The sequence below is a fragment of the Caretta caretta genome, chromosome 1, assembly GCF_965140235.1.
Source record: "Caretta caretta isolate rCarCar2 chromosome 1, rCarCar1.hap1, whole genome shotgun sequence".
Taxonomy (NCBI): Eukaryota; Metazoa; Chordata; order Testudines; family Cheloniidae; genus Caretta; species Caretta caretta.
Window position 1 is genome coordinate 175,677,796 of NC_134206.1, and position 144,179 is coordinate 175,821,974.

The 144,179-nt window shown below is 41.2% G+C and overlaps 1 protein-coding gene across 4 annotated transcripts; it reads right to left on the minus strand.

Moving 5' to 3' along the window:
* Positions 1-232: 232 nt before the first annotated feature.
* Positions 233-67,417, minus strand: CHODL (chondrolectin). 4 transcript variants are annotated; one of them, XM_048868386.2, is made up of 8 exons: positions 67,302-67,417; positions 13,097-13,409; positions 12,145-12,302; positions 8,313-8,360; positions 7,808-7,891; positions 4,592-4,694; positions 2,540-2,618; positions 649-780 (listed from the first exon to the last, which is right to left on the minus strand). In XM_048868386.2, the coding sequence occupies exons 1-8, from the start codon at positions 67,393-67,395 to the stop codon at positions 778-780; spliced, it is 882 nt and encodes a 293-aa protein (XP_048724343.1). In that variant the 5' UTR covers positions 67,396-67,417; the 3' UTR covers positions 649-777. The 4 variants fall into 4 exon arrangements, with proteins under 4 accessions (XP_048724324.1, XP_048724335.1, XP_048724355.1 ...); XM_048868367.2 differs by lacking the exon at positions 2,540-2,618 and having other exon boundaries at positions 233-780; XM_048868378.2 differs by lacking the exons at positions 2,540-2,618; positions 67,302-67,417 and adding an exon at positions 46,382-47,023 and having other exon boundaries at positions 233-780.
* Between the last annotated feature and the right edge of the window lie 76,762 nt (positions 67,418-144,179).

Sequence of the window (144,179 nt, forward strand, 5' to 3'; positions counted from 1 at the left end):
AATGATTTATGTCAACTCTGGAGAAATATATCAAAAAGATAGGGCCATCTGCTAGCAAAGTGTACTCATTATGCAGCATCAAGTGATTTTCCTGAATACTTGAATTTTGCCACTGCAGATCAATTTCACAGCATTGGAAACTGTCTCTGAGCTACAGGATAAAAATAAATTCTGTGCCTAAAGAATCAAGAGCGGTCTTGAAAAATGTGCAAATAAATAACTGAGCAATCCATTTATATCAAATATTTATGCAAAGATAAATTATTTTGTTACACTGTAAATTTATGTCCATTCAATTTACAGTACACCAACTAAAGTGGAATGTATGAGGGACTACAGGAAACAAAAATGTAATGATTACTACAAACAATTTTAAAACTGACACATATTGTAGATATTTCCGCCTATAAACCTCAAATGCGTTGTCCCTTCCATTGCTAAGTTGTAGCCGAGTTACTTCCCTTAGCAAAATAGACACATCCTCTTTCTTTATTTAGCATCACATGTTTCATTTAATTAATAATCAAATGTTACATACAAAAATGATTGGAATAGTTGCCTCAAGGGGGAGCTTACAGTTCATCTTGGTGATCCATTGCAATCTCAAGCCATTCCAAGCTAATGTGCTGAGATGACATTATAATGGAGCCCGACTGTCAAATATTGTTTTTGCTTTGTTTTCAGTCATTAAATTGTTATACCTCCATGGTACTGTCCTTCCTGGGGTTCTTTGAAATCCATAATGTGGACTGGTTTGGGCTGGTTTTTGTTCTTCCTTTACTAAAAAATAGAAATATAAAATAATTTCAATTCATTTGATCCCCCTGTGGCTCAGATTTAGGATGCGGCTAGGTCAGGGTATGTCAGACTTGCATCCATCCATTAATTCAGAGTTGCCTCTGTTATTGATTTAATGTAGTTTCTCCTCCTACAATAAAGTTATACACAAGCTCTGCCTAAATGCATCACCACAGTGATCAGCAAAGGCAAAGAAACCACTAAATTATATTTGAAAGGAGGGTAAATTATTTTGTCTCCCTGTAGACTTAGATTGTCCATGCTGTACTATATTGTTTAGGTTCAGATTTTGCCACCCTTCCTTATGCTGAGCAGTACCTTATGCTGACAGCAGTCCCAGTGGCAAGGTTTTCTTCCATATGAACAAGTAGGACAAAATCTTTCGTTACAACTTGATCCATTTTCTACTGAAATCAATGGGCATTGGAGAAGACCCTAAATGAGGGTCCAATGACTTATGAGGAGAGGCTGAGGGAACTGGGATTGTTTAGTCTGCGGAAGAGAAGAATGAGGGGGGATTTGATAGCTGCTTTCAACTACCTGAGAGGTGATTCCAGAGAGGATGGTTCTGGACTATTCTCGGTGGTGGAAGAGGACAGGACAAGGAGTAATGGTCTCAAGTTGCAGTGGGGGAGGTTTAGGTTGGATATTAGGAAAAACTTTTTCACTAGGAGGGTGGTGAAACACTGGAATGCGTTGCCTAGGGAGGTGGTGGAATCTCCTGCCTTAGAAGTTTTTAAGGTCAAGCTTGACAAAGCCCTGGCTGGGATGATTTAATTGGGGATGGGTCCTGCTTTTGAGCAGGGGGTTGGACTAGATGACCTCCTGAGGTCCCTTCCAACCCTGATATTCTATGATCCTATGATTCTATGAAATGATGAACTGACCACAGTAGAAAAGTCCTAATTATGGCCGGTCAAAAAAATTTCCAACAACATTGGTTTTTCCTGGAAAATTGGGGTATTGAGTAATAAAAAGTGTTTACTTTCTACAGGAAAAAAAATATTTTTCATCAAAAAATGGAAGTCTGAAAAAATTAATTCTGAAATGTCGCCACAGTACCTCATGTTCCCATTTTTTTCTGTGGGCTGGGATCCCCAGCCGGACTTCATCTTGCATGATCTACTGGGGCTGGGACTTCCAGGATGCACCACTTCCCCTCACCCCTGAGGGGGAAATGGTACATCCTGGGAGATTATATCAGATCAGGAAGCCCAAATTTTACAGGAGAATGGGAGCAAACTACAATGCCTATGTTACACCATGGCAGCAGTTCAAGATCCAAATGCTTTGGTTCCCAGACAAAATATTTCAGTTTTTTATTTTTTCCCAAAGCGGAGGGGGGTAATTGGAGTAATTGAAAAGATTCCCATTTACTTCAGTGGGTTTTGGAGCTGGGCTGTATTCTTCCAAGCTTTACTCCAGTTTTACACTAGTGAATCCAGCCCATTTTGTTCATTTATGTATGCGGTACCCTGAATGGAAAGTCATCTAACCAAAAAACAGTTAAAAATATGCACTCTACAGTACAACATATTTAAATACCATGGATCAGAACCTCAGCTGCTGTATATCTTCAATGGGTTCCATGAAACTGTGACTATTGACACCAGCAGAGGATCTGACTCTGCATGCAATTTCTGCGAACAATGTTAAGTAAGGAGCAGTAAATAGTTTGAGGATATTGTCTGGAATTGTTGCTTTGACTGTGAAATACAATCATAGAAACTGAGACATATACCAGGTTGGAATTTAAACTTTCTGCAAGGCATTCAGATGATAATGGAGATGGGTCTGTGAAGCAGTTTCTCCTTGCTTCCCTGGAAGAAAGGAAAAGGAGAGCATCTAAGCATGAATGAGCTGAGTGTTGCTACTAATTACAGGAGAGATGCTCTGCTTCCCTTTACCACTACCCTGGAAGAGCCCAAACCATCCAAAACTGCCCATGTTCTTCCAAGCTAAACAAGTCCTGGAAGGCCATGGGTTATGGCTCCACAGCAAGCTAACCTTTCAGAGGAAAGGTCATCCTCCCATGAAAGCCCACAAAAGAAAAAAGGGAGAAGAAGAGACTCATTTGTAAGTTGGGAACTTCCTTTCGTGGTAGAACTCCTCACATAAAGCACTGGAGTTCCCAACTTCTTGTGCTCTGCTCTTTCTAGCTCTTGGAAAGTGCAAAGTCCTTTTCTTGGATGAATTATTACAGTTTCAGGGTCATGATCTGAAACCCACTCAAGTCAACAAGTCTTTCCATTGACATCACACACTCACATTCTTGCATGGTCTATCTGGAAAGATAGGCAAGGCCTGAACTCAGCCTTTTAGAACCCTTTGCATGGTAGCGGAGAGTGTAGAATGAGCTGCTAAAAAAAAAAGATCATGAATGTACCTGCCATGCTACTTACCTAGAAGGCCAATCCCACTGTTATGCAAGGTGAGATATATCTCCTAATCCTTACAATGTTATGGATGGATGGCCTTCATCACAACCTTCATGGAATCTACCAAGGCCCTTTTGGTCAGCATTGGAATCACAGTGGTTGTATGGAGGTATGGATTTGCCTGACACGTTACTATTGGTGAGGCTGGGAAATGCAAATCTTCCACTTCTTTGTGTGGAAGTGCACGTCATTAGGATACCGTACACATCCTAATGTAGGCCTCATGCATCTGGAGGGATACGTTTACTAAATAACTGTGTGATGCCAAGGAATACCGCAGTGATAGTTTATATAAATATCAGGAGATTGTTTCTCATTTGGGGCAATATTTTTTTAACGTTTCAGAAATTGCTTATCTTTTATTTTGTTTTCTGTTTCACAAGGAAGAATTAAAACTGAACCCCACCAAAACAGAGAAAATTAAGCCTTCCAAATTTTAAAAAATCTAAAAGAAAGCCCACGTGGAACATCGCTCCACTTTACTGCCGAAACTCTCCCATCGGCTATTCCCTGGGTCCTCAGAGTTGTTAGTGATCCTGCCCTCCCACCAAAGCTGACATTCAGGGGCAGAAGAGGGCCAGCAATGAAGTACTAGCATCACAGTCATATGTATGTGCTTGGGAGGAGGGAGGCGCCACCACCAATCAATATGCTACAAAAGTGCTAACTGCTACTGTCAAAACAGATGCATTCTTAAATGTTAGCTGCTGTGATTTCAGTGCTGAGTGCTGGAATCCAGGTAATTACACTGTCCATAAACATGTTTGTTTTTGTAAAGTTCTTCTGCTCTGGCGGTGTCTTTCTTGCTCTTCCTGGATGGCTAGTGAATCAAGACATATCAGGCTGCTACCCCTTTAAGTTTTTCTCCTAGCAACTTATGCCCATTCAGCCAGGGAAGAATTCACCCTTTGTGCAGAAAGTTGGGGGAGAGGGGTGCTTCTTGTGCATACTCCATGTCAGTGAAGCTTCCCAATGTCATTCCCAAGAGACCAGTTCTAATATAGATGGTGATCAGGCTGGAGGAAGTAAAGGAAAATTGCAACAGTAGGGGCAGAAAAAATTGTCCTCCTTGGAACTGGAAAAATTCCTTATGGCAGCATAGTGTGTCTTAAGGGATCTGTGGATCTACATTAGGCCAGAGCCTTTTCATTGGTGAAAAGCCATGAACATGAATTTTCAGCTGTCAGATATAAATAAGTTGTTTGGATTTTCAGGGACAACAAGATGCATACAGCACAACTAAGAAGGAAGCAGGGGAGAGATGTAAGCATTCTTTATGTTTGAAGAGCTTGCTAATGGAAACCTGAATTCATCATTGTAAGACAATTTCATATCAGTGTATTGAAAGTATTTACCTTTTGTGTAGCATCTGGAAACAGCAAGTACCAAAGGCCACTAATATCAACAACAGCAGTGGTATGGTTGGTATAACAACATAAATTAAATTTGGAATTATACCTACAAGGAAAAAAAGTCTCTCATTAGTGCATACTGCATTGAAAGATGCTGTCCCATCTCACTGTATCTCTCTGTACGCCCACAGAGTTCAATTCTGAATTTCTTGTGCAGAAAGACTGCTAATCATTTTAGAAGGAAGATATGAATGTAAGAATAAGCCCCCAATATTTCATGCAAAAGCTGTCCAGAAGGTGCATACTGTAGTTTTCAGTATAAGATTAATATCTCATTATACTTACACTGCAGCTAAAATATACATCTATTGTAGCAATGTACACTTGATTACATGCTATGGGCTGAATAGACACAGCTCTTATTCAGCCATGCAAGGGAGTAAGAGGGCATAAGTCCCAGGTCCACTCCCCACCCCCATTCCCCTTTACAGTCTGAAAAGTTACAGGCTGCCCTTATGTCATTTGAACTTTTTTTTTTTCTCAGTATAGCAGTTAAAGAACAAAAACAATTCCTGAAGCATTAAGTCTCCTTTGAGATAGGAAGAGGTGAGGCCCTGTCCACGCAAATGCTTACAGTGGGCTCAAGAAGAAGGATGTTTAGACTCCAGAGACAGCTGTTGTGTGTATAATGAAGGAACCATCCTTTGCCCCTTCATTAATATGCCACCATGGACTTAACATGCTGCTGCTTACTGACCACCATGTGGTAACAAGCAATCATCATTGTACAGCTATGTTTAATAGGATCAGCTTCCAGGTTCAAGAGAGAAACTGTGATTACATTTTAAATAGGTTTATACCCACATTTCATTACCGTACATAAGATAAAGTACTCATAGTTGTCTAAACCTGACCCACAAGCTCATACTCTGGATACTGTACTTCTTACCGACTATTTTTGAATATACTTTCACTTGCAAGAGCAAATGTTTAAGGCCAGTTTATTTGTTAATCGTAATTTGGCTTTCTATATACCATAGCACTAGTGTTAAATACAGTCTCTTTGTATGTCATGCATTGAAAAGCATAGTACCTATTTATTTATTTATTTACTTACTTACTTACTTACTTACAACAACAGCATCTGCCCTTGAGTGCTCAGATGAAAAATTGCTCTGAGAAACTAAGCAGGTGCAAATGGAGATCCACGGTTGGTTGCGGCTGCTGCTGCTTATCTTTCCCATGCACCATTGTAAGCCCCATGTTTTACCTCTCCATTATCTAGCATTTTTCAGGATTCTTTTTTTCTTTCTTGGCCTATTAGCATTCTTGTTATATATTCAGAGAGCTGCACAATAATGATGACATTTTAAAATAAAATGTTATTCTTTTAAATGACAACAATGGCAACAAAATAGTCCATTGACTCATGTAAAAGTATATGGGGGGGGGCTGGTAATGGGACATGTGGGCATTCACAACAAGGGAATTGATTCAAATCCAGTTGAGATGGATAGTAGTGGAAAGTTAATGCCATCTTTCAGCTGATCAGTGAGCCAGATGTTGAGCTGCTCCAGAGAGATGTTGCGTGCCTCAATGCCCACTGACATTTGTGAGAGTTGAGGGAACTTAGCACCTCTCAAGAATTGCTTGGAACCATGCAGAATATCAACCCTTAAATTAAATGAATTGGTGGGTCTCTGAGCAGTTCTTAGAGGGTAGATGGCCCCATCCCAAAAAACAACACCAGAGCAGGAACTTTTCTTGGCAGTTTCTCAGATGCTCTCAACCTAGAGATGATCCGTCCAGATAGGGGTTGGGGTATATGGGGAACCTTGCTTTACCGTAGGGCTATTGGGTAGATAAAACAACACTTCAGTCCCTAGAACTATCAGTCTGGTACCTTTTGTGAGCACTAAAATTCAGTTTTAAAAGAGAAAACAAGTGTCTTATGTTTGTGTTAGACCATTTTACACATTGCTGGCCTTGACTCTATCAGAGATATTTGAGGCCTGATCCTGTAATCAGATCCACAATGGCAGAACCTTGTGCCCTGGTAGAGATCCACTGAGTTCAGTGGGGCACTGGTGAGGTGCAAAGGTCTGATCCAGGTTCATGCAGATCCAATTGCAGGGTTGAAGACACAGTAGCAATATTTGAAATAGTTGAGTATTCCCTCCCAGAAAGCTAATCAGAACCATTGATTCCTGCAAGAACAACTAAAAGAAACTGATCAGAAGTCTTGGATTATTAGTCAAGAGTATTGTGATGGGGTGGACTAGGCCCAGAGGACCCCTTCTGGAGGCCTCCAGGTGCTACCACACTCCATCTCAGAGAGGAGTTGAGTCCTCCAATTGGCCTAGAGAGGCTGTGGAGTGGGGGAGAGAAGCAGCCAACGAGAGAGGCTGCAGGAAGCAGCCAATCATGGCCCAGGAGGGTGATACAAAAGGAGCTGCAGAGCTAGAGTCAGGTAGTTGTTGCTGGAGCTGAAGGAATGAGGACTGTGTTCCTGTCTGGCTAAAGAAGCAGCAGCAGTACCATGGACAGATCAGTTGCTGGCAAGGACCAGAGAGCAAGAGGGAGCTCCTGGCTGGCTGCTGGGACTGAAGATAGAATAACAGCTGGGGCCAGAAAGAGTTCAGGAAGAACTCCAGAAGAGTTCAGGAAGCCCTGGGGTCATGGCCCCATACCAGGATTGAGGGACTATTTGAGGCTAGCCCAGAAAGGGCTGTCGGACTGATTAAGGAGTGAGCCCAGGGAGGGCTGCAGGAGGACAGTGGCTCCAGGGAGGAAGCCCTGGGGGGTCTGGCCCCATACCAGGGCCGGGATTATTTAAAGACTGAGCCTAGGGAGGGCTACAGAGATACCAATGGAGGCATACTGGGATAGGCCCCTGGTGGATTGTACACACCAGATGGGGTCCGTTTTGTTTCACATACAGATTGCATGTGTGACTTGGCCAGAGGGCTGAGGTGTTGAAAACCTGCCTAAGAAACCACCGACAAAGGTCACTGCAGACTAAAAGAGTGAAGGCACATGCACCTGGCCAGGGGACACTCATGAGAAGTGGGTGCCACCCCTTACAGGTATATTTTCAGCAGAGCTTTTAGGAATAAACTGTCCAATTCCCATCAACAGGGAAGTTGCATATCTAATCTAATTCCCTCCATCCTCTGTTACTATTTTACTTTGAACATTAAAACACTATGAATAAATTACCTGTTTCAGTAACAACTACATGAGAAGTATCTTCTCGTTTGTTTTCATCATAAGGCTTTCCTGCTGCCACTGATGGGAAAACCTCTGAAAAAGAAGTTAAACAGATTAGAAAAATAGCAACTGTATAAAGAGAGGTTATTACATATTGTAGCATCTGTTCATAGTTTTTTATGTTTAAAAGAGATTCATATTTGTTATCTGAGCTGTTTCAGCATTGAATACGTTATTGGAAGTAAATGTGTCTACAGAACTTTAGTGTATTGTTAGGATTAAATATGGAATAGGAATTAAAAGCAGCAGTGTTTTGAGCTACATCAATACGTTTGCAACTACATCTGCAAATATTCCTCTCCGCAGGATTCTTTTTCCATATGTTCCACCACTAACACAAGTCTCTTTAAAAAAATAAAAAACTATGTAACTTTTCCTGGAGCCTGAAAATGATTCATGAGATTGTGTCTTTACCATTACAACTCAAGCTAAAAGGTTTTTTAAAGTTTCTTACCATAATCTGTCTCTGATCTGTCGCCTAGTTCTTTTTCTAGGACGTTGTCTGTTAAATCAACAGTTTGACAATGAAAGAGTAAGAGTAATAAAACAGACATCTTTTACATTGTTTTACACCTAGTACCACAGCTCAAAGCTACGCCCCCATGTTCATTAAAAAGCACAATTATTGCAGAGTTCTTTAACTTCATATTTCAATATTTGGCAAGCACCTTTCTGAAGAATGTTTGACACAAAACATTCAAGTTAAGAGTTGGTAGCAAACTACTTCTAGTCCATACTTCTGTACAAATCTATATAAATAGGAATGCTGCAGTTTAGCCTTAAACCCATTTTTTTTCTCTGGTGGAATTTACTAGTTTGTTGGACGAATAATTGAACCCACCCTTTTCTTGTGTCAGATTTAATTTGAATACAACTTTTCTTAACATCTCACTTCTCTGACAGTTAGAGGACCCTAGAACATACTAAAATGGGCAGTTGTCTTAATAGTGTGGGCTAAAGAAACCTTTTCTTATTTCCAAGATGATTATCAAAAAATTAGCTGTGGAGCAATAAGAAGTATGAACTAGATGTTTTGAGGGCAGATATCAAGGGGTTTTTTTTTGTTGTTTGTTTTTTCGCTACAGACATCCCTAAAAACAAAAAAGGATACATCAGGGAACGATTAGAAATTGGATGGTAAGGAAATGCAATCATTGCAGAAGAGGAAGATAATGTTCCATTTCTAATTATAAATAACCAGTTGGAAACCATAACTATAAGACATGCAGCAAAGGCCAGTTAGGATGTAGAAATGGGAGAGTGGGGTTATGTATGTCTAAAGGATTCCATAGATTATTGAAATTATTTTGAATGGAGAGGATGATCACAGAAGTAGAATTTGTATGGTTATTTGACAGGTTTCAGAGTAGCAGCCGTGTTAGTCTGTATCCGCAAAAAAGAAAAGGAGGACTTGTGGCACCTTAGAGACTAACCAATTTATTTGAGCATAAGCTTTCGTGAGCTACAGCTCACTTCATCGAATGCATCCGATGAAGTGAGCTGTAGCTCACGAAAGCTTATGCTCAAATAAATTGGTTAGTCTCTAAGGTGCCACAAGTCCTTCTTTTCTTTTTATGGTTATTTGGATACCATTCCCATGCCATAAGATTATGAACACCAGTTGTATTACTGGTCTTTAGCTCAAAACAGTAATGCTCAGAGTTCAAAGAGGTAATAAAATCTACTACAATTACTTCAGCTTCTCTGATAAAAACTGGTTACATTGGGACATGGCTTGGAGAAAAATGTCAAAATACTAGAAACTATTGCTTCTAGAAGTAGCTAATTCTGGAACATAAAAGGGTGGATTAATTTTTAATTTGATCTGAAAATCAAGATGCAGGAGGAGTTGGCTCAAACTAAATGTGGTTATAGCTACCATTATATAATTAAGATCCACATCCTTTCAAGGTGAATGAGATTCAAACCCACAGCTAGTACTGTGACATTAAACATAATCAAGGGAGGTCCCTCATCTCCCCCCACCCCCAACTGAAGATATTACTTAAATGGAAAACAAAAAATTGCAAGTGAACATATGCAGATTAGGCCTGGAGGCTGGCTGAGTAAGGGCTTGTCTACACTACCACTCAGGGTCGATCTAAGATACACAACTTCAGCTCCGTGAATAGCATAGCTGAAGTCGACATACTTAGATCTACTTACTGCGGTGTCTTCACTGTGGTAAGTTGACAGCTGACGCTCTCCCTTTGACTCCGCTTGCACTTCTCGTTCTGATGGAGTACTGGAGTTGACAGGAGAATGTTCAGCGGTTGATTTATCATGTCTACGCTAGACACGATAAATTGACCCCCACTGGATTGATGGCTGCTCGCCGATCTGGTGGGTAGTGTAGACAAGCCTCATTGCCTAATGAGTCACAGAACTCTACTCACAGCATGAATTTCAGTAGCTCCATCATAAAGATGAAAAAACAAGACATGTTTAAGTACTTCAGAAGTAGGAAGTTTGAGGAATGGAGATCAATTGGTTCTCCTACTCTGATTTTTCTAAATTTGTAAATCTCGCTGAGATTGAAACAGTCACCTTAATCTGCATGTAGACTGTTGAGATTTACGGTCTGTAAGGTGTAAAACATTCTAGTTTGTAATGGACATCTTGTCACTTTTGTGGTTAGAGGTTGATTGTGTAGGAAGCTATTGGATGGGAATCTCTGCAGGTTCAGATTATGCAACTGAAACTCTGGTTCAGTGTAAAACTCTGGTTTTACATGCAGCCTGGCTTTGATGAGGCTGGTTTACAACCTGTTTGTTTTTTGTATGCAGTTTGGCTAAATTTATCCTGGTATTTGTATGTTCTCTTTGTGGCCACAGTGGACAATTTAAGACTCAGTAATGCTTTGAGTACCATAATCCTGGTAAGAGAAATGGTGTTTATCTACTGCCAAGCATAACTACGATAACTAAAGTTATAGCCTCAACTTCAAGCTTGCTTCCAATTTCCTTGTTCTGGCTGTCCAGTTTTAAGTCTCCACAACTGGTATATGCAGGATCCAGAAAAGATTCCCATGTTGTCACTCTGAACTCTAGGGTACAGATGTGGGGACCTGCATGAAAACCTCCTAAGCTTACTTTTACCAGCTTAGGTTAAAACTTCCCCAAGGTACAAATTAATTTTATCCTTTGTCCTTGGAATATCCACTGCCACCACCAAACTCTAACTGGGTTTACTGGGAAATGTAGTTTGGACACGTCTTTCCCCCCCAAAATCCTCCCAATCCTTGCACCCCACTTCCTGGGAAAGGTTTGGTAAAAATCCTCACCAATTTGCATAGGTGACCACAGACCCAAACCCTTGGATCTGAGAACAATGAAAAAGCATTCAGTTTTCTTACAAGAAGACTTTTAATAGAAATAGAAGTAAATAGAAGTAAAGAAATCACCTCTGTAAAATCAGGATGGTAGATACCTTACAGGGTAATTAGATTCAAAACATAGAGAATCCCTCTAGGCAAAACCTTAAGTTACAAAAAAGACACACAGACAGAAATAGTCATTCTATTCAGCACAATTCTTTTCTCAGCCATTTAAAGAAATCATAATCTAACACATACCTAGCTAGATTACTTACTAAAGTTCTAAGACTCCATTCCTGGTCTATCCCCGGCAAAAGCAGCATACCGACAGACACAGACCCTTTGTTTCTCTCCCTCCTTCCAGCTTTTGAAAGTATCTTGTCTCCTCATTGGTCATTTTGGTCAGGTGCCAGCGAGGTTACCTTTAGCTTCTTAACCCTTTACAGGTGAGAGGATTTTTCCTCTGGCCAGGAGGGATTTTAAAGGGGTTTACCCTTCCCTTTATTTTTATGACACATGTCATTTCTGGAAGTTAAGACAAACTGAAAAATCCCTGGCCTCTTGTGTCCTCATCTGAACTGGACTCTCTCTCTCTCTGTGTGCGCGTGTGTGTGTGTGTGTAATTTTCTTCCTGTTGCGCTGAACCTTCCTGATCTCCATTTACCTGTATTCATTTTACAGATGGGGAAAGTGAGGGACAGATAAGTTAAGTGACATTTCCAAGACCTCACAGAAAGTCAGTGACAGAGCTAAAGGGCGAGAACTAGTGTTACCTGAAAGTGGTGAAAATATTTTGGCAACATTTCACATGAAAACATTGGCCAATTCATTTCATCCACTTCTCAAGTTCTTTCAGTACAGTTTTCTGCAAAATGTTGAGGATCCCAAAATCCCCAACATTTTCTGCCAAAGCAGTGCCTTTTCTGTTAACATATACCACATATGAAATCTGACTTTAGCTTTTTCTTACCTGGACTATACTTGCAGATAAAATTGTGCTTCATGTTGCATCTGTCATCGTTCCACTGGTAAAGGTAAGCCCCCCCTAGACCAGGGTTTGCAGTTGGTTGATGATACATCACAACACAAGCTTCACTTCCACAGGAAGGCTCATCCGTATACCAGTTTCTAGCCGTGCATATAAATCAAAATGTTCAAAAATTGCAGCTAAAAGGCCCACCGTATCATCTAATGGAACCATTTGCAAGCATCCAGAAATGCCATAGTCTAGTGACGGTTATAGTACATAGGCTCCATTGTCCCTTAAAGCAGAATAAGCTGCATTTCCCCCCTCTCCTGCATGGAACAGAGTGGGGGGTCTACTACCAGTCTTGCTGGTCTTGGAGCATCTTCCTGCAGTTAAGGAGCATCCATGCAGATGTTCCTTCCCTCCCTTCTGATGCCTGCTTCCCCTGCCACCTACCCACAGACGCCCTGCAGATTATGGCTCCTGAATTTTGCCATTTGTTCTACTAGTCTTTAGCTGAACCAGGAAATCTAATGGGATTTCCAAAATCTGAGGTGTGGGCAGAGTGAGTTACTCTAAACAGTCTGCACTAATTTACACAGCTGTTGGCCTTCTAGTTTGGGGCCAAACTCAGCAGAGTTTGGTTGCCATTTTCTGACCCCCCGCCCCGCACCTCCGCTCCTTTCAACTCCACAGAGCTGGAATCCTGTGGAGCCCTTACTTCTATGAAGCTGGGGGTGGGGGACTGAGACAAACATGCCACAGAGACAGCACTTCATCCTTCCACATCTCCAAGTGCAAATCCATTGGCTCAGCCTCCCCTTTGTTATTAGCCCCACTGAACAACTTTTCTATATGGTTAAATTCACAAACCATTTTACTTTTTTGGGTGCTGCACACACTGTGTTTCCCTCCATAAACCCTCTAAACTATAGGCAATCTCCCAGACTTTTACCTGAATGATGAAACAGTTCCATCAGTCCACTGGTAGAGCTCAGGGCAAGCACTTGATATTGCTTGCCCCTCTCCGCTTCTCCACAATCCGATCCAGAAGTCACCGTCAGAAATTCCAGAGCCTGACTTGGTGAGGTTTTGTAACATGTTTTCTATGAGCTTCTGTTCAGTTTCATTTTCCAGACTTAAAAGCACACCACCGTCGATTTCACAGGCATGGTGGGCCTCCTGAAAGCCCACACGTCTTGACAAGTCCTGGAAGTAGGCTATCTTGTAACAGGGATGCTTGAAATCTCCGTAACACACTTTTTGACCTGAAAAAAAAAATTATATATATATATATATATATACACACACAGCATCAGCTAGAGAATACAAATGAAAAGCAATCACTGAAAAAATATAGTTAAGTATAAATGCAGTGACAAAGAAGATGAATAATATTTCTCCTTGCCACGTGTGGAAGGAAGCCATGCTTTATTTTGGTTGGGTTAATGTTGCTGAACCCCCTATCTCTAATTTTAACACTGCTGGTGTCATGCACATCTTGGTCCCTGTCCTAAAATCCCTAAGCAGGTGAAAGTCCCATCAAAACCATTGAGAATCCCTTTGGCAACTATGGGAATTTTCCCTGCTTAAGGACTGCAGGGTTGGGCCCCTTCCTAAAAAGTAGTCTTTGTTGTTGTTTTTTTAAATACTGTATATGGGACCAATCCCACTTCTATTGGCATGAATGGCGAAAACTCTAATTGCCTTTAATCGGCACAAAATTAGGCTCTAAATTTCCAGGGTCAAAAGGAGGTCATGAGTGTCTTGGGTCAGTTGGTTCCTGCTTGGTTGGATTCTCCAGTATTTATAGTTTTACCCTATGTCCAAGCATGTTCGATGCAGTCAGTGTAAACTACAGACGGCACCTGAGAACATAATAATACATAGCCAAGCAGAACAATATAATCAAAATATTCTCAGAAAGCATCAAATCTAATGTGCTCACACAAATATTTACTTAAACTCCAGTTTGATAAATCTGTTTAAAGGATCAAACCAAACAATCCAATGGCTCTTTTTTTAAAGAAACTGAAAGGTAAAGAAAGTGAAACTGCACTTATTATATATTTACTTTCTTCCAAAAGCAGTTGAAATGTGTGCTTACCATACTGTATTTGCTATTGACCTGCTTTAGAACTTATGCTTTGAATCTAAAATGACAAATGATTGGAATCAGAGCAAATCAGTGGTGTCAGCTGTATATATAATGTGGTGAGTGCTGCTGAAGCCCATTCATTTTTACAAATGTACCCGCTGTATGTATAGTCATCTCACTTTTATCTTAAAACTTTACACAATTTCTTTTAGACTTCTCATCGTTGGACTAACTAAAAGCCTCATTGTCAAAGAATCATTTTTCTTTTCTGTTCCAATGCCAAAATAGAAAATGTGCAAATGACAGCATTTTGTAAAGTTAACAAAGGCCTTAAAGAAGTAATAAGAAATTACTATAATTATCTAGACTGTTTGAACACAAGCAGAAAACAATTTTACCATTAAACCTGTAAAAATAAGCTGTTCATAAGCCATATTTGTTGAAGAGGAGCATAAATGATTATTTTTACTTGAAAAAATCCACCTCTTTTTATACTAATTTTTAACCATAATAAAGGTTAACAGATCTAGGTAAACACCCCAGTGACTTTATATCTGAACAAGTTTTAGCCTATTTAGCTTGATAAATGTATATTTTTTGTAATTAGGATGCAGAAACATCATCGTGCAACTTAAATTTAATTTTCCCTAAATGTTTTTCCATACACAAAGTGTAACCATATTCTTTCAATCAAAATGGCCTTTATACGATATTAAGAGAATGACAAAACAAGAAATAACAAAAGTAGGTCTTCATGAAAGAGTGAGCACACAGTGGATCTGATTTCCCTCCATTAAGTTATTCTTATTTCACATAAGCAGATTGTATTTGCACACTTCATAGTAGCTGCTTGTCTCCATTTAAAGGTTTATACAGCATAATTCTTGGAACTTCTGGCTAACGGCCGGAATTGTATTCAAGTTGCATTAAGCAATAGTTAGTATGATCCAATCCATCCTAGCTAAATCCAAGTTAACTCCCATTGCTACAGATTTTCAAAGAAAAACAAATGTGGCTCCTCTGTGTTGTAAAGTGAGTACACAGTGGGTCTGATTTCCCTCCATTAAGTGAGTAGGGATGACCCTTATATTTAGTTTGCCTACCTCTTTACATTATAAATTATTCTTGTGACCTTTCTTGAAAAGCCCTAATACTTCCATTGTTTGAAGCAGGCATTTGAAATTCAGTAGGGAGAAGGGGTGGGACGAGGCGGGGCCTCATGGAAGGGGTGGAATGGGGGCGGGGATGGGGGAAGCAAGAGGGGGTGTCAGTGATGCACTAGTCCTCATGTGGCCCTCGTGATCATTTGAGTTTGAGACCCCTGCTCTAATCTAAGGCCAGGCTGATGCCAGCTCCACATACTACACAGACAACCCTGCAAGAAGACAGCTTCCTCAAGAGTTGGGGGACAGAAATTCTGACTGGACTTGCTCTTACAATGCCTCCCAGATTCTGCACATGACTCCAGAGGTCCAGTCTGGAGGCTCAAGTGATATTCGGTGGGATTCTGTCTCTAGAGGAGGAGAGTAGAAGACAAGACAAGACTATGATCATCAACAGATGGCTCAGGCAGTGGTGCTATAAGGAGGGCTTTGGGATGTTCAACAACTAGGAGGCAATGATGGACAGAAGACTTTTCTCACAGGATGGACTCCACCTACGTAGGGAGGGAAATAAACTTTTGGTATGGAGGTTGTCACAACTGATTAAAAGAGCTTTCAACTAGGAATTTGGGGAGACAGTTGGGAGATGCTCATGTAATTGCCATGCCTCTAACATTGAGTGGGAAGAAAATCAAGTAAGAGAGGATACAGCATTAAAAAAAAGAAACAACAGAGGGTAGGAGATTGGACATCAAGAGGAAAGATGGTGCCAATACCAATGACAGTAACAGACAGGTAGGTGATACTGGCCATTAAATGATTGTACCTAATAGGGCGAGAAATGTGGGTGAAGCCAAACAGAAACAACTAAGATGTCTGCACACCAATGCAAGGAGCCTGGGTAACAAAATGGAGGAACAAGAACTACTAGTACAGGAAGTAAAACCAGCTATTATAGGGATAACAGACACATAGTGGAATAGTAGTCCTGAATAGAATACAGGTATTGAAGGGTATGTGTTGTTCAGGAAAGACAGAAATAAAGATAAAGATGGTAGAGTAGCATTGTATATTAACAATGAGGCAGACTGTAAAGAAATCAGAAGTGATGGAATGGATGAAACAGAATCTGTTTGGGTCCCAATCACTTTGGAAAGTAAGGTAAAAAAGGTTCTACTGGGATATTGCTTAGACAAAGGAAATGCAATAGATCTAATCTGCTCAGTAAAGCAGTTGATACAGTTCCACATGGGAACTCATTAGTCAAACTGGAGAAAATGGGGATTAATATCAGAATAAAAAGATGGGTAAGGAACTGCTTAAAGGGAAGGCCACAGTGGGTTATACTGAAAGATGAACTGTCAGGCTGGAGGGAGATTACTTGTGGAGTTCCTCAGGCATCCATCTTGAGACCAATCTTATTTAACATTTTCATCAATGACCTTGTCACAAAAAGTGGGATTTGCTAATAAAATTTGTGGATGACACCAAGTTGGGAGGTATTGCCAATATGGAGAAGGACCTAACTATCATATGGAAGAAGGAAGAATATCGTACAGGAAGATTTGGATGACCTTGAAAACTGGAGTAGCAGAAATGGAATGACTTTTAATAATGCAAAGTGCAAGGTCATGCACTTAGGTACTAACCACAAGAATGTTTGCTATATGTTTGGGATGTATCAGTTGGAAGCTGCAGAGGAGGAGAAAGATCTGGGTGTATTGGTCTACTACAGGATGACTATCAGCTGCTGATGCAGCCATGAAAAAGGCTAATGCAATCCAAGGATGCATCAGGCGAGGTATTTCCAGTAGAGCTAGGAACGTGTTATTACCATTATTTAAGGCACTGGTGAGACCTGTTCTGAAATACTGTGTGCATTTGTGGTCTCCCATGTTTAAGACAGTGAATTCGGATGCAGAGAAGAGCTGCTAGGATGGTCAGAGAAATGGAGACCCTACCTTATGAGAGGGGACTTAAGGAGATTGTCTTGTTTAGCCTAACAGAATGGAGGCTGGGTGGAGATATGATTGCTATCTATAAATACATCAAAGGAAACAACACCAGAGAGGAAGAGGAGTTATTTCAGTTAAGGACCAATGTTGGCACAAGAACTAATGGATGTAAACTGGCCATCAAAAAGCTTAGGCTTGAAATTAGACAAAAGGTTTCTAACCATCAGTGGAGGGAAGTTCTGGAAAAGCCTTCCCAAGGAGAGTAGTGAGTGCAAAAAACTTAGCTTGTTTTAAGAGTGAGACTGATAAATTTATGGAGGGGATGGTATGATGAGGATCCCTACAATGGCATATGGCCCATCCACTACAACTATTAGCAAATATCTCCAATGGCCACAGATGATACAGTAGAGAGCTAGGGCTCTGAGTTGCTACAGAGAAACCTTTCCAGGGTTTGGCTGGTGGGTTTTGCCAACATGCTCAGGGTCTAACTGATCACCATATTTGGGGTCAGGAAGGGATGAATTACAGTATTTTGTAAAAGTCACATTGAAAGAGAGGGTTTTTCTTCCCTTCTTCCTCTGCAGATGGGGCATGCGTCACTTGCTGGTTTGAGCTAGAGTAAATGGTGAATTCTCTTTAACTTGAAATATTTAAATCAAGATTTCAGGGCATCAGTAACTCAGTCAGAGGTTATGGGCCTACTGCAGCAGGGGTGGGTGATGCTCTGTGCAATGTGCAGGTCAGACTAGATGATCATGATTGTCCCTTCTGGCCTTAAAGTCTATGAGACCTTAATAGGAGGTGTATTGGTGATGAGAGATTACTGATGATCATGATTTCATGAGAGTTACTTCATCACTTACGGTCAAAGGCATCCCCCTTATCAAACTGGAGCAGCCAGGCTTGGCACATAGGGGGTGCTTCCTGAGGGCCGTGATGGGGAGAGGGCCATCCCAGGCTATGGAACAACAGTGGAGACTCTCTGGAGATGCTACTGCAGCCCTTATTGCTGTGTCCCCAGTTTGTGAAACCTAAGTGGATCCATATACAGATGGATAAACTGAACCTCTCCTTCCGCAGAGGCTATTGTACTGCGTTGCAGAGTGAGCCCCCTTGGAGCTGGTGTGCAAAATATAAAGGAATGTGCAGGCTCTTCAGACCTTTTCTACACACAAAGTTGCACAGGTTTAACTAACCATGAGATTTCTAAACCCATTTAGTTAAACCCATGCAACCTTGTGCGTGGACACACTTAGGCCAATTTTAAACCCAGTTTGTATTACTTTAGTCAATATGTGTGTCCACACTGGAGTATGCACTGGTTTAACTCAGTCAATTTTTAAAGTGACCTCTACTTCATCTGGTAGCTTCCACAACTGTGGCAAAAGGCATAGGTTTTGTTCCTTAGAATATCAGGCTAATAGCTATTCCCGAGGCACAGTATCTATAGAACATCACAGAGGAAAAAGTCTGTGAATAGCTGTAAGTGGCATGTTTTGGGATCCAACCCCTCATATGCAAATGAAACACCTGAAATCAGATGTTAGGTTCTTCAGAGACAGTTGTGAAGTTCTCTGTGCTCTAGCTAAATTAGTTCCTGATGTTCAAGCAGTGACCTACTCTGAATCCTCTTCTTTTTTGCTTCTGAAGAAGAGTTTCATCATCATTTCTGCTGCATCAGAAGTCATTCAATGTGCTAATGGAAATCTGGAATTGTGTATTAATGGCCAGTAAATCAGCTGACATTTTAGTGCCCTTCTCGGAGCACGCTGCGATGTCAGCTGCTTGAGTTTCATTTTTAACAATTTTGTCTCTCTGTTATTCATCATCTACAAAGCAGAAATGATCTGACAGTGAAAAATGGTAGAATGTACCGCACACAGGGATGCAGACAAAATGGGTAGTAAAACATTGACTATGAGCTGTTTAACCTTTTCCTAACAAAAACTTTAAAATAGGTAACTACCCACAATTAATTTAAAGTAATGTATCGGATAATTCTATCATACATTTAGAATCAGATTCTCCCACCATTATAATTCATCCCTAATTTTGCAGTAGTTTCATTGGAATGAAGGGGGCTACTGCAAAGTAACATACTACTCAATCTGAGTAAAGGTAGCAGGATCAGGCCCTTACTACCTTAGGGCAAAATTCTAGACTGTGTTGAATGAATGATGGAAGAGGACACAAGAAATCTCTTCCATCCCCAACTGGGCACCTGGGCAGGGATAGGGCAGTATGCAGATCTTGTATTCCCTTGAACACTAGGCTGGCTAATGAACCAGCTAAGATCCAAATATGTATTCTTTTTATTATCATATGACATGTTCAGCCATCTTGAGGTTATAGACAGGCCCCTGGCTTCTTCCCATCAGGCAGCAGGTACTGTGGGCAGACGAACAGAAACGTATACAGTTCCTTTTATTGGAGTGGGTTACATCGCGCCCACCCCACCCTACTCCCTGAGCTATCCTACCTTGTGCAGACAGAATAGCTCAAAACATTCCATTCTTACTAATCCTGCACCACTGGGAGAAGCAAGCACTGGATTTTGCCCTTATTTTTTTCCCCCAAGAATCATTTTTTTTCATCCTACATGCTTGTGAAACAGACATTGTCCTACTGAAACTTGCTTTACAAATCAAAATGCTCTTACCCCTATTATTAACACCTTCCTTTCTTAAAACTGGAACCCTTTGAAAAACATCCAATTTATATTTCCAACGCTTACATTATTCACTCTTTGTACTTTATTCAAACTGAACTATTGCAAAAAAGCTAGTCAGTTTCCTGTCCTGGCACTCTTGTACCAGCACAATGATGTGATATTTTTAAGACAAACACCAATCAGAAAAAAAAAGCAATTGTCATCTGAATATTTTAAATTTAATTTAAAAAATTCTACCAGAACTAATGTCAGCAAAGCAATTCCCTGAAATTAAAAAAAAACAGGAAACAAAGAAAATAATTCAGTACTGCTTTTATATATTTAAGTTCCAGGAGGTCAATTAATTTCATGTTGGCATAGTAATGCATTATTAAATGGGAATACTAAATGCTTTTAAGTCTGCACTTATAAGTAACTTCTGCCAAAATCGTGCTGAGAACCAGGGTCATCAATAAGAACTGCACCGCTCTAGGAATTGTAACCAAGGCTTTCAGAAGTGTTCAGTGATTTGAGGTGCATTTAATTTGTAGATGCTTAACTTATGACACCTTAAATGGCCTGATTTCTAGAGGGTGGGGGCTCAGCGGTTTCTGAAACAAGGTACCTTTTAGATGTCTCAAAATTACCCAAAATTACTAGTCACTTTTGGAAATCTTGGACAGTCTTTGCTTGGACTCACACTATTTACTAATCCACTGCCTGTGGCCATGGATGTTCAGAGGGATCCTGCTGCAGCAATGAAGAATACTGGCTCACACAAGTCCTCCCAGGAAATGCACGCTACACCAGAAGATCTGATACCATTTCAAAGAATGGTGTGCTCCCTTTCCTTTGAGCCCATCCCTCACTTCACCCTCCCTTCCCCCATTAGCACTCACAGGAGTATTAGCAGGAAGCAGTGTTTTAATTCCCTCTCCCTCCCAATATTCCCTCTCCCTCTCAATTTCATTGAGCCCTGATATTTTCCATTGGCTCTAGTGCTCCTCTTACATCTGAATTCTTACTTTCTTCTGTCCATTGGCTCTGTATTACCTCTGTTGTTAAAATCAGTGAGCTGATCTTCCTGAGTGAACACCCTGGGTTAAAAACCTAGCAAGTTGACTAACATGTGGTTAAAACTGCCTTATCATCCTTTCAAGCTGGGTTATTTGCAGTCTTTTATCCAAGGCTTAATTGCTGTAAAAAGAAAAGGAGTACTTGTGGCACCTTAGAGACTAACCAATTTATTTGAGCATAAGCTTTCATGAGCTAAAGCTCACTTCATCGGATGCATAAAGTGGAAAGTACAGTGAGGAGATTATATATATACACACAGACCATGAAAAAATATACATTGTAAGGAGAGTGATCACTTAAGATGAGCTATTACCAGCAGGAGAGGGGGTGGGGGGAGAGAAAACCTTTTGAAGTGATAATCAAGGTGGGCCATTTCCAGCACATTTCCAGGAGTTAACAAGAACCTCTGAGGAACAGTGTGTGGGGGGGGGAGGAATAAACAAGGGGAAATAGTTTCACTTAGTATAATGACTCCTCCCCTCCCCCCCAACCCCCTCCCCCCAACTCCCTGTTCCTCAGACGTTCTTGTTAACTCCTGGAAATGTGGGAAATGTGCTGGAAATGGCCCACCTTGATTATCACTTCAAAAGGTTTCAGAGTAACAGCCGTGTTAGTCTGTATTCGCAAAAAGAAAAGGAGTACTTGTGGCACCTTAGAGACTAACCAATTTATTTGAGCATAAGCTTTCATGAGCTACAGCTCACTTCATCGGATGCATACTGTGGAAACTGCAGAAGACATTATATACACAGAGACCATGAAACAATACCTCCTCCCACCCCACTTTCCTGCTGGTAATAGCTTATCTAAAGTGATCACTCTCCTTACAATGTGTATGATAATCAAGTTGGGCTATTTCCAGCACAAATCCAGGTTTTCTCACCCTCCACCCCCCCCACACACAAACTCACTCTCCTGCTGGTAATAGCCCATCCAAAGTGACCACTCTCCTTACAATGTATATGAAAATCAAGGTGGGCCATTTCCAGCACAAATCCAGGTTTTCTCTCCTCCCACCCCACTCTCCTGCTGGTAATAGCTCATCTTAAGTGATCACTCTCCTTACAATGTGCATTTTTTCATGGTCTGTGTGTATATATAAAATCTCCTCACTGTACTTTCTACTTTATGCATCCGATGAAGTGAGCTGTAGCTCACGAAAGCTCATGCTCAAATAAATTGGTTAGTCTCTAAGGTGCCACAAGCATGCCTTTTCTTTTTGCGAATACAGACTAACACGGCTGCTACTCTGAAACCTAATTGCTGTAGGTATTCACATAAGCATTTTGCTTCATCCTTTGCCCCCTCAACCACCCAACTTCTTCCACATCGTCATTACATTTCGCCTCTTATCACTTTAACTGGTGTTTGGTGAGCAAAGTTGCCATTGTTTGCAAAGACTTTGGTCCTTCTCTTTCCTAACCTCCATTTGCATCTCTCTCTACCTTCCCTCCATCTTTGGGACTGAAATTGTAATATCTAAACCTTACATCATAAAAAACGAAACAAACAGACAAAAGCCCTACATACGTATAGTCCATAATAAGCAGTACATGCTCTGGGCAGCTTGAAGAGATTTGGTTATACAATACAATAGTTATGCCATTTGTAAATATGCCACAGTGCATCTGTCATGGGAAATTATGTGCTAGCTTTAAACAAAAGCACATGCCTTTTCACTCTCCCCAGAAGGTAACTATGGAGGATGTAACCCCAGGCTCCAGGGATCATGTGACTATAGTTTGGAAGCCGGTCTATATAAAGCCACAGGAAGAAGATACTTCAAGGAGCTGTCAGAATTATTCTGGGTCTCTCTATTCAGGAGTGGAAGATTAGGGTCAAGGTAAGACCTGTGAGGGGAGGTTCCTCTTCATCAAGAGGGCAGGAGAAAGAGCAAGGAGAGGCTGGCTACCAGAAAGGCAATGGGAGGGAGCCTAACGAGAGTCAGGGGACAGAAGAATCCAGAGAGGGATGAAGCTGGCACCAGTCCTTGTTTAAAAAGCTCCAGGCTGGGACGTCTAACTAGGATGGAAGAAAACTCCCCCACCAGTTCTGCATCAGAGTGAAGACTTGGGGAAGGGTGGAGGGTTACTGAGCCAGGGGAGATCCAGGGAAGAGGGGCTGAAGGTTATTTTGTTTACCCTGGAACAGGAGGAATTTTGCTTGGTTGGAGGAACAAAAACACCAAAAGTCACAGGGAAACAGACATGAATTATTTTACGGTCAGAGGGAGCCTATATTATCAGAAGGGAACCAGAGGCATAGCAGGGAAACTGAGGTAAGAATATACAAACTGATGTCAGAAAGGTAAGAATCTGTTACAGGTCCCATCTGAGACCAGGGCCCCATTGTACCAGACAGTGTACATCCACTTAGTGAAGGATAATCCCTGCCTCAAAGTGTTTACAATCTAAATAGACAAGTCAACATTATTACCCCTAGTTGACAACTGTGAAACTGAAGCACAGAGAGATTAAGTGACTTATCCAAGATGACACAGGAAGTCTGTGGCAGACCTGGGAATTAAACCCAGATTTCTTGAGTTGCAATTCAGAGCTTTTAACCCTCAAGGGTATGTGTCCTCTTGCACTTTTTCCCTGTGACCACTTCATTTTAATTCTTTTGCCAACCACTGAATGTGGCGAGGCGCAAAGGAGCTAAAATATTCTATTTTAATTCCACTGAACCCCTCCATATTCTATACAAATGCTGGAAAAAGACTACTATAAAATTCATAATTGCTCCCTTAAAATTAATTCAGGGACTAATTTTGTTGCAGATAAAACATCACAATCAGGGAGACTATTTGCACACTTTAAAATGAATTATTGTATCTCTGCCCTAAAATATGGTTCCTGGACAGAATGTGTATATGAATCTTATTTTTTACTTTTAAAGCATTCATGAGACCTTTGTGATCCCAAACCAATAAATAATGTGGAGTGTATTTCAAATATACAGATGGATAGCTAGTCACTAAAAGTCAGGAAAGAGAAAGCATTCATCTAAATCATTTGAGAAGTTATTCTGGCTTTACAGGTTTTTAATTTTCAAATTAAAACCCAGCACATATGTTTGAGTGAAAGACTTTAATTAAGTTCATATGAAAGGCATAAATTTTCTCTACTGACAGTGAATTTCATTTACCTCAGCTATATTGTCTATTGGAAAAAAACAAAATAAGAGTGGTTTTTCTTTTAAAAATTGTGGGCAATGCAATGATTATTAAAGTGAATGAGTAATTGTATTGCCTAGAGCTTACTAGGCATAACTAAGTCAGATTTTGTGAAAGCTATCCCAACAATGCTCTGAATTGTCACCAAAATAGGATTCCCCTAGAGGTCTTCAAAAGTGAGAGGCTAGTATATTAATTTACTACACCAAAAGAAATAGCATTTTAATAGAAACTACCCCTAGTATTCTCCAATGTCCTTAAGATCCTATCTCATTACAGTGTAAACTCCTAGGGGCAGGGACTACCTCTGTTTGTACAGCACCTAGCATAATGGGGCGACTGTACTATACAATAATAAGTACCTTTGCTTACCGACAAGGAAAAATGCTTTCTTTGCAACTGTTAAATACTATCATATCTTCAAAATCCGTCCCTATATGAGTAGTGAAAAGTTAGTTTGCATTAGTAATTTTTGAAAGTTTTAACCCTTTTTTATGGTTTAGTGGTGGGATCCCACGGAATTAGCCATGTGGCAGAATTCATGGTCTGATCACTTAAAACAGCACATGACAGTTTTGGTCAGAATTTAAGCACTTTAGCACTTTGAAGGATGTACATTGTATGTATTAAGGCAACTGTCCACTTGACTAGCCATAGGCTAATACTTCTTTATATCCTTTAAAAAAAAAAAGGCCTGCTTTTGTGGTACTATCGTATGTGATAAGATGTGGGAAATATAGACGTTGTATGAAAAAGATAAAAAATATAGACCATTATTAATAGGCTTTAACTTGAAAGATTAAGATACATATACCACCCAAATATCAGTCTATGGAGAGGACCAGAAATGCCGGTACATCATTTTCAAGCATCTCAGACATTTTGCAGCTGATGTACTACTAAGTAGGATAGTGAATTTAGCATGAATTGGACATTAACAAATACAACCCTGTACAGAAGGATTGAGGAGAAAATAAGGAAATTTGCATGATAATACTGTGAAATCATATTATTATTTATATTATATTAGCACCTAGACCAGTGGTTCTCAACTTATTACACATTGTGGGTCGCATGTGCAGTGGCAACCCAGACCCCAACCCCGAACCCCCACCACACGGGTCCAGCCGGCTGCCTGCCCTGGGCCCCACCATGCATGGTGGGCTCGCTGCCCCATCCCCGGACCCCAGAGCTTGAGGGGCCATCCAGGAGCCCTGGACCGCTGTTGTATGGGGCCAGCCAGCTGCCCTGACCCCAGGCCCCCACCACGCAGCTGCCTCAGACCCTGCAACTCATAGGGCTGGGCAGCTGCCCCAGACCCTGGGCCCCCGACCCCCCAGAGCCAGCTGGGAGTCCCAGACCCCTGACCCCTTGGGGCCAGCTAGGATCCCTGGAGCTCCGACTCCGCGAGGCTGGTTGGGAGCTTCTAGGGTGACCAGATGTCCTGATTTTATAGGCACAGTCCCGATTTTGGGGTCTTTTTCTTGTATAAGCTCCTATTACCCCATACCCCCTGTCCCAATTTTTCACATTTGCTGTCTGGTCACCCTAGGAGCTCCAGACCTCTGACCCCACGAGGCCAGCTGAGAGCCCTGACCCCAGCCTTTAGCACACAGCTGAGCTGGGCCGCAGACGTGTGCTAATTGGGCCGCATGTGGCCCGCGGGCCACAGCTTGAAAACCACTGACCTAGACTCTCTAACCAAAATCAAAGCTCCATTGTGATAGGTACTGTACATACATGTATTCAGAGATGGTCCCTGCTCCCAAAGACTTTACAATCTAAATAGCCAAGACAGTGAAAGGAGGGGGAAGTATTGTTTTCCATATGGGAAATTGGGGCATGGACAATTTAAATGGCTTGTCCAAGGTATCGTGGGGAAACTATGTCAGAGCCTGGAACTGAATGCACTTAACCACTGCCTTAACCACAGACCATACTTCCTTTCTAGCATGATTTTTTTCCCATGAAATATTCATTAGATCAAAGAAATTTGGTCCACTAATTTAGGTATGAAATGTCAGAAAATATTGTAACATAGGCATACAGCGTGGAATGAAGTACAGAGACACACATATAAATATTTCTTTATTTAATAATGTTAATCAAAGTACCTTCTTGTTGAATTTCAAATTAAAAAACATTTGTAGCTTACTACTGTGGAAAGATGACTTAATGTGATAACTTCTCATAGGACTTTCATATGTTTTTCCTTGCCTAATAATTAGTGACACTTTCATTTAAAATCTTGTGCCATTGAGATATCTTATATTATTATGACATTGGTTTATTAGAGCAGAAAACATGTTGACCAGCAGAGATTCTGACGCACTAAATCATGTGAAGGGGAAATATTAAAATGATCATGAAATTCACCCCTGTACAGGGAGCCAATACAGGTTTAAGTGGAACTTAGTCATGCATCTCTGGCTTTCTGCACAGAGATGAATTTCATCCACTGTTTCCAGTCTTACAAACACTTACTATTAAGTGTTGCGATTACTATCAGAAGGAGGGTCTCTAAGGTTAGTCTCTAAGGTGCCACAAGTACTCCTTTTCTTTTTACTATCAGAAGAAGTCCCAGTTGCTTACAAGAAAGTGATTGCAGGATAAGACCCTAAGTCAGAGCATTCATGATAGAAGGGTCCCACTATGTAATGTGCCCCAGTATGAGATCCCATACTGCTAATATTTTTCAGCAGTTGCCGTATATGTCAGGGTCCTTCCTCACTCTGAATTCTAGGGTTTAGATGTGGGGACCCGCATGAAAGACCCCCTAAGCTTATTTCTACCAGCTTAGGTTAAAACTTCCCCAAGACACAAACTCTTTGCCCTTGGATTTGGTAAAACACTGCCACCACCAAGTGATTTAACAAACAATCAGGAAAAGAATCACTTGGAGTTTCTATTACCCCAAAATATCCCAAGCCCTCACAGCCCCTTTCCTGGGGAGCCTTGAGAATAAACAAGATGAGCACAAACCAGCCTTGGATTTTTAAGACCCTAAAAACCCAACCAGATTCTTAAAAAACAGAACTTTATTAGAAGAACAAAACAAAATAAAAGAACAACTCCGTAAGATCAGAATGGAAGATAATCTTACAGACAGTCAGATTCAAAACCTAGAGAATCCGTCCAGGCAAAACCTTAAGTTACAAAAAGACACAAAAATACACATTTCCTCCGGCACAGCAAATTTCACAAGCCAAAACAAAGAAAACCTAATGCATTTTCTAGCTAGGTTACTTACTAACTTCACAGGGCTTGCATCCTTGATCTGTTCCTGGCAAAGGTATCACACAGACAGACAAAAGTCTTTCCCCCCTCTCCAGGTTTGAAAGTATCTTGTCCCCTCATTGATCATTTTGGGTCAGGTGCCAGCCAGGTTATCTGAGCTTCTTAAGCCTTTACAGGTGAAAGGATTTTGCCTCTGTCCAGGAGGGATTTTATAGTTCTGTATACAGAAAGGTGATTACCCTTGCCTTTATATTTATGACATATGCCCTAACGTGAAACTTGCATCAACTGTTGCTGATGCAATTGGCATGGTGCAAGAGTTTCCATAATAGGCTAGTTTCCCCACCTATTAATAACATGAATATAAAGGCTTCTTTTTGACTGAAACTTGGCATAGGGATCTCAAATTAGTTTGGCTACGTTTAAAGATGAATGAAAAATATTTGTGGCTTCAGATTCTTTTTCTTTTATTTTATTTTCAACTCGCAGAAGTCAACAATGGCTCCAGTTTAAAGCACACAATTTATCTAATCAATCAGTCCATGTGATTTAGTGCATTTGGGATGGGGGGGGGCAGGGAGGTGTCATTTTACAAAATGCATCACACAAACAGCTAAGTAACTGAGTTTTCAAAGACGTGTGCAATGACCAGTCTTTCTGAAGGATTTTTAGAACACATGCATTATTGTATTAAATATTATACATCAAGCATATTAATACATCAGGACTACATCCCCCTCTGCAGTGAGGTTGTTTTCCACTGGTCTGGTGGTGCAAAGTATCTCCTCTGAATCAGCAGCAGAGCTTTCCCCTGTCTTAGCATAGCCAGCTTTATGTCACTCTTCTACAATACCTTATGTAGGGGATTGGGGGAAGGCATGGCTTGGGCATATTGTGACCTTGCAATCCTCAGATGCTATAACCCCTTGAGAACTACCACAGCTACCAGGAGTTAAAGCAGACCTTAGGCTACTCAGTATTGCCCACCCCCAACATTCAATAATCATAAGTCTGGCCCCAAAAATCTTGAGATTGGCTCAAAATTCTTTGCCTTCTGTTTGTTGAGACTTAAGGGGTTACTTTTTCATGCTTTTCTCTGCTACCATGACACCTAAAAACTTACTTACAAATACTGAAATCTCTGATTCCCATGTAATAACATGACTCCAGGAACGAGGACTTTAAGAAATAAAACACAAATATCATGAGACACGGGACAGAACTGTGATTGTTGGCAGCGCTCTGGCTTCCACTGGGGGCTGAACCAGCCCGCAGCAGGCCCAGGGATTCGGGAGGCACAAAGGTGGCCTAAAGCCAGCCTTTCCCCACTTGAGCCTTAAGTCAAGATCACCATGTTCCTTCAGATCTAAATGGGCCTACTGTGTCCATAATCCATTAATTAAAACTCCCCAGTTCTTCAGTACAGCAACTGGTCAGAGGAGGTGAGGACACTGGGCAGAAAAGGGATGAGGATCCAGAAGAGCAAGAGGGCAGGAGGAGGGATCAAGGGAATGGGATAGAGGGATGTGGTGGGGTGTGTGCCCCACACTGGCAGAACAGGAGTTAAAGCAGCCCCGGGGAGGCTGCTCAGGAGACAGCCAATTAGGAAGGTTTAGAGAGACAGGCCCAGGCTGGGCCATGTAAGAAGGGCTGCTGAACAGAGCAGTGGCAGTCACTCCCTGGAGTTTGAGAAGGGAGGACTTGCTGCCCTGAAGGAGGGAGAAGAGACAGCACCATGGTCCAATCAGTGCTGGGCGGGGTCAGTGGAGCATGAGTGAGCTCCTGGCCAACTACTACCAGACTGAGGCCCTGATACGAGGGCGGAGACGTTGCTAGGGCTGCGGGAAAGTGGCCCAGGGAAACAGACGGTGGGGGTTGGAGGTGATGCAGCATGTGGCTGCCGGCTAGAGGATACCTTGGCTAGGACCCAGAGTAGTGGGCGGGGCCAGTTCGGCCCTCCACTTTTGGCCCTACATGCCATGCGGGGAGTGGCTAGACCCTGGACTGCAGCCTGCCACTGAGACAAGTGGCTGGAGAGAGGACTGGCAGGCCCTTGGAAGTAGGGGGAGAGAACGGAGTGGGGCACAGCCAGAGGGCTGTGTCCAGCAGAGGACACCACAGTCCTGAGAGCAACACGGGTCCTGATGACAGAAGCAATGGTGGCAAGATGCCACTAAATGAAGGCGCACCGGCAAACCAGAGCTAATTCCCAGGACGGCCAGCAGGAGCCACAGCAGTGGTGAGTCGTGCCCCGTCACATGCAGTGGAGAATACGGCAAACATTTATCCCCAATACAAGGGGAAGTTAGAAGACTGTGGGGACTATTGCCTGGTATAGACGTTTGAGAGACTAAGGAACACATAAGGTGGAGAAAATGGAGTCAGAGGCCTGCTTTGTGGAGGGCTTTGCGGCCTTCTAGAACTGGACTCCAAAGTCGGTACCCCTGTGGAAAGGGGCCAACAAGCAGCAAGGGCAGCTTCAGATCCTGCTACAGCAGGTGCTCAAGCCCAGCAGAGACAATGGGAAGCACATGAGTACCTGCAGACCTGTATGGCCAAACTAAGTCACTGGGAGGGGGAGTCCAAAAGAATTGCAGGGAGCAAGAGGGGAATTCAGGCACCAGGACCAGGAGGCCAGCAGACACTGTGGGCAGCAGGGACACTTTAAGAGGGAGTGCCCCTGCCAGAGAGAGGAACAGAAACATCATCTGGGGAATGGAAGGGAGAAAGAGCCCAGGAGAGTCCCCCCTGTGAGGAGAATAGGGAGGCAATGGGCATGTTGGGACTGTGGGCAACAGGGGCACCTGAAGAGGGAGTGCCCAACCCAAAACTGCAGGGCCCAGGCTAGCCCAGAGTATGGGGCTGAGCCAGAGAAGAACTATAGGAGGGCCATGGCCGAAGGGAGGCAAAGGACATGCTTCCAGTGCCATAAGAACGGTGATATAAAAAGGCATTGCCCCCTGAAGAGAAGGAAGGGGATGCCTGAGAGCCAGGCTCAGTTGGAGACTGCCCAGAGCAAGGGGGTAGTGAGGACTGAGTACCTGGCAGAAAGCCATTTCCCATACTCAGCAGGGGGAGGTAGTGAGGAGATGGATAGGATGTCTCGGACAAAAGAGATCCAGACAAACAGAGGAACCCACACAGGAGCAAGACAGGCTACAGTGGGGACCCAAACCCTGGAAGAGGGAAGCAGGTTGTTCTTCTTGGTAGAGAGGGCAGGAGAGGGATAGCCTGCAGGCCCAGCTGCGAGGGAAGCTGGGAAAGTAGAGACACCTCCCCTCCCAGGTGTGTGGTCTTAAGGGGGAAGGGTGTGTGATAGGGCATCTGCCCCACACTGGCAGAAGGGGAGGTAAAGCAGCTCCAGGGAGGCTGCACAGGAGACAGCCAATTAGGAAGGTTTAGAGAGACAGCCAATCAGGGCCAAGATGGGCCATATAAGAAATTGCTGCTGAACAGAGCAGTGGCAGTCACTCCCTGGACTTCAAGGAGGGAGAACTGGTTGCACTGAAGGAGGGAGAAGAGATAGCACCATGGTCTGAGCAGTGCTGGGAGGGGCCAGGGGAGCATGAGTGAGCTCCCGGCTGACCACTGCCAGACTGAGGCCCGATACAAGAGTGGAGAAGGTGGTAGGGCTGCAGGGAAGTGGCCTAGGGAAACAGATGCTGGGGGTTGGAAGTGACACAGCATGTGGCTGCCGGCTAGAGGGTCCCTGGGCCGGGACCTGGAGTAGCAGGTGGACCCCGGTTCCCTCCCTTCCTTTGGCCCTACTTGCCACTGAGGGGAGTGGCTAGAGTACGGGCTGCAGTTTGCCACTGACACAGGTAGCTAGACCCTGGACTGCAGCCTGCCACTGAGACAAGTAGCTGGAGAGAGGACTGGTGGGCCCTCGGAAGTGGGGGAAGAGAACCGAGTGGGGCACAGCGGAGGGCTGTGTCCATAAGAGGACACCGCGGTCCTGAGAGCGACATGGGTCCTGATGACGGAAGTGACAGTGAGATGCCACTAAATGAAGGTGAGCCAGAGCTAATTCCCAAATCAGCCAGCAGAAGGCACCACAGTGGTGAGTCACAGCCCATCACAAAGGAAGAAGGACCATCTGGAAGAACTAGTGTTGGGACGGGTGGAGTCATGGGCTAAAAGGAATGGGGAAAACAGACCAAGGAAGCAAGAGTCTGGGCAACTGGAGAGACTCAAGATGAGGAATCCAGATGGGGAGAGAGGACCATGCAAAAGTGGAAGAACTAAGTCCCTACAAAATGACCTACAGAGGTGGATCCCAATGTCCACAGTTTGCAGGATCAGGACCTACATGGAGAAGGGAGGAGCAGGGGCACTGGGAAATGACAAAGAGGGAGGCAAGAAATGGGGAGCTGGCTGCAGGCTTTCAGGAGAGAAAACAGGACCAAGAGCTGAAAGAGTCCAAGAAGTAGCAAAGAGGGGAGAAATAGAGGTCAGTAAGGGCTATGAGCAGACAGCAAATGACCATGGACTTGTGGGAAGTTCAGTGTGGGGAAAATGTTTGGAGACAGTTTGTGACCAGAAAAAGGTTAAATCTGTTTGGAATATTAGTTATTACAGATTGTTCACTTAGTTCTCGTGGCCTGAATGTTTTAGTCAAAACCATCTGAAAAAATGTGTAGATTGGAATGGGAATGGCGCATGTCCTCCCCAGGCCCACTGCTCTGTCACTGGTATAGATCCCTATCGCCCATCTGGTAGGACCTGGAAAGGAGTCACCAGCAGGTGGCTGACAATGGCTAAAAAAACCTCTGGCCAAGTCCTGCAGCATTAAGACCAGCTAGAACGCAAAGATGGGGAGGAGAAAACAGCTCCCACCATCTCCACTCCACCCCTTCTGCCACCCAGTGCCTCATCTTTTCCGTCCCTGGCCTAAGCCAATCACACTGGAGATCTCCCCTCCCCTGGCTCATAGAGAGCTCAGCTCTATGCAGGGGAAGAGTTGCTTCTTCAGTCAGAGTTGCTTCTTGAGTCACAGCCTGAAGAAGCACCTGAGTGCTTTGTGGACAGAAGAAAGAAGCACTAGCCTCCCATTCCTCAAAACCCCCTAACATAACCACACCAGCAATGCCCCACCCCAAAGCCCTACAAGGTTTTTCACCCCCAAAGCCTCCCCAGCCAGGAGAACCAGCTCACACACACATGGGGGAAAAAATGACCTACCCAATTCTAATCCCACCATCCTCGATATGATTTGTATGGTAATTTCCTGTCCATTCTGGACATGGTAGATCACTCTTTTTCTCTCTCTGAAAAACTGCAGGTACAAGGACCAGACAGAGGCACATGGTAGACTTTTTAAAATAATGTAAATAAGAACACACACAGGGACAGGGGGATAATTAATTATATTTGGCTGAAGTACCAGTATGAAAACCTAACCTAGACAGAACTGCATACAAACAAAAGACTACATAGTGCATACATCTTGCTGCCCTCACTGTCTGCTGACTTATTGTTGGACTAGACCCTCAGCTGGTATCAATCGGTATAACGTCATTGACTTCAGTGGCATTATGCCGATTTTCACCGAGTAAAAATTTGGCCCACATTTTTTCCCCACCTTTTCATGTGTCGTACTCAGTCCCAAGCTGAGTCCTAATAATTCACTTTAGAATGTAGCCACTAAGCTGATAAAAAGTAATAAATCTTTCTGATCACATTATGATCCAACTCTGATGCATCATATGTTAACTGATCTTTGTATCATCCTCTCACACTTTAATTTGGGTCTTGTTTTGATATACTGCATTACTACTGTTGATGTTTTACTGTATCATGTTCTCGGCTAGCCAGTATACTGAATTTAATTTGGATTTTATGATGAATCATATTGCATTACTACTTTTTAAAATAATATTACTACTGAAATAAGATTTCATAATTGCATTCTGTCGTCATTTGCAATGGAAACAAATGGAGACTAATCCCATCTGGACTGCCAAGGTTTATAGGTCTCCAAAGACATATCTCCCCTTTGTTATTAAGTCACAATGTCCAATTCACAAATGCTGCCTAGTTTATGCTCCTGACAAATGTAAGAAAATCAGTGTCACTCATTTTGACACACAGCTGCAAACTGGTAAATAGATTTTAATACCACAGTAGTCAATGTCATTGTTAGTATTTTAACAGCAAACTTCCTGTCCCCAGGGAGGTGGGGAGAGAAGCATCTTTTACTATTTGGGTTTGCTAAGGTAGATGAATCACTAGGGGCTCATGTGGTTTCTGGTCCAGGGAATAACACAAATTGTCACCATGTTGATCTCAGTAAAGTTGCTTTAAAATAATAATAATAGTTGTTATTTCTGTACAAACTTTTCGTCAGAGGATCTCAAAGTGTTTTGCACATATATTGGGGATCAGAATCTGGCTGAAAAGTACAGGCCTCTTTTGGGGCAATCGTGCAGGAGCTCTGGGAGGCTCTGTGTCTCAGGGAGGCACAATGCCTCCTGCAGCTCCTGGAAGGGGGTGCTACAACCCACCCCCTTAAGAGGTTACAGTGTGAGCTACCTTCCATGGGTAGCCACTGCAGATGGCTTGCATTGAGAAGGGGCAGGACCATGGTGTCACTTCCCCTCAACAACTGTTGAGGTAGCTTGTACCTCAGGGCTACTAGTAAATAACAGTCACTAAGCTAAGGAAAGAACAAAGTCTATAATAGTACCTGCGCATTGTATGGTCTTCAGGCTAGAAAGTGGTCACTGTTCTGTGTTTGTAAAGTACCTAGCACAACTGGGCCCTGTTCTTGATTGACCCTAGATACCACCATAAATAAAATGATTAATACGGAAGGGTAAGTCTTCTTGTTCTCTTCCCCAGTGCAAGGTCCAGCCACAATCTGAATATAGTCAATTAATCCTCATGATACCCCTGTGCATTAGGAAAGGGAGATAGGTAGTAAAAATCACCTAGCACCAGTGAAACGCAGCCAACTCTAGGGATCACTCCAAGTGTTTAGTCTTGCGGAACAATACTCTAAACAAAGGCTAAAGATAGCAGGTAGAAAAACAGTACTGTGTCCCATTGACACTGCAGAGGGGATTTAGTTTTGATAGGCAGAAAGTATACCTTCACAAGAGGCAATGTGGTCAGGAAGTCAGATCAACACCTCCTCCTTTTATGAAACATACCATGGAATTTTTAATACCCCCCAAATGGATCAAGACTTGAATTTCATATTATCACCCCAATCAGTTTTTGTCACCCACATCCTTATTCTCTCCCCTTTTTATCTGTGATCCTCACTTATTATGTCAAGGGACAGGCAGCTGTCCTTACTCATTGTTGTGAGGCTCCTAGCATATGATGGGGTGATCAATATAAAAGAATCTGAAAGATGAACTTTCCATCTGTACAGTGACCTCTAACACTAGTGCTCACTGCCTGGGGCACTGGGGTAGTACTGACTCAGGTGTCAGAGTGTGTTCTGTAGTCACCAGCACCACTTTTGTCAGCACCTAGCTGTTCCACGGATTCTGCCATCCCCATACTGGCCTCATCCAGCCCCGCTTAGTTCGAAACCCATTGGGATTACTGAATAAGATTGCATGCGTACAGGCTAGATTCAGCAAGGAACATACTTCTGAATGCTACTGAGGAACTTTCATCCTAAAAATGCATTTGCCATGTTATATTAAAACAAAACAGATCTTTGTCTGCAATGTGCATTGGTATAGATCTTGAGAAATCATTTACTGTGTATATCAGAGAGAAGCTAGCCAAGGATAAGGTTTGTCTCATTTTGCAAAAGTTCAGTGGTTTGTGGGTTGGTTTTTGTTTTGCTGAACAAAAAAGATTTGGATCCAATCCAGATTCCACTTTATCTGAACTCTCAAAGTTTGGGAGGGTTTGATTCCAGCACTAGCTGGTCTTTGTGCATGAAGATATGCAGTATCTAATTTCCCAAGATACAGGGCATTGCGCGCACGCACACACACACACACACACGCTGAAAGGAGTAATATCAAACCTTATAATCATGCCCCTACCAAATTCATTTTCGTAAATTTCAGTCAACATTTTTTAAATCTTGAATTTCACGGCTTCAGATATTTAAATCTTAAAGCATGAATATGTATTTTTAAATGGCAAAATATAAACATTCGATAGCACTCCCCAAAAAAGATGACAACACCCCTCCGTACCATGCCTCCCTTACTTCTGTGCTGCGGCTGGCAGTGTCACTGCTTGCAGAACTGGCCAGCCGGCCAGTAGCTGCTGCTGCTGCTTTCTGGCCATGCGGCTCGGAAGGCAGCACAGAAGTAAGGATGACAATACTGCAACTCCTTTACAATAGCCTTTGGGTTGGGACGCCCAGTTTGAGAAATGCTGTATATGGTAAAAGTACACAAAAGACCAAATTTCACAGTCCACAATGCATTTTTCACAGCTGTGAATTTGGTAGGGCCCTATTTATAATGATCTCCCCTCAGTACTAATGGGAGCTATGCACGCTGATCAAAGGGAAGACTAGACCACTTCATTTGCACCTTAAACTCTCAATACAGAGACATGTTGTGCAAGTCTAAACCTACATCTAGAGGAGATGGAAGGAAGTGACTTGATGTCTAATTCTTATTAGAACAAGCTAATCAATATTTCAGCGTTCTCCTGCAGAAAAAGCATACCATTACAGTTACCTGAATCAATACAAGGTAAATGCTGCCTCAACTAAGAAATGGATATCTATTTTGAAAGAACAAATTAAACATGGTTTTTATTCATTGGTGTAAGAGGTATGCTTTATGAAGAAAAAGAATCCATGAGGTATTTCCTGATAGCATATTTTTTGCCATATCTATTAAAATGTGACAGTTTTGCTTTTTCATCTAAGTGGAAAATGTCTATTTTTTTGGCATTTGTTCTGCTCCATATATTTAACATTGCATGAATTAGAAATGTGAGACCCATTTAGCTCTAGCTGTAATAAATACATTTTACTGCCTTCTGACCAAATGGGCCTTGTGATTATAAATCATAGGACTGATCATGACAGACACCCACCACATAAAGGGCCAGTGTGCAGCAGCACCATCCCTGTTGGGGGGGGGGCACCCTGAGATTCTTGTGCCTCACGCAGTCAAAACACCTCCCAGAGTTCTGGGAGCACAGTGGCTACACCAGCCTGGTGCAAACTGTAGCATGTGCTCTCCACCATCATGTGCAGGTCCAGCTCTCCTGCATCCTGTAGAGAAAATGAGTCTCATGCCTTCATAATTTCATAAACCCTTATACACTCATATCCCATAGTCTCATACCCTTATAATTTCCCTGCCCCCTTGGAAGAGAAAAGTGCCACTATAGATGCTTGCCTTGCATAGCCTTGTGCTCAATGAGTCCTGCTCATCCCTCCCGACACCCCAAGAGGGATGGGAAGGACTAGTTAAAGGTGTGGGCATGTGGTGTAGACTCCTCTCTAAATTGTTTTCCAGTATCTCAGCTTTCCCTTTTTAAAAAATTACATTTGTGAGGAAAGCATTGACAAATTTTTCCCAAAGTCTCACCGATGTAGCAATGTCTGCCAAAGTTTACGGAGAGCCTGAAACTATACAACTGAGGTGTGAACTGCCCCATTCATTTCAATGGGTACTAGCCCAGATGCTAATGATAATCCTTTAATTATCAAAGCATATAAGAAATAAGAGGTAAAATCATAAGATATGAACATCGATATGATCTCTCCTTAATGACTGCTCATTTTGGGTAAGCCTTTAGCAACACATGGCAGGGTTCAACAGAAATGCGATTCATTTTGTTTTCCTGAAGGAGTCTCGGCTTTCAAAAGTTTGGGAAATGATGAATTAGGCCATGATATAAATTTCAAAGACAAGCTATGGAAGCCCCCATAATTTGAGCCATTTAACACTAAAGCCTGGAGAAAACACTTAAAAACTCTCATGGAAATGTCTTGCTTTGACAGAGAGACTGACAAAATAGGTCTTTTTCCATCTCTTACATCTCAGTGTAGCAATTCATTCCAGAACCAACTTCCGAGACATTTTTTAGCCAGACATAGCATGCCTGCATAATAGCTTGTGGTAAGCATTATGGGAGAAGCCACTGGCAGAAACTGCAGGATCTAAATAGCTTAAACAACATATGTTTGACACTCAGGGGAGCAGTGAATATATTTATTCCCCTGGCCCCAATCCTGCAAACACTTACCTACATGTTTAATTTTACATGGCTGCGTAATCTCACTCAATAGGACATGTCACATGCATAAACGTAGGTACTTGTGTACATTTTTGCAGTATCAAAACCTGTTTCTTATTCCCTCTTTCTGCTTTTTACAAGCAAATAGTACTTAAAATCCCAGCCATTATCTTTAATGTAGGTGATCAAACATTTTTCAATATATGTCGTATTTCAGATGAGAACCATCCATTCTGTTGAGTTGCCTTGTGCATGGTTTCGTTTCACTGAAATAGAAATGATTTTTCCACTTATTAACAATTTGAGTTCAATTAATCTGGATTATTTATTAAATAAATGTTATCTACATTATGTCTGTCAGATAAAATAATAATATTGTGTGAGTGTGTAGGCGCACATGCATGTAAAATATATGAGGATTAGTACAATCTCTTCCAGGGTTTATGAACCTAACATTCTCCAGGGCATAACATAAACTAGCATGAAGCCCCAAATACTAGCATTTTCATTTGCATATTTGTGTTATCTGAAAGATGTGTGAAATGTCATACACAGTCAGCTCCACACTGACTGTGCATGCGAGCAGGGGCATGGGTTTGGCTTTATCCAGCAAGAATATGGAATATACTATGATCCTGGAGTGTGACAGGGTGGCTGGATTCTACTGTGACTCTACCCTGGTAGCTGGACCCAGAGCTTCAAAGTTATTTAGGCTTCTAACTTCCAGTGAAATCAATTGGAGTCAGATGTCTGATACCTTTGAGGTTCTGAGCCCTGTTAATTAATCCCTGCTCACTCAATGATGCAGGTGTGGCTTGTTAAACTCCACAGTGTACATAAGAGAGGTGGGAATAGCCCTTTAGAGGGGAAGCTAGAGCCTCAGGCAGATGGGGCCCAAGGTAGGAATGTTGGTGAAGTCATATCTGGGGAGAAGGCATAGGTTGGAGTTTATATTGTTATGTTTTGTTTGAGTTACCCTTAGTAATAAAGCCAAAACTCAGGTAGGGGGGTAACTTTTAACCTAAAACAATGTGTATATGGCCTTTTGTGATAGTAAGGCAGCGACTCCTTCAGTTTACAGTAACTGTTGTGTAGAGCTAAAAGTTCCTACTTTTTTTGTCAGTGGCAATAGGGAATGACTTTTCTACAAGCAAGGGAATATTAAGCATTCATTTAAATCTAACGAGCTCTGGGGAAGATTGTTGGACCCTGCAGAAACACTTGAGGTGAAGTTGCTGCTAACCCCTTCGGGCAAGGGTGCCCTACAAGGCCCACCAGAGTATTTCATAAGGCCCGCTGCCTGCTTCAACACAAAAAACTATTGGCCGATTCATTAGCCTTTTGTTGTCATGTTTACATCATTTTAGTTTACACAAGTGTGTAAATAGACAATACCATACATAGAAACAACCTATCTACATACATATGAAACAAGCTGAACTTAAAATATAAATCAATACAGGTGACTTTAAATCTTATTAAAATATGTAGACTCTGTTTGGCTGACACAAGGTTGTGCTTAGGCTTATGTGGCTGTAATGTGTATGTGTAATATATGTGTAATAAGGCTGGGCACCCCGCCTCAGCGTATGTCTACACTGCACACTAAGCCCAGGCTTTGACTCAGGTTTCAACCCAAGCCCCTATTCTGCCCACACATAAATCAGTTTAACTTGGGTCAGCAAGCACTCAGGACATGGTCCTAGGACTCTGCTGGGGGGTGGGTCAGAGCACAGTTCCTGCTGTGATTCAGGTCTAAGCCCTGTTACTTTGTAGGGTGGATGCAGCTCAAGTCACAGACCCAAGCCAGAAGATCTGCATAATGCAGTATGGTCAGCTCAGAGCAGCTGTGACACCCAGGTCCAGCAATTGTAAACAGGTTTACAGTGCAGTGCTGCTATTCAGGTATGGGCTTGGAAACACCAAGTCCACTAGCCTGGGTCATAGAATATCAGGGTTGGAAGGGACCTCAGGACGTCATGTAGTCCAACCCCCTGCTCAAAGCAGGACCAATCCCCAATTTTTGCCCCATCCCTAAATGCCCCCTCAAGGATTGAACTCACAAACCTGGATTTAGCAGGCCAATGCTCAAACCACTGAGCTATCCCTCCCTCCCAGCCTTAGTGTGCAATGTAGTTCATCCAAGGGAGAGTGAGGAGAGATTATTCAAAAGGGAAAGTTGTTCTAGAGATGTGACTTTCTCATTTGAGTCAAATTATATGCATTTTACCTCACCCCCAGAGCATAGCTGCTGTAAAATGACCAACACACACACAAGTATCCCACATAGCCAGGTTCATCTTTACATGCTTTAACTATTACTGTGCCATGAAGAACTGGAGATGACTTTTGGGAGCTCCTGTTCAAGTCTCTTCCACTAAACTGGAGTAAGCATTTAAGCTGACTTCCCATCCTCTGATGGGGTTCACCTTCAGTCCTGATACTGCAAAACCATCCCTGACAAAGATGACTGATCCCTGAAACTCACGTAAATATCTCTTTAAAATACTTTATCTGTTCACTTTGGGAATAGAACAGATTGCACCAAGCATCAAAAAACTCCCTGAGGAGGATACTTCTAACTAGGGTGACCAGATGTCCCGTTTTTAAATGGACAGTCCTTTTGGGGGGGCTTTTTCTTATATAGGCGCCTATTACCCCTCACCCCTGTCCCATTTTATCCCAGTTGCTATCTGGTCACCCTACTTCTAACTTGCCCAACCAGAACGTAACCCCCTCATCAAAGCATCTCAGGTTATACAAGCTATGTATTTTGGTATAGTATCCATATACTCCACATATTTTGCAGGAAGAAAGTACAGACATTTCCAGTGCACTTAGCATAAGCTTCCTTGCCAAATAATGTTGCCTTATTCCTTGGTTATACTTATGAGAAGTATTTTTGTTTACTAAATGATTCGCCAGTCTTTGCCCTGTTTCAGCAAAATACTTAAGCATGTCAATAGTCCCAATGAAGTCAATGTTTAAAGTATGTGTTTAAGGCTAAGATTTCCAATAGGGCCTAAGGGAGTTAGGTGCCCACCTTTGAGTGGGAGTTGGGCACCTCATTCCCTTACACCCCTTTGAAAATTCCAGTTTAAGCAATTAGTTGAATAGGTACCTGCAACAAGAAAGCTGCAGTTTGTGTTGTTAATTGGTGAAGCACGGGTGGGCACTATTCAATAGGAACAGCTATGCCACTGCATAGCATAGGGTGGGTTCTTCCGCTACAGATGAAAATCACTCAGCTCTCCCTGGAAGGCCATCCAGTACTGCTAGTGATATCTCCCATGAGCCAGGCCCTGAAGCTACCATCGTTTCACCAATATGAAAAATACCAAAGACATGATAGGATATCTTTCCTCGGCTAGGATACTAGCCTTTTTTTTTTTTAAACTGTTTTACACACTGTTTCAAATTTCTTTTAAACCCAACAGCCTTGCAAAAAATTATCTTAAAAAAAAACGCAGATAATTAAAAAGCAATGGATATTGTCATTTCAAAAATATCTTGATTAAAACCCTGTGAGCCAATTTCAGAGATGGTGCAAGCAAGTCATTGAAGTCAATGAAATTGTGTCTATTTACACAAGGATCGGCTTTATGTCTATTCATTTTGTTATCCTGTTCAAAAATATACATCTTTAACATCTAACCTCTTTGAGCATCACACATAGAATGTAGTATTTCAGCAAATCAGACCATAAACTACATAAATAAACAAAAACTATTCTTAAAGACATATGAAGTAAATAGCCCTAGACTTTAAGAGCAACTATGTTGTTTCTTTATCCGGTGCATGTTAATTTTTCTCACCTTAGGAAATATTTTATACATCCAAATACTTCCCCATTCAAATAAATATATTTATTGCTTTAAAATGTTAATATTAAATCTACTGTCACATGCCTTGCCATAGTAAAGAAAAATGTCATAATTTAAAAAAGCAAAGATAAAAGGACAGCAAACATCAGTCATTAAGGTATAATGACTATGATTAATACATTGGTTGTTAAATGGTTAGTAATAAGATTAGTTTGCTTCTTTCCTGCCCAATAGATACTTAAAGTAATTGCATCTTTGCAAACTGCATTATCATCACTTCATGTGCTTTATGATGTCATGGGACAGCAATGCAGGCCCTGTAACACTCAGCAGTTTTTCCTACCCCTACTTTGTTACTTTTCTTTAAAACCTCTTTTTCTGCCAACTGCAGACATTCTGACATATGAGGATGTAAGAATAGCGCACAAAAAATCTGAATATATCTATACTAAAAAGTAAAGTCCACTTACATTTTTTTTCTTTAACAACTTGCACATCAAAAATAATTATGGCTAATGTGCCATCATAATGTGAAGAATCTGCTGAAAACAGTAATAAGCCAATTGCTTTTCTCTAGCTAGTTAGATTTTATTCACAAAACAATATGTTAACGAGTGGATAAGAGACATTAACTTAAAGGGGAAAAGGATAAAAAATGGAAAACCATTACAGAACTACATTAGCCATAAATCTGAAAGCCATTTTAAAAAGCAGAGCATTCTTTTTTGTGATCCCTACAATTTATGCTAATACAGCAAGGGTCATTATATCTCACAGTCTTTGCCATTTATCATAGCCCCTTTGTGGATATGTAACTGTTATTACTAGGCCTGATCCAAAACCTATTGAACTCAATGGGAGTCTTTCCATGGACTTGAGTAAGCATTGCATGAAACCCATAATGAAGCATGTTCTCTATTCTAGTTCTTGGAAAAATGTAACTGATGTAGGGAGGGAATGAGAAGGAGGGGAAATTCACAATTCCTAAAGAAGGTGATGTATTAAAACGAAAGTTAATAACTTTCCAGTTCCTCTTGTCATTGCCATCTGAAGTTCTGTTTCTGTGATAGTTTAGACTAATGCATATATACACACATATATGTCTTAGACCAAATTGTTGCTGCTCATAGGCAGATATGCAAGATGGAAGTGGGGAGGATGGCACAGTGTACCCTACACACCTCTACTGGTGCTTCTGTTTCCTGAGTGCCAAGGAATATTAACACTGCCAATAGGACTAGACAGTTCTAGTGTATATGGCAGGGCAGGCCCCTGTTCAGAAAGGAGGAGTCTCCCTTCAGCACCCCAGAGGCACTTTGTCTGCCTCTGTGTTCTGGCCACTGCTGATTGGAATAGTGCTTGCCTGCACACTTGAGCTAGCTTTGACTACTGAAACCCCGGTACAACCCTTAATGTTTTTATTTTCTGCAGCTGGCTTCAAATCTTCTTATGTATTTGTTACACAAATAACCCCATATAGTGTAATCACTTAAGAGATTAATTTTATGTTTGACAAATAGTGTGTTGTAAGTGTGCCTTTCAATAGGAATCTAACAATGGTTTGAACCACAGTTTGAAAAATATAGGTACTGTAGCCTGGTTTTAAAAACATTATTGACACAGATGGTCTTTTATGAATTATAGTCACAAATTTCATTAAAAGATATAGTTCTGTTGAAGATTATGTGCTCAAATCTTGTCCGGGACATACATCCTTAGGAAAAAAAATAGCACAAAAGAAAAACTCATGGAAACTAAATGCAGTTATAATTATTCAGTTTCCAGATGGCACCTATGATAGAACACATGGTCATTTATTCACATCTATACACAAAAGCTACTAGTTCAACTTTCTGATTGCAATGCAAATTTAAGTAGTGCATCTTAGAATGCCCTTTAGCTGGGTGTGACTTTTCAAATAACAAGAACTTCCAAAGTATGGCATCTTGGGCCTTGTTTCCTGGAAAAAAAAAAAACTTTAATGGTGTAAAAAAATGAAAGCATGCTACAGTTACTTTCATCATCTTGCTTCAAATAGGTACCAGTTGACTCGCAGCAAGTATCAGCACACAGCATCTGTACTTAGCACCATGATAAGATAAAAGAGATTCTGAACTTTTCAGCTCCAAGAGAAGCATGCCCAAAATAAATAAAAACTAAAAATGAATCAATGTTTTCTATAAACATGCCATCATTATACTATTACTCCATTTGTAACATCTTATATGGAAACCATTTCTATCATTCTGCTATCTGTGTATAGCGGCATATCCTCATCTGCATGCACAAAGATTTAGATACATAACTCCTATAACTAAGAACTTAAAAAGTTTTCTTCTCAAATCTCTTCTCAAAAGATGCACAGTTGGTGGACATGAGGTAAATTTCAGACTTGTGCATGGGAAAATTGCACAACAGCTTGGCTACAATACATCCAACTTTAATGAGCACTTCTAGTCTGATTTTCTCAAGTCTATCAGTAAATTCACATCTCCACTCCCTCCATCTATATCTATGTCTATATATAAAAGCAAAACCTTCAACATCATTTGTTTGTTTAAAACAAACAAAAGGAAGTATTTCTTCACACAATGCACAGTCAACCTTTAGAACTCTTTGCCAGAGGATGTTGTGAAGGCCAAGACTATAACAGGGTTCAAAACAGAACTAGATAAATTCATGGAGAATAGGTCCATCAATGGCTATTAGCCAGGATGGGCAAGGATGGTGTCCTTAGCCTCTATTTGCCAGAAGCTGGGAATGAGCAACAGGGAATGGATCACTTGATGATTACCTCTTCTGTTCATTCCCTCTGGGGCACCTGGCATTGGCCACTGTCGGAAGACACTATACTGGGCTAAATGGACCTTTGTTCTGACCCAATGTGGCCGTTCTTATGTGCTTAAGTGTAGTCAAAAGTGTAAATCATCAGCATCAGGATCAATCTGTGGACTCAGTTCTGTATTCCTTGTGCATCCAAGATTTCCATTGCCTTCAGCTTTCAGATCCAAAACCCATTGAAGACCATGTTAATCTTTTCATTGAATTCAGTGGACTTTGGATCAGATTCTGAGTGTGCCAGGAATGCAGAACTGAGTCGTAAGCCTTTTGAACTGTAGTTGAACTCACATTTCAGTTATGCTTTCGTCCTCTTCCTTTTGGGGTAGCACAAAAGACAATGCAAATGAAGATACATACACAATAGAAAAAAGCTTATGCTGTTTTCTTTTTAGTTTTTTCTAAACTAAAACTGTAAAAAGAAGAAACAATCCTATATAACTATAGACAGATGAACAGATAAAGATATCCTACACAAAGAAGTGCTGCAGCATGTATCTTTTATTATCCTTTTAAAAATAATTAATTTAAGGCACAAAAATAGTGACATTTTGGAGCTTAGCAAGATGTTTAAAAATATCTTGTCTTCTGGTTGCAGCAAAAATGCCTTAGAAAACTTTATGTTGGGGAGGTTGCAGATCATAATGTATCATAGTGATTTGCTGATCTAGCTTTTTATCTCTGAAGATCTGGAATCAAATTTGCTTTTGAGTGTAATGAGTTTGGCAGTCTCTGTTTAGATTTAGCTGGTCCTTATGCAGATTACAAAAATGACAGTTACAACAAAGAATCTCTTCTCAAAAGATGCACAGTAGGTGGACATGAGGTGAATTTCAGACTTGTGCAGGGGAAAATTGAACAACAGCTTGGCTACAATGCATCCAACTTTAATGAGCATTTCCAGTCTGACTTTCTCAAGTTTATGGGAAAACAAAAATCAATCACTAAATTCACATCTTCACTCCCTCCATCTACATCTATGTCTATATATAAAAGTAAAACTTCAACATTATTTAAAAGAAAAAGTTCCAGATTTAATCCTTTTTCTAGAACCAGCCTCTCATGTATGATGTATGATGAATTTATTTTTTTAGAAAAAAAGGTCCCTGTGTTTGCAGCCAGTAAAGGTAGTTAACTCACTGATGATCTCAGTACCTTAAAAACCAAACTTTGTTATCATTATCATATTGTCTTAATTTTATAGAGGATGTTTCAATTATTTCTTTTTTTAAAAAAATCAGTGGAAAGTTGATTTTTAAAAAAATGACTGCTACTTGAAATCCAGACCTCAGCAATTGCCAGGTCATGAGAACTTTTATGTTCAATTGACTAGAAGCCAACTATCAACAAAGGTGAAACGGACTAGCTTGTTTTCATTGATCAAAATGAATTGAAATCAAAAGGGAGACAACACAGAACAAATAGCTTATAAAATTCCTTCATATAGTCGCCCTAAGTGTGAATTGTCACAACATATATATTTTAATCCGTCCCTGTCCCATCAACTAATTTAACAGCATATTCTGATTATTTTTTTAGAGGCAAGGCTCTCTATGGCTCTTATGAGCAATGTCAATATAAACTGTAAGGGCCAAATCCTGCAGTCGTTCCTTAGGCTTAGCTCTGACTTTAAGGGGGAGTTTTGCCTGTATAAGGGACGGAGGAAGAACTTCAGGATTTGTCCCTAAACAGACGATGTCTTACAACTTTGGGACCTGTGATGATGGGGGCAGTTAGAGAGAGGACGTGGGTTAGAAGCACTAGATGCGTCTCTTCTAAACTGAACTCTCAGGCTAGCTCCTCCAGTCCTGCTTCTGCCAAAACTTCAGGGGAAGTTCGGCCAGAGTGAGGAACGCATGATTTGGCCCTAACCGCGTTAAATAAATCCTGCCTTCTCCCCTTTTCTTCATCTAACCAGGTTTCCCGCACCAGCCCCCGTCAGGCACAGCTGCCGCTGCAGTCAGTGAGAGCGATGTCTGAGTAGGGTCTGGGTCTCCAGGATTTGGCCGTAACCGGCTGCAGCTGTGACAGCCAGGCAGTTCCCTTCCCAGTGTATGTCCGGCAGGCTTGGAGGGAAGCCCCACGCCCTCTCTCGCTCACTCACCGCTGAGGACTCGCAGGGAGAGGCAGCTCGGCCCCCGCAGCATCGCGGCACCCAGCAGCAGGGGGATCAGCCTGGAGGGAGAGGCGCTCATAGCGACGGGGGAGTCCCAGCACAAAACAAAGGCGGCACCAAGCACGGGCTGCTGCTGCACCTGCACCCACCGCGCTGCCGCTGCTGCTTCCCCCGGGGAGATGCTCCAGCAGCCGCAGGTCCTCCCCACTCGCACCAGCACCGCGAGCGCTCAGAGCAGCGGGGCGCCCAGCGAATCCTAAGCCGCTGCAGCGCCGCACATTTCCCTGGGCGCTGCCCCCTTGCTGCCCACTCCCCCCCTTCTCTGCGCTCTCTCCCCCGGTGCCTGGCCCTGCCTGTGCCTCTCTCTCGGGTCCCGCGGCTCCGGCTGATGCTGAGCGGGGCGTGGATGCTCCTTGTTATATAGCCAGCCCGAGATGTTGTGCCTGGGAAGAAACCAGCCCCAGACTATTGATTTCTGCTGCTGCCGCCAGCCCCCCTCCGGTGTGAACCGCCCCACGCGCCACGCTGCAGCTCCTCTGGCACAGAGCGGGACCCAGGGCACGCCGGATGGGTGGACTCAGCCGCAGCCCCTCTGCCTTCCTGGGGGGCAGGCGGGAACCCAGAGCTTCGGGGTCGATTTGCATACACCCGTGTCAGCTGTGCCATAAGAGTCTGGCAGGGGGCTGGCTCCCTTTCGTTTTCAAACTGCTGAATGTGCAGGGAAGTGGCAGGCTAGGGGGTCATTTTACTCCGAGCGGCTGTGTAATGCTTCACTCGCTCGGGTACCTGACAAGATGGATAGAGCAAGAGGGAACCGGCTCGGGGAATTCAATACCGGGCAGGATTTTCCTGAATTCTGGAACTGGATCTCAGCCAAACGGGTTTCGTCGTTGAATGGTTATGGAAACAGACCGTGGAGAACAAGCACCCAAGAGTCATAGTCGACCACCCGGATTTCAGGGAGGGGGGATTCAAATCAGGGCTTTTCATTTGGCCCATCTCTAAATCTTAAAGTCATATTGTGCTATACTACCATGGAAATGTCCTGCAGAAACAACTAGAGAATGAAATCCTAGCTAGGGAGTTTCAGAGTAATAGCCCTGTTAGTTCTGTATTCGCAAAAAGAAAAGGAGTACTTGTAGCACCTTAGAGACTAACCAGTTTATTTGAGCATAAGCTTTCCTGAGCTACAGCTCACTTCATCGGATGCATACTGTGGAAAGTGTAGAAGATCTTTTTATATACACACAACCCATGAAAAAATACCTCCTCCCACCCCACTCCTGTTTAGCCAAACTATAGAATTCTGCAGCAGGCATGTCACTCTCCATTAAATTCCATCGATTTGAAATAATTTCTGTAGATCCCCTACACTACAGGGATTTGAGCCTGTACAGTACCATTAATATCAATGAGAATTTTGCCATTTAGTTCATTATATTCAGGATCAGACCCTAGAGAGCGTCTCTATTAAGTGCTTAAGGAATTTTTTTCCATTAAGGGTTTTTCTCCATAAGAATATGAATAAACATATATTTTCTACTTATTTTTGTAAAAGAGAATCTCTCGTGCTCTCTCTGTTAGGCTACTGTAGCCAAATCCAGATTACTGTTTTGATACATTATGATAATTATGTTTATAACACTTTAAAAGAAGCCCCCAGTGACTTTTCTTTTGGGATTATGGTCTCAGCTGTTTTGCTTAGGTGTGTACTTGTGAGTGGTTTATTTTATTACAAAGCACGATTCATGATTAGTATAGACCATTGTGTTTAATGGACATCTTCTATACAAATTCTTTGGGGGCTTGTCCCTCAGATTCCAAATACTAGTCATGTATATGGCACATTTGTAAATCTCCCCCCCCCCCCCCACCTCCCCAACAGTTGTTATAACTGGTCTTGTAGTCAATATATCTCAGCTTAGAATGGATTTTCAAAAATTTAAGGGATTTCCTAGCTGCTTTAGAAATATGTGAGACCGGCTTTCATACTGAAAAACCCAGTGTTAGGTTTCTAAACAGTAATTGAAAATCTACTTAAAATATACAGCATTTTGTTCCCAACTTTTTTTTATTACTTAATAATAGGATTTGTGTTTTTACTTGGTTTATACAGACTTTTCCACTATAGCTTTCAAGTTTCCAGTGAGGTCTCTAGTACTTTCCAAGTTTATAGTGCCACAGTGTATCAGCCTCAAAATAGTCATGTGGGGTCATATGGCCTCTTCCTGTGCAAAAATAAACAAAAGTAGAGAATTTAACCGGAAACCTCCATGGCTTCTGAAATTCCACCCATTCCTCATTTGACACTATTGGCATTGTGGAAGAGATGGAGCATGGCCACCTAAGCGTTGCTATGCTGACAATATCTAGGTAATGATGGCAGCCAAAACCCCACAGGTTTATCCCATGTGTGTAAACTTCTACCCCAATGTCCCAAACATGAGGGATTGCGAGAAAGATAATTCTACAAATTATCAAGAATCATAGAGCATGTCCCATCAAAGAGCAATGAGGAAAAGCCAGGCCTGATGGTGTAGAAAAGGGAAAGAGAGAGAGATGTCAAAAGCTGCATTGTGCTATTTAGCAACCTGTCACTGTATTAAGAAGGGATGGTAATGATAAACTGATACAGGGGATGAAACCCCTAAAATTGTGTGAAGCTCCATCCAAGATGGGCTGTACATGCCACCGATACCTGAAGAGTCTGACTTCTTTTTCTTATGCTTTGACAACACTTGCATAGTTTGTTATGCCAATAAAGTCTCAATCAATTGAAATTGTATCTGCCATGCCTCTGCACAGCTCCAGACACGCTTCCAGGGCTTGACAACCTGGTTAGCTTCTTTACCATGCTTGCACTGGTACCCATCATGACCCTTCCAATAGGGTTCACATAGGGAAGCTTAAAGCAGATTCTGTCATAAGTGTATTCCATATATAAGAATTACTGATAGAAGAATCCACCACATATAGTGATCAAAACCACTCGGACAAAATCATTCCTATACTAACCATGCTAAATACCCCACTTGTAAGAATCAAGCAATCCATTTATAAGAATCATTTCAGGGCAAACTGACTACATGTAATACGATACTTGATCCAGTGCAATGACATGTAATAAGCCAATAAAGCTGTTTTGAATCTGAATTTGATCACATCTTGTGTTATTAGGCACATAGCATGCAAAAAGTATAATCCCTGTGTAGAAAAAACAAGTTGTGCCATTTATGTGTGAGTCAACATGGCAGGGAAAAGAAATGCTTTCTGCAGATGAAAAATGCTACCTCCTGGAGTCCTATGATAGTCTTCCCAAGACCACAGCTCAGAAACTGGGCATTGCACCACCTATATTGTCTAAGATTCTCAAAGACAAGGAGAGCATCATACAAAATGAAGAAGACAGAAAAAGAGTGTGATGAGACAAGGCATCTATGGTCGAGGTGGGGCTTATAAAGTGGCTCAGAAATTCCAGAGAGAGAAATCCTCCCTCCCCCACCCCCGTCAAGTGAACGGCTGGTGATGTAGAAAGCAGAACTGGTGGTGTCCCTGTGCGTTACTGACTTTAAGGCCAGCACTGGCTGGTTTGAGCCCTTTAAAAAACTGAAGGGGGATTGTTTTTAAGAAAATGCGTGGAGAAGCCCAAAGACACAGACATTAGGTCACATGAAGAATGGTTAGAAAACAAGTGGATGAAAAAATGAGATGTGATATCGCTGAAGATGACATTTCAGGACAGATGAAAGTGGAATTTACTTTTGAGCCCTGCCTGGTGGGACTCTTGCCTTTAAATCAGACAATAAAAGAAGGAAAGAAGTCTAAAGAAAGAATTTCTGCTCCGTTCATCAGTTCCATGACTAGTAAGAAAAAAAACCTTTTCATCATTGGGAAAAGTCGAAACCCTCCGTCTTTTAAAAATGCGAAACATCGTCCAGTCCACTACACTGCCAATGCATCTGCCTGAATGATGGGGTATCTATCTAGTGAGTGGCTGAAGGACTGGGATGGAAATTTGGGACAGGAAAGGAGAAAAATGTTGCTACTTGTGGACAACTACACAGCCCACATGATGAAAGATGTAGCACTGAGAAATATCCCACTTGAATTCCTCCCAAAGAACACAACTTCTATCTTTCAGCCATGTGATTCGGGAATTATCAGAACTGCCAAAGCATACTTTTGCAAACAAATGGCTCACAGGGTGGTGCATCACACTGATGATAAGAACAACCGGGCTACTGCTGTGGAAATTGCCATGAAGATCAGTCTTTTAGATGCCATTCTAACGCTTGCAAATGCCTGGTGTGATGTCAATGCTTCAACAATCCAGAATTGCTGGGAAAAAGGATGTCTGGTCATAGCACCCATAAGAGATGCAATTGTTGTTGAGCCACCAAAAGAACTCAGTGCACACGAATGTTAAGAGTGGATAGACATCGATGACAATGCTTTTGTTATACAACCTGACTCTGACGAGGACATTGTGACTTAGATCTGAGACCAATTTGAAGTGAAACCCAAAAACGATGTAGGGGCGGACTCTGAATGACAAGATAATTGTGCCATCCTTGACCCAAATGGAGGATGTGATGAAAAAATTGACAAATGGCCTGTTGTACAGGGGCTTCAGTGATTTTAACCTCCTACATTGCCTTGAAAAGCTGGTTAACAATGTTGTGGATCATGCAATGATCCAGGGAACATCAGACAAGTTTGTAATCAAACAGCAACTGTGCCATTGCATTGTGCATTCACAGCACCAGACATGCCACTCCGGGTACAGAAGGAGACACTCAAAAATAAATAATAATGTGAGTCAATACTGTTAACCACCCATTTTGTTGTTTTGCATTTAAATTTATGCTATCAAACTCAGTGTAATGCACTTTCATATGTTATATTTGTTGCAGTTTATTTGAACAATTTTTAAAATTTGGATCTTTGGATCTTTACCTTTAGAGGTATATAGCTCCGCTAACCTACGCTTTGTGTGAAGTTGTAACATGCTGTACAGTATTCATAATTGCCTTGAATAAACGCACCTGCTAAATGATTGGGTAATAATAATATAGTAATAGTGTGTTGTTCAGTTAGACTGTTGGTGTGGTTTTGTTTCAGGTTGAATATCTATGTTAAAGTCTAAAGAATTTAGTTATGGTAAATGAGACATTTCTCAGCTGAATAAACAAAGCCAGTTGTTTAAAACATAATGGTCAATTTCATCTATTCTTTGCAATTCCGCTTGTAAAAAACATCCACTTATAAGAATCAAATCATCTGGGATGTGATTTTTACAAAAAGGAGTGCACTCTATTAAATTATGCAGAATTAATTGATGATTTGACATGCTTTCTGCTGGTTTGTCAGGAGAATTTGCCACATACAGTGACTGCTCCTTGACTTCCCCCCCCTTCTGGCTGGCCACACACCCCTTTTCCTCTCCCACATATTTTCCGAGGAAGACTCTTGCTGGCTGTCCTCTAATATCAGATGCTACCACATTTCTATATTTCCCATTGGCACAAACTTTCCAGGCCCCTCTTTGTCTTGTTTACACCTACCTGCTATCCTCCCATAGAAGAAGGGAGCAGATGGGATTTAGTACTGTATCAAATGAGTTTTCCTCACCTATTCAATTTATGCCAATTCACATAAGCAGAAGATCTGGCCCATTATTACTGCATCTTTCCAACCCATAATTTCACTCCATAATTTTTATAAGGATCAATGTTTTATAAGGATCAATGATTTTACCTTCAGTGACAGAAAACTGATTTACATTAGGATCCTTCTAGATCTGGTAACTGTATAGCTTTGAAAGTGTTCAGCTGGGGCTACTACAAGGACAATGAGTAGTTTGCTTCTTTCCTGAGAGACTAAGCTTATTTCCTTCATAATGTGTTCACTCTGTGCTGGTGTCTCAGTTTGGTCGACAACCTGATCTCTTTCTGAATGATGCGTACTGTAGCACACAGCACTGTTGCCAAATCATTGAACATCCCAGAAGTTCAATAAATGGTGTTATTTATGTTCAGAGTGGCAAACTAACCGTGTGTGTTTCAAGAAGTCAATACCCAAGATATCTACAATTCTAGTTCATTAATGCTTAAGGTATCTAACCTATCTCAAATTCAAACTTAGTGCTTTCCAAAATTGTGATAGCTAATCCCTCTAGAAGACATTTCTTTAAAAGGTATTAAATACTGGAGTACTCTTTATATTACATCATTTACTTTGCCACATTACCATGTTTAATTTTCTCAGTTTAAGACTTGGGCAGAGACTTCAGGTTAGCTGAAAAATAGCAGGCTAATTGTCCCTACTTGGACAACTCACATGGCCTTGATCTTCACAGGTATTTAGGTTCCTAACTTGCAAATAGAGACTGGATGCCTTTCTTGTAGATATGCTTTAGTCAAACTCATGTTGTTGATCTCAATACAGGAAAAACTGGGTGACATTCTATGGCCTGTGTTGTACAGCTGGTCAGACTAAATAATCTAATGGCCCATTCTGACCTTAACGCCTTTCATACTTGCATGCCTAAAGCTGGGCCTCAAAATAAAAGCTTATTTAAGTACCTAAATATAGATGGAGGTTACTAGCTTTAGGTACCAGCACTGACAAGGTGGCATGAAGGCTTTCACTGTTTCTCTACAAGAACCTCATTCTTTTGTTTATGTAACTGACAGAAAAAAATCTGTGTTAGAATTAATTAGCATTTTACTACATATTAGAGACCTATTTATAATATTTATGGTTAAATATAATATTTCTCTCTTTCTTGCTTTTCATTTGGTACATGTTGCCGGCACCCAGTGCTGAGAGGCTGAACAACAGCTTGAGTGGTTCGTTACCCGGTGTGCTACACCCAATAATCACAACGGGGTGGAGAAGCAGAAAAGTTTATTTGCAGCTGCAAAAAGGTACAGGGAGAATAAAATCTCAAATCCTGCACAACAGAGCAGGAAGTTACACAGGCTTTTATACATCCTTTTTCCCAGCATACTTATCTAATAGCAAGCTGCTCCAAGTAGCCATATAGCCAGCCAATCCAGTTCCCAGCTAGTTTCCTGATTCTCTGTATCATTTGTTAAACTATACATAAAGCTGCTTTATTCAGCATTGTTCTTCCATATCTCCCCTGTTTGGCCTTGCTTAGTTTCAGGCAGTCTGACTCTGCAATATACTGTTGCAGATTCTCAGCATAACTGCTGTGTGTGCCTCCAGGCGGGGGGCCAAGGACACTTGGGCCTAGTACGCAGAGCTGCTGCGAGTGCCTCCAGGCAGGAGGGGGGGCCAAGGACACTTGGGCCTAGTGCGAGGGGGCTTCATCGACACTCGTGGTCTTCCATCCCCTCGAGTTACCTAGTGGCCATGCCCCAGTGTCCCCAACATACATATTAAAGACAAGATTCTGCCAACCTCAGTCGTAAGGTACTACTTGGTGTCAGTCAGGAAGGGTGGCAGTATCTATCACTAAACAAGCCTAAAAAGGAAGAAAATTAAATTGTGAGTGTACAGGAAGTTCTCACATAAAAGGGATGACTTTTCTTTAGTCATGGCACCTTTTGCCATGTCCAGTGGATGCAGCAAAAAGGTGGCGGCTTACATTTATTTTCATACAGGTTCATTAGAAACACCAGTGATTGCCATATATTTAGTTCATTTATCATCAAAGATTATTTTCCATGTTCTTATTACTTTTCCCTACTCACTTCTGAGCTCTTCTTTAATCTGCCCCAAAATCATGCACCATCCACAATTGCCTTTGTTTTGTTTTTCCGTGTGTTTACCAAATTCACCCAACTCTCATCTGAAGAATCTATTACATTCTTTTAAATGGACACTATCAACTTGACTTCTAGCTAGTTTTAAAAAACAGTTTCAACTACTTCCGTTGTCCCTGGATTTCCCTGCCAGTTTCTGTGGCATTATAACATTATTATATTTTTTAAATATTGTTTTTCTCCTTGTTCCTATTGGAAAGAATCACACAAATATCATAACTGACTAATTACTAAGGCCCTGATCTTGCAATAATTTGAGTATGGGTTTATATTTGTCCACGTACATGGCTTCACTGAGTCAAGGGGAGTACTCACATGCATAAAACTAAACACATGCATAACTATTTGCATGATAGGTGTCTAACTGGCTGTACATGGAAAACAATGAGCACAAAGTGCTGCCAAGGGCATAAAGTAATTCAATTGCTTTCAGTTATAATCCTCTTACGTGCTACATGTAGCAATGCTAGGTTAATAAAAAAAAGTCAGACAGAAGCATCAGTCAGAGAGTGTCCATTGAAAACCACAGGAAGCCTGTTAAAACTAAGGCTGACGGTAAGATTTAGTCAGAGGTATTTATAGTAAAAGTCATGGACAGATCAGGGACTGTGAATTTTTGTTTATTGTCCGTGAACCATCCATAACTTTTACTAGAGATACCCGTGACTAAATCTTAGCCTTAGTTATAACCTGCAGACCTTCAGTTAAAATAGTAAATTCTACAGAGTTATGTACTTTTAAGTTTGGTTTTACTTTCCATTTTATTGGAATCCTAAAACCTGTCTTGAATTAGTTCTCTCATCTACTAATATGCTTTTTTCTTTAAACTACAGTTAGTAATTAGATTTTGAGCAAAATTGTAGCAGCCACAAAATTAATTTATGTATCTGTATTATGTAATGACAACATGTTTGAAAAATACATTCCTTGTTTAGAGCCCCGTGACTAATTATGGGCTAGTGGGTGTCTTTAGACATAGCCTTGAGCAAGGGGTTGTATGTAAGATGCAATCCCCAGGAGGCATTGAGCTTTAGAGGGTATGTCCTACACTGCAGCTGGGAGTGAGCCTCCCAGCCTGAGTAGACAGACTCACACTAATGGGGCTCTGATCACTTGCGTTCATCAAATATCATATGGCAAATTTACAAGAGTACTTGTGTTAAATCTAGGGATGTTCTTTTACTCTGTTGTACAGCATCTAATAAGATTCAGCTCCAGTTGTGATGGGGGGGGTCTCTAGGAACTACCACAATAAAAATAATAATATGTAGGCCCTGACAGTGGGTCCAGAGTTAAGGTTTCACCAGGGTTTTCCAGTTAATGTGAACTTTGTGATCCTCTAGTTCACTTCTGTCCAGGTTTTTTTAAGAATTTGAAAATAGAAATCTCAGCACATTCTGATTTTCTGGGGATCTTTGAGTTGGAAAGTCATACAGTTAGGAAATTACTGTGTTAAAAAAACAAAACAAAAAACACTTTTATAAAAAACCAGGATGACAGTGGTTGAGTGGGGCAGGTTTGCTACAAGAATTGAGAGCATGTTTTGTGAGTGGGTGTGCATGTGTGATGTTATGTGATGTGCATGGCTTGACACTGCATTTCTTAGTTTTTGTAGGTCTGAGTTTGGCGTTATTGCCCCCTAGCAGTTTTACCTGGTTTTAAATAAGTGTATTTTATGGCGGAATATAAGGGGTATCCACCCACCATTTCTCCCTGCAGCAGTCTTTGGGAATATGGGGAGGGGTCTTAGCCTGACAAAGGAGCTATAAGCCAATAGGATTTGTCAACAATAAGGCAGGGTGGGTAATAAATGTGTGTTAGCCAGACCCAGAAAGCTGTGAGTCTCTGGTTAGGATACTACGGACTAAAGAAGTTGCCTGGCTGATGTAGAGCTTTCCTGATCTAGTCCTCTATCTCATCTACTCACTCCCAGCTGCAGTGTAAGAAGAAATGGAACAGGTGGGTGTGTTTAATTATCTTTGTGGCCACATGGGCTCTCACATACTGCAAATGTCTCTCTATCTCATCTACTCCTCTTGCTGCTGGAGTCCTGGGCACTCCTTAACACCCGTGCAGCTCTGCTGATGCTACTTAGTCTGGACTTGCACGACCCATGCTATTCCAGTCCTCACCGGCTCCTCCCCCAAGCAATTACGCCAATATCCCTCAAGCCTAATTTTCCCCCCTCCCTTCCCTTTATTCTTCCAATACAGTACTGAGCTTCTTGATTTCCCTCCTCCCCAGCTATTCTGATGTCCCTCAAGGCTGACATCTGACACCCCCCTTCCCCCTGCTATTCTAGCCCTGGTGTCTCCCTCCTCCACCTTAAAAATGATTACTCTTAATCTTGACCTGTAGTCCCTTTACTGCTATTCCAGTCTGGGGCTTCACACATGCAGACCTGCCAGTGCTGATCAAGCCTGACATCAGTATTGTCTGTTTCTTTGTGGGTTTAAACGTTCCACCTCTATTCCTAGACAGCTTGTCTCTTCTCTTCCCCTCCCTGACCCCATTCACCAATAACTCTCTATCCTTCTCCTCAAGGACATGCCTCCAGCCAGTACTGAGATGTGGGATTCTGACTACAGTTCAGATGAAGAGGTGAGAATACTGTTTCAGCTGTAGATTGCAGGGTCTCCTGGTCTGGCTCTGGGAGGGGATTGAAGTCTAGTGGTTAGAGCAAGGGTGGGGCCTGTCATGGTTAGCAGGTCATTCAGTTGTTGCTTTTGTATATATACATACACACACCGGGTTAGTGCTGTCTAGTGTGTGTGTGTGTGTGTGTGTGTTTGTTTTGTTTTGTAAATGATCTTGGGCTTAACTTCTCTATCAATATGGGATATTAATTAACCCTTCTGTATTAACCTAAGTGTGAAAGAAACCCCACAAGTTCCACAGCCAGCTTTGTGTCTTAGCCCTTTCTTGAATGAAGGAATTTAATGATGAACAATCAAAATGTCTTGGGCTTGCAACAGAGCTGCGAATTTTGTTGAGTCAGTTTTCCCCAAACACAAAGAAAGATGGGAGAAAGGAAAAGACAAGGGAAACCTTTGTTAGCATCAGACTGGTTTCGCTTCAGGTAAGCAGCATCCTGGGGACTATCTGATATTAGATTAGAAAGTCTGTGTCAGAGGTGCAGCTGAATGAAGTTTCTCGACCAGTGGCTGGGGACAGTGTATGAGCAGGCAAAAACAAATCTGGGACCAGCTAGTGTGTATATCCAGGACACTGGGTGGGTGCTTATTGATGTAGCTTAAAACTTGGAATAAATAAATAGTTGATAAAACTGGAGGAAACAGAATGGCCTGTGGCTTAATGGGCTTGACTCTCAGAAATTGGACCAGAAAAATAAGAGCAAAGAAAAAGGACTAACAAAACTGGAGACAAAGACCAATCCAGGCCATTTTAAGTTATGCTGAAATTTGTACTACTTAGTTTACAGAAAGCTACCAGTCTGCAGCTGTCCTTCCCCAAAGTCCTTCTGTCCCAAACACTCTTATTCAAGCAATGCAACTTTGGACAATCTCAGAGTCCAACCCCCCAGAAGAAAGTTTGTTAGATTCTCCTTAGTATGACTGATTTAAATGGTAGGCCTTTTCTCAAAGTTTAGGATAATGTATTGTCCATAAGCTTTAAATCTAGGTGTCTCTTAAAGAAAGGTCAGTTGTTCCAGAGGCAGACAACTCTTTTTTTTTTATACTGGGTGGTTAGAGTTGTTGAATATGGCATCAATGCATCATTTGTATCATAACTGAACTTCTCCACTTGTAATGAAGGGAGAAAATTGTTCCCTTTTTAATTCAATCCCTAAATTTGGGGGGCACCTACAGCCCCCACCCAAGTCACCAGTTGCTGTGTCACTGTGTTCCCATTGTCATGATCTTTCCAGGAGCTGGAACTCTCTAATCCTGCTGTGGCATGGTGGGGGAAACAGGGAATCAGGGCTGCCACTGATTTTGTGTGATTTAGACCAAGTTCCTCCTGTGCCCTGACTTCTATCAAATAGAGATAACAGAACAGACCTCAGAGGGGTTCACATCTGTTCAGCATTTATGCTGCTTGCCCTTCACTAGCGCCTTCCATCCAAATGGGGAAGCTAGTGTTCTGTGGTGTCCCTTGCCATCACAGGGTTAGTGCAGACACCAGACCTGGTGCAGGTTCAATTGCTCACTCATTTGATTGTCTGTCTCCAGATATCCACGAAGAAGGATCAGCACTCACGTCTGGGAGAGGATAACTTGGATGACACACTAGAGTATGACTTCTCTGGCCCAGCCTTGAGAAGGGAGAGGCTGGGATCCCAAAAACCATTGATGGGGGACAGTAACCCAGCAAAAAGCGAGGATGCCAGACAGCCAGGGGATAGGAACTGTGAGAATCAAGTGCTCTCCGCTGTGCCTGACCCATCCAATGGCTGAGTTATTTAATTTCTTTGTATCACAGCTATTTTTGTCACTTTCTCAGCCAGCATTGGAATTGGAGACATGGAGGTGGAAGGCCCTATGTTCTGTTTCCCCTCTCACCCCTAAAGTAAATTAGTCCTTATCTTGATCTGGGTTCAGATTGAACAGACATCCTAGAGATGAAAGGTACAACTAGAAGAGTAGCCCATTGGGCTTGGAAAACAAAGGAAAAAAAGTATAGTACTGTCTCTCAATGGCTCTGGCCTCAGCTGTCAAACTGTCCTTGTAAGTCTCCAGCTTCCCCTGAACTTCTGCAAGTGCAGTTGCAAGACTGGGGTCTGTAGTGGCATTTCTTGCATATGGTTACAAAGATCTGTGTGTGTGTTGTGGTGGGTTTTTTTGTTTTTGTTTTTTTTTTTTAAAAAGGGGTATTAATAAAGATGTCTATTTACACCCACATTGTAATAGTGCAAGGAGTATTATTGTGTCTGGTGAATTCCAGAATGCTCTAGGGGAGAGACGGTGGGTTAGCCTTATCTCTATAGATATTTACTACAAATTTAAAACTAACAAAAGGGGATCTATTTTTTTTTTGTTAATTTATTTCACAAAATACACTTCACCTGTGATTCTCCCATGAGGGAAATGCAGGAAATCACCTCAGCAACCAGATACCTCTCTCCCAACCATGTAGTACATTTATGATATATAACTAAGCTATAATCTTCTGCATCCTCCATTTGTTTTTGTTTTTTTTTCATAAAATAATCAATCAACTCTCAACAAATAACTAGGTAGTATATTTTGTGAGCAATAGCTAGCTCTTGGCATTAACGATGAATGAACTGGATTGTGTGTATACCTGTAGACTAGCAAAGTAATCATTATCTTAGAAATACTGATTTTTGAAAGACTGATTGTTAGGGGGCTTATTCCTTCACCCACTTACTTCCCTGGTCCTTCTCGCATGAACAGAGAGCAACAATACCCAAAGTCCAAAGGTGCAAACAATTCAATGTTTATTGGGGTGAACTTCCAGCAAGCATGATTCCAGTTTCCTTCCTTAGTGTCCCCCTTCCCAGCTCTGACACCACAGAGCCTTACACCTGTGTGCCTGTTCCCATTCCTGCCCTTAGCCAAACATGATTCCAATTTCCCCAGCCCCTGTTCCCATTTCCTCTTTTAGCAAAACATGATTCCAATTTCCTTACCCCCATTCCCTGTTCCCATTTCCCTCACCCGCATGCGCATGCACATGCGCACCCCCACCCCCCTACTTCCTGATTGACTGCAGATTATATAGTAAAACTTGATTTCTGCTTTGCTATACCTTAACCAATCATGTTCCTGAAATTTAACTAACCAATCCTAACATATTGTAACATGCTTATGTAACCAATTATATCCCACCACCTTAATTAGTTTACACCCAGCAAAATTAATTATACAGCAGACAGGAACAATCACAGAACCAGACAGAGATTATACAGACAAACAATAGCAAAGTGGGAACTATAATGACAAGACAATACAGAAGTGAGGATTTCACATCCCAGCTATTGATAAGTGAGTTCTTGCCAGACAGGATGCTATCAAACTAAGTTTCCTTTTACATTTTCTAGGCACTTCCCTTTCTCTGGAAGTGATAGGAATACAATCCTGTCCTGATAGTGCCTAACAGCCCAATAGCACCTTATTTCAATGTGACTAGTTTGGAATGTGAGGAAGTGACTGTTCGCTTCCTAGCTTATGGCTGCCTCTGCTGCTTAGCCAAAGGCCTTAGCCTAAGCACAGGGCCTCAGACTGTCACAGTAAGAGAAGGCCCTTACACCAGCAGACAGTGATTTTGATTCTTTCTTTTATACCTCTAGAACTAGCCAAGTGATAAGAATACACCTAAATTCTTAAAGTACAGGCCTTTGCAGACAGGCCTGAATATCTATATCCTAACACTGATCTCATGAATTTTAAAGGTTTCAGAGTAGCAGCTGTGTTACTTTGAGGATTCTAGGTCACCACAGAACTGTACAGAACGCCACTAGCCATCACCTTCAGCCCCCAACTAAAACCTCTCCAACGCATCATCAAGGATCTGCAACCTATCCTGAAGGACGACCCATCACCCTCACAGATCTTGGGAAATAGGCCAGTCCTTGCTTACAGACAGCCCCCCAACCTGAAGCAAATATTCACCAGCAACCACACAACAGAACCACTAACCCAGGAACCTATCCTTGCAACAAAGCCTGTTGCCACATATCTATTCAGGGGACACCATCATAGGGCCTAATCACATCAGCCACACCATCAGAGGCTCATTCACCTGCATATCTACCAATGTGATATGTGCCAGCAATGCCCTCTGCCATGTACATTGGTCAAACTGGACAGTCTCTCCGTAAAAGAATAAATGGATACAAATCAGACGTCAACAATTATAACGTTCAAAAACCAGTTGGAGAACACTTCAATCTCTCTGGTCACTCGATTACAGACCTAAAAGTTGCAATTCTTCAACAAAAAAACTTCAAAAACAGACTCCAACGAGAGACTGCTGAATTGGAATTAATTTGCAAACTGGATACAATTAACTTAGGCTTGAATAGAGACTGGGAGTGGATGCGTCATTACACAAAGTAAAACTATTTCCCCATGTTTATCCCCCAGCTCCCCCCCACCTCCCACTGTTCCTCAGACATTCTTGTCAACTGCTGGAAATGGCTCACCTTGATTATCACTACAAAAGGTGCCGTTACCCCCCCCCCCCCCCCCGCTAGTAATGGCTCACCTTAAGTAGTGATCACTCTGGTTACAGTGTGTATGGTAACACCCATTGCTTCATGTTCTCTATGTATATAAATCTCCCCACTGTATTTTCCACTGAATGCATCCAATGAAGTGAGCTGTAGCTCACAAAAGCTTATGCTCAAATAAATTTGTTAGTCTCAAAGGTGCCACAAGTACTCCTTTTCTTTTTGCGAATTTTAAAGTCAGTCAAAATGACAAGTAAAAATAGTGATTTCTCTGATAGCATGTTGGGAGAGGTTTTTTAAGCTGTCCGGGAACCATCTTCTCTTGATGTATCTTAAAGCTAGGTAGTGCTTATCGGTACTTCATAAACTAAAAAAGTGTGAAAGTGCAAATTGTAAGGCAGTAATGATTACCCCATAAACTTTGGTAATAGCATATGTCATAAATATAAAGGGAAGGGTAAATACCTTTAAAATCCCTCCTGGCCAGAGGAAAAACCCTTTCACCTGTAAAGGGTTAAGAAGCTAGGATAACCCAGCTGGCACCTGACCAAAATGACCAATAAGGAGACAAGATACTTTCAAAGCTGGGGGGGGAACAAAGGTTCTCTCTGCCTGTGTGATGCTTTTGCTGGGAATAGAACAGGAATGGAGTCTTAGAACTTAGTAAGTAATCTAGCTAGATATGCGTTAGATTCTGTTTTCTTTAAATGGCTGAGAAAATAAGCTGTGCTGAATGGAATGTAGATTCCTGTTTTTGTGTCTTTTTGTAACTTAAGGTTTTGCCTAGAGGGATTCTCTATGTTTTGAATCTAATTACCCTGTAAGGTATTTACCATCCTGATTTTACAGAGGTGATTTTTACTTTTTCTTCTATTAAAATGCTTTTTTCATTGTTCTTAAGATCCAAGGGTTTGGGTCTATGTTCACCTATGCAAATTGGTGAGGATTTTTATCAAGCCTTCCCCAGGAAATGGGGTGTAGGGTTTGGCAGGATTTTGTGGGGAAAGACGTTTCCACGTGGGCTTTTTCCCTGTTATATATCTGTTAGACGTTTGGTGGTGGCATGATAAAGTACAAGGGCAAAAGGTAAAATAGTTTGCACCTTGGGGAAGTTTTAACCTAAGCTGGAAAAAAAATAAGCTTAGGGGGTTTTCATGCAGGTCCCCACATCTGTACCCTAGAGTTCAGAATGGGGAAGGAACCTTGACAGCATATATTGCCCATTTCTTGTCTTATGATTACATTAATTCAATGAGAACTGTGATCAGCTCTGTTACAACTTACAGGGGTTTTGCTAACCAGTCTCAAGCACAGGTGAGGCTTCCAATTCAGCAAGGTACTTAAACAAGCATCTAACTCTCAGCACACAAGTATCCCCATCAACTTCATTGGAACTACTGATGTGCTTAGGTGGGGACTTAAATAGTTTGCAGAATTGGGGCCCTTTCAAGAAGAAGTAACTCAGCCCCATCTTGCAAGGCATTGAGTAGCCTTAACTGCTATTGAAGCCAATGAGGGTGAGAGTTAAGGGGGCCTAGTACATCATGGGGTTGCCTCCTAGTGACCAATCATCTATAATTTGAAAAGGCCACTTGAATATCAACCCTAAGACCATATTCTCACTTTGTGGAAAATTGTCATAGTTCAGTGGCATGATGACAACATACACCAGCTGAGGATCTGACTCTGGAGATCTTGGTAGGGGGAAAGGAAAGCAAAGGGGTTACTTTTTAAAGTAGATATTTGATCTAGCAAAACTAGTGCAAAGAAAAAAGGGTGAGCTCATCAGATGGTTTACATAGAGGAAAAGAGTGGAGTCAGTTTTCAAACTTTAAATCAAACTGAAGTTAAACTGTAGAATAATTATATTTGTGGCTTCAGTAAATGGAAGGTTGAACCTGCTTAATCAAGCAAAGGAGTGTTGAATGACACCAGTTTGGATTTGTTTTGCTACAAGTGTTCACCAACATAGCGATAGTTTCATAACACAAATAGTTCTGAGGGAATATTATTTTACTAAAACACGCAACAGGAACTGAATAGTGTCAGATGCTGGTAATGGATCAATACACCTTTTGACATCTGTATTGCCAATGAACACTGTGACATGGCCATTTTGATTTACAGGAAGATTTTGTTTTGGGGCCAATTTCCTGGGCAATACATAGATCCTTAATTTGTCCTAGAGTAGGCAGAAGCAAAAACGGTCATATCAAGAGACCAAATGAATGTAGCAAGAAGCTAACTATATGGTGACCGTCAAGAAAAGTTGGCTATAGTAAGGTTACATGTACTTAAGATATTTCATCTTAAGACTTCTGATATCTGCTCATTAAAATAATTTTCATTAAACAAATAAACATTACACAAATTCATCCACATTTCCCTGGTTTCTTGGTCTCCACATTTTAATACCTGCAACTAACCAAAGTTGAACATCCTTACATTACCCTATAGGGCTACATAAAGCTGGTATAGGGACCGCAGTAGCACCTAGGTGCACGAGACCGCTCTGGGCCCTGCGCTTTGGGGGGGGCCCCATGAGCCGGTATGGGAGGTTCCAGAAGTGATGGATTTATCACTTCCGTACCGGGCCCCAGCCTCCCTAGGGATGGCCCTGCTTCATATATGAAATGAGGAGATTACCTCACTGGGTCCATTATGCCACTGATACCTACAGGGATGAATTTCACCTATAGAAAACAAACAGTCTAAGAAGCTATGGACTCTTGTCCACTCCGATGCATCATCATGACTGTACTTGGGTTTTATATGGCCCATGATATACGAGAAGTCCCTTCGGGCCTTAAGCTCTATAAGCTTTATGAATTATGACTGGAACGGGTTGAAAATGCCAATTCTTTTTTGTGGGGAAACTCTATTTTAAAAAACTACATTTCTCATGGATTTTTTTTTTCAGTTGAAATAAATTCTGAAACCTGAAACTTTCAATTTTCAAAAACCATTTTCAGCAAAACACTCCATTTTCAAAATACAAACTTTTTAACCAAAAACTAAACTAGAAAAGAATATTTTCAATAAACAACTTTTTTTTCCTGTTTTGGTCAAAAAACCCCACTTTTTTCACTAAAAAAGCTTAAATGGAAAAAAAAATCAGCCAGCTGTAATGGTGATTTATACCAATCTTGGTATGAACACAATATATTTTAAAAATATGAAACTCCACTTTTCTGAGTACTATTTACACTTTACAATCTCTGGAGTCTAGACCACTGGCTCTCAACCTTTCCAGATTATTGTACCCTTTCAGGAGTCTGATTTCTCTTTGTACCGCAAAGGTACACCTCACTTAAACTATTTCCATACAAAATCAGGCATAAAATACAAAAGTGTCACAGCACACTATTACTGAAAAATTGCAGACTCTCATTTTTACCATATAATTATAAAATCAATTAGAATAAATTACATTTCAGTGTATAGTATATAGAGCAGTATAAACGAGTCATTGTCAATATGAAATTTTAGTTTGTACTGACTTCGCTCGTGCTTTTTATGTAGTCCATTGTAAAACTAGGCAAATATCTAGATGAGTTGATGTACCGCCTGGAAGACCACTGTGTACCCACAGATGTACATATACCCCTGGTTGAGAACCACTGATCTAGACCATCTATTTGGGCGTGCAAACCACAAGAAAAGTTTTCAAAAGTAACTTACCCTTTTTTTTAATGTGTATTAGCATGGAGATATACAAATTAGCAGAAACCAATGTATACTAAATTTTGAGAGAGATTAATTATTAAGTAACAGATCTTTTATCCCAGTGTGATACAGTCAGACATGCATTGTGCTGAATTGCACCTATTTTGTGTTTCTTCTAATCTTTTCAGTTGGAATTTACTTTGTGTCCATGAAAATCAGAATAGTTTCCATTTCAATTATTCACCTTTGAATGCTCAAAACACTGATGCAAAGGGCATGAGTCATCACTGGGTAGTCTTTGTTTGATGTGACATATCATCAGCTTAATAGTCAGCCTTTGGCCATTGCACCATATGAAATAATATGCCATTAATGTTATATTACTATTGTTAACTCTGATCGATACAACATGGATTTTCCAATGTCATTGATATGCGCAGCCTTCAATAGCAACCAATTACAGTGTTCTTCAGAAGTGATAAAGAAGTAAAATTGTATGAGATGGGAAACAAAAGTGGCTTAGAAAAGGATACATATTTGTCAAGTCTTTTCAGCAGGAAAGTGTGTAGCTGTCGTCCTGAAATCATTATAGTCCATGTGATGTCTTACACCGGCACTAGAATCAAGTTATCTTTTAGTAAAAAGATAACAAACTTATCAGCAACAATCTGAACAGTAGGATAGCACTAAACAAAAAGAACTCCATCTCAGGTAATTGGCTCATGGAGGCCATTCTTTATATTGACCTGACACATTGGGCTGCTATACTATTTCCAAACTTCCTGTTGAATTTTAATCTCCCTTTTCCTCAGATTCACCAAATAACAAAGAGAACATGTTTTTGAGTGACAGTGTTATTACTAACAGGCGGTACATAAATAGAACATTATTATTAATTTGTATAGTGGTGGGTACACAGTGGTCTTCAAGTTTGCTCTAAAGCAGCAGCAAGTACTGGCTCTGTATCCTCTCCCAAGTTGCAGACTAAGTGATGAAGTGAACTATCCCATCCAGCTTAAAAATAAAAATTATTTTTTTAAAAAAAATCATAGCCTGTTTCTACTAAATCAAATGGCTGCAAGTGTGAAATAAGCCTGTAAGATGCTTCCATGATAGGTATATAAAGGCTATCCTGATCATGGACAAGCTTAGGGTTCAACAGGGATCATAGTGATGACTATGATGAAAATAGGGACAGTTGTCATCAAGGTATTTGAAATGGATGACAGTTTCATTGCTCAAAAAGAAAAGGAGGACTTGTGGCACCTTAGAGACTAACAAATTTATTTGAGCACAAGCTTTCGTGAGCTACAGCTCACTTCATTGGATGCATTCAGTGGAAAATACAGTGGGGAGATTTATATACACAGAGAACATGAAACAATGGGTGTTACCATACACACGGTAACGAGAGTGATCTGGTAAGGTGAGCTATTACCAGCAGGAGAGTGGGGGGGGGAACCTTTTGTAGTGATAATCAAGGTGGGCCGTTTCCAGCAGTTAACAAGAACGTTTCATTGCTGTAGTAACAACACAGACTGAAAAAGGGAGGGAAGAAGTTACAAGTTGCACTGTCTTGGTTGAAGGCAGAAAGAGGATTGTCTTGTAGTTAAAAAACTCAACTGGGACTCAGGACAGGAGATCTATGTTCATTCCCAGACTCTGCTACAGACTTCCTGCATGTCCTGGAGCAAATCACTTAATCTCAGTCAACCTCAGTTCTACATTAGTAAAATGGAGATGATAATACTTTGTCCCCTCTTTTAGTTAGTAAACTCTTGGTTTCAACTGAAACTTTTCTTTCAGCAAAAAATGAAGCCTCACTGAAAGCTTTCGAGAATTCATGCTCATCTTGCCAAATTGTTTTAGCTGAAAAAAAATTCTCAAAGTCAAAATGTTTTGTTTTAGAAATTCCTTTCAATTTAATTTTTTAAATTGCAAAAACATGAAAATCAAAATGAAACACTTATTTTCAGGGCAAACAAAATTATTTGCTTGACCTATAATTATTATTTTTTTTTTTTACTTTTTGAATTGGTGGAAATATCCCCCCCCCCAAAATGTTTTCAAGCTAACCCCAAACAATCTCTTTCCACCCCCACCCCCCTGCCAAATTGCCAGCAAACCCCAAAATTAATTATTTGCAAAGCTCTAGTCCTGATCTTGGTTGGGGCCTCTAGATGATACCACAACACACACCATATAATAATAAAATATTAATACTAATACATAAATTAATACTATAGACACACCATTAAACTGAACATGCTAGGAGTGTCTAGACTGGGCTTACCTAGTGATATCTTTTTGCTTCTTTTGTTGTTAGCAGTTTGTGTCTTTACAGCATTGCACACTGAACTATCGCAGCTGAGAAGCAGGCAGAACATTACAGCAGAGCTGTCTCCCCTTCTAAATTTCATCTGCAGATTAATCTAAATCTTCACTTTGCTTTCTGAAAGAGGAAACCATCTGCTTCATTCTCCCACTTCTGTTGGCTACTAATTAGTTTTCTGACCTGTCTTTCAGTGGGACATCATGAGCCATAGGGAAGTCTTGCCAAATTCCCCAGATGCCAGATAGGATGGCATGAACAGCACATACTATTTTGTATTTGTCCTGAAAGTTGAAAAATGGCAATATTTGTGGTATTCATAAGACTATTCAATATTTGCACATCTCTAAGTAAATCTTCTATAGTCATTTGCCTGTCTGATATCTTCCTACACTACTTAATCAGATGGGATGGAAAGGTAACTATTTATATAGTATTTATACTACTTTCTTTTTACAAATAAACTCCTTCAGCCTAAGCCATTCAGGTTCAGAAAAAAACTGAAATGTTAAGGTCATGGCACATACTAAGTATGACATATATAAACTGACAATGTGTTAAACGTGATGGACATGAATTGGATAATATGCTTAGCTCACTTAAAGCTTATGCAAAGTGTTACTGTCAGGTTAAAGTATAGTTCTACTCTGAAAAGTGTCTAGAAATAGCACTGAGGGGTTCCATGTTCACTGTGTTTCAATAATTGCATAACATAATTGCTCAGTTTACAGAAAACAGATTTTTTTTTCCTAACTACCAGCCCTATAAACTCAGCCTGGGGTATGAAAATCAGTCCAAGTCCTCTCCTTCTCGTGCGTTGTCATTAGGAATCAAGATTCTGTCTGGCCACCTTATGTCCTAAATTACACCTGTACAAGATCATTGCCTTCAGATTACACCCTCAGGCTTATCCCTGTAAACTCATCCACCAGCTCTGCGGTTGCACAGGTATAAATGGAGGCAAATTTAGGCCTAAAAAAGTAATCGTCTTGTGATGGTGATGAGGCATGAGTCAGAAGGAACCCAGCGTGACTTTTAGATTCCAGGATCAATTGGGAGGGCTGGCAGTTCTAAAAACAAAAGAAAGCACCTTTTTACTTGTGAACCGAGTATATACACAATAAGCACAGAAGCCTGAAGTCAGTGGATGTTGGCATGGTCACAGGGGTCCACCTACATGAAGACAATTGCAGCATCAGAGCCTTAAATACTACACTGATTTGGTATGTTAGAAAACCCTGAAATAGACCGTTACTACTGGAAGGAATAAACAGAAGTGAATGGAGATCATTGAAAATGAGTAGATCAGGAAGATTACATTTTTGGTATCACTTCAGTGATTTTAATACTTAAAAAGGAAATGTGAATATGGAGCCTATTCCAGATGGCAGCGTTCTATTGGAAAATGCTACTTCAACAGAATGAAAATGTTCCACGGGAACACATCAATCCTTCTGAAACTTTTGAAGGAAATGAGACAGTAAGTAGTAAACTGTGTCCCTCGAAGCAGTGATCCATGGAGAAATCATCCCACTTCTCCATTAGATATAAAACTAGCTAGAGCTGGAACAGAGGAGCTGTGCTAGGAGAGTGTAAGAACCATTTATGAAATCACAGGGAGTTAAACAGGGGTAGCTCAGGGCAAGCTGCGTACACAGATACTGGCTGTTCAGCTCCCCTTGACAGCCTAGTGAAGGCACCTGTGTGCCTGCAGAGATGCCAGCTTTCACAATATTTGACCTTTCTTTAAAGCCCCAGTTCCTGCAGTCCTGTAAATACACAAGAATCTCAGCTTTTTTAAAAAAACAAAAACACATTTCTAGCCTTTTTGGTCTTGGAGAAAAGCTTGAAAACATGAAAGTCAGCACGCTGAAGGTTCAAAAACCAAAAGGCAAAAAAATACCCAAATGTATTTTTGTTGCATCTCATTATTGTTAAGCCAATCTCATGATTTGGGGGAGCCTGACTCCTGATTTCTGAATGCTGGGGGTTAGCAATTCTGTACCTGCCTGAGTTTCCTCCTAACAGTCCATTGATAGCCTAGATCCCTATACTATGGCTGTTCCCCTTAGTCCCCATCCAAGGTGGGTGATTCCGAGCAGATCAGAAAGAGTGGGTAGGAGAGGGATCAGATCCAAAGGTCATTGGGAAGAGAATTCAGGCAGGCAAGTAGCTCTCACTAGCATGTGCTGGGTGATTATGAAGAGCTTGAAGGCTGGAATCACCATATGAAGCTGTCTCTGAACGGTGTAATAGCTCTCCTCCTATTTTCCCCATACTCTGTATAATTTATCCTGCTCTGTCCTACCGCTCACTTAGATTTATACCTATTGGTATAGCAATAAATAGAGACATTTATATTCATGATGCTTGTAATGGGGTGTAAACCTCCCACAGGTGATGAAGGGTTAACTGGAGCTGACAAGTTTAATTAAGGCAGCTGGTTGCACATGTTGGGTAGGCCAGGAGCAATTAAAGATGAGGCTCAGCTGGAGAGGAGCTGAGTGATGCTATAAAGTGAGGAAGTCTGGCCTAGAAGGAAGTTTGGTGTGGGTGGGCTGAGCTGGGCTAGGGAGACAGTTGAGGCTGTGTGGAGAGGTGTAAGGAATCTGGAGGCTAAGTAGAAAACTGGATGAGATGGAAAATTGTCTGACCACAAAAGAAAGCACTTGTGACAATGAAGAGAAGATTAATAGGGTAGGAGAATGGATATAAAGGGTGGGTAGGGGAGAGTAGAAGCAGATTCGGATGGTAAATGGTATAGGCAAAAAAGTAAAGCTAAGAAAAGAAATAAACCAAAATCTTATAATTGTAAGATCACTAGCCAAGGACATAAGAATAGATATTAACCCTGTGAAACTAGCTGACTAGATTTAAAAAAACCAAAGGGGATATGTTAAGAGTCAAAAGGTTGCAAGATGGGGATCTTTTAGTTGAATGTAAAAACAAAAAGCAAGCTGATAAACTGCTAACAACTTGAACTTTCCCTAAAGTTCCAGTAAGTTGCCAGCTACCAAAGCATTTGACTGAAACAAAGGGGATGATATATGTGTTACCATTGTAACTGACCAATAACGAGACAATCAAATGCACAGGAAAGGACAGTGTGTTAATAAGTAAGTAGCTACTTAATAAACAAGGAGTAGAAAGCAAGCCATCAACATCTGTACTGATTACATTTAAGGGAAGGATTCTACCTGAGAAAGTAATACTAGGGAATCAGATATTTAGAAACAAGACTTATATCTTCTCCCATCACCACCACCTGCCAAGGTGTTGTAAATGCCAACATTATGAGTATGTAGCATATGCTTCTAAAGGGAAAATTAGACCTGGTGAATGTGGAGAAGAGCATTCCTATGAAAACTGTATAGAAAGGGCCAAAGTCAAGTGTAGTAGGTGCAGTGGGGATTGAAGTCTAGTATATAGAAGATGTATTGTGGCAAGACAGGCTAAAGAGATACAAAAGACAAATGTTAACAACATATCTTGTGTCAAAGCTGTTTTAAGAGTCTCAAAACATCAGGAAGAAAGAGAGTCAGCCCAGGAAAAGGGGAACTGTAGATACACCCTCCTGTACAGAATGATAAACTCTGCGGAAGGAACAGGCGATGATATATTAATAGTGAAAAAGAGAGGCTCATTGCACTTATAATAGAAGTGATAAATTGAACATTACAGACAGGGAAAAGCAAAATATATATATATATATATAGCAAGGGAAGCAAAAAAACGCTCATGTTAGCCATCTGTCAGTGGATCATATTCATGCAATTGTGAATGAGGTGAAATATGACTATTATGGGAATCACAATCTTTTGTTGGAATGTACACAATTTGATGGCACATAGTCCAGAATTAAAAGAAAATATACTGGAAATAAGAACTAAATCAGATATCATAGAAACACGGCTGGTAGAAAAGCTAGCTTTTAAAATTCCAGGGTCTTGCCTAAATGTAATATGCCAAAAACTAGGTAGAGGAGATGTTTGTACTTTCATAGGGGAACGATTAAACTACACAGAAGAAGTAAGCCTCAGATAAAATGCTGTTGAGATTTCAAAGCAGAAGATACATCTTGCTTTAAGTATTTATAATAACTATAACCCACAAGAAATAGTGAAGAATGCTAAAAAAACATATATTTTATGTGGTTACCTAAACAGTCATAATAAGTTGAGGGGAAGTAGGACAACTGATGATAATGGTACATACCAAGATACTTTCATAAACAAATACAATCTAGTGATTTTAAATTATGGCACCCCAAATAGAGTTAATGCAGCAGATGGTAGGTTTGCTTAGACCTGGGAATTATAACAGCAGATATTGCATGCAAATGCTACTGGGAAATATAAAAGGAAGAAAGAATAAGTTGAGATCATTTCCACAAACTTATTACTTTTCAAGGACACAGTAAAGTTGAGGGTAATGAAAAATTATCCACCTAGAATTGTAAGAAAGTTAACTGGGAACTATTTACAAGTAAATGTAGAGAATTTGTGAATGATCATTGTGTGAGTGATGGTACAGAGAATTTCAATGACAGAGTAATAAAGGGGATAATACCAGCAGCTACTGTAGCAATACATAAGATATTGAAGTAGTCCACAACTAAAAGCTCACCTCTTTGGTAGAAATAGGAGTACAAAATTAAAAAAGGAACAAAGCCTATAAGAGAGCAAAAACTAGAATGACTGACTAGTGAAGATCTAATGAAGTACCTTCTTCCTTTTTTTTTAAATAAGGCAATAGAAAGAGAATTGTAGGAAGTATTACGGAAGGTTGGATGAAGTTACCAGAACATCAGAAACACACAAATTAGAAATAGATAGAAGCTCTGATATTGAGAAAGCAAAAGTTTTAACAGAAACTTTCCAAGGAGTAAATAACGATGAAAATCAAAGGTCAGTTTTCTGCCAGACTAAGACAATTCTTGGGGAGAGACATGAACTATTATGCATCTGGGGAAAATATGAAGATACTATACTGAACGAAAGGTTTTAAATGCATAACTTGAGAAAGCTATTGATATCAACAAAAATGTGTCCCTAGATAAAGATAATATATGCAATATAGTGTTTATATATCTTCCTGAAAGCCGTTTGAGGGTTATTTAGGAATTATACCATGCTATATGGGAACAAAGAGTCGCACATGCAGTAGAAATTCCAACAAGAAAACCAGGCACACTATTCACAAAACTGGATGCTGATAGACCAATTGCCTTTATGTCCTGTCTGGGCAAAATTATGGAGAGAACGGTGAATGAAAGATGTGGTTGCCTGTTTGGAAAAACAATGACATTACAGATAAGGTACAGAGTGATTTTAGGAGAAGATGTACCATCAATCATACTGTTAGGTTGGAAAGTGAAATCCAAAAAAGCATGAGAAACAGAGCTGTCTTTCTAGATATTGATAGCTGTTTCTAGATATTGATAATGATAGCTGTCTTTCTAGATATTGAAAAAGCATATGACATGCTATAGAGGGAAGGCTTGTTGTACAAAGTAGGTACAATAGGGATAAGGGGAAGACTTTGGAAAGATCATATAACCTGTTTTAAAGATAAATGCAAAGGATGGATCAACCTGCTTAAAAGTAATCCTTGGACTAATTGGGGGGTGGAAAAGAAAATATTTCTGACCCTATACAGAGCCTTAATAAGTCCAGTTATTGACTATGGCTGCCAAGTTTTTGGGTCCACATCAAAATCAGAACTTAAAAACTAGATTTAATCAGTGGATGGGCACTATGAGTTGCATGCAGTGCATTCATTGCAGCACTCATATGCGCTACAGATATCTTCTAGTGAAATGCCGGTTACGTTGTGAATGAAACTACTGGATCTAATTTTCTGGGCCAAAGTTAATGGGAACTGTAATGATGAAAGATTATGAATGAATGATGAAACAAATATATAAGGATTTTGGGGAATTTGGTAAGTGAATGATAGGACACGGTGTTAGATCTCCACATGCCATTCGAGTTGAAGAGTGGAGGCAGGACTTAGAGAAAGAACCTTGTCTCTTTAATATCCTGGGTCTGACACAGCTACAATTACACTGCATGCAATGATGCAGGATATGAAAGACAAGGAAATGATAAAGTTGAAACTTTTAATCATGGAAAAATTGGTTATGAATGGAAAGGCACATGTCTAAATGTGAATCTAGATTTCTTTCATGAAGTTAAGGGTAAAAAGGAGATGAGGAATAAAAAATGAAGTGTACCAGTATGTAGATGAAAAGTGCAGTTTTTATATACAGAGAGGTCCAAATAAGAAGAAAAAGAAAGAAAAAAAAATAAGGACAGCATATTATACACCAAAATTAGGAGTTAGTACACCTAAAAGAATATCCAATTTTGTAGCTCTCTTGATAGCTGAATTAGTAGCAATAATGCTAGTGTAAAACAGTATCTGGGATGTATTCCTGGCAGCAGTGATCTTTTTTGTTCTTTTTGGACTCAATATCAGGCCTTATGGCAATAAAAGAGTGTGTATCTGTATGTAGAAGTGATTTAATCAATGAAATTATATTTCTAGTACAAATGGGTAGGAGCATTAGCCTGGACCCCAACACATATTGGGATAACAGGAAATGAAATGGTGGACAATGCAGCTAAAAACTCTGTAAAAAAGGGAAAGATTGACATAGAAATATCCTTGAGTAAACGGGAATCAAAAGCTTAATACAGAAACATTTAAAAGAGGAAAGGCACAAAATTCGGATCAACAAAAAAAGAGGAAGATTTTTTGCACTGTTCCCTAGAGTTAAGGATAACGACATACTTCAGCTGCCCAGATAGGAAAAATAAAGTGATTTTGTTTAGAGTGCTGACTGGCCGCCTCCACTGTGGGTTAAACAAACATCTTTTCTGAGACAGGGAGAAGCTAGTGGGGTAGAGAAAACTGATGGTGAGTCTGACAAAGGGGCAGGATCTAGATTTCCAAGCAGAAAGCCCTTGGAGGTGTTTAACTGAGAAACAGAGAGGGATGAAAAGTTAAGCCTAAGGAAGGCAGAAATTAGTCTTGTTTGTACTTCTGGGTTTGGAATTTTGTTGTGGGGGGAGGGGGGAAGAGATCCAGGGGAGAGCCCTGGGAGCCTTGATCTTGAGAGAAGGGTGAACCAGAGAAGTGGTGTGGAGAAGGCCTGAAATTAGGCTATTGTAGGAAGAAGTCCAGGGAGGTACAAGGAAGAAGTCTGATGGAGCAGTCCTTGGTGGCTGGTTATAGGGTCCCTGTACTGGTACCCCATGTAGTGGGAGGGCCTAGGTACTGGACACTATGGAAGGTGTTGAGGCCTCGGAGAAGGATGACAGAAGGCTCTGAGCAAAGTATAGATACCACAGGGCCCAGAGTTGAGAGCTGAAGACCAGATGTAAGGATTGGGCCTATTATTTGTTGGATGATTTGTTCCCCCAGAAGGGCTGGAACTAAAACATGACATGCCTGCAGGGTCAAGTCACAAGAAAAGAGGCCACAACAGGACTAGAACAACCACTAACAGAAGGTGCTAAAAAGAAAAAAAGCAACTATCCTCTGCCAACCCATGAGGGGAGGGTGCCCACAGTAAGTCCTTCCTTCTACAATGCTCAATTCAAATATCCGCTCACTGCTCAGATATGGCCATTTTTACATTAGTTCAGTCTTCTCATTTTATGGCATTTCACTCTCTGACTGTGAATCTTTTAAGCTTTGACGTTTTACTATTATAGCCACAGCTACTGGAGTTGTGATTATGCGAGTGATCATTTTAAAAAGAGTAAGCTTCTAGCCTCATGGTTGTGGAAAAAAGCTAAGAACTGTAACCCTTAAATGTCAGAAACCAGCAGGCAAATCAAAAGAACCTCAGTGGTGGTGTTTTATAATTTTCATGATTTGTTTTTAAGTCAATCTCATGGGTTTTTGGGTGCCTCACTCATGATTTTTAAATGCTTGGAGTTGGCAGTGTTGCACCATTGTGCTTAGTTCTCTATAATGCACATAAAAGATAGACCTGCTCTAAGCAGTTTACAGACTAAGCCCTGATCCTGTAATCTACTTCGTGCAGGCAGCCAATGGGGCTCTGCATAGATGCAGAGGTCTGCCCCAGCACCAAAGTTCACTGGGTTGGGACCTAAAAGATAGACATATGAGTCAGGGAAACTCAGATGAAAAGGCTGTTATGAGTAATTGTATTTGTTTATATTACCTTTTCCATTAACACCACCTTCCAAGCAATCTCTTCATCTACCCAAGCATTCTTTATAACTCTGAGGCTGTTTGTATCTAGAGGGCCTCATAGTCCTCATAATACATCTTCTAAATAGATCATGGCACATATAAATCCTATTAATAAAATATGGAGATTAATTTCTTGGTACTAAAGCAAGAGTTTTCTGTCTGGAAATAAATTTCCCTCTTTGAGGCAAAGGAATAATTCTGCAGAGATAAGTTAAAAGAGCTGCTTCTGCCTAGTCATTTGGAAAATTTTCAAAGGATTCTTAGTATCTTTAAAATCTGACTCTCAGGCTGCATAAAAGCAAATTTTGTTGGCTCACTGTACAAATCACTTTTGTTCAGAATATTATCCTACCGTATATTTCAATGAATTCTATTATCAGGCCTAATCGCTTAGCTAGTAAAAAGTTTGTGTTTGATACATATCAGAGTACTTTATTGACTTGCACTTTAAACCTTGATACATTTATCCTTTTAAGTGACACGGTAAGTAATCAGTAATAAGATTTCAAATGAAAAATCTCTTCATTGGCACTTTTGGAAGAGCAGGAAAAAGTAATACCTAAAATCTTGGCACTGGCAGCCTAACAGTTGTGAAATTAAGTTTAATTAATCAGGTAAAGCAACTGTAGAGCAGAGGGTCTTCATTGTTTTTACTGGTTTCAGAGTAACAGCCGTGTTAGTCTGTATTTGCAAAAAGAAAAGGAGTACTTGTGGCCCCTTAGAGACTAACCAATTTGTTTGAGCATGCTCAAATAAATTGGTTAGTCTCTAAGGTGCCACAAGTACTCCTTTTCTTATTGTTTTTACTGTAAGGGAGTTAGTTGGTTGCTGAAGTCCCGAGTTCAAATTCTGCCTTTTGTCACAAGTGATAGTTTCATCACCTTACAGTAACTGGACACTTTCTCATATTCCCCCAGAAAACTACACAACTGGTCACAATAAGTGTAACTGGAGGTGTTGCCAGTGGTGCTGGGACAATTTGTACAGTGGGGATGCTGAGAGCCATTGAATCAAACTGTAAAACATATATATGATGGAAACCACTTCAAGGCAAGTGGTGCTGCAGCCCCCCTGCACTCCTAGCTCCAGCACCTATGGGTGTTGCTTAACAGGACCATCTTTATCAGCAGGATTGGCGTAGGCCAGGACTGAACATTGCCAGAGTTCATTGTATGGGCAGCTTGTGTTAAAAGAAGTCTGAAAAACTGAAACTTCGGGGCTTTTGAACAGTGGTTGTTAGCCTTTCATTTATTCCTCCATGTTTCTAATTTGTAAATTGAAATGTATATGGATGGTGTTTTATATATATCGTACACAAACAGCTATATTTTTGTCTTGCATCCTTCATGTAAACTGTCACAAAACGCTTTCCAGAATTAAATTTGTTACAAATTTAAAATAGAAATGACAAGCACAGAAAGAGCGAGATTAAGAGCAGGGCTACTCAAGAATTTTTTGATGAAAGACATTTTGTTGGAAAATGGCAATTTATCAAACCTGAAATTTTTCCTGTGAAGGATGGTTTCAACAAAACTTTCATTAGGATGGCTGTGTAAGCCCAGGATGGAATCCCAAGGGGGGGGAGGACAGAGAAGGGATCATCTGTCTAGAATAGCCAGTAGCTTGGTGATTAGGGTATGCTCCTGGGAGATAGGACACCTGGGTTCAAGTTGCAGCTCTGAATGAGACAAAGCCACAACATAAACCTAGATTTCCATAGCCCCTGCATCCCATGTGAGTGCCATAACCATCAGACTATTGGTAGTGTGAGTTGAGTGCTCCTGCCCTTATATTTTTCATGAGCATTTTCAAAAAGTCTCCATTTCATGCTGCAGAATAGGAACTTTTTTGAAATTAGCAAAAATTCTCATGGGATGGGAAAACCACTTCCACCTTGCTCTAATTAAGAGTTGCAGTGTATGCCAAGAGGGGGAAAAGATCTATTTTCAGCTGAGATATGAGATAACAATTCTATAATACAGAGACAAGAAGGTTATTCCAGATGGCTCCCTCTATGCTGAAGAAGAATTGGACTTGTCTTGACTAGAATTTTAGAAGGTGTAGGTTAGCCAGTTCAGTCTGCCATCATCTGCCATCACATCTGTAGATCCTAGTCCAGACAAGGCCTAAAATAATGGAGATAAAGTTAGTGTAGCTTTTACCTGTGTTAATTACACAGATTTCCACGTTGTTCTATGAGCCATGTCTCTTGGCATCAGTGTCTCTCTTCCTCTCGTTCCTTCCTGATTTTTTTCCTCCTCCTCTTCTCCCTTCTTTTTCTTTTTCTCATTCACTGCTGTCTTTGAGCTTCATCCTATATGCCATTTGGAAGTCTATGGAAACGGCTCAGTGGTGAATGATGGCAGTGTGACCTTGGAGGTACTATAACACCTTTGAGTTCCTTCCCATCTCCTTTTCTCCCTCTGCTGCTGCTCAATGGACAGTTCGTTATTGAGTGGTGGGATTGTGACATCAATCTTCACATTCTCTTACTCTTTTATCTCCCTCTCCCTCCTTGTCCTCAGTTCATCTGCATACTGCATCCTATGGTTTGACACAACGTGAACTAGCTGGGGGTGGGATTTAACACAGAAAATGGGTTTAGATAAGGAGATGATGTTCTCAATGGCTCTTAGATCCTGGAGAAATATTACTATTGAATATCCCTAGACTACAACTGCTTGAACTGCTCCAGATTTCAGTTTCTCTGTGGCCATAGCTCTCGGGGACACTGAAGCTCATAGTTCAAATTATATAGCTTATCTGCATTGTCCAAACTTTATGGTACTATGGAAGCATCTTTTGATATCAGGTAGGAATGGTACCATGTAAAAGAGATTATTGCCCTGTGAGCGGAGCTATGTTGTTGTTGTTTGTGATAGAATTAAGTACCTGAACTGAGTTTGTGTATACATGTAAAGTGAACAAATATCTCTTTATTCAAGTTTTATGTGGCTGGTACTACAATAAGGAGAAACTAATATATCATGGGTCAGTAGAGGAATAAAAGAATGCTTGTTTCCATTCACATAGCAATAAAGAAATATTTTGTCACTATTATTAAACATTTCCCCTAAATATAACCCTACTAATATTAACTGATGCCGATCTCCTAACAATGATACAATATAAAAAACAATAAATAATATTCAGCAGTTATATTTTGTTTTCCAAATGAAGGGATCCAGTCTTTTTGCTAACATTAAATAAACTTCTCTACACCTTTGTGTGATGAGAATTACTATATGCGTTTTACAGTGAGGGAAACTGAGTCACAAAAAATGGAGTCAAGCTGGGTGCTTGATGTGAGATATCTAGGGCCTACTTGAAAGAAGTGCTGAATACTTGCATCTCCCAGTGACTAGGGGTGAAAAATTATGCCCTTACTGAAGTCAGTGGGAGACTTGCTATTGACTTCACTTGCGCCAGGTTATCATCTTGGGTGTCTTAAGGTAGGCACATGTCAAGGCTAACTTCACTTCAGTTCGCTTTGTAGTTGTCAGGAACCTAGCCTGCAGCACAGCCGGGCTCCTAGCAACCTAAGGAGTGCAGCTGGCCCAGATAGAGGCTGTCTGTCTGTGCCACCTGACTGGCTGCAGGAGTCAGCAGGCTGATACCTACGCTTGGGTAGCAGCAGTCCACTGGCTGCTCAATGCATTCCTAGCCTGTGGCTATGCTTGGTGCAGTCCTTCCCTCTGCTGTCTGTAGCCTTGCTCCTAGCTTCTTTCAGAGTCCCAGCTCCAACCCTACGCTACACCTTCTGACTGCACGTCAGAAACCAAAGCCTAGGCCAAAGGGTTAACCAAATATCCAGCTATGACCCTCAGTGCCAAGTTTACAATGGCTCCAGTGGCTCCATGGAGCCAGGCCCATGCTGAGAAGGGGCCCGGGCCTGCTCTGCTTGCACTGCATCCCAAGACTCCGCTGGCTCTCTGCTGCCCATCACTTGCTCCTCGGGTTGAGGGCTCCTCTCCGCCCCCTGGCCCCACCTCCCTGCTTCTCTCTGCCCCCTGTCTGGACCCCAGTGCACCTCCGGCTCTGGGCAATTTCTGCTTCCCACCACCTGTGCGGCCCTGCCTGTCTTCCCCGGAGATGAGCCACTTGGGGCTGGTGCAGAAGCCTGGCCAGTCTCAGCCAGGCGGGGGGCCGGGGGGGAGGTTTGACAGTGTGGCGAGCTTGCCTAGGAGAGAGCCTGGCTGGGGCAGGCCCTAACCTGGCTGATTACACCACTCCTGAGGGCTGGAGTGATTCCCAACCATGGGACCAGCTCTGGCTGCGCTGCTGGATCAGCCCAGCAGACACAGTCACCTCCCATCAGGGCCGGTGAGTGCAACTGGGAGGCAGGGGGCAGGGAGTGGGTCTCTGGGGGGTGCTGGGCTGTGAGGGGGCAGGAAAGATCTGTGTGCGTTGGGGAATTAGGGAGTGGGAGTTCCATGGGGGGTGCTGGGCAGCTGTACTAGGGCTGTGGGCAGGGGGGTGCTGAGCATAGTGGGCCCGGGGGGCTCTGACCATAAGGAGTGTGGGGGGGTTCCAGTGTTGGGCAGGGGTGCTGTGTGGTGTGTCATGGGCCCACCCCTGAGGGGAAGGGGCATGCTGGCAGCACAGGGCTGGGTGGGCCACTGTGCATCTGCAACAGCTGCTTTGAAAATAGTGCCCCTGGCCGGCCCCTTGCTCCGGAGACCAACTCCCCCGCACCATGCTCCATTGCACCTATGAGGGCCCACAAGTATGTTTGGCGCCAGGTCCACAAAAAGTTAATCTAGCCCTGATGACCCTTGGTTCTGATCCTGGACTTATCCTATCTGGACTCTGCTCTAATTGGTAGACTGGACTCTTGCTCCCACCACCAGGCCAGACTGCTCATGGCTCAGTTGCTGACAGGAATTGCCCAGACTTTACTCCCCTTAAGTGTTTGGCCTCTTGCCTTTGCCTGTCATAGGGGAGAATCTCATGACTGTTCCACTCTTAGACCAGGACTGACCCACTCTGTCCCATGTGTACTAACCAGTTATCATCATGCAAGTCTAACTGGATTTCAGCACCTGACTTTTTATACCAAGTCTCCCTGCTTAGCTCAGCTCAGCTCAGTTTGATGACTCGCCACCAGGGAGCGATTAACCACTCAGATTTCAAACAGCGGGACTGATCAAAGCTCCAAGGTCAAAGCCTCATGTCCTTTAGCACAGCACCAACAAAGAGACCAGTTTCAGCTTCTTAGTTAGGGGCTCATGACCCAGCTGTGCAGCCTGTACACAGAGACCAAACAAATAGCCCACAGGTGGACCAAATGCATCACTCACCAAGACCCAGCACAGACTCCTCCAAAACTCTATTAGCTGCCTCTATTTGCAGCCAGCTTCACTTTCCTGTATAGTTATCTGGAGAGAGAGAGATCTTCACTGGAAAGGCATAGCCACAGTCAGCAGTTAAGCGATCAGCAAATGAGGAAGACATAAATTTATGTGAATGAAATTGGGATTAAGCATCACAGGTGCCAAGCCACAGAAGCCTTGCCACAAACTGCATGGCCAGCAGCCATTGAAGTTGAATTTCTGCTGAATACGATGGTAAGTGAGCATTGCTGCTGAAGCAGGCTCACTGAGCACTACACTATATCATATTTTACACTGTCAAAGCTGTTTTTTGCATACTTTAGACAAAACCATAAATTTCTCCTGTCAGATTCCTGGTCTGTAGATATGCTGTCTGATTATGTTGTTAATACAGGTTGGCTGTCTCTAATTTTAAAAAGGATGCAAAGATTATTTCTTCAAATGCAAGTTGACAGTCTGTGGCAAAGGTGAGGCACCTGTGCATCAGAGAATGAAGGGTATCTACATATGAATGGCTAATTATCCAAGAGTGTGAAAACACTACTTTTCTTTCATAGCCGAAATGGCTTCATCCTTTTCAGAATAATCTGTTGGGAAAATAATTAGCATAAAAGAGAAGGAGTTTTGATAAGTAACTTTGTTTATAATTATAGTAATTTTTTGTATAATTTGTCTTTCATTTCTACTCATGTTTTATTTCACAATTTTCTCTTTCAATCATAAAAGCTGGTATTAAATTTTAGATTAAAGCTATTTAGCTGTAGACAGTCTCCCTAAACAAAATTCTTCTTTATATGTTAACGGCAGACTTAACACAACCTGGCTGTTAGGATGATTTCTTTCCAGCTCTCTGAATTTGTCTTTTCTTATAATAAATTGCATAGATTTGTTAGTGTGTGTATATCAGAAAGTGTCTAAAAGTATCAAAAGTAACAAAATAACACAAAGGGAACTGTTTTTAGTTGTCTATTTCTGTATTACTTTGTATATTTTAACTTCAATGTAAACTCAAATGCCATAATTCAAGGGGGCCAACAACTGAGTATAGAAATCATCAGATTGTTAGCCTGTGATGTTATCCTATCAGTTCTCAACAGTAAAAAAGAGCCTTTCTGACTGAGCTTTCAAATATATGGGGACTTATTCTCAGTTAGTGTAAATGGACATAGCCCTGTGCTTTCAAATACCCGGAGGACATGCTGTACTGTGTCTGTTCTTCCTTCAAAACTCATAATGTCCTCATTTTGCTATGCTTCTTACCCATTTTCCTTTCTGTAGGCAGACATTCAATTGAGACACTTAATAAGAAACCTTTTTTTTTAAGTCTTGTGTAAAGGTCACTTGAAAGGGGAAAAAATTCTCTGTGTATCCATAAATAATACTGTCCAGATCATTTCAAAGATAGTTTTGTGTTTAATAACTTCCCTTTCCTTACTACCAAGGAATCGGTGACTATGCCGAGCTAAGTGAATCTGTTTACCCCAATGGTGTTAAATAGTTCTTATTGTTCAACAAGAGAGTTTAACAAAAGCTGTTTGATTTCCATCCTCTGCTTTTCCACCTCACATTCTGTGTGTGTTATCAAGAGTTGTTTGAAATTCAGAATTCTTGTTTTAGTAAGAATTTTCATGTAAAACTCTATATGTCATTACAGGGCATCTCTTGCCCCTCTTCATAAATTCAAAAGACTCCCTGCTAGTAGGATTAGTTCCACTGTGTGTGGGGAGGTTGGCAGGATTTCAAGATTGCACAGAGGGACTGCACTCCTAGTTGGCATAGAACTCAGTTTGCATGGTCACACATGGAATAGTGGGACTGGAAGATCCACCTTTATACAAATCCTCTTGAATGAAATCTTGGTGCCATTGAGGTGAATGGCAAACTCCCATACAGTGAAGTCAGGATTCACCCCTGCTGTTGCCATCTTATGTGTGTCAGGGTGAGGGAATGTTGGTCTGCAAGTCTTAGCTATTAGGCAGGTGTAGACTCCATGAAATGGTTTGATTCCCACTTTGCTGCTGATGGAAGAGATCCCCAGTTGCCAGCCCAATTATTCTGGATGGACGTGGTGAGCAGGAGACAGGCTTGTGCTTTTGTGTACTTCCCATCACCCAAATTCTGTTTTCTAGAAACTTTCATGAAATTATTGTTTTCATTGAAATCATGCAAATTCACACACTTTCAGTACAAAGCCCTTCATTAATTGAAAAACTCACATATCTGAGCAAAATGTTTTTTTTTTTTAAGATGGGTCCATTCTTGAGACTATAACAAACGGACGAACTTTTCTGATTACTTAGCATTTTCATACATAGAATCACAGAAATTGGAAAGGAAAAGACCAGTTCAGCCCTATCAAGCCCAGATCTCTGCTCTTGCATAATTGTTTTTACGGTATATATGTCCTTGTGTATTGTCTAGTTTAAATATTCCAAGAAATAGGACTTCCGCCACTTGCTGTAGGAGACTGTTCTGCCTCTTGTTCTCAGGAAGTTTTCCTGGTATTCAACGTAAGTTTTCTTTTTTTAATCTTATTCCATTGTTCCTAGTTATTGTGCTGTAGTCATTATAAGTACTACTCAGAAGCAGCATCTTCCTCGGTGACTTGCTGGTCTCTCCCATTTGAGATTCCCTTTTTATAGGAGAAGAACTTTCTTCCCCACTCCTTACCCCTAAACGTGCCTTGTTGGGACTGGCCCTTTAAATTTCATATAGGCAAGTTTTCTATGTCAAATGATTTTAAATGTCTATTCAGGTGCCAGTAATCAGAATATTCTTCCAGACATACTAGCCTAACTGGTGATTTATAACATGCTCAATGCCATTCTATATGAGTGCTTTCAGAGCACAGATGTTTCATAGTAGTTCCAGAGTCTGAACTCTGGGGATGAGCTGTAAGACCTGGATGTGCTTATGTGTGAACTAGGCTCCCTTCTACTGTGTGTTTTGTAGTAAAAAACAGTGGGAGGTGTCCCTATTTTTGGGGACGGGAAGAAAACATTTCCAAGTTCATGGGCTTAATTCTTTACCCTGCAACTGGCATAGTTATCCACATCCATGCAAAATGAATATAAGGTGAGTGTGAAATGCTAAGATTCTGTTTTGGTAGTATTTTACTGTTCTCTCTAACATAGGCACCGACTCCATGGGTGCTCTGGGGCTCAAGAACCCACTGGAAAAAAAATAGCATCCACAGGGTCAGACTAATCTTTTGTGGGCCCTGGCATCTTAAGATATGCCCTGCCCCCACTCCATCTGTACTCTGTCCCAAGGCCCTGCCCCCACTCGGCCTCTTCCACCCAAGGCCCCGCCTGTCACTTGCATGGGGTTAAGACGGTGGAGAGGAGAAGCCACCGGCAAAAACAAAAGTCAGCTCCTGTGACCCTGTTATAGAAATAATAGGCTTTACTGCAACAGTGCAAGTAACAACTCCAGCGCACACAGGTAATACTTTCCTCCTAGACTTCTCCCCCACGACCCAAGCCAACAATATAACAGGGTTTTACAGCACAGAAATATCTGTGGTTAGTGCATGCCAGCTGACTCAGGCTAAGAGGACTTGATATACAGGGCTGTTTCGTTGCTGTGTAGACTTCCTGGCTTGTTTCGCAGCCCAGGCTCTAGGACCCTGAGTGGTGGGAGGGTCCTGGAAGTCTACAAAGGATGAAACAGGCCCACAGCCCTGAGGCCCATGAGCTTGACACAGCTGGCATAGGCCAGTTGCAGGTTTTCCTTTGCTGTGTAGACATATCCTAAGATAAAAATACAGCACCACCTTTTGGTGGAGGCACTGTCTGTAATCATTACATTACCCTCACTTTGCCCAGTTGCGTATGACACCAGCTGCTGAAGGGCAGTAAAGCATTAGACCGCATCTGATCTCGAAGATTATTTGTCATGGGAAAAAACTGGTAATGGTTAATATCTTGAAAATAGATTGATGTTGTAAAGTTCCTAACAGCGAGTTAAGCCTTTGACTTTTCATAATCTCTTCTGCTTTTAGAACCAAGGTTTCAGTGTAAAAGAAAGGCAAATTAAAGTAAGCATTCTAAGCATCTCATTAGTGAATCTATCAATAAGTATTAAAGAAATAAAGATCAGAAGAAATATTAGGAGTTTGAACTCAATGTTAGTAATCAGGCAATTAAGAAATGATATGGGAGGGTGTTTCAAGTCTTCATTAAGAGCCGCTTTGAAATAGCAATGAAAGCCTTTCATCTGTTTTGGATCCTATCACTTCAACTTCAATTCTCTTATATAGAAAATAGTATTGTTTAATCCACATCCTGCCAACACAGTGGACTAATAATATTTTAGAAATTCTTATGAAATGATCCTTTTGTAATGTACCTTAGTACTTTAGACCTCAAACTGAAAAATTATATTTAATCCTACACAAACTTTATGAGGGTGAAGTTAATTTTGCAGGTAGTCCTGTTTATCTGAACTACCACATTATCCAGATAGCAGCCCTGTCCCCCCAGCATGAGGTACGTGCTGCAGATGGCATGTATCTTATGCTGGGGGACAAGGAAGGGATTCAGATAATACAGAGGTTTGGAAAATAGAGCAGAGACCCCAGGCCTAGACTGCAAGGAGGAGTCCTCTCTGGCCATGGGGGAGGCCACCTTGCTGCTGAATGGTTCCTGCCCTCTCGATTGTCCAGACTCTTGATTATCCAAATAAAATCCATGTCCTCCATGCTATTTAGGGGAATATACTATATTTAGTTAACATGGTTATTTGGGAACCAGCTGTGCCTGCATGAGGGGTGTGTGTGTAAAAAGTAAAAGACGCAACACCCTATTGCAAAGTCAGCAAAGGAAGGTTTGACGTGGAACTTGCCTGCTCAACAAACCAAAAGAAGTAATAGAGCACTATACAGAATGCCCCACTTCATATAAACGTCTACTTTTCCAGCATTTTTTGCTTCTCAAAATGCCAACAAATATGATTAAATAAGGGAAGTGCAGTATGTAGTGGTGATGTTTCAGAGCTGACACTGAGACAAGACTTCCTTCCAGAAAAGAGATCAGTTGGTCTGAGGGTGAAGCAACCATGTGGACAGATATAAACGTAGGCAATTAAGAAACCAAATCTGTGCGTGACTTGGAGGTATGTATTGAGAAGCTAGCCAGCTAAGAATGTTCAAGCAGTTATCCATGCTGATCTTATGATACATTAAACCATGGCATAATGCAACAAAAGATTTTGGCTTTACAAAGGTCATTATCATCTGTTCACATAACACATGGTAAAAGAAGAATGCTTTATACAGGGAGCATGAATGAGGATAATTTCTTTGTCATCCTGGAACATTGTGGAAAACTAGAGCCAGCATCCTGATTAATGCTCCCTGAAAAGCAAATTTTAAAACAATATAAAAACTTCTTTCAATTCAAGACAAAATTTCTAAGAATTCTTCTCTTAAAACTTTCAGAAGTTTTAAGCTAAATATCTGCCTGGAAAACACTCCATGGACCCATAGAAACCACTGTGAAAAAATGATACTGCAGTGGCAACTGTCAATACCCTTATCAGAGCGGCGGATGAAAATGCAAATACTGAAAAAATTCAGCCAAAATCTGAAATATTTAGGTTTTAAAATGCTGCTGCAGTTCCTCATGGAAGTTGATTCAGATGCCTCATGGTCCCATTCTCCTCCATAAACCAGGCTCTCTAGTCAGAGTACATCTCCAGAGATTCTAAGGTCAAAAGGGACCAGTGTGATCAGACAGTATAACTATGTAACACAGTCCACAGAACTTCCCCAAAATAGCTCCTGTTTGAGCAAGAGCATATCTTTTAGAAAAAATCCAATCCTGATTTTAAAATTGTCAGGGATGGAAAGAATCCAACACAGCCCTTAGTAAATTATTCTAATAATTAATTTACCCATACTTAAAAATGTATACCACTTTTCAAATCTGCATTCATCTATCTTTAACTTCTAGCCATTGGATTATGTTATACCTTTGTCTGCTAGACTGAGGTGCCCATTAACAAATATTTGTTTCTCATGTAGATACTAATAGACTGATCAAGTCACTTCTTAACCTTCTTTCTGTTAAGATATGCTCCTTGGAGAGAAGAAGAGGTATAGCGTGGGAGTCCCTGGTGCATCATGGGAGATGTAGTGTGACCAGGGAGCCTAGTCAAAATAAGACAATGGAGACAGGAGGAAATCATACTACCGGCATCATGAAGCTCTGTGACAGCATTTCCAAATCAAAATATTTCAGGGTTTGGGCCCTCAGTTTTTTCATAAAAAATCAAAATTTTCTATGGAAAGCAGATGGTGCTTGCAAAAAACCTTTGCTGAAAACCAGTTTTTATACAAAATTTTCAACCTGGAATTAACTCCCCTATGGGCACAACTGGACGTCATGCAGTGCCAGTCAGAAGGGGAATGTTTGAATGTTTATCTTAGTATCCCTGATCCTGGGATTGCAGTATGCAGGTCTGGTTCCCTAATACAAGTTACAGCAGCCTAAGATCTGCTCTAGTTTACGCTAACTGCAAATGGCACCACACAGCTGAAATCACAGCCAGGGACTGGTATGATGTAAGGTCATCCCAGCCATACCTCTTTTCCTCCAGCCATGTTAATTTCACTGGCAGCAGGAAAGGAGAAGGAGTGAGATCCGATTCTTACATCAGTGAATGATTTCCCATCCCTTCCCTTACATCAGTGTTCTTCCCAGAAGAGTTTAAGATAGCTCTATTGCCAGAGTCCACAGCAGTGTGACACAAAGGCAACTGCACTGCTCCCAGGAGTCTGATCCAACGTTTTCAAGACACTAGATATGACTGCTTCTAAAGAAAAGCCACACACACAAGCAGCTCCCTTACTCTTGTTAGACTATGCATCTACAGTAAATCTTATTTTTCAAAGTAATTCTAAATCCATATTGACAGAATAAACAACCACTTTTAAATGCATGATGTATTGTTCAACTGTTTTATCTGCTACAGGGAAGAGTCTATTGATTTTTTTTTTCCCCCTACCACCTTGAGGCAATTATTGTGGTACCAGATGATTGCTCTTAACTATTATATTGTATGGGCAGTAACATAGTCATGCTCTTAGTTAATGTGCAGGTTAATATCAACCAAACATTTTATTGTTGAAAATAGAACTGTACCAGATACCAGTGTGTGTTCAGCATTTTATTCTGACAATCTAACAATTTGAGAAATCTCAGAGTTGAAAACTATATAACCCTTTAAATTTATGCTGTAATTTTTATCCATCTATATATGGCAAAAAAGCAAGATTTTGATTTTAGTTTGGAGGAAGAAATCAATTTTATACAAATACTTATTGAATTCTAATGTTACTCAAGAGTTAAACCACTTTCTTGGATTGAGCTCTAGTGCCCATAGACTTTAGTAATACTGCAGAACAAAAAGAACTGTTCTAATTTAAAGGGCAATGACTTACTGCTATTTCACTTTTGCCCAAGCAGTATCGTTACTAATCTTTGGATTTTTATAGGCGTGCTACTGTGAATTTAAAGAAACAGTGTCAAACTTAAAAGTTATTCTTCTATCTCAAAACTGGTAACTGCACTTGCACATAGCCCCTAAAATTACTACTACTAAAGAGATTAGATGAAAGCATACTGTCCTCAGCTTTTTTGCAGTTTGTTTACTTTGTGCATTTTATAGCATTTTGCTTACTGAATGTCACTGACCCAACTATAGTCAGTCAAGCCTCTGTGCCACAACTGACTCTGTGGGATCGATCCTCAGCTAATGTAAATTGTTATAGCTCCTTGACTTCTTTGCACTAACTGAGGATATATCTCATGGCTGGATCCCCACTGGAGTCAATAGGGCCTGCCCTGGCAGTTCTCAATACAGGACTGGGGACTTATCCAGTTTCCCTTTTCCCTTGTATGGGTATTTTAACACCACTAGGCAGGGAAGTCTTTTTTTTTTTTTCTTTTCTTTTTTAAGTGACTATAAACCTAAAGCACAAAGACTCAGGCACAGGTCTAGTATTTGAAACAGCATTTAACTGTTCAACTGCTTTCAAGCTGGTGCTGATCATGAGATGTGTCAGCAGACTTGTTGGTAGAAGTGGGCAAAATATTCTTTATTTTTGTTTAACTAGATGCTAGCCTGTTTACAAAAGCAATCTTATAACAATGTTGAAAAAATATATTGTTCAAACTTTAATTGAAAAATCCACTATCTAGAGGCTGGTGGCAGCTGGAATAGCCATTTCTCCTTTAAAAGAATTATGGATCTTGAAAAACCTGGTTGAGACGGTGATTTTTCCCTAAGATCCATGCCATTCATAAGCACTGAAATTTCTTGGTAGTCTGCAAAACTATAAGCCTGATCTTGCAAGGTGATCTGAGTAGTAAAGCCGCTTGCAGCCATGTGGAGCCACACTGAAATTGAGAGCACCCTACTTGGACACAATGGTCCATCCACACAGATCCAGCTTCATTTGTTCAGCAGCTAACACCCTCTAATCCATTTAGCACATACCCTGCTAGCCCATGTTTTGGATGGTTGACAGCAGTGATTTTGGTATAGCCATAGATTTTGTATCTGACAGCTTTATCTTCTTCTTTCATATCTTCTTCTTTGGAGGGCCACAATGTCAATGTCAATGTGATGATCTTTGAAGGTCCTCGAGAGGTAATCTGCTTTTTCTCTGACATTGCCCTCGCTGTTCAGCATACAAGCCTCCTACCATCAGCTGCACCCTGAACCAGATCTTAGCACAATGACTGATTATTTCCAATGCCGGAAACTTAGGCCTAACCCAAAAAAAACCATGGTATCTGCTTTCCATCTGAACAATGTTTTAGCTGGGGGCTGAAGGTGATGGCTAGTGGTGTTCTGTTATTTTCTTTGTTGGGCCTGTCCTGTAGTAGGTGACTTCTGGGTACTCTCCTGGCTCTGTCAATTTGTTTCTTCACTTCAGCAGGTGAGTATTGTAGTTTTAAGAATCCTTGATAGAGATCTTGTAGGTGTTTGTCTCTGTCTGAGGTGTTGGAGCAAATGCTATTGTATCGTAGAGCCTGGCTGTAAACAATGGATCATGTGGTGTGGTCTGGGTGAAAGCTGGAGGCATGTAGGTAGGAATAGCGTTCAGTAGGTTTCCGGTATAGGGTGGTGGTTATGTGACCATCGCTTATTAGCACCATAGTGTCCAGGAAGTGCATCTCTTGTGCGGACTGGTCCAGGCTGAGGTTGATGGTGGGATGGAAATTGTTGAAATCCTGGTGGAATTCCTCAAGGGCTCCTTTTCCATGGGTCCAGATGATGATGTCATCAATGTAGTGCAAGTAGAGTAGGGGCATTAGGGGATGAGAGCTGAGGAAGCGTTGTTCTAAGTCAGCCATAAAAATGTTGGCATACTGTGGGGCCATGCGGGTACCCATAGCAGTGCCACTGATTTGAAGGTATACATTGTCCCCAAATGTGAAATAGTTATGAGTGAGGACAAAGTCACAAAGTTCAGCCACCAGGTTTGCCGTGACATTATCGGGGATACTGCTCCTGACGGCTTGTAGTCCATCTTTGTGTGGACTGTTGGTGTAGGGGGCTTCTACATCCATAGTGGCCAGGATGGTGTTTTCAGGAAGATCACCGATGGATTGTCGTTTCCTCGGGAAGTCAGTGGTGTCTCAAAGACAGCTGGGAGTGCTGGTGGAGTAGGGCCTGAGGAGGGAGTCTACATAGCCAGACAATCCTGCTGTCAGGGTGCCAATTTCTGAGATGATGGGGCGTACAGGATTTCCAGGTTTATGGATCTTGGGTAGCAGATAGAATACCCCAGGTTGGAGCTCCAGGGGTGTGTCTGTGCAGATTTGTTCTTGTGCTTTTTCAGGGAGTTTCTTGAGCAAATGCTGTAGTTTCTTTTGGTAATCCTCAGTGGGATCAGAGGGTAATGGCCTGTAGAAAGTGGTGTTGGAGAGCTGCCTAGCAGCCTCTTGTTCATATTCCAACCTATTCATGATGACGACAGCACCTCCTTTGTCAGCCTTTTTGATTATGTCCGAGTTGTTTCAGAGGCTGTGGATGAGGTAATGGGGCAAGTGATGCTGCTTTTCCACAATTTCAGCCCGTGCACGTCGGCGGAAGCACTCTATGTAGAAGTCTAGTCTTGTTGATTTGACCTTCAGGAGGTGTCCACCCAGAATCCTTCTTTTGTAGTCTTGGTAGGAAGGTCTCTGTGGGTTAGTATGTTGTTCAGAGGTGTGTTGGAAATATTCCTTAAGACGGAGACGTCGGAAATAGGATTCTAGGTCACCACAGAACTGTATCTTGTTCCACACAAAGATGGACTACAAGCCGTCAGGAAAACTATCCACGATAATGTCTCGGCAAACCTGGCGGCTGAACTTTGTGACTTTGTCCTCACCCATAACTATTTCACATTTGGGGACAATGTATACCTTCAAATCAGCGGCACTACTATGGGTACCCGCATGGCCCCACAGTATGCCAACATTTTTATGGCTGACTTACAACAATGCTGCACATCTACCAATGTGATATATGCTATCATGTGCCAGCAATGCCCCTCTGCCATGTACATTGGTCAAACTGGACAGTCTCTACATAAAAGAATAAATGGACATAAATCAGACGTCAAGAATTATAACATTCAAAAACCAGTCGGAGAACACTTCAGTCTCTTTGGTCACTCGATTACAGACCTAAAAATTGCAATTCTTCAACAAAAAAACTTCAAAAATAGACTCCAATGAGAGACTGCTGAATTGGAATTAATTTGCAAACTGGATACAATTAACTTAGGCCTGAATAGAGACTGGGAGTGGATGGGTCATTACACAAAGTAAAACTATTTCTCCCCCCTCCTCCCCCCCCCAGACACACACTGTTCCTCAGACGTTCTTGTCAACTGCTGGAAATGGCCCACCTTGATTATCACTACAAAAGGTTCGCCGCCCCCCTCCCCCCGCCATTAAAATTCCACACATTAAAATTCCAGAATTTCCATTCTCACAGAAGCCATTAAGTAACTATCTTTGTCAGTACAATCATCATGTATACTCTAGATTGGCAGAACGAAAGAAAGTAAGCAGATGCAGCACTAGCTATATACACATCCAAAACCAGTGAGGCCACTGGACGTAAGTGGTAATCAGCTAAACTGTAGCTTGTTCCTAGTTAATGAACCATCATTGACCTTCTGTACTCAGAACAATATTGTCTGGATAGTTAGTGTTATGTTTGATTTTTGTACTAACCTCTTTTATACATCATGATTATACGTCATGATTTTATACATCACGACTACTGTAAGATCTTTGAATTAGAACTCAATCTAGGAATGTAAACTTATTAGCATCTTAGGCTCTCTCTCCAGTAGGAAATTGCTTAATCTATTTATTTTAATTCCCTTGCCTGTAGGACATCTCTCTATGTCTTGGAAATAGCATTTGACAAGGACTTGAAGATTACAATGTTAAGATTATAATAATAATTAGATCCATTTGTAGCATTTCCTAGTTAATTTATAATATAGTACTATTGTAATAAAAATGAAATATCAGAAGTTTAATAGGGAACGCTTAAGGCCTTTCCTAGAGGTAGGGCTGGATTCTCAGCTGATGTAAATCACCGTAGCACTTTTGATGTCAGTGGAGCTACACCGATATGCAGAAGCTGATGATTTAGCCTTTGTTATCTACACTTTGCTTTCAAAATACCTTTCAAAAGCTTGAGAATAAAAAATTTTTCCCTAACAACTGGCATTTTCTATTTGATAAACTTTTCTTTCCCCACCCTCATTTTCACTGGAGTTAAAATTAACATGGCTTTTTTGAGTTTGGTTCCATATTTTGTAATAATGTGGATCAACATCAATTATGTTAGCACAGCTCTGGATGTGAGACTTCTTATTTAGTTTATGGTATTTTTTCCCCAATGCTGAGCAACGGCCAAGATCTGATCTAGCTCAAGCTGTCTTTCATAATTTAAAAAAAAAAAATCCACTATTTTCTCACAATGAGTGCTTGAGTGAGTAAGATTCAGATACCTCTTGCCCTCTGTCCCACTTGGAGAAAAGCAGTGGAGACAATTAAATAGAATTGGGGATGATTGTCTCTTTCAATACAATGTGGAAGTATTGTTCAAGGAACCAGGACAGTGATCCTCATCGTTTCGGAGCTGAGAAGCCACTTCAAAGGGAGGGTGAGAGAGCAACTAAGTCACTGTAGATTAATACTCTGATATGGAAACACAATATCAACTCATTATGCCATGACTTTTGTGGCTCATTATGATTCCCTATATGGCACTATTGTTTCTCTCGTCCTTCACCCCACTTCTTCCATGGCTCGCAAGTAGGTTGAGACCAAAGTGTGATGCTGGTAAATCAGGTGCCAGCTCTTGCCAAGGCTGTAGGAGTCAGATGAGTACTGACAAATTCATAGCTGGAAACCAGACCAGCTGTATGTTAATATTGTTCAAGACCGGTGTTCGTCTTGTAAGCATGTGTTTAGATTCTATAAAATGCTTGTAAGTTACTGCATGCATTAATCTTACATATTACGTTAAACATGTGATACAGACATTATATGTAAGTTTTGCTTTATAGATGTAAAAATGCCTGCTCTGATGGAGGGTGAGAAAACCTGGCTTTGTGCTGGAAATGGCCCACCTGTTGATCACTTTAGATAAGCTATTACCAGCAGGACAGTGGGGTGGGAGGAGGTATTGTTTCATATTCTCTGTGTGTATATAAAGTCTGCTGCAGTTTCCACGGTATACATCTGATGAAGTGAGCTGTAGCTCACGAAAGCTCATGCTCAAATAAATTGGTTAGTCTCTAAGATGCCACAAGTACTCCTTTTCTTTTTGCGAATACAGACTAACACGGCTGTTCCTCTGAAACCTGCTCTGAACTAGTGAATCTAGGCAGGAAAACTGGTTTCCCCACCCATCTAGAGGACTAAATGAGCCATTGCAGAATGTCACGATACAAAGTCTGGTTTAATGACCCTCTTATACCCATGAAGGTGCTATGTGCAAGAAAGCACATCCCATCAGTTTGAATTCTGTAAGAGAGAAAAAAAGATGTTTCATCTCTTTGCTGTTTAGACTCTTACAAGGGCTGGAGCTAAGAAACAAAAAGCAGAGATCCCAAGGGTCAACCTGGGTTAAGCCCTAAACAGACATTCAGTGCAGATAGATTACTACATCTCTGTCACCTTTTGGAACCATAGACTGAACTCATTTGTGTATATATTTTGCCTGCTTTAACCTGTAAATAGCTCTCTCATTTCTTTTTCTTAGTTAATAAATCTTTAACTAGTTCTCTATAGGATTGGCTACCAGTGTTGTCTTTAGTGTGAGATCTAAGTACAAATTGATCTCGCATGCGTGACTGGTCTCTTGGGACTGGGAGCAATCTAAATATTTTGTATTTTTTTTTATGTAAGTGACCGTTTACCACTAAGACCAGCTTGCCTGGATAGCAAGATAGACTAGAATGTCCAAGGAGACTGTCTATGGCTCCGTGGTAAGGCTGTTACAGTGATCCAGGAGTTCACATTTGTTACAGGGTGGGTTAAATCTAATTATAGAATACACCCCCAGTTTCGGGTCTCTGCTCTGCTTTTGACAGTCTGCCTTGAGGTTGGCACTTTCAGGTGTGAGCCACTCCAGACATCATGATACAAGAGAACTTCCATTCCTGGTCGCACATTCCCAAATGATATGTCTATCAAATAAGAGATGAGGGGGAAAAGGTTAAATGCATTTTATTAAGATTACGAAGTCAAGCCCTCCATAATTAGGAAATGCCCATAATTAAGGTTGCCTGTGGGTACATCTACACAGGAATAAAAGACCTGTGACAGGACTGTGGCTGGCACTGGTTGGCTGACTCAGGCTCGCGGGGCTCGGGCTGCAGGAATAAAAATTGCTGCGTAAACATACGGCTCTGGGATTCTCCCTCCTCATTGGATCCCAGAGTTCAGGCTCCAGTCTGAGCCCTGCGAGGCAAGTCAGCAGACCCGGACCAGCTTTGGGTATTTAATTGCTGTTTAGATGTACCCTGCATAATCGTAATTCGGCCCCCTTGTGCGTATATATTATGATACGGTGTTTAAGGGCGCCTGCCTCATTCAGCACATATGATGGGCAGTGGATGAATCAGGCATGTGCAGTAAGGAAGGGAATGCCTGTGGGACACCTGCCTCACTCCCTTTAGGAATTTGGAAGATGCATAGAGAATGAGGAAGAGCACTGCCTGTGGCATCTTAATTCTGATGTTTCCTAATGTTTGAATACTCTGCAATCTTAATGTTTTAAAGTCACTATGTAATTTCCTAGGTTATTTTTTTAAAGGCAAAAACAGACAATATCTGCAACTATTCCTCCAACGGTCCCCCATCATCATAGTTTGAATTCCAAACCTTCAGAATGGAAACTGAACCCTTGAGCTACAGGATTATGTAAACTGGCAGCAAGAAAGTATGGTTATCCTATGTGAAGCGGCCACTTGAGGTGGATGCATAACACTAAAACAGTGGGTTACATTTCCATGGGTAACCCCATTCTGAAGTCAGCATAAGCAAGGATAATGATGTCAGGTTGTTACTGAGTGGTGGTGTGTAAGAAGTGGATGGGATTTGGTGCTGGTAGATGAGATCTGTCGTTTCTATTCCCAGCTCATGTAACCTCTTTGTAGGTATGAGGCCTTGTGTAATAACAAGGGGCTACAAAAAGTACAGAGTTAGTAATATCAGTCAGTACAAAGTGAATCTGGAACTCCTGGTCTCCTGGCATGCAGTGTGTATTCACCTAAGGCAAATAGTAATTTGATGGAGGAAAGCCTGGCATCAGCAAGAGGACTATTTTTGCCAGTGTTCTGTCCAGTATTTGAGCTCTGTGTGGAATGCTGAAACAAGACAACAGGATAGGACATGCACACTGAGGGAATTTTTCCTCTGTTGCCAGAAACAAGCACAGATGAAGAATGGGGTTCTGACAGCCTGTAACTACCAAATCTGAATGGATTCCCATGAGGCTAGCAAAAGGTATTTCCTTGACCTGAGGACTATGCCTCTTTCGAGTTTCCAAACACTGCTGCCAACTATGCTGCAGCTCTTGAAAAATAGGTTGTAAGAATAATTGATAATGCAAAGTGTTCAATAACTTTAACGTAGTTGTTTCTGTCCCCTCCCTCATACGGGGAATTACTTTGTCCACCACTAAAAACAACCAGTTTGGGGGTGGAGAGCAGCAGTAGACATATCCTACTTTTACAGAGTGCTGTAGGATCTCTAAAATCCATGCAGACCAAACAGGAACTAGGTTTGTGCACTAGAAGTTTATTAAAATGTATGTGTAAACCACTATGTCACAATTTCCAACTATTAGAGAATTTTGGATGTCTCTATGTCCTATAGTAAGCAGCATCCAAGACAAAAAATTAATTAACTACAACTGTAGCCTCAAAGGATTTGTACATGAGACTAATGGTTCAGCTAGGCTTTATCATTTGCTGATCTCTGAAGAACATTCAGCTTGCCATTGTCAAATAAGGAAAGAACTCAGTTAATAACAAATGCTTTTCATTAACTAAATGTGATTACAATTTCCTTAAAATCATCATCTTCTTCATTCTGTGACCTGTCTCCTAGAAGGCAACCTCTGACACTATGAAGTAAATTAATAGGCCATAAAACATGCATTTTTGTTGAGTTTGAACAACTACAATGCTCCAAGTGTTTTGTTTGCAGGATTTTAGTTATTTATAGAAAATCTTTCATAATTTCAGAAATGTTCAAGGTTTCATCAAAAATATTAACTTTGTATTGATGGATTTTTTTTTCAGACTGTTGTGTGACTTACAGAATCCCACAAACCATCACTGTTTAAACATATATGCTTGCTAAACTATTCCACTGTTTGATGTCTCTGCTTGTCAATCAAAATCTGGGAAGACAAGGTTCTTATTATGAAAATGGAAGCCAGACCATTGTAGTAATGATTAGAGATGGGTAAACCAGTAGGAATCTAGAACCATCTAGGTTTTGCAAGATTCTAAAAAGCTTTTCTAATTTGCAAATCATTTTCAAGTGTTATTTTATTCAAAGGGAGACCGCCGCCTCACAGATCCTGGGTCCTGATTCTCCACTGCCGGGCACTCTGTGTAGTTATTTACCCTGGAGAAGCTCAACCAAAGTAGAAGGGTAGCATTTTTCATCCGCTGTGCACAGCGGTCAATGACAAAAGATGCAAACTGTCACCATTCCACTTTGATTGTGTATTAAACCACTTAGCATGAATGTCAATAATAAAGAGTGCAAGGTAGAGGAGAATCAGGCCTCATATGTTATAAATAAATATAATAATTTCACAGTGTTACTGATAACACTTTAAATTGTTAACAATGAAAGATTTTAAATGTACGGTTTATTTTTTAGTATTTGTGCTCTGTGGTTACTTTGATTACTATTTCTTTCAACTTGGGCAGTTAAGGCAGTTTTTAGTTTTTACGATCCATTTCACTTCCAGGTTCTTAGTTTACCAAAGTTCGGATTTCAAACATTATAGGGAAATGTTTGTTTGAAATCAATTGTCATATCATTGGAACATATCTTTTAATCATGGGAAACAAATTATGCTTAGGTTTAATAAAAGCGTAGTTTTACAAAATCTAAAATTTGAGCTAAAATTAAAGTTACATATCCATTTAACATTTGTGTGTAATGGAATAGAGATGTATCGTCACTTACAAAGAGAATAAAGGTACAGCACAGTCCCAAAGAACTCCAAATCGAGGGCCCACTCCTGCAATCTGTTCCACACAAGTGGACTCTTGTACCTGCATGGACCATCATTAACTTTAACTGGAGCCAGTTGTAGGATCAGATCCTAGGACAGGAATGGCAGGACACAGTAAGAAATTACATCAGGCAAGGAAGAAAGTTATATATTTTTCTTGTTTTTGCAAGGTGCACGTCATGTTAATTCCAGTTTTATTAACTTAGATTTAATTGTTGCTGTGGGAGTATTGTTAGCTACAGAGTGATTCAACTTTTGTGATATCCCCTCCACCCTCATAGATAAACCCATCTATATTCAAGAGACAACTTTTAAAATGTGGTGTGTTCCAATTTTCTTTTCCCCACAAGGGAGGTCTGTGGTATTCAAACGCTGAAAGAAAAATAAAATACATAACCTTGCATACCGCATAACCTCCTATACAAGAACATAATTAAGACAAGACCTATGATAAGTTGCCTTAAGAATGGAGTAGCTGCTGAACTGCAGTGAAAACCAGTCTACCATACTGGAAAGTAATGAAAACTGGTAGGTTAGATCTCATTCCTCTAGACACTTAGGGTATCCTGCAGTTAAAAATATTATGAAATGAACAAAACTCCATTAAAAAATACAATTTTGAAGCCAAATAACAAAAAAAAAAGTGAAAGCAGCATCATTAAAAGGGGAGGAGTCATACAGCAGGCTGAATGTGACTAAAAAATAAAGCAGCTGTGATTCATTTTTTTTTTTTAAATGTACAACATTTTCAAACTTAATTATCCAAGCCAATAGTGGCTGCAGGTGCTTAGCTCCTCTTAAAATCAGACCACTTACTAAGGTGGCTAAATATAAATTTGGGTGCCTAACTCTAGCTAAAAACTTCCAGTTTTAGAGGACTAATGTCCTGAGTGACCTTTTTTTTTTTTTTTTTCCCCTCACGGTAACGAAGGGTGAGCTGAGGTGAATGTCCAAGTGTAACACTTTATGGGACTACCTGGAGAGAGCCTTGCCATCCACTGTCCTACGCTGCAATGGTAGAATTACTACAAGGTAGGTGATGCACAAGTGTTGATACCCACTAGATAGAGGGTCCATGGAGAAGTTCTCAAATACTGGTAAGTCTCTCCATATGTATAATCTCTGAACTTTAAATGTGGCTTGTTAGCAACTCAACATTATGCCCTGACTCCCACCTGGTTGCCTTGTACTGTCTAGGCGGCATAATAATCGAGGCCAAGCCAGTAATGGCTACTGCTATACCATTCCCCAAAACACTGCTTCTCTCCCTACTGACTCCTAAACTGTTTTATGGGGCTGCTATAATAAGAGACGAATAAACATTGTTCAAAACACTACAAATGTTTACTGGCATTTTGTTTAAGCAATTGCACAGCACTAAAAAGGAGCTTACTAGCCATCAGAGTAACGGAAAGCAAAAAATAAAACAGTGCTGGTGTCAAAGTAGTGTAGTAGTTTTAACTGGTATTATTTCAAGTGCCTTCCTTCTTGATTGATTAATGGTGGCAAAGTACATATTGGAAGATGCCCCTAGTGGCTAAGTCATTTACAGATGTGGACCTGATTCTCTATTGCCTTACAACTGGTGGTCACTTACACACTTGTAAAGTGGATATAAAATAATATGTATAAAATAAAAATATGAATGTGGGGACAAGAGAGAGCAGGGTTGTGTTGGGAGCATGGGAAAAAGTGAGGTGACAAAGCATGGGGTGAGAAGTGGAGAAGAGAGGACTTCTATTCTGATGAATCACCATCTAATTTAGGATGTGTGTATCTATGTAGGTTTCTATACCACACCTATTGTTGCAGCACCATGGTACTGAAGTGTCCATGCCATACCATTCTTATGATATTTGCATACATAGCTGTCAAACTTTTTTGTTTTGTCAAGAAATAATAGCAAACACTTCTAAAGAAGCTAATAAAAAGAGATGTTTTCTTTCGCCAGGCACACAGTAATGAAACACCTTCCACATCATTTGTTATGTGTCACAAATGGGATACTGCATGGATAAGCCTCGGGAAAGAATGGTGTGAAACAAAATACAATACCATAAAAGTGATAGTATAAATAATAATGGGGAATTGAGCTTCACCTCAACCCTCGTGACTGAAACTGTTATTATGCAGTGGGCCATATGATATTCTACAAGCGTGGAGTACAGAATCAATACTCATGGACTAGCGGAGACAGAATATGCCATTTTATTCCATCTACTTTCCACCAAAACAAATCTAATTAGAATAGGATGCTCTATGGAACATTAGCGATGTATGCAAAAATATAGCACAGGGTGAAAAGAATGGATAACTCACGAGTAGAGCTGGGTGAAAGTGTTGGGCCTAATAGTTTATTCATCGAAAAATGCAGCTTCAGCAGAGACCAAACTATTTGTGCATTTGACCAGGTTGGTTTTGGATGGGAAAAACTTTTTCTATGACAGCAAACTGTCTCTCCTCCAGCTCCATAGAGCTTTAGCCTGATGGTTAGAGACCACGCCTGCCGTTTGAGAGAAGCAGAATTGACTCCCCAATCTGGAGCAGAAACTTGAACTCAGATCTGAACCCCTCCTCTCAGTTGGGCACCCTAACCACGAGACAATTGGCTTTTCTGGGGGGGGGGGTCTCAGCATATCCTGTTGCATCTGTTCCACTTTGTATAAATACTTAAACATTCATAGGGACAAAGAGAGAGAATAACTCTATATCTTAGTGATTAAGGCACTTAAGTAGGAGGTAGGAGAAAATTATTCAAATCTTCTCTCTGCCTGGTTGAGCAGGAATTTGTGTATTAAAATACTTGATCAAAACAGACATTTTAGCTGTTTGTGACCCACACTTATTCCAAAGTAGTTGATGGTGGTTGTTGTGATTTTCCAAGTTAAACATTACTCTTGATATAAAAAGAAAAGGAGTACTTGTGGCACCTTAGAGACTAACCAATTTATTTGAGCATGAGCTTTCGTGAGCCACAGCTCACTTCATCATCTGATGAAGTGAGCTGTGGCTCACGAAAGCTCATGCTCAAATAAATTGGTTAGTCTCTAAGGTGCCACAAGTACTCCTTTTCTTTTTGCGAATACAGACTAACACGGCTGTTCCTCTGAAACTCTTGATATACTGATCTTGACTCTTAAGTAAAATAGTGTAGATGTTGGACAATGTACCCATTCACTAATCTGAATTTTTTATCAATCTCTCTAACTTGCTTACTTTGTAAGCAGGTTTGGAGGGTGTGACAGTTCTTGGGTACCCAGAACTGTGAGTCACCTTGTTACTTCCCTGCCTCCAGCAACAAGAAGTCATGCTTGTATTAAGTGGGTGTCAGCTCCCTGACATCACCAGCCTGTTATCCACCCAAGCACTCGCCTCTGATCTATGCCAGACCTTAGTTTGCCATGCAGATTAACAATAGCAGTAACCCAGCCTTCTCCACTGAACACTCACAGAAATAGTAGAATTAGGATGGGTCGGAGAAGATGGATTTCTGTCTGGCCTCTCTCAGTCACAAGAGAGAACAACCAGGTAAAGAAAGAGCACAAAACAAAAGCCTTCCTTCCCCCAAGATTTGAAAGGCTCTTGTCTCCTTATTGGTCCTTTGGGTCAGGTGCCAGCCAGGTTAGCTGAGCTTCTTAACCCTTTACACGTAACAAGATGTTGCCTCTGGCCAGGAGGGATTTTATAGCACTGTATACAGAAAGGTGGTTACCCTTCCCTTTACTCTTACTCTGATCCTATTGTCAAAAATATAATCAGGGCCTAGGTCTACCATAATTTTACTTTCTTTCTTTCTCATGACAAAAACATGAACTGAAATGGACTTTCCCTTCACCACCAGACACTTCCTCCCACCCAAGTCTGACACCCCTTCAGTTTCTCCTCCCCAATCCAAAACCTTCCTCCTTTGTTCCCTGATGAAGCAAATCACTGTGGAAGAGAAACAGGGATGTGGATGAAGATTCCCCACCCCAGTGCAGGTGTCCATACTTTAAAGGCTCATGGTGGGGCTATAGAAGTGTTTTCCCAAGCCCACCTTTAACTGGTCAAGTCCAGCTGACTTAGTTCTGGGACCCACCACATGCCTGTCCACCCTCCTTCCTCTCCTCTGACCCTATTTAAATTAGGGTCTACCATCTAATATATTATCAGGTGTCCCAGGATATGTCTCATAGTTCTGTAGTGCACAAAATTGAAAGATGAGACCTAGATAGGAGACAAGAAATCAGTTCTATGATGGTCTTGTCCCTTGCACCGCCCACCACATTTTCCAGCCTCATAAATTTGTAGGTAGTGGACCTTTCTGTGGGATGCACATGTGCTAAGTTCTAGACTGAGATGCAGAGATCTCGTCTGACTCCAGCATTAAGAATTCATCTAAAGTGCAACCCCAGTCTTGTATTTGCACAGCATCTCCCAGATTCTCAACTCCCTAGCAAAGGGTTTTCAGTGCAATGATAAAAGGAAAGCAGTGTTCTTTAGTTAGGCATAAGGAGAATAGTAATGTACCAGGAACTTGGGCAAACTCTTCAGGAACATTTGTCTCACATCTGTCAACTTTCATGATTTTACTAGGAATCTCATGATATTTGGTGTTTTCCATAAAGCCCCAGCTCTTGCAGTCATCTGATTATGTGATCATTTCAATTTTCATTTATAAAAAGGGGGGAAGAGGGGAAAAATAAATTCCTAGCCCATGTGGTTGCAGAGAAAAGGTTGAAATGTGAACCTGAAAGGCTCAAAATCCCAAAGGCAATTTTTTAAAAAAGGCATTTTAAAAAGGCTTGATCATGAGTGTCTCATGAATATTCAATTAGTGCCTGACTCATGGTGTTCTAAGTGCTTGGTATTGGCTATACTATCTCTGTGGAAACCCTCCATAAATGTTGGATTCTTTTTATTTTATTTTATTTTCTACTTTGCTCCATTCTTATATTTCAATACCAGACATCATTCTAAGACACAAGGAGAGTTCTTCTAAAATATTTATTGGGTTATTAAAGTGCACTGCCTTTCATAGCTAGTGGGTCTGTTTTATAGAAATCCCACCACTCACACCAAAGGAGTCAGGTGATGTTTGTAAAGTTTTCTTTCTCATATATTCATTGAAATAAAAGGATACTCAATTTGCGCAATCAAACCTCCTTATTGCAAAGAAGACCTACTGCAGAATAGGTAGGAAGGTTCTTTAAGAGGAAAGGAGCTAAGGACAAGGGGCAAAATTTGCAGCAATAATGGTCTGATATAGCACTTTACATCAATAGATGTCAAAGCATTTGACGAGGGAAGCCATTATTAAGGGGGCCCACCAAAGCTGCCCAGTTGCCCCGGGAGGCGACGGAACCCCACAGCAGACCAGCCCTCATGGGCAGGGGGACCTTATAGCTCTCACTCAATGCAGTGGTGGGGGACCCAGGAGCCCCAGCAGCAGTGGGTGCTGAACCTGCCTCCCCGTTTTGTCAAGGATATTTTTCGTGAAAGTCAGAGACAGATCACGGGCTTCCGTGATTTTTGGTTTATTGTCCATGACTTTTACTAAAAATATCCATGACAAAAACTTAGCCTTAGTCATTATCATTAGCCCCATTTTACAGATGGGGACGTTGTGGCACTGGGAGGAAAGTCACTTGCCCAAGGTCACCCAGCAAAGCAGCAGCAGAGTTGGGAATAGAGCCCAGCTTTCCTGAGTCCCAGTCCAGTGCTCTATACATTAGGCCCCACTGCCTCTCCACTCCATTGACTTTTGCCGGCAGTGAATTGGGCGCAATATGTACATGAATCAATGAAGTAAATGAAAATATCTATAGTGTACTCGGCCATATTCATGCCGGGAATAATCCACTATCTTCAACAGGTCAAAAGCATTGCAAGGTTACTGGGGTTACCCCAGGGATGAATTTGGCTGATTCTGTTATATTTTTTAGCTAAAGGCAAAGCAAACTTCACTTTTTAATCCTGATTTTTAAGTACAATGGCAAATGCTCCAATTATCTGAATAATCAAACGAATGTCTGATAGACTAGTCAAATATTTGTAAGTTCAGAATTTGTAGCCTAACTCCTGTGACAGGGACATTCAAATGAATGGACTGTCAAAATGAGACTAAGCAGCAGAAGAACAGCAGCAGAACATATTGTGATCTGCTGTAATTTCTAATACTAGTTTTTTTTTTTTTTTTAAATAACATAGCTCAAATTCAAGTTTCAAAATCACATCAATTATGCATTGCTGGATAAAGAACTGGAATATACTGTATTGTCAATGAAAGGGACTAAAGGGACAAGTTAACAGTAATGGGAATACAACATTCATCTGAGGAAAAGAAGGTCAATAAGATTCTAAGCAGCATCCAAAGTTGTACTATAAATACAAGTCAAAAAAACTTATAGCACTGCACAATGTCACTGAGAAGTCCCACCTGGTATAATGTGTCCAATTTGGGGCATTTTACCACCCTGGGGAAGTATAACTTCTAGAGAAGTTTCAGAAAAGAGCTACTAAATTGGTTGCTTTGGAAGATGTCTGTATGATTGATTTGCTTTTATGACATGGGGTAGGAGGGTTTTGGAATCAGGAATGGAACACAGCTATCAAGGTTTCTGGAGAATGAGCAAACTGAGAGGCATTTCATGTCATTTAACTTTTAGTGTCAAGGATAAAAGAATTAAAAGAAACTGGTTCACTACCTGTATGAGATGATCAACTGAACAAATTTAGGAGATATGGATGAAGTGGGATAAACTGGTTACAAACAAATAATTACTCTAGGTTTTCATATTTATATGTAAATACAACACATAATTTGTTGCCTCCACTTTATTGTGGAACTGACACATGTACAAGCAGTAAAATGAGTAACTTAATCTCTGAGAACCAGATAGTCCCTGTACCTGGCATGGTGTGCAAAGTGGATGTTGTAAGATGCTTTTCTTCCCACTTTGCATTCCTTCATGGAGACCAAGAACAACTGCAGTTTCCATGCTGTCTTGAGCACAGGAGCTGCATACCTGAGCTGGCTGAAATTTTTGAACTTCAAATTTGAAAACTTGGAGGACAAAAACTGAAAAAATAATATAAATTTATTTTCCCCCACCTCGCCCCCCCCCTTTTTTTGGACTAGCTCCCACTGCTCCCTGGTAGTGCCCTGTGGGGTGTTCTTCACTCCAAAGAGAGTAGGGCAGTGGTCTTCAACTTTTTTTCATTTGCAGATCCCTAAAAATTTTCAAATGGACCCCTTGGAAATCTTAGACAGTCTGTGGACACCCCAGGGACCACAGGTTGAAAACCACTGGAGTAGGAAATTATCACAGCAACACCTCTTCCCCCTTCCTTCATAGATTCATAGATATTAAGGTCAGAAGGGACCATTATAATCATCTAGTCTGACCTCCTGCACGAGCAGGCCACAGAATCTCACCTACCCACTCCTCCTTCACTTTACTCCAGCCAGCAAAGCTGGCCAAGAGGAATAATCAGTTGTGAAAAGGAATTCATGCAGCACTCCAAGTGTTGGAGCACTGCTGGAAGCACTGAGCATCCTTGAGGTGCAATGCCTTGCAGAGATTTCCCTGATGATACAGCTCCAAATCAGGCCTGTGCCTCAATGGCACAATCACACATGTAGTTAAAAATATTATAGGTTATAAACTCCTTAGCTACCAGCAAATGAACACCTATGTAATAGGGTGGGTGACTCTGAAAAGCCCATAGAGGAATGCAGTGTTCTTCTAAAATCATCCTAAATTACTAAACCTACATAATGATTCTGGGTAATTACTGCTGAGTCAGGCTAGTGTACGGGAATTATTGCCCCCTTACTAACATTCAGTAGGAGTGTTTTAGTTGCTAGCTCCAGTACTAAAAGGGGGAAGGGTCGATGGGGAATCAGGGACTGGTAGTCTCTGGGTCCTAGGAGCAATGGGAAGAGGCCAATGCTCTAGATCAGCCTGAATGACAGGGCGGGCAGTCTAATCAGGGAGTCAGGAGGCCAGGGAGGTCCTGTCCTCTGTGTGAGCTGGAATTGCCTGGGTCAGAGTAGGGGGCCTGAGCTGAGCTGGGGAGCAGAGCTGGGCCAGATCCAGAGGGACCAGAAAAGCAGCCCAGAGAGAGCAGACCCTGTTGTGGGAGCAGAGCTGCAGCCCCAAAGCCAGAGGCACAGCCCAGAGAGAGCAGACTTGCCCTGGGAGGAGAGTTGCAACAACCAGAGCCAGAGGGTCCAGAAAAGCAGCCAACGAAGCAGGTCAATGCTGGGAGCAGAGTCACAGAAGCAGTCTGCAGAGCAGACCTGTGCTGAGAGCAGAGCTGTAGCAACCAGAGCCAGAGGGGCCAGAGAAGCAGCCCAGGGATCTGGAGGCAGAGCAGCAGCCGTGCTGAGGTAGAGTGGAGCTGGGGCTGGGGCTGGGGCTGGAGCAGTCCAGAACCGGGTGTCGTGAGCAGCTGGGGAGAGCAAGGGAGATCCTGGGCAGTGGGCCCAGCACAGGGAGACGCCTCAGCCAGGAGGCTTTGCAGGCCAGACTCGGAGGGGGATTGGTAACCCTGACAAGGCGGGGGCAATGGTGGGAAGAAGGGCCCTGTCACAGAGAGCCTGAGAGCATGTGGCCACCACCAGAGCGAGTGTCCAACCCACAGCATCCCTGCAGCACAGCCAGAGCCTGGGACTTACAAGGAACAGACTGTGAAATGCCCTGACATTCCAGAGACACTGTTTGTGATGTTCCCTGCCACAGAGTGGGGTGATGTGTTTCCTTTAACCTTTCCCATTTTCCCTTATTTTTTAAAATTAATTGTTGATTAAATAACTTGCATTTGCTTCAAATTGTATGTAATGGTCAGTGGGTCAGAGAAGTGCCCAGTGCAGAGAGAGTACCCCGGAGTAGGGACACCCTAGCCCCTGTCGTAGGTGACCACAGCAGTGTTGGGGGTCGAGCCCCCCTGGAATCCTGGGCCCAGCCTTGTTGGGGTTACGAGGACTCTGCCAGACAGGAGAGTGGAAGGGGAGCCCTCAAGGCAGGGAGGCCACTGGGTAAAGGAAATGGGAGCGAGGACTCAGATCCTTTCGCTATCCCACTTCGGGGTAGTGCAGAAGCCAGGAAAGATCCCCACAATAGCGGGACTATTCCCCCCGTTTACACTAGCAAGTGGGACCTATTAAAACCTATCATGAGATGAGTGTGTTTCTGTGGGCCAGGCGGAAGCAGGGAGTGGAGACAGAGAAGGTCCTAGAGGAAAGCCTTAGAGATAACCAAACTCAGGAAGTATACCAGCCCCCAGGATGTGGTGAGTTCGGAGATTGAATTCCTAGTTTGTGTGCGCTTCTGAGGGTGGGGTGAGGACTCAGGCTACCTCCTCAAAGTTATTTAGGTGCCTAACTCCCATTTATTTCAACGGGAATTATATTCCTACACACTTTTGTGAGTCTGGGCCTCAGCCCATTCACAAGCTATAAACTTAGAGAAAAGGCACATTTGCCCCTATGAATCTCTACTGAAACCATAGAGAGCACTTGATGCTAGTCTGTATCTCTGAGTGTCTCAGGTGTGGCTCTGGAAAGGCTTATTGCAGTGTTAAAAGGCAACAGCCAATCTATCTTAATGGCTGTCCTGAAAAATCCCATGATGTGCTCAGAAATCCTCTAACAAAATGCTGGAGTTGGAGGCATGTAATCTAAGTTAAAGAATACCCTTTAACACATCAAAGCGTTTATGACAGGATTCTACTTAAGCTACTTTTGCTTAAACTGCTTGGTAAACTGCTTCAGTTTGGTATAAAGGAAGGAAATTATTGAACCTAAGGAAAACATTTGTTTGATAATAACTGCACAATCATGTTTTTGTGACAGGCTATTAAATGCAGGTGTTTAGCTGTGCATTACCTTTTCAATTTCGGTTTCACACTGTGTTTTTAGTAAATGACAGAACTGAAATGAGGCTAGTGGATATTTCTCTAAATTACTCCTCTTTCCCAAATGGATTCATATTGATTTTGTGAATGCATCTTCGAAACAAATAATCTTTCTGCCAGTTAGACCTGCCAATCTCCACTTCCACTTAATTGCTGCCCAGACAGTGTTGCAGGAGATTGGAATAAAACTTTGCTAGTTGAGAGTGAAAAAAGAAATTCTCAAAACACTTCTGTAGATCTCTGTCCCTAATAAATGAAGCCAGCAGCCATCTGATTATTTTCACTTCTCCCCAGCACAAATTCAAATACCACGATCAAGGTTTTATATGGGAGTACCTGATAATCAGCTCTTGTAACATTACATTATAGATACATATATAGAGACTATCCTATTATTTACCAGCATATTTATATGCTGTTGGTGCAAACCATTAGTGCTCTCATTTCTTGAGCCTAGGGATCCATTATTATAATTTTGCAAACTATTCATTAATGTTAAGCTTAGTTTTGTCTCTACCCCTTGCCTTTCAGTCTTGATCCTGATATGAGGGCATTTGAGCTTCCAGCTAGTCATCTGTTCACTGTTTGTTTTACCAGTGGCCTGGGTGGTAAATATTGACTAACTTGCAGCTGAAAGACTAAATTCTTTGGGGAGAGAAATAGGGGAAGGGGGCACAGATGCCATCCTTTGGAACAGAAAATACATAAATCTCTCCTTTGGTTCAGTCTAGTGCATTCTTAAAAAAATAAAGTCACTGAGAATTTTCTCTGAGAACTAGGAACATAAAAGTAGCCAGCTTGGATCAGACTTGAAGTCTGGTATCCTGTCTCCAATAGTGCCTAGTACCAGATGCTTCAGAGGAAAGTGTAAGAATCCTGCAGTAGGCAGATGTGGGATAATCTGTCCCCCACACTGGTCTCTGCTAGGTACATAAAAATAGTTAGGGATGAAAATCAACCCTGGTAGAGATGATCTCACGGTACCCAAAGAGGGACAAATTCCAGAAAAAGCAAGGAAATATCTCTTGCATAAAAACGAAATGTTGAACCTCAGGATCACAGAGGTGTGCTGTGGATCCCAGTTTGAAAATCCCTGTTCTAGACCATATTTAATAATAATAATAATAATAATAATAAATAGGTATGCAGGATACCTATACTACACAATTAATATCCACAATGTTGTCAAATTATATGACTTTATCACTGATCTCAATATTTGGTGGTTTACTTAGAGGCCCAGCTCTTGGAGTCAGATGATTATGAAAGAATCTCTACTGTACCCTTTTTTTAGAGGAAGTTTCTAGCCTTTGTTGTTGCAGAGAAAAACTTGGAAATGTGAGACCCTAAAGGTTCAGACAGCAAAACTGATTGGGTTAAAAATCATGAGATTTTATTTTTTAAAACAAATCAGGACTGTTTCATGATTTAGGATTGGCAGTACTGTGTGGGTTAGTTTCAAATGGTGACCCCTGTAGTTAATTTCAGGTAGACTTTGGCATAACTGAAAGGAGCAGACACATTCTAGGTTTGCATTTGTGAGACTTAATTCACTAGTTCTAAAAAAGGCTTATTTTTAGTGTGCATCTAAAACAAACACAGCATTACAGCTCAAGACTTTTATTCAGTTATTGTGCTATTGCTGTACATAGATTCCTCAGTCAAGTATCAGGACCCCATTGTGCAGGACACTGTATACACATATACACAATGAAAAGACTTCCTCAGAGTCTATCTACTATGTAAATAGCCTAATGCCAACAGTCAAATCTCTTCCACGTAACAGAGAATAGGGTGTTGAACAGTGTTTATGAGTTAAATACACCTGAAATAGATGTTTCTGATTATCTGTTAGAGTTGGTTGCATTTTTTAATTACAAAAAGAAGTTGTTACCAAAGAGCAGAGTTTAATTTGAAACTGTTTTTCAAAAACAAAAAAAATTCAAAAAACTTAATTTATTTTTTATCAAAACAATAATTGAAATGTTTTGATTTCTTTGGTTGGTTGTCTTTTGTTTTATTTTATAAGATAACCAAGTAGTAATAGTGAAAACAAATATAAAGAATATGTAACTCGTTAGTAGATGTTAAGGGCCAGATTCCTGGTTGCCTTTCACACTATGCACTCATTTATGTGAGTGAAAAGTTGGTTCTGGTCTGGTAGCATTTTAAACCTACCTTGCACTAATATACGTATCTATAAATAGTGCAGAACGATGGTCACTGAGGTCTGAAACATTTTAAACAAACCAAATGGGGTCAAATTTATTGATTTGACTGGCTTGCACAGAGTCTGAATCAAAGTAGAATCTGATCTACACACTGTACAAAAACCTTTAGACTAGGCTCTCAGCTGGAGTAAATCACCATATATTTACATCAGCTGAGCATCTGGCCTTGTCCCTTTTTAATCATTTTCCTATGGAAGGTATTTCTCTCACATACACACAGTTTAGAGCTGTGCAAATAATTAAAAATATAGTTTGTTTGATTTTAGGTCACAAATCTAAACAAGCAAGTGAAATGTGGTTCTGTCAGCTTTAATGACGCTAAGTAGAGCTGGTTGTTGGAGCTATGTGGGAGTCAAGGCTCTCTTTTATTTTTCTGGAATATCCATCTGCTTGTTGTATTTTTGCATTTCTCGAAGGCATTCTAGAGTTGGGATTAAAAGGATGTAATGATGATGGGATTGAAGAAATGGAATCATTTGAATATACATGCATTTTTCACAATTTGATGAGGAGTTGTTGTTGTTTTTTTAACATAAACAGCAAAGGACCTATGAATTGATCCAATTAAAGAGTTTGTGAAATATCCCCATCAAGGTGCATGTGAATATATAAACTAGAAAGGATACTACTCACTCATTATGCAGGCCTTAGTAAACTTAGGTACAAGTGATCATGACTTGATCAATTTTTAATGTGCAAAAGGAATAAAGTCCAGACCAATGACATATATACCTGGTGCTTTAAAAGGGACCATTTCATAAAGCTGAAAACAATCATGAGCCAAATCAGGTGGGAAGAAGAATTTAATCAGAAAAAATGTGAATGATGATTGGGAATTGTTCAAAAAACACTTTACTGGATGCCAAAAATCTGCAGTTGAGGAAGCAAGTTCTATTGGCTGTGGTGGGTTTTTTTAAAAAAAAAACAAAACCTTATTTAGCGGGTGACTGCAGCTTTATATATAATATATAACAAATGGGGAAAAAAGATGAAGTTGATAGTAATAAATATAAATCAGAAGCTAGGAATTAGTAGAAAATTGATAAGAGAAGAAAAGGACACAAGGAGAAATCTATGCCCAGTGGGATTAAGGACAATAAGAGGGTGTTTTTAAAATATATTAGAATATAAAAAAAAAAATCCTAACAATGGTATTAGTCCATTACTAGATGGACATGGTAGTATTATCAATAATAATGCAGAAAAGGCAAAAGTGTTTAATTAATATTTCTATATTTGGGGAAAAACAGATGGTGTAATCATATCATATGATTCTTTCCATTCCACTAGTATCTCAGAACTATGTTAAACAGCAGGTTAGGTATTTTAAAATCAGGAGGATCAGATCGTCTGCTGTGATGGGTTGTCACTCCCAGGGTGCTGTCTGGGAGCTGTGGGAACCACTGTGTCCCTTTAAACAGTCAGCTGGGCTGGCCCTACTCACACAGCTTTGTTGGAGATACAACCAGCCTCTCCAGACCCAGCTATCACCCAACACAACAGCAGGTGACACCACACACCCAAACTGAGCTACCTGAGTGCTTTACCTAACCCACTCAAAGACTGGCAGGAGACAACAGCCAATTTCCCAGCTCCTCTGCCTTGTACACTTGCTGGAATGTAAACCCAAAATTATATCATCTTGCACTGTACAGGGATCTGTACCATGTAAGCTCATTAATAAAGTTCACCTTCCTCTCAATGTGGGAAGGATATGCAACAGCCTTTGCTCACAGAGCTAAGATTTTTCACTAGACACTTCACTCAAAATACACTGGTAAGGATAAAGCATAAAACAAGTATATTAACTACAGAAAGATAGATTATAAGTGATAGCAAACAGATCAAAGCCGATTACCTAGTAAATAAAACCGCAAACTAAGCCTAAAATACTAGATAAGACTTGAATTAGTAATCTCTCACCCTTACTGATGATACAAGCAGTCCCCTAAGTTTCCACACACAGGCTAGAAATCCCTTTAGTCTGGGACCAGCACTTTCCCCAGTTCAGTATTTGTTTCCTCAGGTGTTTTCAGGAGTTCTCTTGTGTGGGGAGTCAGGCCCCTTGATGATGTCACATTCCACCTTATATAGCTTCTCTATATGGTGGGAATTCTTTGTTCCAAACTCAGTTCCCAGTCCAGTTTGTGGAAAAATACAGGTACAAAAATTGAGTTTAGTGTCACGTGGTCTGGTCACATGCCTTAGCGTGCCCTGCTGCGTCATAGTAGCCATTACTCATAGGCTCTCAGGAAGGCTCACCAGGTGTGGGAGAAGCTTCTCCTAAGGCCTATTGTTTCCCCTAATGGTCCATTACTCTGAATAGGCCCTTCACAACCAGCTGTCTAGACTGGAAGCCTTTTGCCTAGTGGGTGCTATCCAGGTGTAATCACATTTGAAATACAGATACATAGTCAATATTCATAACTTCAGATCCAAAAATGACACATGCACACAAATAGGATAATTGTATTCAGCAAATCATAACTTTTCCAATGACACCTCACAAGACATATCTTGTACCGGATGTATCATAATTATGTTATAATCATATAATTATGAAGAATATGGGGTTCAAGTCACACCTGCATCTAAGAATTTTAAACTAGCTTGCTGAGAATCTCAATGGATCATTAATGTTGATTTCCAATAAGACTTGGAACACCAGGGAAGTTCCAGAAGACTGGAAGAAAGCTAATGCACCAATATTTTAAAAGGGTAAATGGGGTGACCGGGGTAATTATAGGCCTGTCATTCTGACATTGATGCTGGTCAAGATAATGGAGAGACTGATACAGGACTTGATTAATAGAGAATTAAAGGTGGGTAATATAATTAATGCCAATGAACATGGGTTTATGGAAAATAGATCCTGTCGAACTAACTTGCTTTTTTCATGAGATTACAGGTTTGATTGATAAAGGTAGTTGTGTCAACGTAATATACTTAGACTTCCATAAGGCATTTAACTTGGGACCACATGACACTTTTCTCATGCTGTCTGGAGTAGCTCACGACTGTGAGTGCCTATCTCAGGGCAGACTGTCAGAAAACAGAGAAGACACCCCAAACTGGTGGTATGTTCTATAATTAGACTTTACCAAGCCAGTAACAAATGTGAACTCCTGGATCACTATATCAGTCTTACTATGTTAGTCACAGACAGTCCCTTTAGACTCTTCAGTCTATCTTGCCACCCAGTCAAGCTGGTCTTTGTGATAAAAGGTCACTTGCACCAAAAATCACATCACATTTAAATTGCTTCCAGTCCCAAGAGAACAGTGGCTTTCAACCTTTCCAGACTACTGTACCCCTTTCAGGAGTCTGATTTGTCTTGAATACCCCAAATTTCACCTCACTTAAAACCTATTTGCTTACAAAATCAGACATAAAAATACAAAAGTGTCAGAGCATGCTTTAAAAGCGGCAAAGAGTCCTGGGGCACCTTATAGACTAACACGGCTACCCCTCTGATTCAGAGCACACTATTACTGAAAAATTGCTTACTTTCTCATTTTTACCTTATAATTATAAAATAAATAAATTGGAATGTAAACATTATACTTACATTTCAATGTACAGTATATAAAGCAGTATTAACAAGTAATTGTCAATAAGAAATTTTAGTTTGTGCTGACTTTGTTAGTGCTTTTTGTATAGCCTGCTGTAAAACTAGACAAATATCTGGATGAGTTGATGTACCCCCGGAAGACTTCTGCGGACTCCCAAGGGTATGCGTATCCCTGGTAGAGAACCATTGTCCTAGATCTCACACCAAAGACAGTGCTGATAGCCAATTCTATAGTAAACTAACTAAAGGTTTATTAGCTAAGAAAAGGAAATGAGAGTTACTGAGAGGATAAAGCAGGCAAAATATACGTACAGGTGAGTCGCAGTCTATAATTCCACATGGTAGCAAAGATGTAGTAATTTGCCAGTTTTCCAGAACTCTTTCACACCTGCCCAGAGTAACTCTGGAGATCTCCATCGTCTCATTCAGTTATTCTGCCCTGTTAGAATCCACAGTCCAGAGATGAAGAATCTTTCCCTGAATCTATACTACAAAGAAAACAAGCTGACAGGATCATTACCCATGCAGGCTCTTCCTTTCATAACAGAGAGTGAGGGATGCATCTAGAGTCTTTGACCTCTGATCATCTCACACAATGACCAGTTGCTCTGAAATTAGCATTTTTCTGTTAAAGTTCTTCATTTGCATTCCACGGAGCTTCTTTCTCATTTGATGGGTTATTTAGTTTCAGGGGTATATACAATGTAAATGTTTGCTGCTACATTCTAATGGGATACAGATAAGTGAAAACAATGCAAGTAACATCCCATTAGTTTTCATGAAGTTTAAATACCAAATTCACTCTTATACATTTAACAATCACTTTGATCTATACTAATACACAAGTAAATCGGCCTGGGGCTTTGGCATGAGCTGGCACCTGGTCTGCCAGAGTTGTCACAACTTTGATTAAAAAATTAGAGCAATATCAAATAAATATGGCACATGTTAAATGTAGTGGAAGCTGGCTAACTGATGGGTGGCAATGTAACTGCAATCTGTGAATTATCATCAAACAAGTGTGTTTATAGAGGAGTCCAGCAGAAATCGGTTCCTGTGCCTACACTACTTAACATTTTTATCAATAACATGGGGGAAAAAACATAAAATTATCACTGATAAAGTTTGCAAATGATGCACAGATTGGGGAAGTGATACATAATGCAGAGGACATGTCACTGATCTGGATCGCCTGGTAAGCTGGGCACAAGCAAATAATATACATTTGAATATGGCTAAATGTAAATGTATACATCTAGGAACAAAGAATGTAAGCCATACTTATAGAATCGTGGAGTCTCTCTCCTAGGAAGCAATGACTCTGATAAAGATTTGGGGGTCATGGTGGATAATCAGCTGAATATGTTCTCCCAGTGTGTTGTGGTGGCCAAAAGAGCTAATGCATAAACAGAGTAATCTTGAGTAGGAGTAAAGAGCTTGTTTTACATCTGTATTTGGAACTTGTGTGACTACCTACTGGAATACTGTGTCCAAAATTCAAGAAGGCTGTTGATAAATTGTTCAAAGTAGATCCATTAGAATGATTAAAGGATTAGAAAGGTGTAACGCAATCCAATGGCTAGAAGTTGAAACTAGGCAAAGACTGTAAGTGAGGTGTAAATTTTGAATAGAGAGTAATAAACCATTGGAACAATTTACCAAGGGTTGTGGTGGATTCTCCACCCTGACCATTTTTAAACCAAGATCAAAACTTTTTTTTTTAAAAAGATCTGCTCCAGGAATTATTTTGGGGAAGTTATATGGCCTGTGTTATCCAGAAGGTCAAACTAAATTATCACAATGGTTCCTTTTGCTCTTGGAATGTGTGAATAGAGGGAGGTTCATGGACATCTACATAGGCTGCACCAGCAAAGCACATGACAGTTTATTCTGGAGTGACCATATTTAAATAATGGGTTATCTTGGATTTTAGTCCTGCACAGGGTATTAATTCTCATATACTATTTCCCAGAGCCCCCAATACACACCATATTCCAGGCTCACCGCTTCAGCCCCACAGGATGTGCCAGAGCTCAGGGCTTCAGCCCTGTGGGGCACACCAGGGTGAACCCTGCAGGTTCTAAAATATTTACTGGAACTCCGCTCCATATAGCTCCGGCTGAATTTAAGCCTGGTACTGCCCATAATATGGATACCAGCAATGTCAGTCCCCATATCCCTGCATGAATATCTACCCTGGTGTGAGAGCACTTGGTAGTAGAATGTTTAATTACATAATGAGCAGGTGCAGGGTGATGGTGGAACCCTTTACCTGACTGAAGGCAAGATGATGCTGCCTAAAAAGTGTGTATAATGCAATGTATTTTACTGGGGCATGCAGCATGCTGCACAACATATGTGAGGATAAAGGGGTGTACTTCAGGCAGGAATGGGTTAAAGATTGTGCTGTTTATTGGCCCTGCACAGGCATCCAGAAAATGTGCTTCTGATAACTGGTAAATGCTATACAGAGCTATATGAATTGGTAGGTGACTTACAGTCCAGAAGCAGGAAATAGGTAGATGGAAAGAAAATACAGTCCAGGAAGAATGATGGGAAGGCACTGGAGGACTAGTGGCACTTGAATGACACTAGCCTGCATACCCACAGCAAAATGGCTGTGTCAGTCACTCGAATTTTAGCCTGTACCCCCTCTCGGGCCAGCCCGCTCAGGTTAAAAGCATCTCCACACTCAAATGAGAGGTTTGCGTGTGTGGATGGCATGGGGCTTAGAGGCAGCACCAGAGTTAGAACTCAAGTTAACTTTGCAGTGAAGACAAGATCTGGGCAATGGAGAGCTACACCACAGCAATGGGAGCACTGCAGAGATTGTGACTCCTGGAGATGGAGTGCAATCACTGATAGAATACTCCAGAGGATGTAGCTTCCCCCTTACACACTGTGGGCCCAGTTTATCTGTGCTGACCTACAGGGGAGTGAAGAGCCCTAGCCCTACCCATATGCCCCTTGTGAATAAGGGAGGAATTAGCCTCTGCATTTTCCCTGAGTGTAGGGAATTGTGCCCAGCCCTTATTCAGGTTGCAGGGGGGATGCGCATACCTTCCCTTTCAAGCAGTTATTCTGAGGTAAGAGGTGCTAGTGTGCTCTTGGGGCAGCACATCTACTCGCTGTCCCTCACTAAGGGCTTAAGGTAAAGCCGCAAGTGAGCCTCCTGTTAGCTATTGATTCCAGCCTTGAATCCAAGGGATGAGATGAAACAAACTGATAAAGTATGGGCAAAATTACATCTACTTGTTAAAAATGCAGGAACATCAGGAAAAGAGGAGCAGGATTTGTGTATCTGCTTTTCAAAGAAAGGGATGTGCTTTAGCTACAAGGAAAAGCTGTTGAAAATATATTTTTTAAAAAAAATCCTACCAGCACTGTGGTCTGACACAAGAATCTTTTAAGCTGATATTTTTTCCACTCTGGGTGACTGAGTCAGATACTCTGCAACTATCTTATATTCAGTATGTGAACAAGAAGCATGAAAGATGGAATACATAGTCATTTTAAAGTCTCACGTAAGCCCCTTCACACCTTTAAACTCCCCATGGGGCTCCCTCTTGGAGCCCCTGGCAAGGGCACTAGGCAAAAGGCTTCATCATGCCCCATGAGTTAAGGAGTCTCAAAGCTGGCCTGTTATACGCCAACAAAGAGGATGGTATTCCGGGCAGTCTGAACATATGTGAGCCATGACTGTAGAAACCTTGAGTAGATTCCTGTCCCCATTTAAGTCAGTAGGAGTTTTTTCATTGACTCCAACAGGACCAGGATTTCACTCTCTCTGAATAAGGCAGAAGATAATGGTGAACATGGAGTGTATTGAGAAGATTTCCCCTCTCCTCTCATCTCTCTGCTCTTCTGCTTCCTTCTCATGAATCATCATTTCTTTGACACATACAGACTGCTCTGGACTAATCCCAAATTACTTCTTAAACCCAGATCTCTTTTTTAGCTGGCTGTGCTCCTATGTTGACTGATGTCTTGATCCTGTTGAGTTTTGATATTAATACCAGAATTACTCTATGATTTCCCCCGAAATGTCAAGACTACCTGGAAACTTGAGGGCAGATCCTGGGGTATTCACACAGGTTATACATTCAGTGATTTAGCTGGGAGTTTTGCTTTGGTATGGACTACAACGCTGAACCCTGAGCTTGTACTCTGTTCTGCACACCAATAAAACATGTAGATCTAAATCGCAACAAGTCCTGCATATGAGATGGGGACTGCATGCACAGGGCTAAATGGTGCATGCAGTCCCTAATGAAATCATGTAAGGAGATAAGAGGCAGTGTGGTCTAGTGAATAGAGTATTGAACTGGGATTTAGGAGATCTGGGGTCTGTTCCTGGCTTTGCAACTGGCCTAGTGAGCACATCACTTCGCCTCTCTGTGCTTCCGTTTCCCCATCTGTAAAATGAGGATCATGATACCCACGTCCTTTGTAAAGCATTTTTGAGATCTATGATAGATTAGATCTACTGTGTAGATTAAAATTGTTAACTGGAATTGCATCCTGGAACCAAGTGGAAGCCAAGCCAATCTAAGGGGTACTGGTGTAACGTGCTCCCTGTCTGAAATACAACAAATGAGCAACCACATCTTCTGAGAGTAGAAGTTTCTGAATAGTCTCCAACTATATGTTTAGAGCACACTACACCAGTAGTCAATAGATGGCCATGGCTTCCATTTGGTTTCTGGGTGCAATTCCAGATGAAGGTTTTACTATATCAAGTCTGTAGGGCATAACCCAGTGCATAGCTAACAAAGATCTGAATAGCCATCCCAGGGGAAATCTTCTTACTAAATAAATACATGAAAATAAATTTTTAAAAAATTAGCTCCTGGTTGTTGTTTTTTTTAAAAAAAGTAGGGGTGGGTGGAGTGGAAGGGACTTCTCAGCTTTTGTAAGTCACTTTCCAACTGCATTTATAAAAGAACAATGGAAAACCATTGCTGTTATCTGGAAATCCAGGCGCACTGGAGGGGTCAATAGAACCTCTAGCTTGTGAAACTTTTTAATAAAAGGTACATGAACCATAACAAATAAAAAAAGCAAAGATCTTCCTTGTCTCTCAGCTAGACTCTGGGAACTCTATCTCCAGCTTTTGTTTCATTTTTGTACCAATATACATCAGAATCACATCCCTAGCTGATTACAGGCTTTTGGTCCCAGGTTTGTTATTCAGAAACCCTAATTATATCTATACCACAGACACCACTTTGCTGTCTGGCCAACATAGTAGCAATTGCAAGCTTGACTTTTAACATAATTGGTGGCAGAGCCTTGCTCTTTAATGTCAAAATAAATCTTTTGGCTGCTGCTTCCACCCTGCTGCTTTCAGTGTTTAATGCATGTGCTGAGACTGAAAGCCCCTTACTGCCTGCAGTCAGCAAAATAAGAGCTCAGAAAGGGAGCTGATGCCTAATTTACTGTGACTAGAAAACACTTGATGAACATACATGTTTTAATGCCTTGAGTAATTAAAATGTAATTAATTCCTTTTCCTTATGCGTGTACAACAGAAACAACCACTCCTTCGACAAATGTTTCATCTATTGTTCTGTTATTAAATGCAGTTAGAAAGTAATTTATGAAAGCTGAAAGGTTCCTACACACACACAGAGACACATTCCTCCCCACCACCCTACCTAACACATGAACTAAAAAGCGAATCAGTGGAAATTATGCTTAGAGCTGATGGCTCATCTATTTATCTTCTTTTGGCTTCTTTTCCAAGTGGGTAAAGAGATGCTGACTTAACAGTTTTCAGACTCACATCAGAGCCAAGGCTTTCAAGAGTGATTTGGGATGCCTCTCTTTTTAGATGCAAGGCTTGAAAGTCCTTAGAGAGGTTGAATATTCAACATTTTCTGAAAATGTGGACCCTTTAAGGTGTCTCAAATTGGGCATCCAAAATCACTAGTCACTTCTGAAAATCTTGGCCTTGGATTGAGATGCAACAACACGTAAAATCTGAGGTTCAAATTTATATCTGAATCCCATCAGTTGTCTGGAACTGAACCGAGCTGGCAGAATTCTCCTGAGAACAATTGTTCTCATGAGAGATCTACTATTTCTGCCTTCCCCATCTCCCCTTTTGCTCCCTTCTTGGGATTTGTACTTTCAGTGGGTGGCGCCAGCAATGAAGACAGAACTATGTTGTTCCCTGCTACCCTGCATTGCAGAGCAGTGGCTTGGGAAGCTGATTGACTCCCAATGCCTTCAAAGAGGCTGCATGGGAATAACAACCAGACACCACACCTTGAAGAGTGACACACTCTCTACCTTGGGAGAGTGCACTGTAACCTCCATATTCATCATTTATATATCATTGTGATATTTCATATAAAGGATTCCATGTAAGGTTTCATGGGAAAGGTTATGATCTGATGAAAGCCATTGTTCTATCTAAATATGTATGTCATTAGTGCAGATGAAGTTATGAGATTGTGTTGTCTCATCACTAAAATATGCTGTGAGTTGGAGAATTGCCCAGATATTAGAGCCTCAGAGACAACAACAGCTGAGATAACCAACGCCCGGGTGGGTGTCAAATAACCATTAATCGCCATTGTCCAGCAAGGGAGTTACAATACAATGACTCGCTTATACAAGGCTACACCAAGGGAATTACTCAACTTTGCCTGGTGACTCAGCAACATCTACCAGACATGCCTGAACTTGTGTTCTCCAAGCACATGGAATGAGGATATAAAATAGAGGACAGAGGCCACATGGTTTGTCCTTTTTCCTCCCCCACTTAGGCTGAAGGCAATGAGAATGCTGGAGCTGAGGAGACTGCATATGAAAAACTGTAACCAACCTGCAGTATCCGATGGGGTGAGAAAAACTGCTTAGTCCAGGTATTGCCTAATCTATTAAGGTTGAGAATTTAGACTGCGTCCTTAACTTTTATTTTCCTTTGGTAACTATTCTGACTTTTGCCTAGCACTTATAATCACTTAAAATCCATCTTTTGTAATCCATAAACTTATTCTAATGTTTATCCTTACCAGTGACTTTGATTGAAGTGCTTGGTAAATCTGCTCAGGTTACAAAGGCTGGTGTATGCCCACTTTCTATTGATGAAGTGGTGAGACAGTTAATAAACTTGCACAGCTCAAGAATGGGTCTTGAGCAGTGCAAGATGGTATATCCGTACGGTATAAGGCTGGGAGCTGGGGGGGATTTGGCTGGTGCCTTTCTCTGTGTGATTCGTGCGTGGATCTGGAAGCATTTATGCAATCTAGCTACGTGTGGGGCTCCATATGTGGTTGCACTGAGTGGTAACAGCACCTGGAGGGTTTGCTTCTTGTCACCATTGGGGCATTGTGAGGGACAATGCAGAGTAGTGAGTTAAGGAGGCAGAACGATCCCACAGTCCCAGGCTGCACTCCAGGGATCCCGTCATAAAGAGACAGGAAGAGGTAAAGATCTAGAGACATCCCCCACCCACCCATCCTCTCAGTTGATAACAGTATGGATTGGGTGCTCCAGGGAGTGAGAGAGTAATAAAGGGGCATGGTGAAAAAGCCCAGTTTCAGCTTTTGAGCCCCAGAAATGTGAATCAGTCCAAAAATGGCATGAGAATTTCACTGTACCAGAATATTTTACCACTATGATTCCAAAGGACTGTTCTCAGTCACACAGCAGTGTTTAGCCTGAATTGTGTCAATTACAGAGGGCACGAGGCTGTGTAAATACAACGTTCATCAACTGAGACAAGAAAGCATTTATCATGTCTGCAGATTAATCCCCTAAGATTGCCCGCTGAACTTTGAACTTTGCTACCCTTCTTTAAAAAGATCTGATCCAAAGTCTTTTTTTTTTAACAATTTAATTAATGAAAGTGACTCAGAAGAGGGATCTTGTTCTTAGCAAAAGGCTGTATATGCTACCCACAAAACTAAGTGTGAGAACTACATGAATGATTTACCTATAAAATTAGATACAAGCAGGCTCTCTTTGAAAAACAGATGCTGCTGCTGAGTTGAATAAATTGCATTATGCATTTATATTCTAAATTTCAAGGGCAAATAATTATTCTGATTTCCTTTTCTTGCGAGACTTATTTCTTTTTAGCAATAATCACTTCACCTTTCACATTTGAGTTTGGAAAGAATTTAAAACAAATATCCCAGGTGCAAAGTAACAAGGCAATTTGTGCACTAATCAACTCCATCTGAATGCCCCTATTTTTCAATCATTCATCCGAAAAAGTATCACTCATGAAGCTCTTGAATAAGCACTATACATCCTGCTGCTCTTTTACAAATGGTAGACTGACCCTAAAAGGCATGGTCTACTGGAAACTGGGATTTAATGTGAGCAACTGGTAAAGTGTGTATATATAGTCTAAATACCAATGCCGTGGGGATAATTGTATATTTGTAAATGCCATTCTGGTTTAGACTGCCAGGGCTTCCATTACCTTTATTAAGCTATCCACAGTTTTTGTCCTCTCACAAGTTATCACTACTTTCTTCTTATGCAATAGACATTTCTCATTACTAAAAGAAAAGGAGTACTTGTGGCTCCTTAGAGACTAACAAATTTATTTGAGCATAAGCTTTCATGAGCTACGGCTCACTTCATTGCATCCAATGTACAGGTGTACAGGGAAATCTGATTTTTAAAAATGTTACACTGAATACACAGTTACTAGAGATTGGCCTGAATCAAAACTCAAGACATGGTTTTCCTGAATTTTGGGAAGGTTCAGATCCTGTTGGAGTTCAGGCCATGTCTATAAGATGTACGTGAAATAGCATGAGTCACTAGCTTCGCTAATGGCAGAGATATTCTGGGGTGACCATTGGAGAATGGTTCCTGTTCACTCCGACACTGCAAGATCATGGTGGACGGAAGTTGCTTGTTCTCTTCTGCCCCATATAGAAATAATTCTTTGTTTGTTCCTCCTTTTTCCTTCCCCCCATTTAGTTTTGGTCCATCAATATGTATTCTTCATGTAGAAAGAAAATGATTCTAAGTTAGCTTTCTAACTCTAAGCATTGTGGTGTGTAATCAGCGTACATAACTGTCAGGCAGCATGGTCTAATGGATTAATCCAAAGGACTGGAAATTTGGAGATAGGAGTTAATAGTCCCAGCTATGCCACTTGCCTTCTGGTGGCCTTGGGCACATCACTTAACCCCTTTGTCTCGGCATCACAGTCTGTAAGATAGGCAAGTATTACTATCCCTATTTTAATATGCTCCATTACAATAATCATTATTTTATTCTATTGTCCTTCATTTTATTTTATTTTAAACTTTCGTCTTCCTTTGGCCATCTTCAAGTTCTGCATTTGCCAGATTATAAGCTTTTCAGACCAGGAAAGTGCGTGTATGTTTGTGTTTGTTTTTTATATATAACACACGTGCACACACACAGAGGAACATGCAAAATGATTGGGTCATACATAAGTGTTTATTAATAGGACCTCTAAGTATGTTCATAAATGCTAAGAACTATTATACTTCTCTTTGGATACCACAACGATATGGTATTTCTAAATTGTTCAAGTAAATAGATAGAATTGGGAGGAAAGAAGGCATTTTAATTTAGTCAAACATCCCTCATGAGAGGTAGTGTAGCTGCTTTTTTATCTGTTAAAGTTCAGCCATAGCAGGCCCCAGTATAATCCTCATACTTTCTAAAACTTGGTAAAATAAATGTAATTCCTGTATAACTTTGGCATGTGACTGACTCACACTATGCTTTTGTTTTGTTGAGATAAGAAGTAAGTGATGTAAAAAAAAAATCAGCCATGCATATTCTCCTAAGGGCTAAATTCAACCTGTAAAATAATTCACATGAATATGATCCTAAAAGCCTTTAAATTATTAGGTTATCCTTAAATGGATTGCAGATGTAGAATAACAGCTCCACACTCTCTCACAGATCAATTGCACCCAAGGCTGCTGTCAAAGTGAGACTTATGTAATTAGCAGATCTACGAGACACTCTTTCTAATGTTCTAAGCTACTGACTGAATCACTGTACAAGCATCCAGAGCAGAAATAAGCATGTTCAAGCCTTCCAGTTTGTTCCGAGAGCTCAGATACAAAAAACTAGTATGAAATAGCTGTGAGTATCCTGGCTATTAATCAGTGAGCTCTCTAAAGCAGCATTCAGAATTTCTGAACACAGTGCTAGTGAAACAAGTAGATACTGAGCTGCCATGTGTTTACTTACACCAAGTATACAATCTCTATTTACCATATTTAACAAGTCCATCCTTGAAGCAGTTACTCATTTAGGCCCTGATTTAGTAATGCATTTAAATGTGCTTAAATCTATCCCTATGCAGCAAAGCATTTAAGTGTGTGCTTAAACTAAAGCAACAGTAGTTGCACTGACGTCAATAGGACTTACATGAATACTAAAATAAAAGCATATATTTAAGTGTTTTGCTAAATGCAAGCCATAGGCTTGTGAAAGAAAAATAAACAATAAACAGGCAACCATATCATTATCAGTGCTGGTCAAATATTACCAGTAAACATGAAAAGCAAAAGCGGTCAGAAAATGAGGAAGGGGTCCCCCATGGAAAATTTTGACTTTTTGGTGAAAAATCGAAAACTGAAAACCAAAAATTTCTATTGGGAAATGCTGCTGCAGTTTCTCCAGGGGGTTGTAGTTCAGGTACATTATGGTCCCGATTCCCTTATATAGGCCAAGCTCTCTGTCTGGATTACATCTCCATGATGCATCACAATCTCCCCACTTGCTGAGTCAACATGGTGCATCATAGGAGTCGCTTGTCATGGTGGATCATGGAAGATGTAATCTGGCTAGGAAATTTAACCCACAGAGGAGAATGGAAGCATGAAGCTCCTGAAATACAGCTCCCAGGAAGCTCCATGAGAGCATTGCTGAATCAAAACTTTTCAAGTTTTGGCCAACTATTTAATTTTTGTTTTGTTTTGTTTTTATTTTTGGGTGTTCAGATTTTCAGTGAAAATTCAAAACTTTCTGCAGAAAGGAGAGACTTTTCTCAAACAAAATTTAGTTCAAATCCAATTTTCCATTTAAAAATTGTTTTGCCAGGAGATTTCCAGTCACCCCAATGGTGAGTACATTCTTCTGGTTTTTGTGTAGATATTATTTATGTTCACCAGTATTCAGATGATCAATAAATTATTGGTGAAAATGTTTGGTAATCCCAAACGTTTCATTATTTAGTATGAACAATTATTCATGTGAAAATTTGTACTGGGACATGTATTATTCACTTTCAGTTACTTGTTAGTCAACTGACTTTAAGAGTTTGTCCTCTAATCAGGATAAAAAAATGACACCATGTGACTTCAGTGACCAATTGCACACCATGAATAGAGAACAGTCAAAACCATAGTTATGATGAACAGTTCATAAACAACCCAAAGGACAGAAGTGGTTCATGTGACCCAATCTGGTGAATATTAAGAATAATTAATACATTCACAGGAACTGGCTCTTGGACAACTTGTAAACAGGAAAAAAGGGCTAAACCTGTCAGCTAACATATTTGCAAGAACAATTCAGTCTAGGGTTTATGACCACATGTACAAATGATGTATGATTATAGAGGAAATTGAAATACAAAAAAATGACTAAGGAATTGATTTGTTAACCCTTCCAGTGATGCCTGACCCGTACCAATCAGTATGTCTGCACCTCAATTTTGAGAAGTCGTCTGTTCAAAAGAATGATATGTGCAGCAGCCCTGGATAGTCATATTTCATCAGGGTCATACTGCATATAGTATAATCAGCAGAATTAAAACAGTTAAAGAGAGTGTAACTGACTGCCAAAAAAATTATACTTGATTGTTCACTTATTTGCTAGCTTTTCCAGCAAGTATGTAAGTGGTACTTAGCGGTTGGCTGCTGCTGCTGCATGAACAGCCGGAACAATTTGCTGAGGTCTGTAAATTTGTCCACTTTATACAATCCATGAAATTCACACTGATTGATCTACAAGGAAAAGCATTCCATTACCATGCCTTCCAAGGGCCTTTTAGGAAAAGGCAAAATCAATACAGTTCTGTAAATAAAATGGGAACTATATCAACATGACTATAAATTTAATATTTTTAAAAGTTGGCATATTTAAACTAATAAACCTTTAATAATATATATTATCTGTGTACTGATAATTATTTCCCAATGGCCAAATTCAACCTGAGAGAAAATGAAATAATTGATATAAAAGGAGAGAGCTTATAATATCACAATGGAAAAGGCTTTGTAAAGCCTCCTCCGCCTTTTGTTATTTTTTACATGTATTTTAATGTTATCACTCCGGACTGCATTTTCAGTTAGGTTGAATCCTGCCCACAAAGCTATATTTAGCTGAAAGACAAATATTCCAGGGCAATTTTTGGGGCTGTTTACTGCCAGAGCACACCAACACCCTAAGGTGTCAGGTCTACCACGGCTCACATGTAAGAACTGTGGGTGTTTTAGCAATTGGGCTTTGTAGGTGCTAGCCCTGGTGGGTCCCAATAACCACTCAGATACAAGGCTAAGTGGAATGATATTGTACCAGGGTTGGCAGGAAAGGGAAAGTTTGCAGATATCTTAGGTTCAGAAGCTTAACAGTTACAGTGCAAGAGCAGTAAATGCTTGGGCCCCTGGAACAGTCTAATTGAGAATTAGGGTTTTTCAGGCCTAGTGCCTAAGGTTCCCTCTTCAGTCTAGTCTCTATTCAAGCAAACATGTGCTAGTAGGTTTCTAGGCCAGGCTCAGTTATGTCTCATTGAGGCCCCTGTACACTGGCTCCCTGCCCAGCCACTGCTGCTGCTCTTGCATAAGTTCCACACCTGCCTGTGATGTCCAGCAGTCATAGTGTGTTGTATGTGCAGATCTGTTCACAAGTTCTCTGGGGGTATCCTGCTTCTCTGCAGCTCCTGGCTTGCCATGTGGCTCCCCCTTCCAAACCGAGCCTGGCCTTACCCTTGTTCAGGGCCTTTCCACTTGCCTGGCCAGAGGAAAGGGATCTGCATTGAGGAGGGGCTGCTTAGCAGGTCCATCACACTAGTGACTGCCAGATATTTGAAAGGTACTTAAGTACCTAACTCACACATCTAGTAGAATTTGCAAAAGTGCCTAACTCCCATTGGATTTCAAGGGGTGCAAGGCACCTAACCTGGGTAGGTGCTTCTGAAAATTATGTTAAGTGCCTACCTGTGTCCTTAGGTGCCTAAATACCTTTGTAACCATTGCCTTAAAAGATTACAGTGCTGATCCTGAAATGAGCTCTGTGCAAAGGGACTCCCATTGATTTCAGTGGATGTCCATGCAGATGTAGGGGTCTATCTATGTTAAACCTACTGCAGGACCAGGGCCTTGAACAACATGCTGAGTATTTGTTATAATGATTTCACTCATTGTGGGCCAGATCTTGGCCTGTCCCACTGTGCAAGAAGGTAAGGACATACAAAGGGAGTCACAATAGCCTTCCCTTGCTACTCCAAGAGCAGCACGACAACAGGCTGCCCTTTACTCTGGGCAGACTGTAAGCTGACCAACTAAGCCTTTATTATTCCATTAGAAGCATTGCAAGGGAAGAATGTTCCAGAATATAAATTGGATGGATAGTAAATAAAAAACGAAACAAACAAACAAAAACCTGTTTAAATAACAATTGGGCTCTGCAACCATCTCATAAACCCTAACAAATGCCAAAGGAATTATGACATTCCAACTTAATGTTTGTGAGGTTGGTGGGATGTAAGGACGTAGGGCCAGGTTCATCCCTACTATAATCTGACTTGGTTCATTTTAGTGAAGATGCCAGCAGTGAATTTGGCTCAAAATGTCTGCTGATCTATGTGCCAATCTAAAAGTAACTTGTATACTGAGTTTCCTGGGGAATGCATGGGGGAGATGTGGTTGAAGGCTCTATTTTATTTATCTATTTATTTATTGGTAACAGACTATCCAGGCAGATGGAGGTGGGTATTCAGAACCACTCTGGTCCAGGTTTGGTTTATTTTTTTCAAATGGATGTTCTGGATGGGCTAATGAAAGCAGCATCAGCTACATGTTGGGAAAAGTTGTGGATAATATATATAATGCTGACACACACTTTGCCACAGTGACATAAGTGGTAGGGGCTGCACTAAATCAAATAGCAAACAGCTCAGATAGCAGTGTAGTTCTGGAGCACATAGAGTGAGCATATTTCTCAAAGGAAAAATGGGACATCCCCAGCCACTCACCTGAGGGCCCCCTTCCCCACATGAGGCTGTTGCCACCATTGCTGGAACCCTGCAGGGGCCCCCTCAGGAGGCTGTCACCGGTTGCTGTAACCCTGCCCCGCATGCTGGAATGCTGACACCGCCCCCCCCCCAGAAATGCCTCCCCCTGTGGGGGGTGGCATCTCTGCTTGTCCCCTCTGCACCGCACCCCACATTTGTGACAAAAGCAAGGATTTGTTCCATTTGCTCTTGCCAACTGATCAAGTCAGCAAGACCAAACAGGAATAATGCCTCCTTTTGAAAAAACAGTCAGGACGACCGGGACAGGACTTTAAAAAGGGACTGTACCAGCCAAAATGGGATGTGTGGTCATCCTAGGAGCACACAACATAAGAGCAGGCGAACTTCTAAATCGTCAGCAGGCAGCCAGTATGGAGACCTCATGTCGGGAACCTGAAAGGAAGGGGATGGTGAGTCAGCATGGTTTATTGGAGAGGAAGCTAGAAGACTACTGGAAGATAGAAAGGAAGGGATAGATGATTGGGAGATAATAGGATTGAAGAGGAAACTTGAAGAGTATAGAATGTCCTGCCAAGAAACCATAATAGATTACTGAAGCTGGGAGCTAACTGAACTTATCTGCGTATCATTGGCGGTATAGGGAATTCATAGAGGTTTGGGCTAGAGAACAGAGTTCACCCCAAAGTATGAACCAAACTTCTTTCAAGCCATAGCCCAAATTTCAGAAATCAGAGCCCACACATCCCTCGCAGATGTGTCATCACAATAATTTTTTATTCTCATTGAGAGTTACAGGATTTGTCTTTATGAGGAAGAGGAAGGTGGGAGGGGGAGAAAGTAGGGGTCTCCAAGCACTTTGAGCTGTGAGTGTCTGGCTCTTTGGTGTGCATGCCTGTTTTCTGATTTTAACAATACTCCACCCAAAGGAGCCACAGGTGGGGTGCTCTTTTGACGTTTTTTCTTTTCTTACAACAGTGATCTCTGCACCCTTACAAAGTTTCATTTGTTCCAAGAGGAATGCAAGTCTGTGGGAGGGGTCCACAATCAATTCCTAACACTGCCAATTAAATAAAAATCATTATTTCAAATAACTATACTTTGTTATACAGTTTGGGGTGGAGTCTGACAGCTCATAACCCCTCAAGTAATAACCCTGCGACCCCCTGAGGGGTCACAACCCCCAGTTTCAGAACCCCTGTTCTATTCCCTTTAGCCCTGCAGAAAACTCTAGTGTGTAACCTGAATCCAGTGGAACATTCATACCTAGTATAAACTTGACATTAAAGCTCTTTAAGCACCAAGTGAACTATGTGATGGCTAGCCCTGAAAGTAGCACTGTTTCTAAGGCTATGGCTACACTACAGCATAAGTCTACCCCCTGTGCAACATAGCTTATGTCAACTTAAGTGCCAGTGTGGACAGCACTATGTCGGTGGGAGAGCTTCTCCTGCCCAAATAGCTATCACCGCTTGTGGGGGCTGGAGTAATTAAGAGCTCTCTCCCTTCAGTTTAGAGCGACTACACAAAGAGTTTACAGCTGAATTGGAGCAGCTGGACTGCTGTAAACTCTCTCGTGTCACCATAGCCTAACTTTGGAGGAGGCACTCTCCTAGCTAAAACCAAGGGGCTGCCAGAGCTGAAAGAGTCCACTGGTGAGTGTTTGTAGAAACACCTACAAAACAAGGCCCTTATCCTGAAATCTGATTCCCATGGGCAAACTGCCCATGCGAAGTCCCATGGACTTGAAATGGTTTCCATGCAGATATAAGGTCCCCATAGCCAGATGAGATTGCAAGTTTAGGTCTTGAGACAGTATGTCTACAGTAGGTCTGGCTGAAAATCTTCCATTAAAACTTTTTTTATTTTATTTTATTTTTTACAGAAAATTGAGGTTTTGGAATAAATCGTTTTGTTCGTGTATGATTTCTACAGAATAGTTTGACTTTTTGTCAAAAAAAGCCGAACACCTGAAACCCAAAAATTTTGATTTGGAAATGCCACTGTGGGGCAACATGAGAGTTTCAGTTCATGGGTGTCATGCCTCCATTCTCCCCTATGGGCTGGATTCCCTCAGGATGCATTGCAGCTATGGGGCTCTCATGAGGTGTTGTTCCATCATGATATGAGAACTCTTTTTCTTGTTGTTTTTATCCAGGAGTGCAAGTAGGGTGGTACCCTCTGGTACCCCATACCTGCAAGAGATTTCCATCTGGTACAGGGTACCGGAAAGATGTGGGGCCTGCCCCCTCCCCTCTCTGCCAGAACACACAACTGGGGTGGGGGTGGGGTGGGGGGCTTCACTCTGCTCCTTAAAAGAGCAGAACGCAGCTATAGAGGGCATTCATTCTTATGGCTTTAACAGCACAATACATATGCTAACAAACTTAAATGAAGGCTTTGTTTACGTTTGTTAGCATATGCATTGTGCTATTTTATATTGGTCAGAAGTCCTCAAGAAGCGAGCAGTGGGAGGGATGGAAGGTGTTTAAATAAAGCAGTGTTTTTTATCACATCAAGTCCAAATCATTAGAGGAATGCCTCTGCTTGCACTGACCAGAGGATGTTTGGATTCTGATGTCAGCCCAGTTCTGCAGCCTGACAGGAATCAGTAGTGTTGTCCCCAGTGTAATTAAGCATAGAATTCTTTGCAGCCAAACTAGTCTAACATTCCTTTTGGTAACTGGAACTGGAGCAGCAAAACAAAGAAAACAAATGCCTCGTTTTCCAGCTTTGTGAGTAAGAGAACTATAAATGAAGATTATACTGCCAGACACTGACGACCTCAAACCAGCTGCCTCAGGAATCTGCCAAAAACTTTGCTGAAAATATGTTCCTCATTTTAGCAACAGAGCTAAGACTTATCACACATCTGCCCACCTTTATTCGAATGAAGCTCCTTCTGATCTGATAGCTCAGACCTTGTCAGTTTCATCCAGAACAATTTACAAACTTGGAACTTAATCCTGTAAACCCTTAATCACTTGATCAATCCCATTGAAGACAATGAGACTATTTGCATGACTATGGACCACTTTTGTGGTAAGAGTTTCAGGAATCTGTTCCTATAAAGGAAATTGAATCCCTCTATTTGAAATGCACTGTTTGGGTACAATACCATAATGCAGTTTAGGATACAATTCTATTTAAAATTTGTCTTTCAACAAGTCATACATACACTGAAATGGCTCCTCACCCAACCCCATATTCCATATAAACAGACTTAATACTACATATCTGGAGGGAAAGTGAGTAGTTAAGCATGTTGATGTACATACAAACACCCATTTCATCACTGTACTGGAAAACATAGTTGAAATTAATTTTCTATGGAATTTGAAGAAAGTTTAACAGCCCCAATTGTTTTCTGTGTTAATCAGTGTGTACCTGAAAAAATTGCATGCCTTCTAAGAGAAAAGAATCAGTCCACACTTACAGGAAAAAAAAAATCCTTCCAACTGGTGTTCAGAAGAGTGCTACAAGACACATACATAACCTCATGAGCAGAGGGTAGAGAGGATACCCTCTCACATTATGACCAGCTAAATAAATAAATTAAATAAAATCTCAAAGAGGCAGAGGTTCACTTATTCGCAAACCTAAAAACCTGTGTTATGCTTTAAACCACCTCATCACATACCAGGTTTATGAACATTAAAAAGTTAACTGCAAAGGAACATTGAAACCCATTAACCTGAATGTGTGCCAGTATGCCCTCCCTGACTAGGCTCAAAGGCTCAGTCACACCTGAACAGTTAAAAATTAACCTTGCCCTTTTAGGCTAAACAGAATCATGTCACTGGCTCCATCTCTGTTGTTACGTAACAGATGATAAAACTCCAGTGGGGCGTGGTGCTGGAACATAGGGTGTCAGGTATGTGGTGTGATTTTTCAGAATCTCTTTCGGGAATAGTCATGTACATGAAATAGCTGGTACTTATGATTATGCTATTTCTATGCATGTATATTCATCTTGGTATCTGAAGTTATGAATATTAGCTATATTTACGACATGTTTGCTCCTGTGGTAATGCCCACAAGGTATTTATAGTCAGCACATGGAAGGACAAGCCAAGTTGAATGGCCCATTAAGGAACACTTAGCTCACAATGGACCCTGGAAAACACCTGTCTACACTTAATGGACTTTTCCTGTGAACGTTCTAACTACGATACGGGTGGGAGTGGTGGACGTGTAACTTGCCCATGTGACTCCAAACACCATCTTTCACAGTGAGAACAGATTTCCCTTTCCTTGGCAGAAGCTAAAAGGCCCTGGAAACATTTCCATTTTGCTTATCTCCATGTTTAACAGATGCAGTTGTAAAATTTTAGACAGGTAAGGGGGAGTCAGAGGAGATGGGGAGAGCATGGGGGCCCTGGGATGGGGGCAGGGAGAAGTCACATGGAGGGTCACATGGGGAGGTCATGTACCCCCCCCCTTGTGTCCCTCCCATGAGTGCAGTATCAGCAAGAAATGATTTCTACTTGCACCACTGTTTTCATCTACATTTTCAACATGCAGGGGCAGAAGCAATTTCCAACTAGCTTTAGTTCCTAGCCTTACGGATGACGGGAGGGGTAATGGGGTAGGTATAATGTATCTTTTGGTCTTTTATTCTTTTACTACACCCTCATTAGCCGAGTGAAAAGAGATCCGATCCTATGCTCAATTTATTGGTATTTATCTTTCTTTCTATAGATCAAAGAACTGATTGATGACACCCATTAACACCTTCCATTATAACAATATCCCCCCCAATCTCCACCCAGCCTGTTGTCCCAACAAAGTTTAAAATGTTGACACCCTGAATGACTAATTTCCCAGACAGAAAGTACACAATAATGGTGGGGTGAAGGGAGCAATGTGGGGGGGGGGGGAGTATGCAGAGCCCTGTGTATTGGGGAAGAATGAGGGACAATGGTATGAGGAGAAAGGGGCTCAGGGAATACCCAGAACCCATGGTGTGTGGTGAAAGGAGATACAGACTGAACAGAGCTCCAGTTGTGGGGAGTGGGGGCAATGATGAACTATGGTATTGGGGGTAGGGACATGAGGGACACAGAGTCCCTAACAGAAGGATGAATGGGGGGAGCACACAGAGTCCCATTTTTTACTTTCTAATAAAAGTAGTGGTGCCATTCTGTGCTGTTCATTTTCCTCCCATCCATCTACTGCTGCTCTGAATTGGTGCAACCAGGAGCAGTAATTCCTATAAATTAATAAGACGCACTGTCTTTGGAAGTGCCGACTCAGCGTTACAAGAATAGGGCAGTGGACCAAAAGCAATAGCCGCAGAATGGAATGTGCTGCTCTGTGAAAAGGAAATTAATTAATTTAGCAGACAGAATCTTGCTTTTTTTTTTAAGGTGGGGGGGAAATAGAGGGGAGGAAAGGAATGAGAGAGAAAAGAAGAAAGAATCAAGGAAGCTTAAGTCTCCCAAGCACTGAGAAATGCCATCAGAAACAATCCAGGGATGCAGTTTCTGCCGATTGGCTATCTTCTTATGAGTAGTTCGCTAAGTCTTAATTATTTGCATGCTCTGGGTTTTCATAGGCCTATAAGAGCTAAACTTTGTAACAAAGCTGGCCTTTGAGTAACTCAGCCTGCATCTAAGACTACACCTGTCTTATTTTACATACTTTATAGGAGAAAACTGCCAACTTAGCTTTGTACCTGGGCTACAACTAGCGTACATATGTGGGCTTATTCTGCCTTTTATTTGCATCTCTACTGCAGATGTTATTCCATGTCATTCTTTCCAGGTTAGAGTTCTCCTTGCTCTATAATAAAACATTTCAATTTTTCTACTTCTCAGACCAAATTTTTTCTGTAGTAACTACACTGAAGTCAAATCAGCAAAGATTGTGGCTTGAGTTCTGTTAAAAGCCTAATTCTTGACCCATCTCCAATTTCACCATAATTAAACCAACATGCATGGAGTTTCTCAAGCATAAGAATGTGCTGAAGGGGAGTGAAGTGGCACTTGAGATATATGTGTATACAGGGCCATCCTTAGGCATATGAAGCACACACGGCTGCGTAGGGCACCCAAAAATTTGGGGCACCATTCCCCTCGCTGGCCGCAGCTGGAATCCTCTCTTCTCCAGCCCCTCCCCTATGCTGGGCCTGCCGGCTTCTCTCCAACCCTGCCCCCTCCCTCACTCGTTCCTCAGCTGAGGGCTCCATCCTCCAGCTCTACTGCCCCAGCCCCGGGGAGCCCAGAGCGGCGCGGCCAGTCACTGGTGGAGAGGCAGCCCAGCCCACCACCGCCCGGAGTGGAGTCCCTCCCTGGACCCTGCCTGCCTGCGCCACTTGGTCTCCAGCGGGGGCCAGGACTGGGCCAGGACAGGAGGAGCGAAACTTCCACATGAGTCAATGGGAGAAGCTGGGCCGAGCAGGGGAGGGAAGAAGGGAGGGGGGAACTTAGAGTGAAAGTGTGCTCACTGTCTCTCACACTTCCCTGGTGCACGCGTGCGCACACACACACAAACACTTTGTCTCTCTCTTACACACCCACACAGACTGGCTGTCACACCCACATACACTCTGCCTCTCACGAGTCACAATCCCCAAATAGAAAAGGAGGACTTGTGGCACCTTAGAGACTAACCAATTTATTTGAGCAGAAGCTTTCGTGAGCTACAGCTCAGCTCACTTTAATCGTGAGGGGCGGGGGTGGTGTCTGTGCCCCCTCGACACAGTGGGGTCAGCGGAGCGGCTGGGGACCGCCTTCAGTGGAGCACAGGGGCACCAGTTTAATAATACTGCGTAAGGCCCCATAAATCCTAAGGACGGCCCTGTGTGTGTATAGCCTAATCTGGTCACTTCCCCAGAGTTATGATATAGTGGTCTGCAAGGGTTCAGCCCCCAGATCAGTTACAGTAGAAAAGCTGTCATCAGAATGAGCACCGTGAGATACACAGCTGGGACAACTCTGCTCTTTCTGTAATTAGCCGCGCAAAAATACACACACTCAGTATAGCAAACAATAGAAAGATAATGCCAAACATCCAGGGCTTGCATTCCTTACAGCATCCTTTGCTGGGATACCTGAGAGTCCGTGTGTTGTCATCGCATGGCATTTTCGACCGCACCCACGGCAGGAAACATCTTTTATATTGTGTTATGCTAACACCTACTTTATCTTATGTATTTTCAGAATGGGTTCAACCCCTTTTCCTTAGCTGTAGTTCCATACCCCACTTCTTTTGAGGGTTCCCTCTACTAATTGGTTTATTACCCACTTACTTCACAATCATTACCATATACGTCAATTAGTTGCCATAGCATTTCTGTGGTCAATGCTTGTGAGTTTCAGTTATACATATTCCTTTAACTTATCTTAAAATATCAGTAATCCGTGTCTGAGATTTCTTGCTTCATACCAGTCAACTGACTTGTTACTCTTGTTTATCACTATACTTCATCTTGTGACAGGGGTCACTTGCCTGTCAGTTGCTTATGTCAGACCCAGACCTTGATTCGTTACGTCAAGCATAACTAATAACAACAACTTTACAGGCCTCAGGCATGTTGGTCCTCGTAGTTGTGTTACAGCTTCAATCAGTGCTTGAAACTTAACATATATATGAATATGGATGGCTATGTGTGTCTGAAAAATCTGAGCCAGATTTGCTGCCAAGGAAGAGGGTAAAAATAGCTTTGCAATCCCCCAATCCTATATCCTTCCCAACACTGGTTCACTCTGGCACTGGTTGACTCCCCAGATCTGATTGCCAGCAGCCTCAGCAGTTAGAGATCAGCCAGGCATAAAGTAGATATGGCCACCATCCCCTGCACTGATGGCACGAAAGGGAAAGGCCAAGGAACTGCTACAGAAGCTCAGTGCTACATAAGAATTTCCCTATTGTGGCAAACTTCTCCAATGGCCAGCTACGTTAGCATTAGTGAAATTTGGGGCCCATAAAGTAACCTAAAGCTGCCCCAGCATGCTGGAGGATCTGGCCCAATGTGTTTTATATTTTTTAATAGATTTGAAATGTTTTTGTTATAAATGTAAAAAATGGTTCTATTTATTTTTTAAAAAAACTGGTGCATTTAACTATTTTATAAAGTTTGCTGAGTTAATTTTGAAATTATTCCATAGATTTTTAGAGTCTCCAGGAACTACAGTCAGGTATACAAGTGGTTGTAAGATGTCTTAAGGTAACTTCTTTGAAGCCCTTACTTAAAGATGGGTCATGCACAGACTTTAAGAGTTTACCCAATCCAGAGAGAGGAGAGTGGACCTTGAAAACAATATACTGCATTGATAACAATCTTGGAAAAATACACAGCTATCTGTGACACTTATCAAAGCACTTTTGATGACCAGTTCCATTCTAAGTCTGCTTGTCATAGACGTATTTGCTTAAAGTAGTACTTAATTTATATTGATTCTGCAAGATACCAGAGAACAAGGGCAGAGTTAAGGGTGTTTGTTTGCATTTTCATACTTTCAAACATATGAGATTATTTTAAGAGTAACAGTTTATTTTTAATTAATTTCTAATGCCCCATTTTTCAAAAATTGCAAGAAGCAAGATTACTAAATTGGGGGTTGATTTTGGGTTGGTTTTTTTTGGCATGACTAGCTTTTAGTAAATCTCTCTTTTTACAGTGATAGTTAATAGTACAGAATAAACGTAGTGGTGCCTATAACTGTTAACTATCCTGCACCAAAGCAAAATGTATAAATGGAAGCCTGAATATCTGAAACAGGAATAAACGTGTTAAACTTTATAAGCTTCCAATGAACCAGAAGGTAAAATACAATATTATAACTCCACATGATGAAAAAAATGCTTTGCCTGTGTACACACAGTATTCATTTCTATTATACTTCTCATGTATTAGACCTTTTTAATTCAGTCATGTCTTTAACCCTCCTTCAGAATAAGACTTTCAAAACTTTTCAGCTCATTCATGGGATTAACTCCAAATACTCATTCATACCTCTAAAGCTGCAACAGAGCCTGTTGTAATCTGAACAAACGAGCAGTAAGAGAATTTCATGAATTGCTCCTTTAATTGTAGTCTGACACAGTATTTTAATTACTTGCAAAAAAATTATATCTTTATTTGTCCTTTTATTTTCTTCTGTATACATTGCCAAATTCAACTATTCTCTATCTTCAGAAGAGTGCTTCTGTTGTTAAAAAGTCATGCTTTTAATTTTTATTACTAAACAATGTTTATATTAACCGTCATAGCTAATAGAGGCATGGCAGAAAATGAAAATGAAGCAATGTACAAAAAATACATATTTGGTAGTTCTAGCAATGCTAGTATTATCTTCTTTTTGTTTCTTCAAATTCTCCTTTCCATATACAATCACAACAGCCAGCAATGTAGAAGACTTACTCTACAATATCAACTAGCATGTCTCCTTGAAGGATATATTAAACACAGAGATGGGCAAGATTTGATTCATAGATTCATAGATATTAAGGTCAGAAGAAACCATTATGACCATCTAGTCTGACCTGCTGCACAAGGCAGGCCACAGAATCTCACCCACCCCACTCCTGCGATAAAACTCTCACCTATGTCTGAGCTATTCAAGTCCTCAAATCATGGTTTAAAGACTTCAAGGAGCAGAGAATCCTCCAGCAAGTGACCCGTGCCCCATGCTACAGAGGAAAGCGGAAAACCTCCAGGACCTTTTCCAATCTGCCCTGGAGGAAAATTCCTTCCCAACCCCAATATGGTGATCAGCTGAACCCTGAGCATATGGGCAAGATTCACCAGCCAGATACCCAGGAAAGAATTTGTAGTAACTTTCAGATCCCACCTCATCTAACATCCCATCACAGGCCATTGTTTTTCATTTTAGAAAATACTAATTCTCATATGTATCAAGGAGGTTTATCCTGACTCCCTCTTCAGGTTGAGTCACTTAACCACTCTATCTGATTCTCCATATTCTAAAAATATTGATGCAGGGTCCTGCACTTAGGACGGAAGAACCCAATGCACAGCTACAGACTAGGGACCAAATGGCTAGGCAGCAGTTCTGCGGAAAAGGACCTAGGGGTGACAGTGTATGAGAAGCTGGATATGAGTCAGCAGTGTGCCCTTGTTGCCAAGAAGGCCAATGGCATTTTGGGATGTATAAGTAGGGGCATAGCGAGCAGATCGAGGGACGTGATCGTCCCCCTCTATTCGCCATTGGTGAGGCCTCATCTGGAGTACTGTGTCCAGTTTTGGGCCCCACACTACAAGAAGGATGTGGATAAATTGGAAAGAGTCCAGCGAAGGGCAACAAAAATGATTAGGGGTCTGGAACACATGACTTCTGAGGAGGGGCTGAGGGAACTGGGATTGTTTAGTCTGCAGAAGAGAAGAATGAGGGGGGATTTGATAGCTGCTTTCAACTACCTGAGAGGTGGTTCCAGAGAGGATGGTTCTAGACTATTCTCAGTGGTAGAAGAGGACAGGACAAGGAGTAATGGTCTCAAGTTGCAGTGGGGGAGGTTTAGGTTGGATATTAGGAAAAACTTTTTCACTAGGAGGGTGGTGAAACACTGGAATGCGTTACCTAGGGAGGTGGTAGAATCTCCTTCCTTAGACGTTTTTAAGGTCAGGCTTGACAAAGCCCTGGCTGGGATGATTTAATTGGGGATTGGTCCTGCTTTGAGCAGGGGGTTGGACTAGATGACCTCCTGAGGTCCCTTCCAACCCTGATATTCTATGATTCTATGAATACCTCCCTACTTCACAGGGTGTTGGGAGGGTTAATTAGGTATGTTTTAAAGAGCTTTGAAGATGAAAAGTACTATGTAACTCCTAACAATAATTAATAAATAATGAGTTCTTTCTAATGCTCCTTATTCACAAAACAGGGGCTTAATGTGTTGAGGCCTTCAACCTCCACTTTGTTAAATAAGGTCGGAAGCAACCATACAGGCTAGGTTAACAAACACTATATATCTGTTGTTGTTAATCACATTGGTTACGGTAATGTCTATGGACCAAACAACAAGGGGTCCCCATTGTGGTAGGCACTGTACAAACACAGAGTAGATGATGTTCCCTACCTCTAAGAGTTTACAATCTAAATAATTGTTCTGACCTGCCTTAAATCACTGGGCAAATTAATCTCTAATTGAACATGATTGTCTTCAGTGGTGATGCACCAGGGAATTTGGCCCTGTATCTATAGCTCACTACGTTGTCATATCACTGATTTGAGGAAAGGTAGTAAAGAGCACTAACATTACTGTAGTACTATCTGTATAAAGGAACTCAACGGGGGGAGGAGCTCTGACAACACCAGGGAGCAAAACTTTATTCTTTGTGTACATACCTAATTATTGTTAAATGACATAATCCAAGTCTCTTTGGGTACAGTTCTATTTTCATAGTTCACTTTGACTAGCACCTTATTATACCAATAGTCCCATTGTGCATAGTCCTATTGAAATTAGAGAGCTTAAACTTATGGTCATCAACTTCAGTGGCAAATCTCCATTGACTTTAATGGTGCAGGAGCAGAGTAAGATACTACTCAGAGCTAGTAAAGATGGCAGAATTGATCTCTTAAGTGCATGTATGAAGAAATGAGTATTTAAAATGTAGGCAAATTCCTGATCTGTATTTTATTTTAAAGGGTGTTATTGAGTCCAAAAATCCTACTTGTGGGAGGGAGAAGATATATTTTCCTTTATAAACCATTCACCCTTTTAATCTTATGGGGCCAAATTCTGTATTTGCTATGCTCTGCTACTTCCACTACATATGGAAGTTACTTATATGTATCCAAGAGAAAGATAATCTTTATCCTCCCAAGTAATCTGAATTCATCATTTAATAATTGTTCAAAAAGTAAATGATGGTGTGCAGTATTAAAGTTCTGTCCTACTCTAAAAAGTGACTATAAAAAGAGACCTGAAGGTTGATATTTATTTTCTTTCAGTGACATTCATGTCAAATTCACTACATTTAAAAATAAAATATTGGCTTTTCTAACCTTTAGCTATGCTAATTTACACCAGATGAGGATCTAGCCCTCGGAGTTTATTTGTATTGTGCATTCCTGTTGGTTTAAAAATACTATTAAAACATTTTTGTTAATCCTCACGAAAGAAATATTTCACAGCTCTTACTTCCCAGCTGTGGAATATTGCCATCTATTGCCATCCGATTATAAACTAGACCGTATTGTTTGTTGTTAAAGGGGTTTTGGTTATATCCACAAGGACTAACTTCACATCAACTTCTGTCTCTATTTGACCCTTCAGCCTTTCCCTTTGTGTTCATCCAGCACAGCCTGATCACAGTTCAGCTCAATGGGAGAGGAAACCCTTGTCCAGGCCCCTTACTGAGGGCTAAACTTCACAGGGAAATTTACCAGCACTAACATAAGCGGTATAGTTATATGGGCATAACTCCAGTACTGGCACTTTTTCAGAATAACAGCGGCCTTGTTTCAGTTCAGGGTAATTCAAAGTGTATTAAGTCAAAAAAGGCTATGGCTATTCCAGATAAGAGTGTCCACTTGTGATGAATGTGGGAATTTTGTTAATATTTTTATGATCTCTATATGCACCTCAGTTTCCCTGTTCACTTTTGTGCAGTTGTATGTAGAGTGTATAAAGGAATGGGGGCTGGGAGGATGTCACATAGCCTAAGTTCAGAAACAGACTCCTTAACAAGAGCTGGCTGGAATCAACACACGTGAACGGAGAATCAGGAAGGTACAACCTCCTAGAGGCCAGGGTTGTAATGGGCATGCTCTGTCCCCGCCCTCTGATGCTCAGAAACCTCTCATACTGGGTGGCATCTCCACATTATTTATTTATTTTTCCATCAATGACAATGCCACCAACACAGCCTTGTGCAGCCAAGTATTTACTGTGATTTCTTGTCCTTTCCGACTGGAGCAGAGGGCAACAGAAAGCTCCCTCCCTTGGGCTCTCAGAGCACAGGCAGCTCAGCTAACCCAGTCCTCTCTCCTTTACTTCCTCCCTCCATCTTCTTTTATAGTCCTCAGCTGATGGCTAATTAGTTCATCAGCCCCCAGACTGATCAGCTAATTAGCCACATATACCCCAGGAACTAATTGGTGCCTAAGTGATGAGAGAGTTGGCTTACTTGTCAGCCTCCAGCACTCTGTCACAAGGACATTAACACTTTTCTACAGGAGTGGCCAAAAGCAGCCAACTTCCTCCAACATTGGGCAGGCAGGCAGATGGAGGAAGACCACAGCTGGCAACAACAACAAAAAACAGATTAGTGTTAAGGTTACTGCTGTGAACAGAGCAGGGACACACGATAGAACAGGCAGAGGACTTGGATCTCAGCAGGGCATGGCATCTTGGTCCATGGCTCCCGCCAGTATGGACTCTGCCTGTAGCTTATCTTTCCCATACTATTCTAAGGACTCTCCAGTGTGGTCTTCCAGGGAACTAATAAATACTACCTTGTTTTGAAAAGACTGCCTTGCCTCACTGCAGATTCTCACTGTTTGTATTACTCCCCGAGGGGGTAAAAAGTCTCTAAGCAGGAGCCTGAGGGGAGGTCTACACTTAAAAAGCTGCAGAGTTGCAGGTGCGCCACACTAGCACTTTGGCGAAGACACTACTATGCTAACGGGAGGGCTTTTCCCGTCGGCAGAGTTAATCCACCTCCGTGAGCAGCTGTAGCTATGTCAACAGGAGAAGCGCTCTCGTCCCCATAGCGCTGTCGACACTGGTTTAGGTCGGTATAATTGCATTGCTCGGGGCTGTGGACTTTTCACACCTCTGAGCGATATAGTTATACTGATGTAAGTTCATAAGCCCCCAACTCAGACAGACTTGCTGTTTAGAGCTCACAGAGAGAAACAGGGGTTGCTGCAGCCCAGAGACTCAGGCTATGTCTACATATGTCTACAGTGCTGCCTCTGTGCTTCAGTAGAATTTTGTGCCACTGTAGCACGTCAGTGTAGACACTCCATACAGTGAGAAGAAGGGTTCTCCCAGTGCTGTATTAATCCACCTCCCTGAGAGGCGGTACCTAGATTTATGTAAAAATTCTTCCCTCAACCTGGTGCTGTCTACACCAAGGATTAATTTGGCTTAACTATGTCTTTCAGGGGTGTGGTATTTTCACACAGCTGAGAGACGTATCTACGCTGATGTAACTTTTCAGAGTAGCACAGCCCTCAGTTTCTAAAGTGTTGAAGCCACATGGCCTGCCTTGGTGAAAAGTGGAGACCTCAGGGGCCTAACACTAAAGGGCTTATTTCTAGGAGACTCTTCAAATGATGGGGCATAGCACAGACCGTGTAAACCTGTGACACCACACAGAGAGTTATATTGGTATAACTATACCAGTATAATGGTATATTCTATACTGGTATAATAATGCCAGTAAATTTCCCTGTATAGACCAGCCATGAGGCTGGGAGGGGGGTGTAGCTTCCAGTAACTCTTTTCCCTTCAGCGTCTATCCTTAAGGGTTATGGGGTTCTTTTCTCCTTCGGGGTATCTTAATGAAATTACCCATACAACAGTAATGTTGACAAAATCAAGATTTATTAAGAACAGAGACAATGAAGTTAAAACAAAAGAAGAAGTTTGCTTAACATACATGGTTCTGTTGTGATACACTTCTCATAAACTAAACTAGATAAGGCACTCTTGGCTTAATTGATACCAAATCCTCTCCTGATTCCAAGACCTGCTTTTCAAAAATTCCCCTCTAGGTCCAGACATGCCTCTTCTGGCTGTCCATGAATCTCAGGTATATGAGCTACTAACATATCACACTGATGCTTCATTAACAGTTACACAGAGAAATTCATCAGGAAGATCACATATCTATGTCTCCAAATTACCTCTTGTGCTATGTCTATACTACAGATGTTTGGAGCGACACAGCTATGGCCCTGCAGCTGTGCTGCTGTAGCGCCATTGTGTAAGCACTTCCTACCGCGATGGAAAGGGTGTTTCCATTACTGTAGTTAATTCACCCCTCCGAGAGGCAGCAGCTACGTCGATGGAAGATTTCTTCCATTTACTTAGCCATGTTTACACCTGGGCATGAGTTGGCCTTACTGTATCTTTCAGGAGTGTGAATTTTTCACATCCACTGAGCAACACAGTTAGGTTAACCTAAAGTTTAGGTACAGATCACGCCTCAGAGTTCCCTAGCCTTCCAATCTCCAAAGGCTGGTATAGCATAACCCCAGTGATTTCCTTTCATTACGGTAAATAGGGATGTTCAACTTTAGCTCCGTACCATTGTTCTTCTCTATGGGAGCCCGTTCACGCTGTCTGGGTGAGAACATTCAGTTTCTATTCCTGCTAAACACAGAGATAGCTTTGGAGGTGACTCTCTTTAAGTTTCTTTTATTAATTTCTCTTACCATAAAACATGAATTTACTGGCAGACCTTAGATCACCTATTACATCTACTTATATAACTTAAGTGTAGTACGGCAAGTGTTGTGTACTGTTGTGAGATATCAGCACACCCCCAGAGGGTAGTGATGATGTATTATTTGTGCATAATATGTAATCAGTATACTTTGTAAAGTAGTGCTATGCTAAGCTTTTCAAATGAAAACCAAAACCACTTGAAACAGATCTCAGATTTGACTAAGCATTCATGACAGTTCAGTTTGGTCCTGGTTTCAAGTGAATATTGGCTAATTGATGGCTTTGCCTTGAAATCATGTAAAATTTGGAGTTTTGTATGGTTTCATATGCAAAAGACAGGTGCAACTTAGTGGTTTTGATGGAATTTTGTTTGGTGATTTTGGGTTCAATTAAAACTGATTTGGTAACGCTCCTCACCCATACATGCCAACACACAGACACACTGAAATTGCAGAAAATGCTCATGTGGAGACTTATGAAGCAAGCCTGTCAAATTTGGCACAGCTCTAATTTCACATTTAATTACAGGAAGCCATTAGGACAAAATCTAAAGTTGTGTCCACTTTGACTGCCATCCTAATGGATTCCCATACATAAATAGCACATCTCTAGGATCCTGAAGGTTTCTAAATATCTTCAGTAATATCTACTGTTATGGGAAACTGGCACTTTTTTCACTTAGCTTCAGTCTATGTGTACTTCAAAGGTATCTATCTACCTTTTTAAGTACAGTATCCACATCTAAAGCTAAAGCCGGTCCAAGTAGAGAGAAACTGGTGGTTATGAAAATAGACTTTAAAATCTGGATTCAGCCAGACTCTAAGAAGATGTAAAGGTTGGGGATTTTTTGTTAGGTGGTGGGTTTTTTTTCAGACTCACTAAATTATTTCTGCCAAGTGAGAAGTGACTGCCTTAATCATTGTGCCAAGAATTCCTACCATTATACTGCTCAATCTGTGGCTCTCTTCCCTAATGCCCCAGAAGAAAACCTTAACCTAGCAGCTCCCAGTCCTTCCCCCACCTCCTTCCCAGTCCTTTGTTTATTGTCATTCCTTATTGAAGTGTAATGGTGGACATGATGCTGTGAATGCCCACAGTTTCCAATGATGCCAATCGGAGTTGAGGGCATGCAGCAACTTGTAGGATTGGATCCTTTACTTGTATATAAATCCTTCTGGATGCTGCTGTACAAATCATACC

What these genes read in the sequence shown, in the direction of transcription:
- CHODL (XM_048868367.2), bottom strand. Translation starts at nt 67,395, where the DNA reads ATGTTCTGCCTGCTTCTCAGCTGCGATAGTTCAGTGTGCAATGCTGTA. An exon ending in CAGATCAGAGACAGATTATG is followed by an intron (nt 7,892 to 8,312) that starts GTAAGAAACTTT and finishes CTTCTTTTTCAG; the next exon opens with AGGTTTTCCCATCAGTGGCA. An exon ending in TGTAGTTGTTACTGAAACAG is followed by an intron (nt 4,695 to 7,807) that starts GTAATTTATTCA and finishes TTTTCCTTGTAG; the next exon opens with GTATAATTCCAAATTTAATT.